Source organism: Labrus mixtus, chromosome 5 (assembly GCF_963584025.1).
Source record: "Labrus mixtus chromosome 5, fLabMix1.1, whole genome shotgun sequence".
NCBI classification, from domain to species: domain Eukaryota; kingdom Metazoa; phylum Chordata; class Actinopteri; order Labriformes; family Labridae; genus Labrus; species Labrus mixtus.
Genome location: NC_083616.1, coordinates 19,710,500 through 19,854,678, shown reverse-complemented (window position 1 = coordinate 19,854,678; position 144,179 = coordinate 19,710,500). Strand labels below are relative to the sequence as shown.

At 39.9% G+C, this 144,179-nt stretch overlaps 4 protein-coding genes across 17 annotated transcripts in view; 2 read left to right on the top strand and 2 right to left on the bottom strand.

The window, feature by feature from the left end:
- Positions 1–3,313, top strand: part of ubac1 (UBA domain containing 1) — a 7,482-nt gene extending 4,169 nt beyond the window's left edge. The window contains exons 9-10 of the mRNA XM_061038434.1: positions 1–138; positions 857–3,313. The exon at positions 1–138 is cut by the window's left edge and continues 1 nt beyond it. Of these exons, the coding sequence (XP_060894417.1) occupies positions 1–138; positions 857–972 (254 nt within the window). The 3' untranslated portion in view covers positions 973–3,313. The remainder of the gene's footprint in view (positions 139–856) is intronic.
- Positions 3,314–8,201: 4,888 nt separating this feature from the next.
- On the top strand, positions 8,202–36,961 carry camsap1b (calmodulin regulated spectrin-associated protein 1b). 4 transcript variants are annotated; one of them, XM_061038431.1, is made up of 19 exons: positions 8,202–8,618; positions 10,211–10,377; positions 15,770–16,032; positions 22,969–23,130; positions 24,263–24,343; positions 24,700–24,732; positions 27,080–27,221; positions 27,451–27,590; positions 27,829–27,925; positions 28,633–28,789; positions 29,216–29,301; positions 29,427–29,511; positions 30,509–32,807; positions 32,936–33,072; positions 33,157–33,371; positions 33,520–33,622; positions 33,785–33,897; positions 34,147–34,265; positions 34,666–36,961. In XM_061038431.1, the coding sequence occupies exons 2-19, from the start codon at positions 10,212–10,214 to the stop codon at positions 34,960–34,962; spliced, it is 4,695 nt and encodes a 1,564-aa protein (XP_060894414.1). In that variant the 5' UTR covers positions 8,202–8,618; position 10,211; the 3' UTR covers positions 34,963–36,961. The 4 variants fall into 4 exon arrangements, with proteins under 4 accessions (XP_060894414.1, XP_060894415.1, XP_060894413.1 ...); XM_061038432.1 differs by having other exon boundaries at positions 8,202–8,623; positions 28,633–28,756; XM_061038430.1 differs by having other exon boundaries at positions 8,202–8,623.
- Positions 36,962–44,610: 7,649 nt separating this feature from the next.
- On the bottom strand, positions 44,611–113,577 carry kcnt1b (potassium sodium-activated channel subfamily T member 1b). 10 transcript variants are annotated; one of them, XR_009673117.1, is made up of 34 exons: positions 113,494–113,577; positions 111,448–111,615; positions 76,604–76,683; positions 75,006–75,111; positions 74,247–74,303; positions 74,065–74,113; positions 73,806–73,865; positions 71,940–72,014; positions 71,533–71,616; positions 70,086–70,180; positions 68,861–69,041; positions 68,161–68,325; positions 67,369–67,505; positions 66,281–66,344; positions 65,895–66,003; positions 65,690–65,798; positions 62,129–62,278; positions 61,797–62,032; positions 61,381–61,401; positions 60,516–60,729; positions 58,658–58,763; positions 58,325–58,497; positions 57,127–57,198; positions 56,093–56,227; positions 55,750–55,861; positions 55,205–55,306; positions 54,507–54,590; positions 54,280–54,408; positions 53,458–53,478; positions 52,947–53,244; positions 50,936–50,998; positions 48,672–50,700; positions 47,648–47,732; positions 47,318–47,369 (listed from the first exon to the last, which is right to left on the bottom strand). XR_009673117.1 is itself a non-coding variant. In XM_061038418.1 (33 exons), exons 1-33 carry the CDS (start codon positions 113,532–113,534, stop codon positions 47,249–47,251), a joined length of 3,702 nt encoding a protein of 1,233 aa, XP_060894401.1. In that variant the 5' UTR covers positions 113,535–113,577; the 3' UTR covers positions 44,611–47,248. The 10 variants fall into 10 exon arrangements, 9 of the variants coding, with proteins under 9 accessions (XP_060894401.1, XP_060894404.1, XP_060894406.1 ...); XM_061038418.1 differs by lacking the exon at positions 48,672–50,700 and having other exon boundaries at positions 44,611–47,369; XM_061038421.1 differs by lacking the exons at positions 48,672–50,700; positions 111,448–111,615; positions 113,494–113,577 and adding exons at positions 86,891–86,929; positions 98,622–98,873 and having other exon boundaries at positions 44,611–47,369.
- A 3,321-nt stretch (positions 113,578–116,898) lies between these two features.
- Positions 116,899–130,236, bottom strand: LOC132974386 (kelch-like protein diablo). 2 transcript variants are annotated; one of them, XM_061038429.1, is made up of 8 exons: positions 130,008–130,236; positions 126,956–127,110; positions 125,326–125,509; positions 122,773–122,916; positions 122,136–122,269; positions 120,060–120,271; positions 119,310–119,416; positions 116,899–118,545 (listed from the first exon to the last, which is right to left on the bottom strand). In XM_061038429.1, the coding sequence occupies exons 2-8, from the start codon at positions 127,077–127,079 to the stop codon at positions 118,488–118,490; spliced, it is 963 nt and encodes a 320-aa protein (XP_060894412.1). In that variant the 5' UTR covers positions 127,080–127,110; positions 130,008–130,236; the 3' UTR covers positions 116,899–118,487. The 2 variants fall into 2 exon arrangements, with proteins under 2 accessions (XP_060894412.1, XP_060894411.1); XM_061038428.1 differs by lacking the exon at positions 130,008–130,236 and adding an exon at positions 127,482–127,702.
- Positions 130,237–144,179: the final 13,943 nt, after the last annotated feature.

Genomic DNA, 144,179 nt, shown 5'->3' with positions numbered 1-144,179 from the left:
GTGAGTGGCTGCTGGGAGACAGGAAACCTTCTCCTGAAGATATGGACAAAGGCATCGACACCAACAGCCCACTGTTCCAGGCCATTCTGGAGAATCCAGTGGTGCAGTTGGGTTTAACCAATCCTAAGACTCTGCTAGGTACAGTCTTCTCATATGTTGTGAAAAGTCTGCACACATTTTAAAACTTGGTCACTTTCATTCTGTAGCCCTGTTTTTTTTGGTTCACACCAAGGAATAAAACGGCAGATAGCCAACATTGCTGCATTTGAGCTCTGCTCTGGTATACTGTATATGCACACCTGCCTTGTAGAAAAGGATCAAGAATAAGGGACAAAGAAGAAGCTGATCTTGATTAGTCAGGACGGTAACTAGACCTCCAGTCTCACAAATAGTAACAGGAAGATGGGCACAGGTGAAAAAAATGGAGGCATATTGGACTGTAAATATTAATGAAGTAAAGTTCTTATATGTTTTCTGCTTTTTAATCACTTTTTAATAGGTACCTTAGAAAATTACCAAAAATGTTATGTAATAATATAGGAGATGCAATTGAAAAATCTGCTTGGTTAAGAATTTGTTAATAGTAGATGGATTTTATAGTAGTTTAGATCTTTAAGTTATGCTAAAATCATTTAACTATAACATAATCTTGTGGTTAATTTGTTTTCATTTAATAAGACCCTCTTCTTTAATGTCCCACACCAGCCTGTTATTGACAGCATTCTCAGCGGCTTCAAAACCAGATCAATAAGGCTAATTCACCAAAGGTGGTTTGCTCTAGTAATTTCTTGCTGCTTTTCTGAAATATATGTCTTACCCCTGTGTCTTGTGTTTGTGTCTTGTGTTTTTTATGCAGCGTTTGAAGACATGCTGGAGAATCCTCTGAACAGCACCCAGTGGATGAACGACCCGGAGACTGGCCCTGTAATGCTCCAAATATCCAGAATCTTCCAGACCCTCAATCGCACATAGAGCCTCCTGGTGACCTCCCCTGAATGACTGTGGCAGCTTGTGTGTGTGTGTGTGTGAGAGAGACCATATTGGGATGTATGAAGGTGTGTTTGGATGTGTGAGAGACTGAGTGTGGCAGAGACACAAGTATTGTTTTTGCCTTGAAAAGACAAAGCGGGAGGGGTCAAAGTATGAATTAAGATATTCTACATATAACTATTTATATCAGTACAGTAAAAAAAAAAAAAAAAAAACGTATACAAACAAATGTTAACATAAGCATTATTATTATTACAATAATAATAAAAACAAGATTTACTATGTTGTTTTTACATTTTAATGAGAACAATTTATAGTCATGACAGACATGATTTATTTTATATAATTTCTCCATGTGCAAAAATGACATCCGACATCAGTTTAATGTTTACACTTAAAAGGAAACTGTTTTTGTATGTTTTGCAATATTTAAATATCAATTACAATTTTGTGTCTGTCTCTTTAAATTGTTACATTTCATCAGTGATGAATGTCTGGTTGTCATCTGTCACTCCCATGTTTGTCCCCCCCCCTCCCCTTGGTCTTGTTTTTGTCCAAATACCTGCTTGAAATTGAGAGGCTGCTGGTCACAGTTGTGTGTTCATGAAGCTAATTAAAAATAGGCTTTCAGACACATTACCTCTGTCTCCATTCACGCCTGTGAGGTCACTGTAAATCAACCGCCTCTCAGTGAAAAGAGAACATCTGTCCTTAACTATTTGACTTTCTTTGCCTTCTTAGACGAAAGCTGTACACTAAACTGTTTGTGTCTTAGTCATGTTTTTACAAGGAAATTATATATTAGGACTGTGTGTTTATTGTCAATGTGCTCTTGAATGTCATATATTCATGTTGCTCTCAATTAGCACTTGTTCACCTCTATGAATATCACTTACTGCAGCACGGCAGAAGTTAAAAGAAGGGTTTTTTTTGTCTCAAAAGGCTGTTTTTGGGATGTTAAATGAAGCTGAGCCTAATCAACAGCCTTTATAACTTTTAATCTGAATGATGAAGATTCATGCTCGCTTCATGCTGTGAAGGTTCAAACATCTTCATACGAGCGTAAACATTTTAGAATTCTCGACACAACCTACGTTGGTCTTTCGGTTTACCTTACCGGTTTTATGTTGAGAGCAATGGACATTTATGCTGTCAAACCAAATCAAAATGTCACTATATAACCTGCCTTGTCATTAGATGTACCCATTGAAAAATACCCTCATTTTCTGTGCAATAGCAAGGACTTCTGTTAACCTGTAGAGAAATATATTTGATTTGAGTGTTAAGAGACGTGTGATTAGCAATGGGGTAGTGTGTTACACAATATAAGCATTTGCATTGAGTACTTCAAATCTTCAGCTGCGAGAAGGTGAGCTGAGCCTCTCCTGGTTGTACCCTGAGTTAGAAACAATATGGAGGGTGGTGTGTTTTGCCAAGCTTTTGAGTGTTTTTATTCAATATTTAAAATGTGGTATTGATGTGACTTTCTGCTCAGGGAGGCTGAGATTGTTTTTCTAAACCTGTCGTTATGGCAAACCTCTACTCACCCCAGTCTAGTTTGGATTTGGAAAATGGCTTTAACCATCTGTGTAAAATTTTGCTTATGAATAAGAACACCAACAAGACATGGTTTTGTAATTGCAATATTTGAAAATATTTAAATGTTTTTAGAAAGAGGTGTCTGTTTGAACAATGTATTATTACATTATTTATATCAAAGCCAAACTAGTAACTTGTTCTTATTTATAATATTTCTAGCAAACCTCAAAGCTAATCTACAAATGTGAAAAGAAAATAATCAATTCTTGTTTTTACAAACCATTATACAAATGTGCTAATGGACTGGTAGGTTGCAACGTGAGTTCAAGTATGAAGGAGGACTTCTACACATGTCTCTGGAAGCCTCTCTGCACACTTTCTGCACTGCAGTGGACCTTCATCATATCCACAGTGACCAGCTGTCTCACCACCTCCATGCTTTGCATTGTCATGAGTTAAAAAAAAGAAAAAAAAGAAAAAAACTGTCCCGTCATATCTTGAAGCAAACATTGGGAGATGGAATATTTAAAGGAGAAAAAACAAGTCCACAGAAAACTTTGAAAAATGGTCAACAGGAACAGAAAAGAACAAAATGAACTTCATTACTTCAGTATGCTGAAGCACTGTTGGAGTCACAGGTTAATGTTTTCACTCAGTTTTCATGCAGAACAGTCCCAGATTTACAACCTATGCAATATTCTTTCACAGTCTGTTCATCCCAACAGCCTCACGGCAACTGGCATCTAAATCACCATTGCATTAAAGTTATTTTTTTGTGGCTGTATTTGGATTCTGTGTTTTCTTTAAATGAATGACAGGTATATGGAGTCAACATTTGGCAAGTTGGAGACCACAAAATCTGTCAAAGACAGTTTGATATGTGACAGTTGGAAAAACATAGCATCTCCTCAACATCCTTCTCTGCGACCTGGATGGACAGAGCTCTAAAATCTATAAAAGCAGCCAGCTCACTTGTGGCCCCTCACAATGGCCCCAAACTGCAGGCTCCAAAGACATCAGTCAAAGTAGCATTTAGCCTCACAGAACCTCACTCTTTGTCAAGTTGGCCCCATGTCTACATCTCTTTAAGTGCCAAATTTATATTTTCCATGGTCTGTCCATATATTAAATATCATGTTGAGGGTATTTTGAGGATTGAGGGTGTTTATTAATTTAGGATAAGTGAATTTTGGTAGCAGAGCCTCTCATATCTGACCTGCAGGGGAATGTAAGCTTTAAACAGGCCATGAAGGTCAGAGTGAATGTCACTGTGCCTCTTCTCTAGGTCTGTCTTCCTTTTGCAGGTGGTGTATCTCATCCAGGGCTTCTCTCCACTGGCTGAAATCTAACTAAGTGTCAGTGAGGTTACAATGTTACAATTCACTTAGCAGACGCTTTTATCCAAAGCAACGTACATCAGAGAGTAAGTACAACACTAATCCATTCATACACCGCCACTGAAGCAGCGGGAGCAATGCAGGGTTAAGTGACTTGCCCAAGGACACATGTTGCTCAGCTGGGGATTGAACCCTCGACCTTCCGTGCTGCCGTACCTGAAGCCAGGAGAGTCTTTCCTCAGCTTTCTAGAGAGCCACTGCCATTTGGGCTTCTTGTCCTGAGTCTGCATCTGTTTGGCTTGATTTACCTCAAGTCAATACTTCTCCCATGGTGATCCTTTCTTCCTCAGGAGCAGAGGCAGCTTTATCAACTCTTTCCTGCCACTGCGTTTTTTGTCTTTTACTCTTTGAGTGCATTTTTGAGTTGTTTCTGTATCGTCTTGCTCTCCAGCTTATGCGATTTGAGCTCATCTACCATGCGCTCTGGCTTATTATAGGCTTCTCTTCTGCACTCAGGGACTAGCAATAGACTCTTCTCTTCTGCTCTCGGAGAGGGAGTGATACTTGGACTTAATTCTGTCACGCTCTCTCTCTGCACCCTGGAATTGAGCCCTGGTCTCTGCATTCTCTATGTCTGCACGTTGTACACGAGAAGCTCTGAAGGATGCAGCTGGTTTTTAGAGCTTCAACCTCAGCTTGGCTCTCTGAAATCATCTCCTTAAAGCACTTCTTCTCATTTTTGAGGAAGGACCATAACAATTTGTTTTGGTATTTAGGCTCTTTTCTAAAGCCAAAGTCTTCCCAGCCCTTTCTCTTGCAACTGAATCTTCCTCATATCTCCTGCAACCTTCCTCATCTTCTGGGGAGACAGAAGCCTCATGGTGTCTTCAGAGTTCCTCTCTGAGGTCTGAGGCCTGCTGGTTAAACTCTCTCCTGCAGAGAAGAAACAATCTGGTGATTGCCTTTAATTCCATTTTAAGGCTCTGTTTATCATTGGGCAGGGATATGATTTCTTTGACTCTCTGTAAAATTTCCCTCCACTACTCATCAAGGTGTTTTCTCAGTTCTTTGTTTTAAGCGCAAATTTCCTTCTCAGCCCCTTCTTATACCTCTTGCAGACTATGGGGTTCCTCCGGATCAGTTGAAGGCTTCGCAATCATTCTCTTTTCCTCTTCAAGCTCAGTGGTAATTTCACAGGTATTCTCATTTAGCTTTGCAAGCTGGCACTTGATCAGGGCATCTACCAGTTCGCCCTGGAGCCTTTTATTCTCAGAAGTCGGTCCTTGGAATCTCTGATTATCAATGTGGCAACAGCTGGAATGCGGCTCTCCCCAATTTTTGTGATAGCCTTTGAGATAATCCTCATAGGGGCAAGGCAGGTGGTGGGAGATATGAAGTTACCATCAGGCGAAAGGCTTCCCCCGCATAGGAGTTATATGGACGATGTCACAAGCATCCTTCAGACGGCTCCATGCACGGCGAGGCTCCTCAATCGCATGGATGAGCTCATCACATGGGCAAGAATGAAGATCAAGGCTGAAAAATCAAGAAGTCTCTCGATGAGGAAAGGGGTACCACAGAACCAGACCATCTTTGTTGCTGGTGGAGAGCCCATTCCACGGCTGGCAGAAAAACCCCTCAAGAGCCTGGGGAGGCTATATACTGCAGACTTGTCCGACAGACAAATGGGGAAGCTAGCCAAGAAACAACTTGCGGAGGGCCTGGCAAAGATCAATCAATGCCATCTGCCAGGGAAATACAAAGTGTGGTGCTACCAACACAAACTGTACCATCAAGTGTTGTGGCCACTAAAGGTCAGCGAGATTCCATCATCAGAGGTTAGCAGGATGGACAGCCTAGCTAACAACTACATCCGAAAGTGGTTGGGCTTGCCCCGCTGCTTCTCAGATGCTGGCTTCTTTGGCCGAAACATGCTGGAGCTACCAATGAAGTCCATCAGTCTTGGGTACAAGCAAGAGAAGGCACACCTTGTACTGTTGCTGAAGGTGTCCACTGACCACCTTGTAAGAAGTGCAAGAGTACCCATCCGCACAGGCAGGAAGTGGCAGACACAGGCTCAGGTAGACCACGCAATCTCCAGCCTTCGACAAAGGGAAGTGATGAGGGCAGTCCAGACTGGTCGCACTGGGCTAGGCTGGGGAGCTCCGCTGCAGTTCTGGTCTAAGGCCACCAAAAAACAACGTAAGACCATGGTTGTGGATGAAGTCACCAGGATCGAACAGGAGCGCTTTCACATAAAGGCAGTGTCTCAGGGCCGTCAAGGAGCATGGACCGATGGGATGCTACTGTGAACAGGCGCATAAGCTGGGCAGACATCTGGAGGATGCCACAAGCCAGACTTAGCTTCTTGTTAAGGGCCGCCTACGAGACCCTCCCATCCCCTCGGAACCTCACTCTGTGGTTTGGGAGTGAAGTCGGTTGCCCCCTGTGCAACAACAGTAAGGCGAGCCTCCAGCACATTATCAGGGTGCAAGGTGGCACTGACCCAGGGTCGCTTCAGGTGGCGCCATGATCAAGTCCTTGCCAAGCTGGCTGAGATCTTGGAGAGATGTAGGGTAGCAGCAAACCGTAGTCCAGAAACATCAAAGTCTACCTTAAACTGCATTTGTCAAGCCAGGCAACGCTCTCTAAGCACCTCGGAGCATCAGGAACACCATACTTAGACCTGGCAAAGAATGGCAGAAGATGGTAGACCTCAGAAAGCAGCTGGTCTTCCCAAGAGAGATCACAATAACTACTCTCCGGCCCGACATCGTAGTGTGGTCCACTGAGGAGAAAAGGGTTATCATCATTGAGCTTACCATCCCCTGGGAGGAAGGCATGACAGCAGCCCATGAAAGGAAACATCTGAAGTACTCCTAGCTGGCAACGGAGTGCCGCGAGGCAGGTTGGAAGGCTAGGGTCTATCCTGTGGAGGTCGGATGCCGGGGCTTTGTCAGCAGTGCGGTTGTCCAACTTCTCCGCAGTGCTGGCACCACTTGATCGAACCCAAAGTATTTAGGGAGTTAGGAGAAGAAGCAGAAAAATCCAGCTACTGGCTTTGGCTCCGGAGGAAGGACATCAGTTGGGGGCTAACACCCCGATAGAGGCAGCTGCAGGGGGTTGGCGGGGAGATGACCCCAACAAGCCACTGCCCCCCTGCCGGGAGATGTACTGGCTTAGGAGGCGAAACATCAGTGAACGGCGGCTTCCAGCTGACGACCCTGCAGCTGACCAAATGGCACCGTAGGAGGTGCGACAGGCTGGAAAAGACCAAGCAGAAACAACATCTCACCTGTAAAACAATCTGCAGGGAAATTATTTCTTTGTCTTTCCCAAGACTTCCCTTCCACTGCTCAATGAGGAAGTCCATCAGTGCCTTGTTTTCAGCACAATTTAACCTTTTCTTCCTGCTAAATAAGGAACACCTCCAAATTTATCTTGAGCATCTTGATTTCCTTGTTTTCTTTTTAAGCTCAGAGGACATTTAACTGATTTTGCCTGTCAGTTTTTCTTTTGACCGCTTCAGCTCTTTCTGAGACTTTCTATGATCATCCACTGAATTTCAACCCAGAGGCTGGCTCTGAAAGCTTGCTCCTTCTGAAGAGCATTTGCAAGGACTTCTTTTTCTATTTTGCTACTCCTCCATTGCCTTTTTTCCATTTGAGATCTAGCACTTCTTTGCCCCTCAAGTTTTTTCTAGAGCTTGAATGGCTCTTCTCTTCTTCATCAGAGATCAGCATATTTCTCTGATCTTTAGACCTATGATCTCTCAGATCCGTCCAATACTATTCCAATTACATACTTTACAGGTGATTGCTTGAGTAACAAAAGTTTGTGAAGTGTAAAAATAGTTGCTCACACTCCAACTGCTTCACATAACCACTGAAATGTCTCAAATTGTGTTAGCAAATTTTACCACTAGATGGCATCATAAGTCAGTGTCACCAGGACAAAACAAGAGGACAAAAGTAAATCGTGTACATAAATTGTGTTGATTTCATATTTAAATTAATAAGTGATTTAAGGGTGGGTTTAGCCTTTAACCCTAAGCCAAAACCTGGACATGACCGTGATTTCTGTCAACTTTGTCAGATAGATTTTAGTTAGAATTTAGTGGAGTTAAATACAAGCTAACATAACAGACACTAAACGAATGAAGGTGTTTAAGCTCATAAAGTAAATTAAATACAATAATAGGATTGAGTTATGATTAGTTTATCTCTGACAATTAACCAGCATTACCAAAACAGTCTGGCAGGTAATCACGCATGCGCAGACGTTGCTTTTTTTTTTGTTACAGAGGCTGGGATGATAATTACATTTCCATGGGCAGAGCGCGAACACACCGCCGGTTCTCTCAACATTTCCCCAGCCACCAGGATATCTACACATATTTCCTAACATGGGAGGTTTGGTGCAAAGATAGATTTGTTAACCGAGGAGCCTCTGTACGTCGTGTTTCTTCATTGGAGAGTCCTTTTCCTTTTTTTTCCTGCCTGGCGCTTGTTGAAACCGAAAGCCTTGCCGTGGAGCGGTTGTCACGCAGGCCGCGGAAGGGGTCTTGTTGCTGGGAGGAGACCGTCCACACTCGCCTCCCTCGCAGTTAGCATTATTAGCTGGCTATGATGCGTCGCTGCTGCTGGTGTGTTTTCTACACTGCAGGCCACTGTGAAGTGAGGCGGGTCCTTGGTTGATTGTTTACCCTGAAGAAACGGAGGGGTGATTTGGAAAAACACCACACCTATCAAGGTAATGTCTCGCCAGCTAGCTAACGTCATTCATAGGGCCGATAAATGCTGCAGCCGCAACGTTACAGTATATTAGCAAGCTAACTGTTAGCCTCTCTGTTAGTTAGCTGTTTGACATTTGCATGCATGTTAGCCAACCTATAGTTAGGCAAATGTGAACAGTGTCACTTAACCACTGTCCCCTGATTAGTAATAGTGTCATAACACAAGCACAGTAACGCCATAAATACAACTAATCTCGTTGATAATAGCTTTTCTAACAATCTAGCTTTGGGCCGTGAATGGCAACATAATGGTGAGGTTTGATGATAACATCAACTTTTGTGAGGTAAACTTTATTTCTTGGCGAAACAAAATTAATAGCTTAAGGCCTTAGTTTGAAAGCGTGTCTGAGAGAGCCCCACTTTCTCTAAAATCATAATCCTCTAAATAAATGACTGATGCTGTAGTGGACTGAACGTCCTTTTGGTTTCAGTGTAAATAAGATAAAGATAAAGATAAGATATACTTTATTCATCCCAGCAGGGAAATGTAGGTGTTCCAGCAGCCAGCATACATACAAACACACAACACAACACACATATATATATATACATATCCCACCCATACAAAAAAACAACATGAGCCCACAATACATAGCCAGGATAAAAAAAGTGGTCTGGATGGTCCATGTGCATAAGTAGCTGTTACTCATAGATAACAGTACAAAATACTAGCTCTGCCAGTGCATAGTATGATAGATAAATAAATAATTATTATAAAAAAAGTAGTCAAGTGTGCAAATATACAGGTGCAATAAATAAAAAAAACAATAAATTCACTCAAAACAAGTGGCCAAAGCAACGGGAAATGGCTAATAAAAAGTGCTCTAACTTATCTGATGATATATCAGCGTCATACCCTGCAAATAGTGTTTAGTTGTAAAAGTAATTTGAATTGAGTAGCAGTAATTTAAATATAACATGACTAAACTACTGATGATTACTCTAACTCATAAAGATTTAGTCACTGGCTTAGTTTTCTTCCACTTGGCGAGGGTTATAATCTTGAGTCGTGCTGCAGTGTTTAGGATATTCTGTGACAAATTGAAGTTGTTGGAGTAGTTTGCCTTATCAACTATCAGTAGTCAAAATTCTTTGCAAGGGATTTTGGTTCAAGCAACTAATGTGGTAATTCATTGGAAGAAGGAATGTATTTTAGTCCAGTCAATACCACTAGTTTTAAGCAAGGTGTGTTATACTTCCTGTCTCCACTCTTTCATTTAGGATTTGACATAATGAATGTGATCACGCCTGCCAGGATGCTACTTTAGTACTTGTGTCTCAGCCACCAGATGTAATCCTAATTCTAATTGACCACTAAAGGAGGATTAACAGTAGCACCAAAAACATCATTTTGCAAACAAACATCAGATGCTGATTTTATTTCATTATTTATTCAATTCTAACAGAGTGTCCGGCTGTTTACATAACACATGCAGAGGAAATTGTCACTTGGCAGTCTTACGCCTGGTATTTGGCGTGTGTCTCTGAATAAGCAGTATGATCAGACTAATAGTGATTATAAAACATGATTTTTCATTTTATTTTTTAGGATGGATGTTGATCTGTGTGCTGGCGGGGACAGTATCAGGAGAAAGGTGGATTTGACTGGTGCTGCAGAAGGCACAATGGACGTTGTACCATTGGAGATGTATGACTCCGCCAGGGCAAAAATAGCTGCCAACCTGCGGTGGCTTTTTGCTAAAGCCTATGGAATTGGTAAGTAATTTATTTAACATTCACACAACACAAACGACAGGTTTATGTCTTCTTTACATGTACAGTTGGCTTTATGATTAATAACAAGGTAGTATCCATTACAATCTAGAATTTCATTCTTAACAGGAAGCGCATTTGTGACCACAGAGAGTTTAATACTAACAGCAGCATATTTTCCTCCTATTCATGTAGTATATGTAGTATTTTGAATATTATTGCTGCAACAGTGTGTTAACTCTCGTCCACATACTGCTGTCAGAAGATTCTGCAGCTCTTCAGTGGTGACACATTGACAGGGAAAGTGAGAGGGGAAAAAATATGTATGTATGTGAGCGGTCAAGCTAACACTAATTCCCCCATGACACTTGGCAACTGAAGCCTCCATCTCTGACTCAACAGATCCTTCCATTCTTGTTGGATGGCCAGTGAGATTGAACCCAAATCAGACTGAGTGACAGGCACTGAGTGAGGATTAGTCTATATTTATTAGACTGTAGACTGGGCATGGAAAATACTGATCTACACTGCAAGTCACTTACTGCCTGTTTGGATGGCATTAGAAACTAGGCCTTGTCTTGTGTGATGTTGTGGCAGTTAGGATTTAAATACATTCAGTACTACTTTGAGTTGTATCAATTAAAGCACGACCCTTAAGGTCTAGTTTATTTGTGGCTTTAGATCTAACAGCCTTCAAGTTCCCATGGAATTGAAATGGGTGTTCATTTTTTATTGCATATATCTTGTGCTTTTTGTCACCTCAACACATTCATAATTATGTTAAATGCTATAGAAGTGACATTTTAAGTATGCATGAGTTGTCAGTTTTGTATTAAAATTAGCAAAAAGTTATTAGTCTAGACTAGACTGTTTTGAAAAATGTTTTTAAGGTGCTAACTATAGTCATTAAAAAACATCTCAATGTATTTTCAGTGAAAGTGTTGATGGACAGACTCAGAAGTTCAGGCAATTGATCGTCAAATGAGGATTTTATTTCTCTTAAATTGGCATTACATACAGTATCTAGCCAGTAGAGTTGGCACATCTTCAGATCAGTTGTACTGGAAATTAATTTGGGCCCTGCGGTCCAGTGTGTCTTTATTTGTACCCACATATACATAGATATATAAACCATGAGAAAAATCCTGTTGTGTGAGGATGTTGACCTAATTATTCTCTGAGACTGAATTCACATAATACATTTTCATCCTGACTGTTTGGCAGGTGTTCAATCATCTGTGAAATCCTGAAAGAGTTTTTGGCTTAACGTTACATGATGCCGCTGTTGTTATTAGTGCAGGGCTGGTATTTACCTTTTGATTTTCTACATTCCATGCTACCAACTAGGAGTGGTGCTCTTAATTGTGTTGTGTCCTTATACAATGACAAAAAAGGCTTTCTATTATATTAAATCCCATGTGCTTATCAAAGCACGTAAGCTAAGTCAGTATAAACCTCAGCTATCTGATGCACACGTCCTATCATTCACTGCTTTGCATGTTTGCTGTAACAGTGTAGACTCTGTTCAAATCATCTTTCACTACTGTAGAGGTTAAGGATGCACTCACACTAGACAAAGTTGTCCCCCCCCCCCCCCCTCCCCATTCCCCCGCTGGCCTTCACACACTGTTACCTTTTGTACATAACGTCAAATGCATGGCTTAACTAATTCTTAGTTTACAAGACAGGGGGACTCGAAAATAAAAAGTACAAAAAAATTAAGAGATGTGCTGTTGAGTCTGTGTCCGCACATTGGAGAACAGCACAGAGAACATGAGTGCTATTTTACTGACTTTGTGGCTTATTTTGAGTCATTTTAGTCAGATACAGCCGGAACAGTCAGGGATTTCTCTATAATAAAGACTGTCCACGTTGTGTACCTGTGCTTGTGCTCATGCATGAACTGTACCATGCGGAAACACACCTTCCAAGCGTGCCAGGGCTGAGGAAGTGTACCGTGCTTGATATCTTGAGCTCAGATCAGATCAGATCTGAGCACTCACACTAGTCAAACCAACTGGACTTTAGGCACAGTACGGATTGCCTAGTGAGTGTGAGTTCGCCCTGAAACAAACTGTCCTGAGTGTGCTGCTGTCTCTTAGTTTTCTGTGGTCATTAGATTTCTTAATGCAATTCAAGCATTTATTGTGAACAAAAGCCAGTTAGATATGAATTTGAAAGATCAAACAAATTGTGGTAGTCAAGCTTTTGTTTTTTTCTGTTTTCTTAAGCCATCCTTTTGCTGTATTTACTGCAAGGTTAATGAATTAGACTCCTATATTCCCAGAGGACTGATGCTTGTAGGCATTTGCTTGCTCAGTTCTCAGTCTGTCATCATAGGCCCAAGCTCACCGTGCAGGCTGAAATATAATAACAACATCTCTGTACTAACAAGAAGGATGCATCACACAAATGAAGATGGGTGGAGATGCTGTTTATCTCCTGTACAATGAAGAGCATATATTAATCCCAAAAGCTCTCGTGGCCTGGACTTATCATCCTCCCATGGGAACTGAATATACTTGGCCCATTTGATGTTCACCCTATGGCTCATGGTGTTTGTGACATTGCTACAGGAACAGTCCCATGTCAACAGTTAGAGCGATGTAGTTCCATATTGAAGACATGCTGTCTGTCTCAATGTGGGGGTTGTCAGGGATTCAAGTGCGTCTCGTGTGTATTCATCAGTATGGGTTCCCTGATCGGTTTTGATGGTGCAGGTTTGGGTTTGTGTTCATGCCCTCCTGTCCTACTGCCCTCTGCATGTGCCACAGCTGCTGCCCGCCTGAGCGAGCGTCAGACAGCCAAACACACTGCCAGCAAGAGCAAGCACCTGTCACAGTTGCAGGCACATTGCTGGTCCTTACCCTGCTCTCACCCCTGCTTGTGCTGATCACGGTTGGATGACCCACATCCTGGGTCTTGCTGCCAGGCCCCTATCCTCATGCTCCTCCCCATCCCAACATTTATCTGCCTGGCTTCTGGTTGAAGGAGGATGGGGAGCAGCTGCCACAAAACATCAGTGTCCCTGGAATGAAGTCAAACGTGAAGTCGCGCCCTAACCAGACCCCTTTGTTTTCACACAGGATAACTCCCACTGTTTTAATGGGTTTATTTACACAGACATTGCTCTCCACACTGCTGGGTTTTCTGCCTTACGGGTAAATGCTGTTTAACAATGACATCATTTTTTGCAGCATGTGTATGTGGTGACAGACAGCATATTGATGAGGCTTGTGTTGTAATGTATGTGGATTGGAACGTGGTATAGAGGATGGATTTGATCTGAGCATGAGCAGCTAGTAACATAACAGCTGCATGTCATAAACAGTGCAGGCTGATTGTTGTCGCAAATCAATACATCTTCATAATTGCATTATCAGGGAGGTTCTTTGTAGTTCTACGTGTGTAGTTCTACTCTCCTTTATAGCTGGACTTTGCAGTGCAGTATATGAAGGTAAAAGAGTCAAATGTCTAAAAGTATTTGAGTGTACTAGGGAATAAATGGACATTCTAACCAAACTACTTCTCATTCGCAGACAGCAATGTACAAACATATGGCAGGAGCTTACTGTTGCCATCCTGGTTAAATTGACAAACATTCCCAACGGATCATATCAGCTGTTGCCTAATAAAGTTAAATGCATTTGGCTGATCACAGGCCTTAATAAATTTAGTCTGGGTAATGATTTGTGTGAATGTAAGAGATTGTTTATAAGCTTTAAAAATGAGGAAACTGAGTATTTTCTGGGGTTTATTTTCAACAGAAACAAAATATAATTTCAGTAATTTTATTGTGGCTTATCAACTTGATTTGGAATCAGGATTTTAAATCAATCAGAACATAAAAACCTAAGTAATAAGATTCAGTTATCCACAGCTACTAGTTGCAATGCCTCAGACACCTATTTATTTAAATATAAGTATAGTATTCAATCCTTCAAATCAAAGGGCCAGGATTGTGCCCAAAATATCTTGATCGCGAGATTCCTACTTCATAAGTTGCATCAGCAGATGATGACACTGTGAAACACCTTGTGATGTAACGTGCAAATCCAAAATAAATCATCAGAAGAGAAGCTCATGGCTACGCTTTGAATGAATCACAAAAACAAGGACGAAATGTTTTGGAACCTAGGAATGCCCCCCCTTTAATGTCAAGTTTGGGATCTCACCTGCATTCTTTTCAGCGTGTATTCTGCACATAAATTAATGATAGTCAAAGACATCGTGTTACAAGTCATATCTGCATCACTGCAGGGTGACATTTACCTATGCAGACGACCTCCTGAAACAGCACCACAAATGATATTTTGATAAAGACCACAAAACAACTGCAAAATTACTTCCATCTGACCCTGTTAACATCTTTCATGTGAAAAACTATCAAAGTCCTTCACATCCTCCAAAAGCTGTAGAGGGTACAGTTGAATTACAGAGCAAAGTTTTATTTAAACATGTTTTTAAGGTATTGTGACTCAAGTTGTCCAGAACTTGGCAGTTCTAAGCTGACATCCTGTTCAGTCTTGCTTGGTAATGCTTTACATTTATATAATTCTCTTTGCTATAACATTTTTCAAAAGATCTCAAAACCAAGTTTTGTGACTTCCTCATATTGGCATACAGTAATAGTGCTCAGTGAATTATCATCCACAAAAGCAGCTGCAAGAAGCAGCCTGCCTGCTTTCCTGTTTTTGCAAACAGGAGATTGCTGATGAGGAGTTCTCTTTATTCTGTCAGTCAGAGCAGACTCTAAGAACACATCACATACACACATACAGCTATGTTACTGCAGCTCGCAAACAGATTTAACACATTAACAAATGTTTCTGCCGCCACACCGTTTTGTGTAGAGCATGCTCTAGGACAGGTTTTGTGCAGTATTTTAGACCTGTTTTGAGACTCCATAAAAGGTGGATAGTAAAAGTATATATTTGGTCTGTGCATGCAAGAAGTCCAGTGCTTCATCCTTTGCCCTTATTTGGCTGTGGGCTCTGGTTTTGAAATGACCTCACATCTAAAGCAAAAGATTCCATTGTGTAGATCATTGTGGCTCCAGTGTTAGAAAGGATCTGTTTCCAAACGTGCTCCTGAGGCAATAAGCTGTGACTTACAATAACAAACGGCCATGTTTACTCCCAAGTAAACTGAAGCTGGCATAGAGCAAATATTCCATGTAAAACGCTTTGCTTTGTAGCATTTCTGTAGCCTGTAGCCTGATGTGTATAAGCTGAGGCAGAAAGGGAGATGTTGTCATTCATTTTCTGCTGTTAAACATGATCTCATCAGCTAACCTATATATTTGTCTTCAAGGGTCAGGTCACAATTTGATACCTTCATCTTATGAGCATATATCAAAACCACATGGTTCACCTCAACACTTCCTTCTTTGCAGACCATATTCCAGAGGACCTGAGGGACCCGTTCTACACAGACCAGTACGACCAGGAACACATAAAGCCTCCTGTCATCCACCTGCTGCTGTCCTGCGAGCTCTACTGTCGTGTCTGTGCCCTCATCCTCAAGACGGAGCAAGCTGCGTCTCTTCAGTCTCACCTGTCCGTCATCCAGTCACTGTCCAGGAAGGGTATATATGTCGTGGAAAGTGACGATACACCGGTCACAGATGAGGACCTGGCCTGTGTGCCAATCAAAATGGTGAGTGGATGGACATTAGTTGAAAAAAATTGCAGTTGATAAATTGTAAACAATATTCATTTCAATGTGGACTTGCTCTTTATGATTTTTAACTTACACTATTTCAGTAAAACTCAATGTGACTGATATGTTCCCTTCATCTACTATTGTTAGACTCATACGGGATAAAACAGGCCATGAGTTTTGCAGTAGCTTGTATTCAATGTAACCTGTAGCACAGATTGCCTGTCAGAGAAGAAGGAAACCAGGCCAGCTATAATAACTTTGCACATTACTTGTAACATCCCCAGCTCTTCCTGCTTATCTCACCACAGTGACGTCAGTGAAAAAGGCAGTACGGCCAATCTCAGCTAGGGCACTTACAACACATACACTGTAGAAAAGACAATGATATAAACGTTTCTTCTGCTGCTTTTCTGCTTCACTTGTTTCACTGTACATAAGTGAGTGTCGGACATATTTTGATGCTTGACTTAGTGGAACAGTCTCTGGAAGAATTTGGTCTTGTCTAATCATTTTTTATTCAAATTAATCGATTGAGTTTGAATATTACTCATGCTGGTTGTGTGACGACATCCACTGAAGATAAGGCTGTTATTGGAGCTGGTGTTGAGTTTGTTACTTTGCTATGGCAATGTTGTTTTGATCTGTCTTTGGGGGTTTTGGCCACATTTGTTACTGCTCTCTTACTTAAATTTCCCACATTTGTCTTTCTCCTTAGCTAAATATTTGATATTCTCATTTCTCTTTCCACAATTTTTATAGTAAAACTGATACAATTGCAATATTGTCACATTTCACTAACATATTACAGTAGCAATGAAAATCTTTCACCTAAGCTGAAAGACAGCATCTCACCAATGCACCAGGGGGTTTACAGTAAAATAATGGGTGGACAAGAGTTCATTATTAATTATAAATACTCTTAATTAACTACTGAAACTAACAATTGCTTTTGCTAAAGACTCATCTGCCATTAATTTATGTATTGATCATTATTGTATAAAATGTGACAAAATGGAACCAAATGTTGCCTAGAAATCTTCAAAAGTGACTATGGCACATTCACATTGTATTATCACAACAAGAATTAAAAACGTCAATACATGTTGGCAGTTATATAAAAACAACCAGTAAGAAAACCAGCACATTTTTACTTCGGAGAAGTTCAAAACTTTTTTTTGTTTCATGTTTGTTTAAAACAAAAAAAAACTTGAAATAATTGTTGAAAATGTCAAAAATACCACTTATATTCATATTTATGTTAACACATTATATGAGGAACATCAAATACAGTTTGTTGTTTTGACATACAATTTTGCTTTGAATATAAATCTTTTCATTTTCAAGAAACTGTATAGATGCAATTAACTTCATGCACAAAAGTTCCATCTTATAATCATAAAGCCCAACTTTAACCCCTGTGCCAATAAATGTCCTTTCTGCTGTTTGTCTTACACATGGAAATGAGTAAGACTGTATTTGTTTTTGGCTTTGTTGAAGAAATCCAAGTGGTTATAGTTTGTGAACAAAAGAATGTACAAATCCTAATAAACAGCAGAGAGCTGTGCCCTTTCTGTCCGGGCACTTGATCAGGTGGATCAGTGTTAAGAGGGTTACTCTGGAGTTATTTCTTCTAAGAATGGATGTTATTGTTGGGGATATTTTTCTCAGCTACATTTTGTCTGTCTGCTTACAACATTTGTGAAAGCCTGCACTTTTCACAAATGCATGAAAACCTTACTTGCTTTTTATCCGGACTTGATTTCCTGACGTTTACTAGTTTGTTTGCAGGAAAAATGTAAATATGTTAATGTCATATCATTTATTTCTTTATTTATTATTTTACAGGGACATTGCATATTAATAAACATTTCTGTAAATATGCCAGAGTTAGCCAAAAGGCTAATTTACATCCGTTGTCACGCAAGAATATTTGAGCTAGGCTCTTCTAACCCTTTTTACACTTACCATTTGATTGTTATTCCTTTAATGTCTTTACAGATCAGCTCTTAAGAGGTTACATTTTCTTTGCGTATAATCGGCATCCTCTAAATTATTACCTTTATCAAAAGCACTACGTCACAGTAGGGCTGGGAAATATGGACCAAAACTGATATCTCAATATTTTTTTGCTGAATGGCGATACTCGATATATATCGATATGTCTTCTATTAACAGTCAGTTATATAAATCTAATTTATTATTATTATTAAGTTCAACATGTACATGAAAATAAACTACCTGTTTGTGAAGTTAATTCATTTTCTGCATAACAAAATAAATACAGTTGTGTTTTTTGAGTTTGGCTCAGAGAGAGAGAGAGGAGCAGGGTGAAGAGGGAGAGACAGTGAGATGAGAAATAGGTGAACTGGCAGCTCTACAGAAGAAACATATAACGTTATTTTAATGCAACATGAAATATATCGATATTAAAGATATTGTCCTACCCTGGATTGAAAATATATCGATATATCTTAAAAACTCGATATATCACCCAGCCCTACAGCACACTTCACACAGGATACAATAAATGCCAACCAGCTAACTTGCTCCCAGCCATCTTCCTATCCTTTTGTTACCATGGCAACCAGCGATGATGTGTCGAGCAGGGCCTCCTCTCTGCATGCCGGCTAGTCAGGGATGTGTGTCTGCACTTCCTCCTCTCAGCCTGACAAAATAATCCACACAGGCCCGTATGTAAGCAGCCAGACACAAAGCCTGGTGAGGAAATGGAAAATCCCGAGCAGGACACCGCTTATCTATGATAGACTGCCGGTTCCCCTCTTTAAGTTTGCTGAATTGGCAAGGCGTTTCCATAGCAACTTGCATTTCTCTACTTGTGTGTGTGTGTGTGTGTGTGTGTGTGTGTGTGTGTGTCCAGATGAAATGGATTCTGTACCTGCAGACAGTTCCTCTGCACCTCCTCTGACTCCTGTGGGGGCAACAGCTGGGGCTTGTTACACCATCATAGCTAGCCCATTCTCTTGAGTCCACTTAAACTTTGTATTTGTGTGCGTGATCGTTGTCTGTCTGTCAGTTAGCGTTCACACACCCAATACTGCTCAGGGCAACAGCAGCCCCTGATCCCCATGGAGCTTCATGACGTGCAGATGAAGGGCAGAGAAAGTGTCGGATGAGAACAAAAGATTGAGCTGCACCTCATGCTGTTGAATTTGCCCTTTTGATGTTTACTGATCAGTACTTATTGATGCCCAGGTGTTAAATACAGGGCACATAGTGTTGAACTTGTTTTGCTATGCTGCAGTATCAAGTTGCTTATATAAATGTATCTAGGATGCTTTGGTTTATGTTATAGTGCAGTTGTTTAAGAGAAAAAAGGTTTATAGTAGTATGTTGCAAAATTTCAGATTTTTAAAGTTGATATCTCCTCTTTTAAAGGCTTTATATGCGATTTTTTGATCCAGCAGATGTCGCCCTTGAGCACAGCATGAAACCAAAACAACTCGCGCTGCATTGTTGTGTTAGCATGCTAATGCTAGCGATCTTTATTATGCTCGTATCTTCACACTGCATGTAAATTTTCCCGAAATGAGCGTTATCTAGAAACGCAGTTAATCAGTGAGTACAGTATGTTATTCTTCTTTTCTCTTGTCCCTCAATTAAACAACTTTTATTTGCGAGGGGAGGAGTCAGCTGCCGTCCCGGCGATGTCAACAAACTGAAAATATGACTTGGAAAACTTGGAAAACACCACAGACAGTGGGACTCGGATGTTACACCCATTGTAGACAGTCATTACTCACAGTTATTTTCAGAGGATATATTTGATTTCTATTACATTTAAGTGTGGAAAATCGCATATAAAGCCTTTTAGGAGAGAAGAACAAATCAGATGCCGATATATTGGCAGATATCTTTCTTAGATCAATTTTGAATCTTTTGAGAAAGAAAGATAGAGATATACACATGTATTGCATTGATCCCTCAAGTGCAGTTTCAAACACTTGTGGAAAAGATATATGAAGACAAGATGGTTACTCAACTGGAAAGTAACTGCATATACGTGCATCATCGCTTGACATTCTGGAGAGTGATAATGCTAGTTGTAATCCATATAGCACACTCTGCTGGTGACAGAGAACTGCTAGTGTTATACAATGAAACTTAAATGAAATGCTATTTGACTGGTGAATAAATCTTGTAATATCGGTTCATATCTGCGATAAAATTAGCCGATGCCAATAGTCACTGGATATGCTAATGTCGGACGATATTATTGGCTAGTTAACAGTCATCAGTAAGTAGGTAAACTTCTGGCTTGTTACAACCTGTTTGACTTCTGCATGCTAGAGCTTCTTTTCCCTTTTAACATATAATAACACTGTCTATAGATCAAAGCAATTATTTTATGCTTATTTTTTTTTTTCCAACACATTTTTTGGGGCATTTTTACCTTCTTTTGAATAGAACATGTGAAGAGAGACAAGAAACATTGGGAGGAGAGAGTGGGGGATGACATGCAGCAAAGGGCCGAGGTCGGATTTGAACCTACGGTCGCTGTGACGAGGACTAAAGCCTACATAAATTGGGCGTGGGTCATAACCGCTTGCCTATTCAGCGCATTTCTGTGAAATAGCTCTAATGCTTAACTTGTCTTTTAAAACACAAAACATACTCAGCAAAACCGTAACTAATGTTTGAGTGAATCAGAATTAGCCAGCAGAACCAGAGCAAGTTGTTTCCCTGGAAGTCGATTTTCACTGTTCTTGTCGGCACAGGTTGTGCTGTGGTGAAAGCTCTGAATAGCTCTCATTTATTATGTTAACAAGCCTAATCTCTGAGCATTTCCATCAGCAATTGGATTATTCTGGCAGCATCTAACAGAAAGCACTGACTGAAATAATATCTGTCTGTACTTGTTCTGTACTGGATTCATTTGCTGTCTTCTGTATTTAACACAGGAATACAAACACAAGGCACATAAAGAAATCATAAAAGCACACTTGTGGGTGTGGTAGAAAACCTCACCCAGAAGACATGTTAAAGGTACTACAAAAATCACCAAAACTAACTAGATAGCAGACTTCTTATATAAGGTGCAGGAATTAAGTTTCAACAAGCAAAACAAAGTCAAACTAATAAATAGGAACACATAAACTACTCAATACATTATTGACAATTTCCATTAGAGATGCTTACTGTACCAATTTTTGAGCACTCTTTTCAAAGAGTTTCTTAGTCTTTTCTTTGTACACGATCAATAACAAAGCGGATAATTAAATCAATATGTTCATTCCATAAAATGACTCCTGACACATGATTGAGATTTGATGAAGGGATGTTTCATACAAAGGCAAGTCAAGATTTTTTAGCTTATCTAGTTAAATAATAATGCAACTTTGAATCACTGACAAAATAATATGTAAAATAAACAAGTAAATCTGACTTTTGATGTAAAACATTAAAGACAAATATACAGATTTAATGTTAATGTTAGAAATAGTCAACAACTGCAGTGTGAGAAAAGGGATGCACTTGGAGCAACAGACTTGGAAAAACAAGCTAACCCAACAAATTGTTTCTGAAGCTGTAGCATTTTATGGAGATAGTTTGAAATATACTGGCCCAAACAATATTACAATGTGATGAATATGGATACATTAAACTGTTATCAAATGTTAAAAAATAAGTGTTTACACACCCCGTATTTTTCTTAAAATCCCCAAAATGTAGTGACATTTAGGCAGGTGAAACCAAAAACCAACCTGTTCTCTCCAGTTGAGTTTGTGAGAAATCTGAATACCCTAAAACATGTTGATGAAACGTTGATCATTTGATCATTGTCAGTGTACATTTTTATTTGTTAACTGTTAATCCAGCAGATAACAAGGGAGATTTATTTTTCTAATTTTATTTAACAGAACAAGTAATTAGTTGAAAATATTTATGAAGTTAAGTTGAGTTTTTTCTTTTCATTTTTCTATGTATAAACCTTTTCAAAGAAAAATTTCTCCAACATTTATTCAAATTTAGATTTATTGCTTTGGTTAAAAGTACTACGAGTGACTACAGATTAATGACCAAGGAGTTTTTCAGCTGATTTTGTAAGTATTTGGCAGCGGATAATTCTCTCCCAGAAATATTTCAAGCAGTGGGTGTGTGGGGTAACTTCAAGATTCAAGATTCAAGATTTTTATTTGTCACATGCTCATACAGATGTGCAGTGAAATGTAAGGACTGTTCCGCAAGGCCATGCAATAAACAATTTAAGACAAAAGGCCCCTGCTGTGACTCTTGATTTCATTAGGATATAGAGAGCAGCTTTAAGGGCAGACACCCTCTGTGCTGAATGAGCGGTTTAACTTGATTAAACCTGGTCTGTTATTTAAAGCTACAGGAGCCTCAGGGATGTCCTTCTACAGCTCTGGATTATTCTGTCTGCTAATCAATTAATCTCATCCATTTATCCACAACCTGTACAGAATCTACTGGTTACTGAAAGTTTGTACAACAGATAAATGACCTTTGAATGATTGTTATTCACCTTCAAAACTAACGATATATAGTTTTGCCTAAAAGATGTTAAAAACCAACACTTAAAGGGAACTCTTCAAAGTGTGTTTTTGGCGTAGGGGATAAGACTACATATTTGGATTTTGAGGCTCCAGAGGGAGCTGGGCAAAATCTAAGAAATTGGATTATCAGCAAGAGATTATTTAAAACACACTCACCTTTTTTTTTTTTTAAAGCTAAGTCCTTATTGCTTTTGATATACAGAGTAAACATTTAAATGTGATTATATTCTACATAAATAAGCTGCAGCATTTTCGGTTTGTTTGGATGAATCTGCATTAGATTGTAGTCTCAGTTTCTTTTCCTTCAGCTTTGATGTTAATAATTACTTTGGAAACAGGGTAAAACAAAATGTAAATTAATTGAATCATCCTGTGTATCTCTGTCTCCCTCATGCAGAGTGCTCACATGCCTATGATCGATGCCCTAATGATGGCTTACACCGTGGAGATGATCAGCATAGAGAAAGTGGTGGCTTCTGTCAAGCGCTTCTCCACCTTCAGTGCCTCCAAGGAGCTGCCGTTTGACTTGGAGGATGCTATGGTCTTCTGGATCAACAAGGTTTGAACACACACACACATGCAAACTACAACATAAACGGTGCAGATGTCATAAAATAAAGACATCAGTACATGTTTTAAAACTTTTCACTAAGTCCGGCCAATGTATTCTTTAAATCTCTAGCTTATTTAGAAGAATAACGTGTTCCTCACTGACAACATAGGCGCCTAGGCGGCGTGTATTGTTGAAGCCTGTTTGTCATTACTGCTCAGAGACGAGCCAACATATAGGAGTGTGGATTTGCTGCACACTTAGGCTAATGTAGCACTCATCTTTCAAGGCCTCAGGCAGCAAGAGGCCATGACTCAGTGTGTCCATAAATCATCGTAATGTCCAACACCATCACTGTCTGAGAGAAGGAAAGGTGTCCTCGCTGATGAGCAGTTTCTGTTAACAAGTGGCTAACTTTTCTCCATTTCAGTTGCTAAAATATGTATTGATTAATCATTTTGTATATTAACTGTTTGGCTGATAGTCAGTCCTCTCATTTACGTTGATGTTTTTAAGGAAACTAATTTTAGATATGTCACGGAAATTAAAAAGCTGGTTTCTTTAATTCGAGAAACCAACCAAAGAAACACTTTTCCGAGGTGGATTTCTCCTGGAGGACACAGATTTCTCTGCCATTCATTTGGATTACATGCCTCTCCTTAGCATGCCGTTGAATATCAAAACACTGCAGACAGAGAAAGAAACAGAGCACCAGGTTCTTGAAAGGAGAATTCGGGACATCTAACAGTGCTACTTTGTAAGTGTAATTGTTGCAATGTCAGATTGGATTTGAAGCTAACACTTAACGAGCCCAAAGAACATAAAACAACTCTATTTTCACTTCAAAATCGCTGATTAGACTATAAGACATAAGTGCTGTGAGAAGGAGCTCTCTGTTTGACCTCTCAATGAGGGTTAGATGTAACTGCACTGACGCACAAACCAAGGAAAAAAATAGTTAAAACAAGAAGGCCTATCTTCAAAATAGAGGACACAGTTAGAAGAGACAGATCACTTCCCTGTTGCACTAAATGCAGATTTACAATTTCTGTATAACTGGAGAAATGTGATCTTGAGTTAGCAGAATCTGGTTTCCTGAGTCAATGTATATGTGCTCAATATGTCATGATTGTCTCTGCAGGTGAACATGAAGATGAGGGAGATGACAGAAAGGGAGCACAAAGTCAAGCACCACCCCCTCGAGTCACCGAGCCATCAAAAGGTATAGCCACCTACAATATCGTCTTGGTTTTTGGGTTTCATATTTCTCTCCTGTAAAAGAAGCAAAAAGATGTTTGGTATTCTACATGTTTACACCAGTAACACTGTATTTCTGACTTTTGGAGACTTTCAGAAGCAATTCCCCTTTAAGTCTTTATCCAGGTGGATAAAAATCCTTATCAAGCAAAAACTCTGTTCAAGAAAACAGAGCATGTTTGTATTGATAAGGACTTTATTCACCCAGGTCGCATTCTGGACTGACTCTGACCCTGCTCTCTTTTTTTGACCTGATAATCTTTCTGCTCCTGTTCCTTATCTGTCCTACCCTCCCCTCTCTTGTCCCTGCAAACTGGATAGTCTCCCTCCAAATGGTATTGGAAGCTTGTCCCTGTAAGTTGGATGCCAGCCCCCCAACCCCCTTGACCCCATTTTCTCCCCCCTGTCCCCCTTGCACGTATAGTTCTGTGTTGATGTGCGCGCACACTCCACCATGGCTCATTCAAGCTCATACTGTGCTGCTTGTAGCCAGCGTCTCAGCAAAGGCCAAGAATCTGACAGTTACTTTCTTTCTTTTTTCTTTTCTTTTTAAATGATGCTAATATGTCACCCAGGGTTATTCTGACTTTTTTATAAATTGCTCTAAGGCTATTGTTTTAGCTTTGAATGTGTGCTATCTCATATCAAGCTTAGGTAGGCCGTTAGTTTTGGCTGTGCGTGTGTGTGGTATTTGCTTGCCCTGTGACAGTAAGAGCAAATCCATGCCCACACCTCTCTTGCTTTGCAGTGCCATCACTGGACACCACCTCTCACTGACCTGCTTTATCATCCCTCCCTCCGCTCTCTTCTGCTCATACCCAACACTATTTCCACAGTGCCCACAGTCTCCTCTGACAGCATATCCTCTGAGTGTTTTTATTTGTAAGCCTGAGTTATGCACAAACTGGCCCACTGCATGCTGGAGCTAGAGGAGCTCTCAAAAGATGTACAGTGTTACCCCTCAGTCAGGAGAAGTCCCCATTAAGTAAAACTACTGTGTTATTATAGCTTCTTAAGGTTGGTTGGTTGTTTCACCGTGACTCAGGAAAGAATTAGCCTCAGAACGGCTGGCTATATGTGGTTACATGGTTTTCCCACACAGGGTAAATATAGAAAATGGTCTACATGCTTGGTTAGTTATTTGATGATTATAATCTTTGAGCTGCTTGGTAAGATTGTCCTTTTCATGACCTCTTTACATCCTTTCATGATTAAGATATACCAAGTGTAACATTTTACTGGTAAAAATCACCTTCTTAGGGTGCATTCACACCTGAGCTATTTGGTCCGTTTGAAACGATCTCTGCTCTTTTTGGGATAGTTTGTTTGGTTAGGGGTGTAGTGAATGCTCAAAAAAACCTCTGGTGTGGACCAAAGAAACCAAACTCTGGTCAGCTGGAAAACTGGGGTCTCGGGTTGCTTCAAAGTGTACCAGAGTTTGGTTTGCCGTAGGTGAGTACGCAATCCGTACCAAACAAGGGAAGTGAAGCAAAAAGCAGTGCATTGTGGGTTGAATTTGGCCATAAATTTCAGAAAAGACGGCAAGTGTCAAATAGGTTTGCAGAGTGTGGCTAATGTTAGCATTGATATGATACAAACGCTGTGGGATGCCGTTCTTCCACTGTCCTGCTGTTTACTTTGGGGTCATAGTGCAGCATTAGGCAGTAGCCTCTGACCGGAGCTACATCCCAAACTAGTTGTGGTTGGCTACGGTTCACAATATTTGACAGGCTTTCATGCGCTTGACAAAGTGCAGTGTGAAAGCAAACTGACTCAAATTAAAAATGCAACAATGTTACGACTTCACGTGACGTCCTTAGAAATCATGCTCCGATGTAATTCTGACAGTTTGGATAGTTTGGAAACCTAGTTTGGTATTGTTATACTTTTTGTTGCTAATCACATAACCATCCACACCAATGTTAAGCAATAATGTACATGCCTATGCAAAGTAGTCATACAATTTAATTTCAGTCCATTGTATTTGGTTAAATTTGTGCTTGTTTAATTTGATCAGTAAACTTTGGAATCTGAAATGAATATGTCTGCACTTAGCAGCTGTATGTATCCACAACTAATACAGCTGGGGTCAAGTAAGTTTCTCGACTAACCACACTCATTCCCATAAGTTTGCCAGTGATGAAACAGTTTTCCTCCCAGTCAGATGGATCATGATGCCTTGTTTGACTGTGTTCCATTGCTAGCTGCCTTCTCACCTAGGCTGGAAGAAGGCTGACCAATCACTCTGTGTTGTTCATAACACCTCCACCTTCATTTACTCATAATTAACACAGTCTTCAGGGTTCTCCCCTAAACTCTGTTCTCAAGATTTTGTCATTTGGCAGCACTTTCTTTCCCGAAATGTTATTAAACCTGCTGTTGAGGATTTGAAGAGGAATGTTATCTTAGATTTGAAAGAAAAAAGAATCAAAATACTTTAGCCTTGAAACTCCTGGGGAGAACCTTGATATCAGGAGCATAAATGGAGCTGAAACATCTGTGATCAGTATATGCTTTGACTGGTTCAGAAGTAGATCTTACAATGAAATACATTTTTACTTGTGACACTAGTCATTGCATTTAGGATGTTTTATGATGCGTGCATTGGTGCTAGTGCTATGGTTTTGTGTCATTGCTGTGGCTTTATATCTAATTCTGAACTTCTCCTCATCAACCCTCATCCTCTCTCCCTGCTGATTAGGTGAGGTATCGTAGGGAGCACGCGTCAGGCCGACAGCTGCCCTTCTTTCCACTGCTGGAAGACCTGATGAGGGATATTTGTGACGGAGCTTCGATGCTCACCGTGGTCCACTATTACTGCCCAGACCTCATGAAGCTGGAAGGTATGAACACCCCCACATTCAATAGCTACTATTTATCAGTTGCCCCAAAGGCTTGACTCATTGAGAGAATCTAGCTTTTTATGCCAACACATTGAATTTGATATCCATGTGTGATTCTATTTTTGGTGCTTGCACATGGCTTACTGTCCCAGTCGAGTCAGTGTGACATTTATAGCCTGCAGGTCATTGAGTTGTGTTCTGATCTGTCCTGCTCTGCCTGTCTGATCAGATATTTGCCTGAAGGAAGTGCCCTCCATTGCTGATAGCTTGTACAACATCCAGCTACTCAGAGAGTTTGCCAATGAGTATCTGAATAAAAGTTTCTATCTGACGACAGAGGACATGCTCTACTCGCCGCTGGTGCTCAAGGTACAAAAACTGAAATTCTGTGTTTTCATAAGCATATGCATTTTAAATGTTACACTTAACCTGGTAGTAAAATAATTATAAGTCAGCAAATGACACTGCTGTCACCTTATTCCCTGGGTAACAGGCTTAAAAAAAATACCTTTTAAGTTGGGGTTGCCCTTCATAGAGTTATTCAAAGTGTTAAAAAAGACGTGTGTATTCAAGCCTTTTTCACATGTTTCTTGTGCTCTTAATGTAGCACAATGTGATGGTGTTCATCGCTGAACTCTTCTGGTGGTTTGAGACGGTCAAGCCAGAGTTTGTCCAGCCCAGAGATCTCCAAGAGTTCAAAGATGGTAAGCATTACCTCGATTAACGTACTACACATCACATCTGCCCCTTCTTTTCATTTTCCACCACTCTCTTATTCTTCTAACTTGTTGTGATCTTTCAGTTCTTTTCCTCTAAATGTTTCTGTGAAGCTTAGCTAAAGAACATTAGCCTGTCAAGACCAAGCTAACTTAAGCTTTGTATTCCCAGTGGCAGAGGCAAGCAATCAAGAGTGAAATGTGGTGAAGCTTAGTTCTTAATCAAATTAAAGTTTTTATTAGATTTGAGCTGTTTGCTTCTCAAGGCATTGTGGTTCACAGAAACAACTAGAACTTGTATACTCTGCTTAGCCAAGTCACCCGTCTGCTAATTTTCAGCTCTTGTACATTAAAATTTACTTTTGAGTTTTCACATAAATGCAGTTCTGTAGAAAAACTGTCCTATGGCACCGGTTAAATAACTTAATCTGTGGTTACAGAGATTTACAAGTTATGGAATTTATTATCTATCTCATTAATTTAGAAACGGGCATAGTTGTGGTTGTTTGAATTCAAGATTTTTGTGTTCATTGGAGGTTTCATTTCAAATTTCAATCGTCTCTCTATGTCTTGTCTTTTTTTCTTTGGGTCACAAACAGAACAAATCCCAGCCAATGTCTCAGGCTGACTTTTGTAAGGACAGCAAGCATAAGTCACTGTTTTTTTTTAAAATGACCAACCCCGTTCTTTCTCAGCCCGAGCTATGGCTCAGCCCAAGAGTGCCCGTCCATCAGTGCCTATCTCAAACGCCACCAAGCGCAGCTTCCTTGTGAGCCCAAGTGCGGCTGATAACCAGAGCAGCCCGGAAGTCTGTAACAGGTACTTCCTGCACCCTGAAGAAACTGACCCCCTGTAAGTCTTCACTATCTTTTCCTTCTCATTCCACTATTACACATTCAGTAACCCTACAAGGGCGGACAGATATACAGTTTACTGATTCAACCATTGGTTTTCTTCTTCACATATTTGCATAAAGTAAAGCTGATCATTGCACCATGTCTTTGACTAAATGTTTAGCTGAGCTATCTTAAAAGGTACCAGCAGGGTTTTTGCATACCACTTGCTTGTCTGTTTCAAATATTTAGTTCACACTGTGCCCTGGTTGAGAAAAGTGATGGTATTTTGTTTAGGAAAAGTGTTTTGGGTTGTGGGGGCTTTGGCCTGACCTGCGTTCTATTCCAATCCATTGAAGACTTTCTGCTCTTCTGCTCTGCTCTGCAGTGTTTGACAGTTTGAATCTTGAATACTTTTTAAACCATTTGCTTTCTTGGCTTTTAGTAAAGGTGGTCCGACCTTCAGTCCGTCACACCCACTCCTGCCCCTCAGACAGAGGCAACAAAAACAGCAAGGAGAGGATGGTGCAGGTAAAGAGAGGAGACTTGTCACCCATGATTGCCTATAAAAGATTTGTTCAACTTGGCATTATATGATGGAGACCTGACAGTGTTTTTAAAACATATCCATGGGTTATGTGTTTGTTTCCTATTAGGTCTCAGAAACCGCTCCAACTCTCTGACACAGATGGACGGACAGACCCGGGGTTCTGTCACTGCTTGGCCCGACAAGAGACAGAGGTACCTAACAGAGTTAAACACAGAAACAAAGTACCTTTCCCTTATGTGCTCCCAATCAAATGAAAACTAAAAATGATTACACTGTATCTTATAATATGGATCCCATTTACTTCTTTCAAGGTTAGAATACGTTACCTTTTAAAAACAATCAGAGGCATCGATTACAAACAATCAATCGACATACATTTTTTAAAACTCTTATCTTAGGGTACATTTTGATATTAGGTTTGAATTTTTATCAAATGTGTTTTTCTCTCTAAATGTATTTCATTTTTGCAATAAACAACTTAAATTGTTTGGAAAAGTTTCATTCGATTTTACATTATTTATAGGACTTCAGCTTCAGTATCAGCAGCAAGCAGCTGTACATTAACATTGTTAAATGAAGCCATCTTTTTATAGGAGCAAGGCACCTCAAGCGGTGCATTTACAAGAGGGATATATGGACAGTTGACACCTCTCTCTGTCTCTCTCTCTCTCTCTCTCTCTCTCTCTCTCTGAAGCTGATGTGATTCTGCTCTCTGGGTTTTGCTGCGTGTTATATCTGTAGGAGTCTAGAGGGATTTAACAGAGTTGCTGAGGGCTCAGGCACAGTTTAAAATTGTGTGCGCTCAGTGAAGTCCTTGCATGCTCTCTCTCCCCGCTCTCTCGTGCATGTGCTGCAATTTTATGAATAAATTAAAACAAATTGGAATTATACTTGGGCGGCCATAAATGTACTTTGACGGCCCGCCCAGGTACCGTCTATGTGTGGGAAACACTGCTTTCATTTTTTTATTTGTATGCAGGTTTTGTTTTGTACCTTTTGTCAACTGGGTTTGGATGTGCACAAAATCCACCCTTCTGTGTATCACACTTTATTTTTGCTTGGCAGATTCTGACTAGATAATCATACAAAGAAGCGTTAGGCACAGACACACGCACACATTCTATAAATTGTAAGATGTATAATGCACATACCTTCAAATAAAATTCTCTCCTATTGTCTTTTTTTCAGACCACTTTCCACACTTGGCCCCTTCCTGTTACACTCGGCCACAGACAGCGACGCAGACGTTGCATCTGGAGACAGCGTGAGTCTGGCTCGTACCATCAGTAAGGACAGCCTGGCTTCCAATGTCGTCTCTGTCACACCCAAACACCAGACTCCTGCCTTCCAGCCTCAGCCGGCTGCGTTGCGCAAAGTCAACGGCCACAGCCTTCTGCAAAATGTCAACATTGAGGACGAGGAAGAAACTTTGGTGGCAGTTGCCAGGACTGATAGTCCCGTCATCCCAAAACGGGTTGATGAGACTCAAGCAACTGCCCCTGTAGGACCTAAAGCTTCCAAACCTGCAACAGATAGCTTTTACCTAGAACCACTGATGCCTGCTGTGCTGAAGACAGCTAAAGAGAAGTCTGTTTGCCTGAACAAGGAGGAGGAGAGTGGTGAGGGGCCTCACTCCTCAGGAAGAGGCTCCCTACGCCGAGGAGATGGATCTACATCGGCTGTTCGTAGGAAAGCTCCATGCCAGTTGAACCAAACTTTTCCCCCATCTGGTGAGGAGGAAGGTCTGTCAGAGGACTCTCCACAGGGTCAGGAAGGTTTCCAGCCCGTTGTTACCAGCAGTGTGGACCCCTCGTCCAGAGAGCCGGTGGGGGGATTCTACCTGCATTCAGATATTGAAGAACCAAAGTGTGGCCCAGACCTGGATGCTGAGCTGCAAGACCTGGATGAAGAAGACGAGGACCTGGATGAAGCTGTTACTACTAAAGACCCAAACTGGCGCAGGAAAGCCTTAAACGGGGAGGATGAAGAAGAAGAATCAGCCAAACTCAAAGAGGACATGAATGTGAAAGAGCATGAGGACAAAGACATGAATGGGGGCAGCGGCCGTTCGAGCCCATGTCTCAGCGGTCACTCCCAGGCCAGTAGCATGGCCAGTGGCAGTGTTCGCATGACCTCCTTCGCTGAGCGTAAAGCCCAGCAGCAGCGCTTTGGCAGCAACCATGACCTACGCTCCAGTGCCTCCAGCTCCCAGAGGACCACTCCTGATGGATCAGAAAGCAGCGGGCCGCTGGCCTCCTCCTGGAGGCTGAAAAGAGACCAGAGTCCATCCTCACCGATGGGAGGGATTGGTCGATCAGGCGATGGTACTGGTGGTGCTAATGTTCTGGCTTCTGAAATCGTTCAGCTCCGAATGCAACTGGAGGAGAAGCGACGTGCCATTGAGCACCAGAAGAAGAAGATGGAGGTGCTGTCAGCGAGGCAGAGGCAGAAGCTGGGAAAGGCGGCCTTCCTGAACATCGTAAAGAAAGGTGGAGGCAGAAGCGACACGCTACCCAACCCGCTTAAAACTGACATCTCTAAAGACGAGCTTGTTGGGGAGAAAGGACCATCAAGCAAAGATGATCTGTGCGTAGCTGCCCTGAAGGGGGACAAAGAGGTGGAGGGACCCACCCCACCAGGTGCCTTAGAATCAGACAAGAAAGGGAACAGTGGAAGCTTCTATCTAGAAGAAGAGTTGGACCTGAATGAGTGCAGCCGCTCTATTGAGCTGCTTAACGACGCCATTGGCAGCATCCAGCAGCAGATGATGCAGCTGTCGATGCAGCAGGAGATGTTGATGAAACAGAATGTACAGTCTCCCCCTGGTGCAGCTCCTCCTCCTCCTCTCACCAGCGACAAAAACAGTGACTCTAAGACCGGGGCAAGCTTCCACTTCGTGGAACACCTCTCTGGCTCTGGCCCTGCCCCTACCAGGAAACCCCCCAAGTTGAGCTCAGGGCGGAGCTCCAGATCCAAACCATCAGATCTTAAAATAGCAAAGGAGCAGAGCCGACAGGCCTCCAGGACCCTCACCCCCACCCAGAGTGGCTCAGACACTTTACAACACTCAAGGCTGTTAGCTGGGGGCAGGTCCCCCAGGACAGAGCAGCCTGACAGCCACAGAAACCCTACAGCAGCAGAGACAATCGACAAACCGGGCTCTGGCCACGTTCGGTCTGCCAACTTCCGGCTCCGCGATGAGGCGAACATGCGCCTACCAACCCGAGTGGACCTGACGCCGCTGGCAGCTCAAGAAGTGTCCTTTGATGAGTGCCTGTCCAGCACCCTGAGAGAATCTGAGCTAAACTCTTCAGACAGTTCAGGGAAAGAGTTCATACCATCAGAGGAGGCGCAACGCAGTAAATCCCACCTCATTGAGGTTGACATTTCAGGACTGAAAGATTCAGAGGGAGAGGAAACTGCTAAGGATGGAACGACAGAAGGAGATGATGGAGAGCAGAAGTCAGTAATGGGCTTCTTCTTCAAGGTGAAGTCCTTCACTTGATCAATAGAAATATGAATCCAATTGTTTGTATGCCCCCCTTAAAAAGGTTCAGAAATACTTCTAATATATCAGTATCCAAATGATGTTAAAACACTTTTTTCGTGTTGTAGGATGAGCAGAAGGCAGAGGATGAGCTGGCCAAGAAGAGAGCAGCGTTCTTGCTGAAGCAGCAGAAGAAAGCAGAAGAGGCTCGAGTCCGCAAACAACAACTAGAAGCAGAGTCTGAGCTCAAACGAGATGAAGCCAGGTAACCTACTTTCCCAGTGAAACGACAGGATTTCCATCTTTTTTTATAAGAAATTCTATAATTCTGGTCTTTGGCTTCTTGCAGACGGAAGGCAGAAGAGGACCGTCTGCGTAAAGAGGACGAGAAAACCCGGCGGGAGCTGATAAAGCAGGAGTATCTGCGCAGGAAGCAGCAGGAGATATTTGAAGAACAAGGCCTGGTGAAGCCCAAAACTCCCAAACCGAAGCAAAAACACAGACCCAAGTCTGTCTTCAGAGAGGAATCCTCCAGCGATAATTTCTCCAAGTGCTCTTCCACACGTGAGATTGTTTGTTTGATCAGATCCGTCTCATATTATGAATGCTTCCCACAGATAAATCTGAATTATCTAATAAGCAGGAACTCCAGGGTGCTATTGTAATTTTTACAAAATGATTGACAATGTCATGTCTGTCATGTCTCACAAAGCTGACAACCTGAGCAACGCCCAATCAGGCTCCAGTCTGTCACTGGCCTCTGCCGCGACCAACGAGGCCGACAGCGTCAACTCCGGAGGGGCCGGATCTCAGCGGTAAAATAACTTCACATATTTTTATATGAACTTGTGCGTGAGAAAAGGCTGTGCATTGTATATTTAATATTTGCATTGCACATTTTGTTTAATAGAAGATTTACACATGTCTTCCTCACTGTTCAACTTCTACCTCCGTTCTTGATCTCCTTCATCATCTAGCTGTGACTCTGTGGAGTCGTTTCCAGGCAGCCGTAACAACAGTCGGACTGCAGAGAGAGACTGGGACAACGGCTCCACCGCGTCCTCCATCACCTCCATGGCTGAATACACCGGTAAGTTCACTTGTCCCTGTTATTGTCAGATAACCAGATGCCTGAGAACAGATCTCATGAATTGTTCATTGACACAACATCAACATGTCAGTATTGCACAATAAGCTTTTTCTGCCTGAACACAATAAAAGGATCGTAGTGATCTGCCAAAGTGATTCAAACATGTCGGCCTCAGTTCATTCGTCGTCATGTCACCCGCTGATTATTTATTTCTCTCTTGTTCTGTGTTATATGCTTCTTCTCTCTTAGGTCCCAAACTTTTCAAGGAGCCCAGCGCCAAGTCCAATAAGCCAATCATCCACAACGCAATCTCCCACTGCTGCCTGGCCGGCAAAGTCAACGAGCCGCAGAAGAACCAGATCCTTGAGGTCAGCTGTCTGCCACACATTATTATCTGCTTTTGGGAACAAACGGAGTAGTTAGAGTGAATTGGGGAGTTTTTAAGATTAAAATTTGATTTCCCCCATTGTTATTAAGGAAGTTGTCAAAGGTTTTTGTAAAAGAAACTTAGTAGTAGAATGGTCTTCCCAAAAGTTGCTTCTCTTATTTTTATTTTTATGTTTGTCTTTTAACATGGGATGCAGTGATACTGCTATGATTAAAACATGGCACACTTATTTTCCACTGGGATGGAACTCTCTTTTCTTCTGGATAGTAGAAAAACCTGACCTTAGTATGGTCGACAAACACAGCAATATCTCTCAGTATTTTTCTAACACCATGTTATCAATGTTTTCTTGCCTCTGTTTATCCTCTTTGTCCCTCTAGGAGTTGGAGAAGTGCGAGTCCAACCACATGATGATCCTGTTTCGGGACGGCGGCTGCCAGTTCCGGGCGCTCTACTCTTACTTCCCTGACACCGAGGAGATCCAGAAGCTAACGGGAACAGGACCCAAGAGCATCAGCAAGAAGATGATCGACAAGCTGTACAAGTACAGCTCGGACCGAAAGCAGTTCACCGTCATCCCTGCCAAGACTGTGTCAGTCAGCGTGGACGCCCTGACCATCCACAACCACCTGTGGCAGGCCAAGAGAGGCACAGTGCCAAAGAAAAGTGGGAAATAGCAGGAGGCCAGATTTAAACCCTCTTATCATCCACATCATTTCCCCCTCACCTTGCTTGTTTCATGAAAAGACTGCATTGATGCCCACAGACAAGCTCAACGCCATGCTCCACTTGGAAACCAAGTTTTGGACTGGCGGTCACCTGAAGGGATGACCCAGGTTACAAACAAGGGAAAAGGTATGTGTGTGTATGTGTGTGTGTTTATGTGTGTGGTCTAAAGGGCCGGTGCTTGCAGCAAAAAGAGGAATACTGGCTGAGCTCGAATTGCTTCTTCTTCCTGTGATCTCAGTGCGATATGTTCAGGTTGCTTTCAGTCGGGGTCAGTTTTTTTTCTACGACCACAACTCAAGCATGTGGGCATTTTTTTTTCCCTCTCATATGTGGTGGATGTTCATTTTCTACATGAAGTATTTATTGGTTCAGCACTGTCATGATCGAGAGCTCAGCTGCAGCACTAAACTCCTCCCCCCTTTAACGCCTCTCTGAATCAGACTAATTTGGACTAAAGGAGGGGGTCACCTAGGGGGGGATTTCTGTCACTCTTTTCAGAACGATCTGAAAACAAGGGACCTTTGTACCTCCCTTTAGGACTGTCAGACTGCTCCGTGGTCCAGACAAAACACAACAATCTTCTTCCTACGTGGATCGTCAAATCAGGCTGGCATTACCGAGTTTGCCTCTCCAGGGATCACTAAAGACCTGCTGCTCAGAACTGTCTTCTTCTTTTGTCATCGGGAGGCTCCTTACGTCTCCCATAGACATCCGTTGGCCTTTCACGCATCGTGGTACTATCATCTATTTATTCAACTGCTTTTTAAACGCTGATCGTGTAGCACTGGGTTTCTGTATAGCAATTTCTTTTTCTTTAATGTTAACGCTTATTTTAAATGATTTGGTTTGTCGAGGCATCCTTTTTCTTAAGGGTGCCAAAAGAGGGTCAATGGTAGGTTTTGGTACAAACATGATGCTTTTTTTGTTTTCTTTTCGCTTTTTTTTTTTTGATGATTAAAGCAACGTGATAATAGAGATTGAGCTGATGTTATGTGTTTTCATCATAACGAGATTTCTCTGATGTTTAGAGCTTAGCTGTGTTTTCTCTCCACTGGGCACTCTAGAATTGTCCTGTATAAAGGTGCACTCATGAACACTTGTCGACTGCTTCTGTCATGCAATGTAAACCCCCTCTCCTCCTCTTTCCACTCCTCCTCCTCCCTCCCTGAGTGTTTTGTCAGCCTGTCCTATCTTTAACCATGTGAGCAGCACACACACATACACACACACACACACACACACACACACTCTTGTTGTGAAGAGTGTGTGTGTGCTGCTGCTGCTGCTGTTGTGCAACCGGTCCAAATGACAGTATTTGATATATTCACAGAGGGGGGTTTCTGTGTGTGGTTCAATTATGTTCCAACATTAAAGAACATTCCTCCAAGGTGTTGACAAACACTGCCACAGCGTCTCTCTCTTCTCTCTGTCTTTTCAAAGTGCTTTTCTAAAACCATTTGTTGGCCTCGAGAACAACCAGAAGTGTTGCACGAGCACTTTACTTTCTGTTTGTTTGGGGGATTTTGACCTTTCTGAACGGGCATCTAAACTAATCAGTAACACTGCTGTTGTGCACTCTGTAAATTGTGGAAACTAAAACCAAACGCTAAGATTTCAAACTGACATGTAAAAGCCGAATGGCCTCCACAGATATGATACTACTGCTGTCTCCAAAAACAAACAGAATACTTGATTTCTCATGTGCTGCATTTTGACTTGTTTCTGGGGTGGGGTTTGGTTCGTCAGATCTGTAATTGTATGTGCATTTATTTTTATGTTTACTAAAAGATTGTATCGGCATTTGGTCACCACTTTTGTTACACTAGTGTACTTTTCATCCTTGTTGATTTTTATCTTTGATCCCATGCCATCTATTTATTTTCAAAAGTGGAAGCACTGAAATGGAATAAATTTTCAAGTGAATAAAAGTCACATTTTTCATTTTTATTCTTTTCTCACAGCTTCATTTGTCCATTTGTTAAGAGTCACTGTTTGTTTTCTTTTGCTACTGTAGTTTCAGACACGACACTGAATTTTATATCCACACAACTCACCAACATCAATCCAGTGTTTTTAGTTGTTTTTCCACATTTCTTTTCCCCCCACAGAAAAACAGTGCTGCATCTTTTCATAGGAATGCTGACTTCACTTCTCATTTAGAACTAAAACGATTGAATCAACCTTCTCAAAGCATCAGTGTACATGACTTATTTCATGATTTGAGTGATCCAACAGTCAAAACATCTTCAGGCCTCCCTGGGTGCTAACCTCTCACTCTCTTATCACCCAACTGGAACAGCAGCCTGAGCGACTGAATGCTAACACTGATAACCATGGTAAACTCTGATCTGCCATGGTAACAGTGTTTCTTTTTTTACACCTGCTAGTGCAGGTGATCACAAGACCCTCAAACTGTCATTGCATGTGGAGTTCACTTGTTCAACCTGCATTCTGCAGCTATGGGATCGGTCACCATGAAGGGTAAGTGCCAGCATTACAGTGCCGAGCGAAAAATAAAATGTTGAGGTCAAATCTCTCTTGACCTCTTTGTATCTTCCACAGTTGCTGCTCTTGTTCTGTTGCTGAATGTGCATTTAGGCCAATGTTGTTTTGGAGAGGGACCGGTTTTATTCTGCCAGAACATAACACCAGGTAAGGACTTAGTTGATGTAAGATTCTTTTTTTTCTTCTCATCTCACTCTGTAGAGGTGATAAAAAAAAGTTACCTGAAAATCACTACACTGTATGATCATCAAACTTTAGAGTAGAATACAGTGTTGCTCGATGTGGCTTCATTTCAGACCTGCAAAATAAAGAGTCTTGACCTATTTATTTTGTTACCTTGAGATTACGATGCTGGTTTTCCTGTGATAGTGTGTTCATTTCAGTTTTCTCAAGGTCTCGACTTCTTGTTATCTTGGCACGACTAAGTTTATTTTCTCGTGATAATGGGCATAATATTCTAGCCATCTAGAAAACAAAACAAATACCTGAGCCCTGTGGTGAGGCAGACCATGATATGCCATGCTGCCATTGCCCACACTAAGGAGGTTAGTTGAGCCATTTTTTTCTGTTGTGTGCCTTCACAACTCTGAGGATACGAGATAAATAAAGATCTCGAGAAAACAACTGGAAATCACAACATATCAGAGGAAAACTTGAAAATAAATATTAGGGCTTTAGGATTCAGTGCCTTGCACCTCACCCAAACTCTTGGTTTATTACTTTAATATTGTATACTAATCTTTAAAATGTGCAATGGTGATGAAAAAACAAACACCCAAAGGTGCTTTTATGCTGCTGAAATGAGTTTTTACTTTTCTGATACTCAAGTGGCTCCATCGGCCTGTAGTTCATCATTCATCACTCAGACTCAGTCTTGTGTTGTTACAATGTGCAACACTACCACCAGGTGGCAGCACATCCAAGAATTTGAATGTTTTCAGTAAGAACATTCAAATTGTGCTCTAGGTGTCACATACAAACGTAGGTTTTTACAAAACCCGCTCCTATGATTCCCTCAAATCGGTTGACTTCTTTGCTGTATTGCTAATTGTAATTCTAACTCTGCTCTTTTAGCTTTCTTACCCGGTTTTTCCACTCTGGTGATGTTGGTGAAGGACGTTGGCGAGATAGACTCCAATTTGTTACGCAGCGACGACCTCGCCTCCGTGACCAGGCTCAGGATGGAGGGCGCTGGTGTCACAGGGATTGCTGAAGGGGCCTTTAGATCTATGCAGAACCTCACAGCTCTCACTTTAAACCAGAACCAGCTGACTGATGTTAACCCAAACTGGTTCAGTCATCCTGGTGTTCTCAGTGAGCTCAGTCTCACAGAAAACAGAATCAAGGTTTTGAATTGCTCCATGTTTAACGGGCTCACTAACCTCAACACGCTCAGTCTGAACAAGAACAGGATCGGAGAAATCCATCTGAATGCTTTTAGCTCCCAGAACAGCTTGACTGAGTTGGACTTGTCTGACAACAACATGACTCAAATCTCACCTCAGGTTTTCAGGTTTTTCTCGTCCACTAGAATGAGACTACATGGGAACCCCTGGAACTGTTCCTGTGAAGCTGAAGACTTTGTCGACTTCCTGAAAGGTTTGTCAAACTTGACCTGTCTAAGATGAACGAAATCTGTTATCATCTGACACTTAGAGTGGCTCCTTTTACAGATCTTCAGAGCAAGAATCTGCTTGACAAGCCTTTGGAGGTGACCTGTGAGAGCCCTCCATCACTGATGGGTCAACGTGTGTGGAACGTGTCGGTTTGTGAGACGTCACCTCCTTCAAGATCACCATCAGTGACGCAGAGTATCGAACCCAAAACCAATGATGCCCGTCCAACATCCACTGGTACATCAGGTTGTTCTTTTCTAGTTTCGACTTGATCATGTAAATCCTACAACCTCATCAAGATCATTTGTGCTTACTATCTCTGTTGTCACCTCCAGAAAAAACATTAACAACGACTCTGTCAGGTACAACACCTGACATTAAAACATCAGTCCGCTCAACACCCGCTGATCCTCCCACAACAATCTCCTCACACCCTCTTACACATGGTAGTTTCTCCAGTTTTTGTTTGATATTTGAAATGGTTTGCCGCTAGAATCTAACGTTTGCTAAGTATCTTTGTTCTCTTTAGGAACATTTCCAGCACAAACAACATCAGAGACAAACCCCTCTAACCCACCAGGACCCACAGATATCCCCCCAAAGGTCACAACACTGACCGGTACATTTGCTTTATGTTTTTCATATTCCAATTTCTTTACTGATCGAATAGAAGGTTTACATGACGTTTTAAGAGACAATGAATAAAAAACATAAAACATACATATCTCTAAAAGTGGGAATAGAGAATTAGCAAAAAGAAACCAAAAGATTTATTTTACATAGAAACAAGTCCAGTTTTTTCTTTTAGGATAGCACCATCTTGTGGACATTCAGTCCTCGCATGTGTCCGCCCTTACAAAAGTTAAACGGCTCTACACTTAAAATTGAATGCAAAACATAAATAAAGGTACCCACTACATTTTACTTCGAGTTTTTAAAGAATGAAGTCTAATGTAAGAGTTAAATAAAGTTCATTACGGTAAAGTTAGTCTGTAAAATGTTGAATATTATTTTCTGTTCTATTTCATAGACATTCTGAATGATTGATTTCTCTTTTTCTCATAATTTTACAATACCTTTATATTTTGGTATTGGGGCTTTAATCTTCTTAAATTAACCTTTTCTCATCAAGTTGAACTTGAAACATCAGTTTGATAGAACTATAAGATGTGATTATTGGAGCTTTTAGTCTTATCTCATGGCCTTCATCATCAGATAAGAGTTTGGTCTGAACGTCTGACTGAAAACAGTAAGCCACTCTAAAAACATTGATTACTGTTATCCTGCTTTTCTTAAATTACTCTTAGTAAACGCTTAGTACATTTTATAACTTTTATTACTAAATGAATAAGAAGAAAGTTGACAAAAAAAAACAACATTATTATAAATCATCAATGACTTTAAATTTCTGTTGTTTCTGCTGCCAACTCACATGACATCATCTTCATCAACAGACCATCCTAAACCCTCAGACGCACCCACACCTGCATCCCCATTGGGATTTTAGAACTCCTGAGAGAAAGAACATCATTGTTACTTTGTTGTGCCTTATGTGTCTGTTGTTTCCTCTAGAAACTTGCGCAACATCACGACCGCCACAAGTTGCTAATGTTGTCTGCACATCTGCTGTTGTGATAGGTATGTTAAGTTTTCTTCTGCAGTTCAATGCTCGATTGGTTTGAATTGTATCGTCAGAGATGGTTTAAAAATGACTTTATTCCTGTGCAGCGGTCCTGTCTTCCCTGCTGGTTGTGGTTTGTTTCCTGGTGGCGCTCCATAGAAGAAAATGCAGGAAAAAAACAGTGATGCCTGGGAAAGAAAGCGGGAACGAGGGGAGAGAAAACGGCAGCAGATTGAGTCAGTCAGTGGATCATGCTGAGAAAAGAGGAAACACTGAAAACAATCATTTTGACACAGAGGCAGGATGTAAGAGATCCTTTACTGGAGTCAGAGCTAAGTCTGCTAATGCTGTTCTCTTTACGTCTCCTTTCTGTGGACCTGCGAAAGATCAGGTGACTTTACACTCTGAGACAAAAACTCAGGCCAAAGGCACAGAGCATCGCGGGGATGAAGCTGACATAGAAGATTCAACAAACACCACTGAAGAAAATGCAGAGCAGGCTATAAATATTACAACTCTAGATGAAAACCCTCCATGTGTTTCTGTCAACACTGAACCTGTACCTTATCTGAGCATGGGCACAAACCAGAATGGAAACAATCCTGCAGATTTGAATGAACAGTCCACTGATGGTCAAAATAAAAGCTCAAAGATGAAAAAAGTTATGGGAAGGATTTCCACCTGGCCTCCAACTGCAATTCAGTGGCAAGCTAGATGTAAACTGATAAAGGAGGAGACAGAAGGGTCTGATGTCCTCACTGTTTGGACTCCGAAGCTTCCAGGTGAGATTAAGACCAAATTGAACGATGAAGAACATTCCTCTTATTCTAAACAGGACAAAGGGGAAGATGCAATTGATGAATATCAGACAGATGAGCCCTTAAAAATGAATCTAGCTCACCTAACTTTGGGGAATTCTCAGTCCCCAAAACCAAATGAAAACAGCACTACTTTCACAAACCCAGAGGAGCATCAAAAGAAGGCTGAGGGGATCCAGGATTTAAACCCATCCAGGAAACCCAATCAGGACAAACGTGGTCAGAATCAGAACCGGACATCTGCAGAGGAGAACACAAAAATGAGCAGAAGCAGCAACAAGGTAGATCAGAAAAACGATCGAAAGCGAGCTGCGGCGAGCAGACAGACGGCTCCCTCTGGTGGCGCCTCTCCAGATGATGACACGCTGCTGTCCGGAAACGAGTACGCCTTCATGGACCTCCTGCACGAAGTGGTGCAGAACAACGGCCGCTGGACCAGAGAGAGGTGGAGGCAGACACACGTCAACAAGCAGAGCGTTAAAACACAAGTACGGAATGAATTGAAATAGAGGAGGTTTAAAGCTATGTACACATGTTTAATCTTTTAATTCTTTAAGTTACTTTAGATCATTTGTATTCTACCTGTTACACTTAAAATGATCTAAAAGAAAGTTATCTCTTAAATGAATTGGCATTTTAGGAGATACATTTAAACTTTAAGTTTATTCCTTAATTCTTGCTTGTCCAGAGTTAAACAAAGTAGGTTATCACTGCTCTCATATGTTTCCTTTAGGGAACACACCATGAGTTTTTCTCCTGTGATAGTCACAGGAGAAAATGGAAATGGTCCAAACATGAGCAGCAGAGGCTAAGATATCCTGTCTTTTAGTAACTCCTTTGGGGAAGAAAGCTCCAAAAACTTTGGTTCCTAAATTTTCCAAGAGACACCATCATTTCCTGTAGTAGATTCACTTCCTGCCTCTCAGAGCTGCATTCACCAGGTCTGTGTGCTGAGCTGTTTCTTGACATTGCAACACAAAAACAAGATGCAGTTATTTAGTTGAGGCAAAGCAGATATGCTTTTTTATTCCCTCAGTATATTTCTGGCTTCATTAGGCTGATAACCTGATAAGAAACATGGCAGACATTAGACGATGGGAACATTAAGGGTTCTTGTAAATCACAGAAGATAAATCATTGATTCTAACAGTGTTTGTCTTAACAGACAAAACCTTTCATGCAGCATTACTGAGATGATGTTGTTGCTGCATGGGTTCTGTTTTTATAGTAGATGATTTTGTAAGCGTGTTATATGACAGTGGCAACAATAATTCACAAAGCCCTAAGCGGACATGCATCCACACATTCAATTTACTCAGTTTCCCCTTGAAAACGAGTCATATCTGGTTATTTATCAGAGATCTTGTTTTTCCTCTTATACACAGAGGTACAAAAGCACCAAAAAAAAACAGAGAAGTTGTCTTATTTTTATCATATCACCAGAAATGAATCTGTTAGCAAGAGGAAAAATATTTGTTATAAGATAAATGAATCAGTTCCAATGCAAAGACCAGATGTTATATTTCAATAGAAGAAAAGTAGAGATCTCAAGAAAGCAACCGAAAATAACTCTTTATTATGGGAAGAGGGAGTAAGATCAAATGTATGGATGCATGTCTGCGTCAGGCTTTCTTTAAAGTTGATTTTTTTGTTGCCTCTTTATTTTCTGTTCCTTTTGTTAAACTGTCTCTTTACATTTTTCTGTTTTTTTCTTCGCTTCCGTTGAGCGAAAAAGTGCAAGTACCTACTGTTATCGAGAGATAAAATCAATACTTAGCTATGGGTGATTAATAACATACAACACAATATAATATATACCATGAGTCTACATGTGTTTCTAACTAATTGTCACTCTTTATCTAAACAATAAACAACAATCAATAAAAAGGTCTTTCATTCATTTTTCTCTGGCTGCATGCAGCATTTATTTGTTCATATTTTATGTCCAAGTACACTCGCTTCTCATTAGAAATAGTACAAAATGGATTAACCCCTTTTTGACATTGACTTAAAAACATAGTGGAAGTAAACATAATACGTCGGCTTTTGGTAACACCTAGACAACATGCATGTTCCATTCATATAAATACACAGTATCAAATAATGGCTCCAACTTGCAAGCAGTTGATTGATTATGGGTTTCTCTAGCTGTTGGACATCACACGTGACGTCCTGCTAAATGTCCAAAAAGAAAATCATCGTTCTTGGCAAGCTTGAATATCAAAACATGCTTTGTAAGGTTTACATGCCCTGTGTGGTTCTGTAATTATGGACAGGAGGAGATCAGTGGTGAACATTGTGGAGACTTTAGATTTATCACAAGTGAGGACCGAGGACAACGGATGAGTGAATCTGAACGTCGATCTTATTGTCTGTCAATGAGCTCTCACACTTTCACTCCTCAGCTCTCCTGCCCTGTAAACTGACACATCTGAGGGGCCGCAGAGCAAAGAGAAAAACTACATCTTAGAGGGACTCTTTGCAAAATACAAACTCAAACATGAAAAGCTTAAACGGACTCCTCTGAAACAAACCCAAACATAGCAGATCTCAGAGGAATCAATTCATTTGAGAATACTGTGTCATTCACTTCTTATTCTTTGACTTAAGAAAATAACATTTACCAAAATAAGCTTTCAAACAACTACAATGTGAATCAACTCAATGCACGACATGATTCTGCATGTTTGTCTTTGCGTCACATGAAAGGTTGAATACTGTCCACCGTGTTGCACAGATTCAGGTTAAAGGGTCTTGCTGTTCTGCTCGTGACATCCCCGCAGAGCTTAGTGCAAAAATAGTTCAAGTCCTCTTTCTTTTTTTTTTTAAACACACAGAAGAGACAAAAGAAAAGCAACAAAATGACCCAAAAAAAAAACAAAAAAAAAACATCAGAGGAATGATAACTGCACACTGACACTGCCTTATACACAAAGGTGTGGTCTGAAGGTATCTGTACAAAAAGAGAGCACTTCATTTTCAACTCGAGTAGATTAAGAGAGACACATGGATGTACCTGTCACCGTCTGTGCAAACTGTTCTGCTACCAGCTGTACTACAACTCACAGAAATGTTCTGAACGTGGAGAATCACAATAAGCAGAAATCAAGGAAACATCACAAAAGTAAAGAAACATCAACGGTAGATCCTGCTGTGTGATGCAAACGCTGCTAATGATATTTGAGTCAAGGTAAATGGATAATTTATCTGAACGTACACGTTTTGATGGATACGTTTAAATTGTGGGTCAACAAATACGCCCATTTGCTTTCTCGCCTGGAGAAGATTGAAACAATTCTCATCTCTTATCCGTCAAAAGTCTTGAACCCCGTCGGCTGTAGTCCACCTCTGGAGACCATGTCCAACTTCTTCAACTTCTAAGACTAGTGTAGCGAGTGTTTAGTGCTAAATCACCTCCAGTCAAAATGTAACCCTCACCCACCTCCAGTCTAACCCTGTTAACAGTCCAATTAGCTACTTGTGAAGCCATCATGTACTCAGATCAAAGGAGAAGCTTTCACCCCTCCAGAAATGTCTACAATGTAGACGTTACTTACATCTCATGAGGAGGGCTTGTTCATCTGTTTCTGATTGGTCTCAGATTGACTGTAAATAATAAGTTACACAGAGGCTTCACTCAGGCTTACTTCAGCACGTTTGCCGAAAGAGCGACATCTTGATTTCGATTTTTTTTAAAGTTAAAAGGCATTTTATCAAGTCGGCCCTCAAAATGAAGAACACTTTTAAAACGCCTGTTTGTTGAGTGGAGGTCGGATCAATCATTTACGATACATTCCAGGAAGTTGGGGAATCTAAGCTCTGATTGGCTTTGCTACTCAGCTTCAAACAGATCGTTTGCTTAGGCTGAACTTGGATAAAGAACGGACTGTTAGCTATACATGCATTCAAATATCTGTTTATAGAGATAAACAGTCAGAGTACCGCTGATGAGATGTTATTATGGCAGATTGTTCTCCTTACCGACTGTTTTTTTTTCTTGCATACAACAAAGCCAGAACTCAGAAGACTAGAAAGGGTCAAGTCCATTTACCATTCACCATAAAAACGGTCTACACTATTCAGACCACAAATTTACTGCAAACAGAAACCAAACACTTCACATACTAGAGTCCAGACCCCAAAATACAGATTCTCCATTCTGACATGGAATCTGTAAATAGAGATAGGTCTTTCAGCTATTATACTACAGTCAGAGGACTGTTAGCGTAGCTTAGCTTAAACACTGGAGCAGAGAGAAACAGACAGCCTGGTTTGCCCAAGAATTCCTCAACCCTATAGCTTGTTTTATCCAAAGCTACAATATCCAATTCAGAGTTTTTGTAAAGAATCAACAAAATACAAAACAAAGCATAAGAGTAACATCTGTAAGACTTTGAGGTACAGCTAGCTGCTTTCCTGCTTCACATCGATCACACAGACCTAAGAGTGTTGACAAGCTTCTTCTCCAACACTCTTCAAAATAAAATCCACTTATAATAGTGAACATCTTAAAAAATACAATTTTACAAAATGTTAAATTAAAACAAAATATAGATATGTCTTTTAAAACATGAACAACTTGAAAGATAAATACACATTCAGAATGTTTTGTAGGCAAAGTGAAACGAACCAAGGACCACCAAAATCATTTGATCTTAATTGAGCCTTAATATTCGTCTACCTTGCTCAGCTTTTCTGACCAGAAGAGATCTCTCGTACTGCCCGTCTGATCTCTGATCACTCGGGCTCATGTCCGTCAGGCTGATTTCACAAAAGAGGAAAGTTTGGCACATAACGCTCAAATGATTCCAAAAAAAAATATTTACAAAATAAAAGAATGGCACAGAGTGTAGCAGACATGATTTAGGACACTTAACACATCAAAATGATTTAACAATATTCAACCTTTCACAACAATCACAAAACAAATCTGCATCTTAAACAAACCAAAACGAGAGAGAAATGCTAACGACTCTAATCTGGCGCATAAAAGTGCCACTACAGTGTGTATATTCATAGGTAAAAAAAACGTTTGTGCTCATAAAGAAAATGAAATCTCGTCTGATTCAAAGAGAGACCAAAAAAAACCAGATACTTTGTAATAAAAGAAGAAAAGTGCAGATGAAAGTGTAATTGAATGATAACAATGCTTAAATTGATAGAAATACGTAGCCTTCACTCGTAGAAAACAGGAGGATGTGGAGGAGGGTTTATTTCCCCCCCATGATTCAGTTCTTGGTGAGTTTAGGTAGAAAGATGAGTAGTTGGGTTGGTTGTAGTCGTGGCAGGAGGGCAACTTCACCCCTGTGATGAATCATGATTTCATATCCTGTACAGTATGTGTGCAAAAATCCAAATACCCAAGAAGATACGTGATGAAACGTGTGAGGGTGTTGTGTGCTAGTACAGCGGGTGGGCTTGGGGAAGTCGGGGTGGTTAACTAGGCACTCTTCATGCATCCTCCTGTAGCAGCTCAGTGGGAAACAGCAGCTCTTTCTGTGGCCGTCTTCACAACGTTGATTATTTCTGACTCTGAGGCTGAGAGACACATAATGCACATTCACGATGAACTGCTGACCTAAGCCTCCCATCTGTAGGACACGAACCAGCTATCTCGCGCCCAGGCTGGGCTTGAACGTTAAGGGTCAGGGTGTGGAGGAGGGTTGAGGGGCTCTCAGAGGTGAGTCTCGTCCCTCGTCTCCGTGCCAAAGTCCTGCTGGTTCCTTGTGCCGCGGGCCTGACCCACCTGGGAGTCCTCCGGCATGTGTGCCAGCGGATCGGAGCGGATTATGTACCTAAGAAGACCAAATCAACATCATCATCTGCTATCAAGGAAAAGTAACTGAGGCAAGGGTTTATTTCATATCTTTAAATCTTTGTGTGGATTTGACAGTCACCTATTGTTTTGTCTGAGCTCACATTATCAAAAGGTCTTAATGAGTGTAATCGCAGGGTGCCGTGCATTTGTTGTAAGCAAAACATTTTTTTTGTCATGTTGCTCTTCATGCTGGAGCTTTAGTCCAGCGTACTGCTTATTTACAGTCCACTGGACAGAAAAGTACAAGTATCTTACACAATGTCGTTGAGCTCCAGCATGGTGTCAGGAGGAGGGTTGATGAGGACGTAGGACAACGTGTTCTGGTGGTCGTTCATCTCGTCTGGAGAAACAAACGGAGGTGATGTTCAGAGCTGCTCTGGAGTCTGGAGTCCCCCCCCTCCCCCCCTTCCATGATACAGAACATCAGCCCTTAACATATGAACCCCTCTTGGTTTAATCCTTTCACTGAGGACAATGGAAAAGTAATCCTTGAACAGTGTCAGAGCAAGTGCTCAGAAAAAAAAAGGTTAAGGGGAAGCTCAGATGGACTGTTCAGTCAGGGGAAGCTTGTTACAGCTGCTATTTACAAGTTTTAAACACTATTAATCATCTTTTAGTACGACTACTGCAGGATGTAAGCTTTTTGATTTTTGAAAGTGTCCAAATACATTTGACTTTGATCCTTTTTTCGTTTTCAAAGCAGGATATTTACAGCTGAGAAAAAATGTCATCAGTTAACGTTTTTAAATGGCCTCAATTTCTATTCAACTTATCCCCCAACCTTTTAATGGCATTTCAATCTTCATGAGTCGATCTTTTCTATGTCTGTGTACATTTTTTGATTTGTTACACATTACTTAAAGCATTTAATTATTCATTTTTTAAATTCCTAAACATTTCTCATTCAGTTTATAAAACAAATCCTAAATCAAACCGATGATTGAGCTCAATGTTCTCTTTTAATCATTACATTAATCAGTAAATTGTTCATCATACATACAGTGAACAGGTGGAACTATTTTACTGCTATGACTATAAAGGTTATGTAACCATGGAAACAGTTTTGTACTATGGTTGGCTTATATTTGATTGAACAATCAATAAGGGGAAACTGACTGTAACATTCATTGCCCGGGTGAGTCATATAACTGTGTGTGTGTGTGTGTTATTTATATCTGTATGTGTGTGTTCTGAGTGCTCTCTGGCGGCAGCTCCTACTTGCTTTGCGTGTTGGACAGAGGAAGGGAAAGGGCACACATGTGTCGCCATGACAACCCACCTGCTTGTGGCCCTTTATAAAGCCGGGCGGGGAGGGGGGGGAGAGAGAGAAGTGCTAACCGTTACTATCATGGCACTGAGAGGAACACGGGGAGGCCCATGCTGCTGGCCCATGCGCAGCTTCAGAACAGAGCTGACATGCAGACAGCGTCCGCGTCCATCCCCACTGCATTCCTGTTTTTCTCCTGCGCATTCAAACACCGGACCAACAGGCTACGTGAGGCGGCAGGTTGCCATGCCAACGGACAACACTTAGCTCCCCCATACAACCCACCCCGACCAACCCCAAGAGTGACATGTGACACACACCCCACAGACACACAAAAGACATGCTCCAGCATCCGTCAGACTGGACCAAACGCAGAGAGCGACTCAAAACAAACGGAGTGAAGCAGAACACATTGTGAGTGTGAGAGTGGAAGAGGTTCACCTGCAGCTGCAGCAACATCTGGAAGTTTATTTGATGATACTGAAGAGTGGATCAAGTCCCTAGTATGTGGAGATAAATATGTTGAAATGATCTATGAGTCATGAAAAAGAGCGTGCCTATTTGTTTCCCCTCTAAGCCCCACTGTAGCTGTTGATCATAGTCTATGAAATATTGATTATTCCATGGCCATAGAAAGTAATCATTACAACTGATCTATCAGTTACTTTAAGTCCACTTTGAGTGCTTACGTCTACTTTTGTTAAAGGTTTATTGTAAGTACAATACAACACTTCACACTATAGATCTAAAACCTGCAGACAATGCAACACCGCCACTTGACCCCTGTCCTCTGTGTCACTCACTGAAATTCAAACCGAAGGCAAAAAGCTCCCCAAACAGTAAAATAATTTAGTCTAGACTTCACCCAGTCAATAGTTACATTTAACTTCAACATTTACTGTTAATAAACAACTTCTTAAAACTGGATTTGACTCAAAATGAGTAACTCTAGAAAAGTAGAATTTGCAGATCCTCCATTAATACTTCACAATATATATGTAGTCTAGGATACATACAGTACATCTGTGTTGATATGAAGCCTGTTGTTAGCAACAATAAATGTGGTAAAAATGATCTGCAGACAAAACGTTAAACTAGACGTAAAAGCGTTTTTATTTTCCTCTTAAAAACAAGATGTGCTGAGGGAAATAATCTCCAGAAGTATCCCTGATGTAAAGTAGTGCTGAAGGGAAGTTTCTGCTAATTTGTTGCCCTAATGTTGGACTTTCACATCACTGCAGCTTGGTGAGACTGGAGCTGTGCTTCAAAAATGTTTCATCTGATTTAGGGTGCTGTGACAATTCAAGCTGAGTCTCATAATAATCCACTGTGCTGGAGTCACAGAAATATAAAACGTTTTCTTTACTAATATTTGCAGAACACTCTTATTCAAAATATTGTAACTTGCAGGTAACTATATTTACAGTATTACTTGTGTCTAACTTGAAAAAGCACGCACTGAAGTAACAATTCAACTAATCTAACAAACTTTAAGAACTTCATTCTTCTGCTCTATGATTTTCTTACCTACAGTTGTAGCCATGGTGTAAATGTGAAAATTGACTTTTGTGCTGGATTAGAGAAAAAACAGACTAACAGGAAGAGGGAGAGAAAGTTGCTTTTCCTCCTCTTCTAATGTTCACACTTAAATCTAATGGTTCACATTTGATCTGTACATGTAGCCTTCCATCCACAGACATAATGCGTTCCGCTCCACTCTTAAAGCAAAACTCTGATGCCCTGCAGAACTCTAGCTGTTTGGGACGCCACCTCACGGGGACACAATGCAGAAAAGATACCAGACAGAGAGATAGAGAGAGAGAGAGAGAGAGAGAGAGAGAGAGAGAAAGTGTGGAGCAAGAAAGTGAGAGATTGGCTGCTGATCTACTGCTTACTTTGCCATGACGCACACACACATACACACACTTTTGCACACGCACACACACACACTCATGCGATAAAGTTGCAGTACTGTGATCAACCAGCTAACCTGACGGCCTGGTCCCCTCTGTATACTGGTGCTCTGAAATGTCCTGCAACTCTAAGCAAGGGCATTCATTGTTAATCTTCAACGGCCTTAATTTGAATTTACAATACTACAAATTGTATATAAATGAAAACAATAAAACATCTTTGTAAAAAAAAAAAAAAAAAGATACATCTAGATGATTTTCTGATATTAAAGGATGCTGGTGAAAGGACAAGTTCCTTTCTCCACATGATGGACGTAACCACTCACATGTTTGTAAAGGAATTATAAACAGCACATCAGTTACCTTGCAAATATCCTAGATTTACTCGATTCATGACATCGCTCGCAGTGAGATTAGAAACATCCTCTACAAAGCCGAAAGGAGGGACAAGAGAGGAGTCAGAGAGAACAAGGAAGCACAAGAACAGAGGAAGAAAGGGGGGAGGAAACAAGAAAAAGAAAACAATCAGGCAGGCAGCAAACCATTTTGCAGTTTCAAAAAGAACTTTAAAAAAAAAAAAAAGGGTGAGAGCGATGCAGAGAAGCCATGCATTATGTGAGTGTGCACAGAATCACTTCCAAATGATTCATCTGTCACATGATAATGCTCCTGTCGCAGTAATCCTCACTGACATTCAGAGTTCATAAGAAGGTCTTGAGCTTTTGGGGTTCTTCCTGAAACGTATTCAATCGACATGTTACTTAATATTTATGCAAAACGCCACACATCTGGAGCATGATTCTGCTTCTGTTTTAAAGCGTGAAGCTGGGAGGAAACAGAGAAGTGAGGGGGAAACAAAAAGAGCAGAAGAAGAATGCAGGCAATTGCAAAAAAAAAAAAAGTTTTATACCAAATGCAGTTGAGACAAGGTTTGGGCTCCTGCATCTTCATGCATAATGTGCTCACATTCACAGTGTTGGATGATGATGGTGATGACTATGTACCGATGTGTGTGTTTAATGACACACTGGTGACGAGATGCAGGTGTGACACTAATGTGAGAAGAAGAGGTTTAATGGAGGGAAATGAGGATGCAGTGTGTTAATCATGATCTCTACCATCAAGACTCCACACTTCTGTGTCTTGATGAGAAGAGGTGAAATGAGTGAAGAAGCTGATTTTAGACTTTGACGCAAAGCTTTTCTCACAGCAGAAATAATTTAAGTGGTTGAGATTTGTTAGTGCACAAGAATCACAGGAACTACACACATTTTTGTGTGTCTTTGTTTTTCTGCTAACAGCTACAGCGAGGCTATACGAGTAGTGTTGGTCTTTTTTTCAGTCAAAATATTCAACCAAAGTAGAATCAACACGGCTAACTATCTTAACAGCGTTATGTAATAATGGATTAAACCGAGCTACGTTACTTGATTCAACAGATGCTTTGGCTGCAAATCGCTGCTAAAGAATTACTGCTAAATTGCAATTAAAGCTTTCTGCACAACACATCAGGTGACCCAATTCTTCTTCTTCTCCTTCTTCTTCTTATTATTATTATTACATCCCTATATTATTAACTTAGTAAACAGTTCACAGTTCACAGTTTTCCATGAGATCATCCATGAAATAGTTTTCTTTATTCATCAATTATTATAATCATAAGTTTTTATATTTTGGCCTCAAAGAGTTGAAGTTGATATTTTGTAGTTTATTTATTTTTTAAATATATTATTTTAAATATTTTTTCCAACTTCTTGCTTATTAAAACTTTAGCATTAACCGATTATAAGCTTGTTTTTTTTTTTTCCAACAAAGAATTGTTTCAACTGTCTTCTTCTTTAAGGACAGCTTAAAGAGAAACACAACTTCTCCTGAGTATCTTTATGTGAACTGAAATCCAAACCAACAGGACAAACCCCCGAGCGGCACACTTAACGCTGGAAGCTACTGAGCTTTATTATCATTAACTGGAACAGGGTTACGATGAACCTTTTTATCGTAGCTCCTCTCACATTCCTCACATGGTTAGAAAGGATGTTGGCTGCATCAGCTGAAGTTAAACTCAACCTATTACATTATTTCTGCCTTGAGAACTGCTGTGGGCTTCAGAAACAAATGTTCACAGATACTTCAATATGCAACAAACATTTTCATTTGCATGATCATTCGTTTTCTGGGATATTATGACTCATTAATTAAATATCCCAAAAATCTAAAGAGAAATATGACTTAAATAGGTTTAATAACCTCATATACTGCATCTAGTCTAGCTGTAAAGTTAGACTTCAACTTCCATAAGTCGTCTTATACATTACAAATCTAATACACTGCTTCTCTCTTCTCTAGACGTCGCACCATCAGAGGCTTCGCTCACCGTATCCCACAGTCGGCAGGCCGAGGTGCTTCATGCGGTTCTTGACCAGCTCAGACAGCTCCTGCCGCTCCGAGCGTCGGTACAGGTTGAGTCTCTGCTGCGAGATTCTCTCCGCTCTGCTCGACGGCTTGGCGCTCTTCCTGCTCAACCTCCGCGCCCACTGCATGCTCTTCTTCCTCAGCAACGGGTGCTCTGATTGGTCGCTCGTGGTGGAGTTTCTGTGAGAGGCTTTCTCCTTCCAGGTGTCTCTGCGCTCAGTGTGCTCTGCGCCCTGCTCCACATTTATGGACACCTGAGACTGTGAGAGCGGGACACAGTGTTAAAGCTGTGTCATGTTCATGTTATTGACTTGAACTTGTGACTACAAAGCAAACCCCTGTATTTCCACAAGCTTGTACTCTTAAGCTGTAATGATCGGGACATTGCCAGACAAATGCCATTCAGGTATTTTTTAGTATTGAAACAAAAAACTGAATCATCCAAATGAAAAATAAGCGCATTTGGATCTTACCTGTGCAGAACTGTCCTTACCCTGAAACAGGAGAAAGACAAACAGACATCCAAACAAAAGGAGATGCAATGAAAGATGGAGGCATTCAAAGCAAACTGTATCAGCCAAACTCAAAAGTCAGCAGATTAAATAGTAAATAGGATTGATTTACTATTTAATCAATCATTACTCAAATGTTAGGAAATTAACAGTAGCTAAAAATGTTACATTTCTCTATTAGGAATGGTTACTTTATAATACCAATCACTAAAAGACCTGCTGAATCTTATTAAGAAGTATAAAGATATATGGCTGATGACTCTGACTAATAGAAAGTGAAAGTAAATGGAGAGTTTTTGTCTTAGTATTCAGGAAAACAATGTTAATTTCCTTCAATTGCTTGACATAAAACAAAAAAGCCAATAAATACAAAGAGGAGGAAAAATTGAAAATAAAGACGACAAAAAACAAATCAACAAACAATAAAAAAATTAATGATGAATATAAGGGCTTAAGCATGACAAGCAGCCAGTTAGAAAAACAGAGAGTTGCATTGAGGAAATTTAGAGTTTGGAATATAAGGAAGAAAGTAAAAATAGAGCAAAAAGTAGAATTGAAGAAAGGAGATACATGTAAGAGGAGAGATATGAAAAAAGAAGAAAAGCAAAGAGAGGAAGCATATCCTGAAAATTTAAGGAAGAATGTAGCTATAAAAGGAATAAAGAAAATACAAAACCAGGAAATGAAAAATAAAAGCAAGCCAAAGCCGAACCACAATCCAAAGCTGGAATCAAACCCAAACCGACCGCTCAGATATAAAGTATTTGATGAAGCTGAACTTGCCTCTGAGGTGGAGAACATGTGCGACTCGGTGCGATAGATACCGATGGGGATCTCAGCGCTGGAGGAGCAAAGCTTCTGGAAGAGTCTGCCGTACGTCCTGATCCACAGGTCCTCCTCTGTGATTTTCATCTGAGGACAGCGAAGGACTGAAGGTAAGACACTATCACACTCTACTGAACTTAGACTTAACAATCGTTTTGATTCGCAGTAAAAACATAAATACTTACAGCACCCAGGTACCCAGAACCTGGCGTGGTGTCCAGACCCAGAAGAAGCCTTATGATAGCGATCATGTAGTCTTTAACAAAAGACTGTCGAAACAAAGAGTACTATTAAGCAGCGAGTGTGCTACTAATTAGCATGCTAATAAGAAAGTTGCTAATTGTGAATATTGTGAAAACTAATAAAAATCATCATATAAATAAGTGAATACTTAATAATTTCTTATTCCTCATGTTTATTTAGTCTGTGAATATTTCCAGTGGTAAAGACTGAGAGTTTTCTTTCTGGCTTTCAATCTATAACTCACTTCCAAGGGAAACATTTGTACAACTACATTTTCTTTGGGCATCAAACCTGATTCTTGTAAAAAGAAAATAATATTACAAGAAAAACACTGACGTAACTGACATCTAAATACCCCCAAAAATCTTTGTGCCGGTCCTTAATCTGCTTTGAGGAAACAAAGCTGCCCAAACTAAGATTGATGACAATCTGTCAATCATTTTTTACAAACACACAATCAACTAGAAAAAAAAACACTCAGCATTAAGAGCTTGTACGCACTGTACCCTTTGCACTTGTTTTTACAGAGACCAAACTTAATAATCAATACAATGTATCTATGACATATATCTTTATGTTTCTTTCTATATTTCATGATGATCCCCATGTTCAACCTGAAAGAAAGTCTTTTTCAGCCAACCTGGTAAAGCAGTGTATCCAACATGCTGATACTGAACACCCTGCCTGCAGCGAAGGGCAGCCGGAACATGAAGGCCAAGTTGGAGCCCTTATCACGCTCTATCTGCAGACAAAAACATAAACAGCAACAGAGCAACCAGTTATTAAAAACTCACTTTTCTCTTTTAGGTTTGCTGAACTTTGTGATAACAGGCTGGTTAGTTTTTGCACCTCTGACAACCTCCAAGTTGTTTGAGAAACACGTCTTTTAAAGCAAAGTGAAGTTAAAGGATATCGCTGCATGTAATAAAAAAGGAAGATTCAGAGTGAAGAGAGTATCTAAGCTCAAGAATAATGATACAACTTCAATGTAATAATTCTTCTTCAGTTCCTTCAGTAATCTCTCTCTCTCTCTCTCTCTCTCTCTCTCTCTCTCTCTCTTCCTCTTAATTACTAGTGTGAGGAAACAGCCAGCATTTCCACAATGTACAACTCAAATGTTTATTTTTTAGTCGACACTCGTCACTTTTAGACAGAATAAAAACCCAGCAAACATCAACAGCTCACCTTCTCCAGTTTGGAGAGAGCGAGTGAGTAGCAGTCCTTGGCTCTGAACTGCATGAACCTCATATTGGACGGGTGTGTGAGCTCAGTGATGATGCTGAGACTGGGGAACAACCTGAGAGAGGAAAGAGAGAGATGAGACATTTTGTGCTGAGGGGCGAGAAAAGGCGTGGCAGTGATAAAAAGCTTTGTATTTCTTTTCGTGTTCAATAAAATACAAGTTTCACAGCTATGGAAGCTGCACTTTGTCTTTAAGATAAACTTATTGGACATGTTTCGTGAACTCCATTCTCCAAATAAAAAACAAGCACGTCTGCTGCTGCTAGCTCTCTGCTCTGTGAGTAACCTGAACATGGTCTGGACGTTGACGATGGTCTTGGCGTCGGCCATGTAGTCCTCCTCAGCGCTCATGGTGCTCTCCTTGTCCACCACCACTAGGTTGTCAGCGTAGATTATTCCACACTGTAGCAGGTTGTCCAAGCTGGTCACAAAACAACAATGTTACTTCAGGAAATGTTAGAAAATGCAACAAAATAATAAATTGCAACACGTTAATTCAATTATTCTAAAACTCAGACATCTGCTACGACTTTGATTGAGCAATGTTCAGCATGTCAAGCAGGAGATGACACCAGCTTAGTCTTATTATAACTATATAATATAAGTTATTTAGTGTGGAGTAAACAGTGGAGATTAATTGACCTTTACCACACAAAAAAAAACCAAGATGAGGTCGACAAAACAAAAACAAATGTGACTGTTATGTCTCCATCTGAGCTGTTGAAGGCATGTGAGTGCTAAATGCAATATGTTTCCATATCAGAAGAATATCAGAATATGTCACTTTTTTAAACAGCACTTTACTAATGATGTCAAGTTAAAAAAAATTTATAAAAGTGAACAAAACTACACAATATTTCTCACATCACATTTAAGGAAAATGATTATAAATGTCTCCCTTATTTCACTACTACTTATTCTGACTCTTAAAACATACAATATGTATATTCAGTTCTCAATCAATACTACAATAACAAACTATGACGTTGAGGCTGGCGGGGAATCATGGGAGTTCTCTCCGCTCCTCCCCACTGAATGTGTGAACAGCTACAAACGTTACAGGTAGGTCTATGAAGCAGATCTTCCGTCTTTGCTCTCAGACTCTGAGCTCACTACTCATTTACTGTTGATGATGAAGTGAAATTAACAAATAATTAGCTTTTAAGTTGCAGTGTCTCTAAATCTAAAGTACAACACCAGTACAGTTATCTTTTATCTTGTGTTTCTAGTATAGTTTTCCTTTGATAGTTTTTTTTGATAACCAACACACACACTCGAGATTATGTTGACGTCACTTCTTTTAATAAACACTGCACATACTTGTCGATTGTTCCAGCCATGAAGTAAACCATCGGAAAGCAGCAAATGGCCTCTAAGAAGTGGTTGTCTGGCCTGCGGGGAAACATGAAACATCATTCATGAGAATCAAGAACTAATTATCTTTGAGAAACACCACAGATTATGATGTTCATATGTTTGTGTGCAGGGATCATATTAAGTTTAATTAGGCAAGTAGAGAGAATACAATATTTTTATTACTACTGTGTAACTGGAAGGTTTAATATGTTGCTAACAGAAACCTCTGATGGTTTCAGTTAGTTAGAGCTTTCTCGGCTCCCTGGCCGTGTTTCAGCAACCGCAGACGTTTGTCCAAAGTTAATGAAACCCAGAGTGAGTCAGAGCAGAAGAAAATGCAGATCACTGCAGCACAAACACACATACAGCATATTTACCCAAAGAAATAAAAAAGGCTCTCTTGTGCAGATATGATGCAAAAGTAATTCATTTCTTTCTTAAGAAGCAGAGACACCCATAGCTGTCATTATTTCTAATCTGAAAAAAAGGTTTGTTTGGTTGTTTTAAAATTGCAAACAAATGCAGACTTAGTGATCAGTTTTTATTCCAAGCTCACTTGCGTGCACAATCAGATGCAACATGCAGTCAAACAGAGATGCCTACACATATGCTAAATACTTACAAACATAGCAGACTCTATGATCTTTGTTGTGTTGCATGTGCCTAAATACTAGTGTGGGTAATGTGTGTTAGACTCCTCTACATAAAAAAAAACATAAACATAAAAAAATGGATTAGCTATAAGTTATCTGTTTCAGCAACCGCAGACGTTTGTCCAAAGTTAATGAAACCCAGAGTGAGTTAGAGCAGAATAAGGTCCAGTTCACTGCAGCACAAACACTCATACAGTGTATTTACCCTAACATATAAAAAAGGCTCTCTTGTGCAGATAGAAGTAGCTTTTATTTAAGTATTGCTTTATAGCTTTGCCTGCCTTTTGAGACCTGCCTGATGTATCTTTCTTGTTCCTTATATTTCTATGATTGTTGAAGACTTCTCCCTGTTTGGCCCTTTGTAAACATTTGTTTTTAAAGGTGCTATATAAATAACGTTATAACTATCATTATGAGTTTTTTAAGTCATGTGTCAGTTGTTTTACATTTTTTTATAGAAGTAAGAACAAACACAAACAGCGAGTAGAAAGAATGGCGGGGTGTCTTACGGGTAGTCCAGCAGCAGCACTATGGGGTTGAGCTCCTTCCTGGGCCGATAGTAAGCACGCAGAGGGACAATGAAGTTGTACAGACCGTTTCCTGCAGTCTCTGCTGACACTATAATCAGCTTATTCTTGAAGCCATACGCCTTGGCATCCTCAAAGCTGTTATGAGTGCAGCCCTGGAGATGAATCAACAGGAGAACAGTCAGGTTGAAGTTTTGAGATGCATAAATCATCAGCTCTTCATTTCAAATATTGATAAAACAGCTGGTGATTGTTCAACTTTGTTAAGTGGAATATTGTGATTTTATTTTTGCCTTTTCGTGCATGTGAAGTCACCTTGTCGAGGCGAAGGCAGCAGAACGGAGCTTTCTGTGGCAAGAGGTGGCACAGAGTTGGAGAGCTGCCGATGTAGGGCGAGTTGGGAGGGTAGCCCTTCACGAAACTGAAAGAAAAGACAGACAGAAAGCATCGGATGAAAAATAACTTAGTAATTAAATACTGTAAACTGTGACCGACATATTGTGCAGATAACAGCTCTGTATCAAGCATCAGTTCCCTCTCTGAATTTAAACACAATCAGAGTCAGAATCAGAAATACTTTATTAATCCCAGAGGGAAATTTGGTTGTTACAGTTTCTCTAAACACAATATAGCAGAAATATAGTCATATAAAATACAATGTTAATAAAATAGAATAGGAATGTAAGTAAGATATCAAGAAATAAGTGCAAGAAATATTTAAACGAATAAGAGTAAAGTAAGAATTCAGCTTAGTACCAAGCGCATCTTAATATCAGTTTGTGCTGTACAAAAGCGCAGAGATTGAGGACCATACATCTACATTTTCTAAAAGAACTAATCCAAACAAGATGTTTCCAAATCCACAAGAATGGTTTTAATCAGATATATTGTTTCTGTATCAATGCTTCATTCCTCATAAAATGTTTTAGTCGATATTTCTGTATCCCTCATTTAGCACGACTGGCTACCGAAATGACAATCATGTTTTTCTCTTTATTATTAGATCCTGCAGCTCATAGATATACTGATGTTCCAAGACAGAAGCATTCATTCCTGCTCAAAAACATTCAATTCATCAATTACAATGTAGTTGTACTAACGATAATAAAAAATAATCTATTCGTAAAGCACTTTTCAATACAGGTAACAAAGTGCTTCACAACAGGCTTTTTGTTAAAAGAATGTCTTTAAACGAGGACAACGACTCTGCAAGTCTGATCTCCTCCGACACTGTTTCAAAGACCTGTCCCCTTTAGCTTTCAGCCTGGACCTTGGACCAGCCCGTAGAGCTCTGCCAGAGGATCTCAGACTGCGTCCTCGTTCATAAGGGGTTGTAGTCTCCTTAGTTTTAATCACGTCTCATTTTGTTTAGAAACAAGTGTTTCAATTTGGTGGTGTCCTCTGGCTGGCTTCAATTACCTTAACCCCTCACGAATAACACAGAATCTCTTTCTTTGTTAATGGGTGCATTTATAACCTGACACCACATGGTGGCACTGTGGGACCTTAGGCTATTCTGTGATTTCTTCATCTAACCCAGTGTAACTGTGTCTGACAGCTACCCAGGTATCATGGGGGGCAGCAATAGAGTCTCAGAGGTTAGGAGGAACATGTTGTGTCTGGGTCTAACAGAAAAAGACATGCAGAGTTAGAGGCACAAGCTATGTTTCCCAGAGCTTCTCCATTTGATGTAAACATATACAAAGAGGACAAAAAGAAGAAGAAAGCAGCTGAGATAAGCTGATTCCTCTGACTACTTGAGCCGATTTAATGGCGGCTATCTGTCTAGTCCACTGAACTGATGGATTGGCTTTGAGGTGTGAGGAGCGTGGTAAGGACACACAACAGCAGCTTCACTCAGGAGGGAAAGTGCTGACCTTCCTGTCATGACACACACATCCATCACTGCCATTACTGCTCCTTAAAGCACTATGACACACAGATTACACGCCTATTCTAAACCCATCCATCTCTCAACCACTGAGACATGACAAGGAGGAGTATTGGTGATATCAATCAAGTATATGGTCCAGTTCGCTCGCACTATGAGAACATTTCACATACTGCAGGACCGACCTAATGTGCACGATAAAGCCAACAAATCTGTGTGGGTCAATCACTGTCCAAGCTGCTTTTTTTTCTCTCGCAATTTAACCTTTGTGTCATTACTTACTCTGAGCCCACAGAGCCCTCCTCGTCTGATTGATTGGTCTCGTCTTCTGATTGGTCGCTGAGGAGGTCGCAGGGTAGAATGGCGGAGGAGTCTGCGATCTCCAGGACAGGTGCGATGCTCGGTCTGCGGCTTCCCGCTCCGTTCTCTGTAGGCAAGGTCAGTTTGCCGCTTTCCTCCGGCGGATCTGGGTTCTGGAGATCGATGGCTACAGTTCCTGAAAAATCATATTCGGATACTGTGTGAGATGCAGTTAGAAATAGCATGTGCAGCACTTTTATTATTACGTGTCCACAGGTCTAGAATCACGATACCATATTGAACTCGGGACTATTTTATCTCAGTAAACACTTTTGTCCTGGTGCACTTTTTCAAGTTGAATGTTTATTGATAAGGTCCATGTTTAGCTTGTTCAGCAACCGCCCCCTTTAGCTCAGCTTAGTGTGACCTTGAGAGAGAATGTATTACTTTCTGAATCATCCATCAGTGTAAGTGTACTCTCAAAGCTACCGCAACAAGGCAAGCAAGCTGTACTGACATCGTGTGAGTGTCAACAAAGATGTCCTTAACATACAACATGTTGTCTGTATGTAATGTAATGCATTATATACGCTCACACATATATCAGCATTATCAGAAATATGATATATGTATATTACATGTATCATCTTTTCTGCAAAAAATTGAATTTTTAGCTTGTAAAAACAATAATCTGAATACTGAATTAAATCAAGTGTTAGTCAAACATCCATGTACTATCATTGAGTCTTGTACAGAGTACGATACAGGATCAAATGGGAATATTGTACTCCATCAAATAAACTGATGAATTAGTGGAAAAAAAGGGACGCTTCATGCACAAACTTACCATATGACGTGGCCTGATCAACTTTTACAGGTCAAAGAAAAAGCACAACACAGTAATGTCAGCCAAGAAAGCAAAATATGCATGTAAGAAAAGAAAAAAAGAGTCATGCATTACAGTCAGCAGAAGCATATAGCATCAGCAAGGCAGCAGCCACCCTCAAGTGTAAATGAAAAGTATATAAACTCCAATAAAAGAGAAACCACTTTCTCTTTTTTATGTGGATGTGTGATGTGGAGGCATTGTATAATAGGAAAGTGGTTTATGTAGATTTTTGGAGTCATTGCTACAGCCAAAATGTCTCCTGTTTCAAGTTCATTTTAAGAAATGTCCTAATGAAGTGTTATGTATTCCATGCTAAGGTAAGACATCTTCACATCATCTCTTTGTTCTTTGCTGTCACTGGCTCTCAGTCTCACCCATGCTGGCGATGATGCTGTGCACTGGCAGCCTAGAGGGGGCGTCGTAGAGGCCGGTGACTGGCAGCCCCTTGTTGTGCTTCTCCTCTTGTTTGAAGATGAAGGCAGAGTTCTCCTCCTTGGTGATGTTGATGTAGTAGCATGTGTCGGCAGCAGCCATGATGTGTCGGGGGCCGGGGTTCAGCATGATGCTCTTGTTGTCTTCTCTCTTTACGCCGATCAAACACACACCGTACCTGGGGACAGAAGCAGTTTTCCAAAATGGGAATCGGCTCCACTGCTTTTGTTCAGAAGAGATGTTTCCAGATTCAGCAGGGAGGAGATCTACTCACTTCTTATGGGCATGAAAGGAGGCGTACGTGAAGCTCTTTCCATCGTACTCTCCAAAAAACTTGCTGTCACACAAGCGGATGTGGTAGACCTCGTTGCCAGAGCAGCGCCCATACGTTCTCTGCCACTGCTCTGGGGATAACTGCCCCTCCCTGAAACAAAAACATAAAAGGAGTAGTGTTTAGGTTTAAGTAATATCTAGTCTTGTTCTGTGTTTGATTTGATGGCTTTGGGCTACTGTAGAAATATAATAAGGCCCAGTCTACTGTATGAAACCCCAACCATTCTTATCCTCAGGTCATTTTAAATCACTTCAAAAATACTTAATTTATAATGCATTCAAATATTTACATTACATTTTTTTGTTAAACAATATGTTTTGGGGCTTCTATGCCTTTATTTGAGAGGACACTGGATTGAGGAGGAAATTGGGGAGAATCTGAGGAATGACCATAGACTGTAAATAAGAGTGGACAAAGTCTGAGTGACGTCACCCAGAGATTACTGCAGGGGGCTCTGGAGGCTCGCGATGGCGGTCGCCATGCTGGAAATCCTGTCTCAGCCTAACTTTCAGACAACCTAATGACAGGCGAAGAGCTGAAGCAGGTTTTAAGCCTCCTGAAAAACCGCTACACCGTCAATCAGGTCAGCCTCGCAATTAACTATGACTCCAACAAATGTGTTATAAAAAGTAGTACAGTGTGTGCCCAAGAGGACAATGACTAGTCAGACCAATATCCTTTTTAATACCAGGCTGTAAACATGCTGATGTCTGTTGCAATACAGGCACTTTTTAATGGCTATTAAAGCGGAGGATGCCGCTTGGGAATGACATGCGGGAATAGAGCTTAAGTCAGACTTGAAATCGAGCCGCCCGCTTAGAAATCGAGCCGCCCGCTTATAGTCTCCGCACATGGGGTGCCGCCTGTCTGCTAGGCTGGAAAATATATTGCTTGAACTTGTCTAAATTACTTAAAGGTCTTTTGATATCATATAAGAATGCAGTTTAAATTAAATTTGACATTATTTGCAACTTATTTCCCCACAGACTAATACATCTGTCAGACATTTCATGACCTTATATAACCTTTTACTCCCCAGCCTCCTGAATTCTGAACTCAAGAATAAAATTAAGCGAAAAGAAGAATAAAAAGAAGAAGAGGGGGAATTCAAAAGGCTATAGGGTCAGTTTATTGAGGCAGTTCCTGTACTCTACTACTTTTAATCAATGTGATGATGATTAAATTAACACCTGCCATAAAGACATCTATTCCCCTTTCCTGTCACCTTCATGCCCTGAGACAGTCCATATTCAAAATATGGAAATGTAATGGATGTGCTATCTTTCAGATGTGGAAAGTAGTGAAGGTAAATATAGTTCAATCTTACAGCGAATACAAAATCACAGGAGGATTCATAGCCAAACAAGAAGCAGGGTTGTTTACTGACTTTACAGTGATATGTTTGTGCTGTGGGGACGGTACAACAGTCAGTTCTGCAGATTAAAACAAATATAAACTCTGCAGCAGGAGTATATGTCATCTTTTATTATTCATCCATCTACTTGGATTGAAGCTGTCCACATGAATAATCACAAAAACTAGTTTCACATTACCAAAACAGGGAAAGTGAGAAAGGTTTACGTTTCACATAAAGAACATAGTTTGCTTTTCTGGAAGCAGAACTGTCACTGATTGATTTAAATCCACATGGGAAATGATCAATGAAGTCAAAGTTAAAGGAGAAGAGCTCTACTTCTTCTGTTAAGATACAAATCAAGACAAACAGTGTTATCCAGTGTTACTAGCACCACAGTCCTTTAACGTTTTACTTCATAGCCCCGAAAAACATCAAAAGAAATGATCCAACGTTTTTCAAAATGTCCAATTTGGCCTTTTGACACCACTTTCACACCGGTTCAGTACGTCTGAATCTGAAGCCAAAATACTCTTAACAGAGAGAACAGGGAACACAGCATGGTGGTACAACAAACACTTTGTTCCTACTCGGCCTGAATGGTATGAGAAAAATATGTGATGTGTGATAATAACATTCTTCAATATTGGGATAATGATACGAAGTGCAATAACAGAAATCCAAAAAGCTTTACTTTCTTCACTAAAGTGGCAACAACCAATCTGTGGAGAGCTGATAGCTAGCGCGGACTGAATCAACGTTGTTTGAAAGCATGGCCATCATACTCAAGCCTCTATCCAACAGGTAAGATGTTAACGTGACAGACTAATCATTGCTTCTTTAAATGATATGTTTTGTTTGTCATTATTGTGATAAATTCTAGCTTTTGCAGTGTGTTTATTGAAAATGCTTACATGGTGATAATAATGAAATTGGTCATAATTGCGCAGAACTAGTTCCTACATCTGCTTCATGGTTTTTAATATAGTTGTCAATCGGTTTAGTAGTTTAATCGAGATTAATCGCTGAATTTCAATAGTAACTCTTGTTTAATTGCAATTTTAATCATATGTTTGAAGTTCAATTATTTTGTATTTCAAAACATTTTGTTATGCTTTTATTTTGTAATTTGTACTGTCTTAATCTAAGGGTATCTTACTTCCTTATAAACCTGTGTTTATTTAGAAAGAAAACTAAGGAATTTCTGGCAGCTGCAAGGCTACGACATTAACTTAACCATCGGAAAAGGAACTTGCTACAGATTGAAAAGTTATTGAAAATGGAATGTAACGGTAAAAAAGTCAAAGGTTTATTGTCACAACGTGGATATTACTTTTCACTTCTTAACTGAGCTGACTGGGAGTTTTTTTTTAAAGTGAAATGAGCCATTTAAAGGGGCAACAGTTTAATTCGTTTTCATCACTGCAGTGGTTTAACTACGGTGCACTGAGAGGGAAAACAAGCCTCGGATTAATGAGATAAAAACAATGTGTTAATTTTCTGACTTTAATCACATAACAATTAACACGTTTACGCTGACAGCCCAACTTTTTTTAAATACAAAATTAAACACCTTTAAGAATATACTATATCACAATTACTGAACAACAAAATTCAAATGTATTGGTTTTTGTTAGCTTTTGGGGCAGTGGTTCTTTTAAGACATTACAGATTTCCACTGCCCCCCTACATTTTGTTTTATATTTCCTAGAAGGGATGTTTTTTTGTATTTATGTGAAAAACAAACACGTAAAAACTAAGCCTGCCAACCAGCGTTTGATGTTCTTCTTTGAACAGAAAAAACTCTTTCCCCCTGTTTCACTACCTTTATATCTAATTCACAGTTATTAAAGTGCTATTGATTTATTCTTCCCAGCAAGAAAGTGATTAAGAACATTACCCAAGTTTTAAAACTCTTCCATGATACCATGCTCATATTTCAACCTGTCGTTGATCGGAGAAACACTTTATTTGATTTAATTAAATGCTTAAACATGTTAATACATCAAGTGCAAGAAAGGTCTGAAACCATACCAATAACCCATACAACTCTAAAGGACACACTGACTCTGGATCTTACTGTCAATCCATATATGCTTGAATGAATCCCAGTCATGGTAAAATATAAAATATAAGGGTGTACTCACTGTCCTCTGGAGGTGTGGACCAGGAGTGTGACTAAGGTAGACGTGGCCGGACACACACAGTTCAGCGCCAACATGGCATACTTGAACTCCTCTTCACATACGACATGATCTAATTGGAATGATAAATTGCATATATATATAGTGAGTGTTAACACAAAGACAGTATAACTGCATTTCTCTATGAAGGTGTTCTTCTTGCACTTACCTGCAAATTTAACATGGAATTTATTTTCTGGTTTGAGAATTTGGACATAGAGAGGGCAGTTTGGAGCGAAGTCTTTCGCTGCCCAAGCCCTCAAAATAGTCTGGTGATCCTGTGGAAGAAGAGATTAATTTATTTTACTCAATCAGGGACTTATTTGTAAATGCAATCAAAATGTTACGGACCATAAAGTTTGCCTCAGCCGCTCAATTGGCTTTCAATACTCAATAGCAATTTCAAGAGAGTCACGACATAATGCAGATACCCCGGACTCTCTCATTTATTAAGGACGTAGAGTGTGAAGGGAAATTACTCCTTGGAAATTATTATCACTGAAAGAGAGTTTATTTTCACGGCTGCTTCGACAAATTTCTGTCGATGTGACTTACAGCAGCAGTGCGGTCGACCTCGTTCCTGCTGCTGAGGATGAAGCAGGCTTCAGCGTCGTCCATCCTTTGGATTGATGGAGAAATAGAATTAGAAAGCAATAAGGAAGAAAGACAGACAGAGAGACAGGATAAGAGGGTGATGACTGTGAAAAATAAATTAAATCAAACATAAAATTAACGAGGGGATGAGCGTTCATTTCCGGAGACAATGGCTGACAAAGTTAAAAAGCGTGCTAGCATGAAAATAAAATATCTGCTGTACATTAAAGTGCGGTTCTGGCAACACTTGAGGCGCAGAGCTCTTTCATTCATGACAGGAAACTCACATGTTCTGAACACTTGAAGAGAGCTAAAATATGAAATGGTTATGAAAAACTATTTTAGCACAGCACGGCTGAAGCATCTAAGAGACCATTGCCTGAATTAATGAATTATTTTACACGTCAGTGCATGAAATTGTCATATTACCTGCACAACTACACATAAACATGAAGAGGGGCTCTTTAATAAAAGGATGGCTCCCTGACTGATTTATGACGTTGATTTCACATCGTCATGTGCTGCAGAGATGTACTTACAAATACCCGTTTTATTGGTTTCACATCACAAGTTGACCAGAATGCAAAGCTGCAATATTTAGAAAAATGTTGGAGGACGAGCAAATTAAAATGTGACCAATCACATTTTCTATTACTGCCCATGTATGATACGAGCACATGATCAGTGTTCTGTAGAGTGACATCACATTACACTAATGTGCAAGCAGAGGGCAGCCAAGTAGACTCATAAGTATATCATACTCTATCTGCACTCTAAGGACTCAAGAATCTGCTAGTTGACAACTTCAACTGTTCATTCCAAATTGAAGTAATGTCACTTTTAATGGGATTCGGAAGTGACGAAGCAGGCTACATCTACCAACCGTCTCGACAAGCGGCTATCATTTCATATAAATACATCTTTCAGTCACATCCTCACTGATACAACTAGCATAGAAGCTTAAATGCAATGTGAAAGCACCAATGTGCATACATTTTTCATTTTCTCTGTGCATTCGTGTTGGTTTAAATACAGCATGTTTCACTCACTTGGCCCTCATCAGGTCCTGGTCTTTGAGGGCAGATCCTTGAAGGTAGATGACCCTCTGGGACCAAAGAGGGATTTGGAGGATTCTGCGAACCTGAATGTCTATCTCTGTTGGACACAGGATCACCACATAGTAGTCCTGTAATATAAGTGATAAAAAATGATTTTTATTTCAATCATAGTAGCACCTTTGAAAATATAATGTCACTAACAATTAACAACTCTTCTGGAAAAAAACAACTTCTTGTATTTTTCATGAATATCGTTTTTAAACTGCAATACTAAACAAACGACTTCCTGAAGAACTGAAACATACATTTAGATTTGAGCTGTCAGTATTAACTAGTTAATGGCGTTTAAGGTCTGAAATGAATGCAATGTTTTTTTTTTAAATTGCAATCAATCACACGTATTTGGTCCCTTTAGGCGCACCACGGATAAGCCTCTGCAGTGTCTCCCTGTAGTCACAGTGATGGAAAAGAACGACACCACTGCAAGTTCCTTTATTTGGTAGCCTTCAATCTACAAGAAGGTTCATACGTACGTATTTCAAAATAAAAGCAGGGTTGAATTCAAACTGCAAGTAATTGCTCTCAGCTTAAAATGTAAACAATTTCAAAATAAAAGCCTTACAACTTTATTTTTAAATGTGAAAAATGCGATTAATCATGGTCTAGAAATTTGGGGATTAATCACAATTTTTTAAATGTAATCGTTTGACAGCCCTAAAACAAAACAATAAAAGTATAAATAAGGAAATAGTATTCAGCCACTGTCATGCAGTTGATTGATACCTGTAGTCTGGGATGAGCGTAGAACTCGTTTAGGAAATCCATCAGCAGATCAATCTTGAGCGAGCTGACACACAAAACCACATGCTTCTCTGTTTGCGCCCGGTGGCGACTGTAGTTTCCTCCTAACTTTTGGCTCTCCATCCAAAGGTACGCAAGTTCTTCAAACTGACAGCAATGACAAACAACATTGTTGTGATGCCAAGACAGCAAGAACGAAAAACCAAGATTGATTTGTTGTTTGGACACAGATGGCGAAAATCACTGGAGTGAAAACTGCTGATGCTCTAGTTTGCCTGCAGCAGGAGTTGATTTCTATTTCTCACCCAATTTGCTCTGCAGGGACAGTAAACACTATTTCAAATGATGAACCTGTTTGTGCTCTTTCAAAATAAATTACACAATTAAATAGGTTCATTTATCACGCAGATCGTCTGGGCCAGCAAGACTCGGCCTGAATACTGAGTGAGATTTTCAAACTTTTTTCGACAGCCAAATATGTCAGAGATGTAAGCACCATATCAGATCTTGAATTGCTGTCAGTCTAAGATAGCTGCAAGAAAATGTCATATCATATCTGATGAACGTCGGATAGATTTTCAACATCAACAAAATTCTGATTATAACACAGGACACATTTTGGAACCAATCTCTCCTGTTTGATGGAAAAAAAACAAACAAACGAGTTAACCAGAATCACTACCTGCAGTGGGAGCACAACCAGAGCAACACAGATGAGAATGACCACCAGCAGCTGGGAAGGCCAAATTTGCGGCGTTACATCCCCGTATCCCACAGTGGAGAAGGTGACGATGCAGAAATAAAACGAGTCAAACAGAGTCAGGTGCTTCCCGGCTCTCTCTAGATGCTGGATCCCACAGGCTCTGCAGAAAATGAAGCAATTATTAAGCGTCTTGAAGGTGCAAAGACATACCCCCTACAGGTCAGGCTAATTCAAATTAAACATGTAAAGCTATACTTCATTGTGTAATCTGTCTGAGTGTTATGGTTGAGCCTGGGGGGCTGGATAGCAAGTCCAATTTGCCTGTGATCAAAGGGTACGAGAGTCAATACAGCTTAAGGTCCTGCTCTGTATGTCATTTGAAGTGACACTATTGATTGCTCAGTTGGTTTCACCTCACCACTTGGGCTAATTCATTTTCATTGATAAGGTGGAGATTTAATGAAACCCAGAGGCACAGGGGAATGAGGTTGTTTATCTGGACAGATTGGAGTGAAGGATGTTTGGTGCTGGCCAAGGCACACAGAGGCTGACAAAGATCTAAAACCATAGAAGTGTCAGCTTTGATTGAAGTACATTTAAGAGGTATCAAGCACGGAGAAGGTAAATCATCTGTAAATCATCCATTTAACAATTTAAACTGCTGTATTTTATTTGCATTAAACCTCCCTTTTGTAGCCTATTTTAGAGCACATGGCCTGATATCCAACAGTTTAATAGCAAAATGTACATTTTTACAGTTTTATTTTAGCCAAAAGGTATAAACTCAACGAAGCAAGTGCCAGGATCTTTAAAGAGTATTATATGCACATATAAATAATATTGACTAAGCCAATATTAACTAAGCCATACACTTTACATTTTGTGACTTTTTCATAGTCTTTTACTTTTTTTCTTCTTTAGTCAGATTTCAGTCTTTCAGAGAAACTGTGCACCTTTGGCAACCCTACTGTGATACTGATATCAGATCACTGAAATGTTGAATAACTTCTCTTCCACTTCAAAACATACATAGCTTCTTCCAACTATTCTGCCTTGTCCAGTATGCACATTGCCAACAGTGAGAGAGACACTGTATTACTAAGTGAACACTTTTGCATCAAAGGTCAGTACATGCTTCTGATCCTCCATGGTCAGAGTTTCATTTCTGTGACTAACAGCAAGAAAAAGAAGTGCACTGACTCACCCCGTGAAAACCAGACACAGTAAGGTGCAAATGAGGATGAACACCTGGTTGAACATGGCAGAGTGGGTCCTCTGGATGGCTCGATGGAAATCATTCTGGAGGTAGGGAAAGAGATTTTAAGATCACAGTTGACTGATCGGCCTTTTTTGGCGTACACTGTTTTTTTTTTTTTTTCTCTGTATTCAAACGAGTGACCATGAATTGAAACAGGATTTTCAATTTGTACATAACATTTGTAAGTTCTCAGTAAAAATAGTGAGGACGAAGACATACAATAGGAATGCAAGAAAAGGCAATAACAGTCTATTTCTATAGATTTTCTTTAACTATATAAAACATTTTCTCAGTATGAATGAGGAAAGTTTAGTATTGTCCTACACTGCTTTACTGTTGCGAATCGTAGGCACTCACGACTCATTTTTCACTTGCACCTTGTTAGCATGTTCTCGCCTGTCACCGCCTCCCTCTGCTGCCTCTCCAAACTGTCACTGCCTTCTCTCCATGGGCTGGCCTGTTCGCTATCAGATTCTACCATCTGCCCATCTACCGCCTTGGCATGAAGCTCTAACTCTGTCATGGTCTCTTCTAAATCACAGTGAGAGAACACACGTTACACTGCCAGCTGGATATCATCTCATTCCTATGTATTTTGTGAACCAGTCACTCTGCAGCCACAGTTAATCCTGGACAGCACTCATACTACAACACCAGAACACAGAGCAGCAGGCCTTTTTATCCCTGCTTAGTTTCAATGTCGTTTTGTAGCACTTTGTCCTATTTTGTCTTGCCAGCATTTGCTACCTTTTTTTCTTTTGCCCTGGCTTGTCTCTGGGTTTTGCTTTCCTTTCAAAAATACTGTGTTTTCGGTTGCACCACGAGCTCCCAGGCACTGCAGCTAATGTGGAGATGAAGATTAACTGAAGGCATGGGAGCAAAAGCCAGTTTGCTGTATAGCTATCTAGACAAGAAACATACTAGTGTGGCCTTAAAGTAACCAGCCTGAGTTGTATTCATTATTTCAGTCAACTGTGTCATTTATCACATTTCATCTTCTCTCCTAGAGGCAACTAACTTCAGCAAAAGGTCGGCATAGCTCTAACAGCCAACTAATTAGCCAGGAGGCTAACAATGTTACTGAAACTAATGTGGCTAATAACACTGGCTGAAAAAGGCTTCTTTGCTAAAGTAATGAAATACGATTTGTTTGCAAAAAGTCAGCCAACCAGAAACAGTGAACTTAGAGTGTGTAATTGAATTCTGTTTGTACATCTAATCTAAATCGACACATTCTTATTAATGAGCTGAGGACCTCCAACATGGCCGCCACAGTTTAAAAAAACGTGCCTGAAAAGCCTTCAAAAGAAAACAAAAAGAGGTGTTGTGTGTTGCTCTTCACTTCAATAGAGCTTTAGTTTGTATAGCAGAGTAGCTTCATGTGAATACTTACAATCATGTTCTCCAGGGCGCCTTTGGCTAACCAGCAGTTTAGAAACACAGGGACGAAAATGTTTCTAAGTGGAGCCCAGAAGATCTTTAGGTGGGAGGGGAAGGAAACATGGAAGACGTAAGATTGAAATACAAATCATTTCATATACAATACATGCAATTAGAAATCATTATCTTCATTGCAGAGAAATAAAGGATCATTTCAGTCAGTTTGCAGTATTTGGGTGGTTCAGGTTCAGGTTCCTTTATTTGTACCCATAGATACATCGTGGTGAAATGTTAAATCTGGTATTACGTTATTTTGGCATTGAGGCCTTCAATTAGATCATTGGATTCCTCAGAACAAACTTTGCCTGAAGCCTAAATGAGGACAGATGAAGTGATCAATTGATTAAGTGGATTACTCACTGTGATTATGAATGGCACTGTATTGATCATCTCCAATATGAAGGATATTTGGAAAATCTGCTCCCAAATGTTCCCCTTGAAAGGAAAGTGAAGCAAAAAAAATTAATGAATCCGTTCGAGGAAGTCAGCTGTGACAAGAAAACAAGACAGGAACACAGTATTGTTCATTGTTAGTTTCAGGTCCTTATTATATTCTAATAGCCAAGAGTAATAAACCCTTATTAAAAAAAAGAGGCTACTTTGATCTTATTCAAACAGGGCCAGAGCTGTCCAGTTGAAAAAAGACTCCATCCACCTGTTTCTGTTGTTTGTGCAGCCTTTTAATAATCCTTAGTTACCATCTAACAGTTTAAACAGAAAGATAATTAACAACCATAACCCTTTGTTGTCTATTATCTCTTCACCATAGCTACACTTCCAATGAAGGCTGCACTCTGCTGTTTTCTTTAGACATGTTAACTATAGTTTATTTAAAGCATTGCAATATTACAGGCTGAATTATATCTTCAAATAAGGCCTTACAGGACATCTAAGCTTTTTTATTTGAACAACCGAAAGTTTATCGTCGACAGGACAGGAGACACTTTGCCACTGGTAAAATACAGTGCAGTACAGTTCTAGAACAAAATATAGCATCGCAATTTAACACATTAAAAATATTATTGTAGCCAACTGCAAACTCAGTGAGTGATAAAGAGCGCAGCAAAGTTTCAATCAATCAATCAATCAATCAATTTTTATTTGTATAGCGTCAACTCATAACAAGTGTTATCTCGAGACACTTTACAAGAAGCAGGTAAAATACCTTACTCTTTGTCTGTTAACATTACAAAAGAGCAGGTAAAAAGACCTTACTCATTGTTATGTTACAAGTTTACAAGGTGCAGCTCCGTGGACAATTCTGTTATAGAGATTTTTAAAAAGCTTATCAATCATATGAAAAGTTTCTGGCACCAACACAATTTACAAGGGTACATGTCATTTGCTCCCCATAAAATATTTGTAATACAAGTCCCTGGATACAGACCAAACTGGAAGAAACAAAAAAAAATCAACAACAACAAAAAGACAGCAAGTAATTAAACTCAGCTCAAAATTAAGAAGGTCACCACAGGGAGTGGGGCTGAAATCTGCTCGGCAACCTATCAAAGAGACACTTAAAGTCCCATGGCAACAAAGCTAAAGGGGATAATTCCAAGCTAAGAAAAGCCTCATTTGAGACTTGTGGTACTTGGACTCTGGAAAGATGTCAGCTTGATCTTTAGTAGCTGTGGGGGTGTCGGTACGTTCAATATTCCTGAATGCCACAGGTGATCAAGTGTGAATTTTTGAATGAAAAGCACTCAGGTGAAAACTTAAGATTGCTTTTCTTTAAACTCTTCATTGCTAAGAAATAACGAGTACACAGAAAACAAACACCTTTGCATTATGTCATTAAGAAACTTAACTGCATTTTTGTAAAGTGCGAAATACCTAAAGGGTGCTGTCACTGCATCAGAGAGGTTTCGTGTGACTCTTTGTGTATTGGGTTGTATTCTATCAGTTACACTGTGCGGTGCTTTTTGAATGTAGGTCGTCTAATCAAGATACCGTAAAAAAAAAATGCAAAATGCAAAAAAGCCATCTGCATATTCCATCCCTGCAAATCTGTTCATGTAACTTGTTTCATTGGCAGATAGTTTGATGTCTGAGTCTAAAATTGGCGTCTGAAGTCCTGGCCAGATAGATATTCGATTGTCACCTCGGCACTTTAACTGTCGACCAACACGAGAGCACAAACGAGATGTGCTAGAGTGTGATCAGACTGCTGTTAGACATCGGCATAGATTAAAGAGAGAATCTGTGCACCGTGGACCGGTTCCTCACCTTGTAGCTGAGATATGTGATAAGCATGGTCTCCAAGAAACTGATTAAGGCCACTGACACCTGGAGCAGAGGGGAGAGGGAGATTAATGAACCGAGAAACTGCAAACTCATCGCCTCTGGCTGCTAAACCATCGCAGAGGAGCTCCTCCGCTCTGCAATGCTTTTATCTTATAAACTGCTAGGAGTGTGTTTTGGTTGAAACCTGCATTGAACTTCAGTCCATGCAGTTGGATTTGATTTCTGTGCACTTTACTCTCACCTGGATCGCCCATACAGGAACCCGTCTGTGAACCCAGAAAATCAATTCCCTGTAAAAAAAAAAAAAAAAGAAAACCATGAGAAAGTTTCCTCTCACTCCAGTGCCTCTGCATGCAGTTGCAACCGATAAATTAACACACTACAGCTTCAAATTAGACTTCGTTTAGACAGACCAAAACTTACCAGTTGATTTTTGACGAGTCTGTTGTATTACTCCAACTGTTGTTCCCACATATTGCACTATGTAGAAAAACAGTGACAAAATAGAGGAGTGTGAATGTTTTTTTTAGAAAACATACCCAGCGGGAAAGATTTCCATCAGTTGGTTTTCTGCTAATTAAAAAGAAACTCAGCGTGTGTTTTCAGTCAAGTCACTGGCAGTGAGCATTATGAGGAAGATTTAACTTCCACAAGAATGCACAGAGGGAACAACTTAGCTGTGATATTTGTTGCTCATATGTCATCGTCAGCAAATAAAATTGCTTTTAAACAGATTGTAAAACTCCATCCCAAGACAATGTTTACCAACAAGCAATGTTAGTGGCTTAGATGTTTGGAATACATTTTAAGTATTAGGACTAAATGAAATAAGATTCATCCACTGCTAAGATATCTTTTACATAACTGCTCTATGAACAGACCAATGAGGAAATACTCATGGAAAAAATTCTCCCCAAGTCATCTGGATGGTTTGAAATCAGTAGAAGAAGAAAAGTTAGACAATATAAGAAGTAATGAACTATTAAAGACAAGTGCTGCATAAAAAAAAGGTTTCTCAATATTCATATTTTACCTGAGGCCAGGATGTCAAATGAGTATTTCATAGCAATGAAGATGTTCCACCACACATTATATAATAACAGGCAACTGTACAGACGACGAGGAATCTTAAATAGGGGATAAATGGTAATTGGGTTGGAAAATTCAGAGTCTAACTCTCACCAGGGCTTGTAGTTGGGCTCCTCTGGGTCGTCCAGGCTGACTCTCAGGATGTAGAGGGCACAGGTGAGAATCTTCAGTGAGAAGTTGAAGAGGCGGATTCTCAGGCCTGTGGAGCGACAAAGATTTATCAAATTAATTGCCTAAAAAAGTCAGTTTTTGAGGGGGTGTCAGTTGAAGTCTGTTTCGGTCTCTGGTGATTTGGTCAGAAGACGATCTCTCTGATAATTATCCCACACCTTCAGGCACGTGTCTGCCATCCAAGGGTTTTAAGTTGGAATTCTTGTTTTGATGAGATTGAAGCTCTACTTATCAGTGCATGACTGTACCATCTGTCTCCAACTTTGTGTTGTCTTGCTGCTATGTTTGTCAGATATCTCTTAAAATTGAGACCCGGTTTCTCAACGAGATTAGCCGTCTAAGAAAAGGATAAATTTAAAAAAAAAAGTCCAACCCTGCTGTGATCCAAATCTCCTGCTGACGATAGATGCAGACACATCTCAGATTTTTTTAACTCCAGCTGTTAAAGTTGCACTATATTCCGTTTGTTAAAGGCCTAAAGAGGCTTTCCGTTTGTCAAAGCCCTGAAGCGTGTCTGATGCAGTTCCATGCTGCTCTGGCAAACTGTCACATCTGATTTCTTCTGACGCGTACATTTCAGATCCGCTAAGATTAACACAAAACAACACCCAGCACATTCGTAGGCTCCTAACACGAAGAAGCACAATAAAAAAAAACAACAACATAAATGAGTTATGGGATTGCACAGAAAAAGCCAAGAGGGATACAAACATTTGTGGAATCAGGAATTTCTGTTTGAATAGCTGAAAGCCAATGCTGATAAGCACACACACTAAAATATGCAGAACAAAAATTTGGCTGCAGACATGCTGGCTAGCCAGAGGGTGGTGCTGGTTGTATTCCCTGTGTCCAATCAGACTTTGGAGCCACTAATCACTGGTGACACAACCTCATCAGATGAAGTCAGCATCGATGTTAAAATGATTTGAAACTGGACAAACAAATGGCACTGCGATGGAATAGAAGAGAAGAGCCCCTAAAGCCAAGGGTGACATTCTCATTAGACTCGTTTTATGTCAAAGACTGTGTGGGCTCAGTGAACAATGAGAAGTTAAGGGAATGAAGGGAAGGGAATCTCAGTGCCGTGGATATATCACAAACATATTCTCGTATGACATCGAGTTCCCATGGTGTACATTTTTACAGATAGTTGCAAATGAAAGGCTTCCACACACATGAACCAAAACACTGAGCAGTACCGCGAGATATGTTTGCATTACCAGTCTCATCTCCTTTAGAGAAAAGCGCTGCAGCCCTGCCTTGTTTCTTAGCTAATGAGCCATACTCTTCAGTCCTTTGCTGGATCACCCATAAACAGATTTTCACAATGAGGCAGCAAATGTAATAATGAAACCCCATCTGAGACAGAAATTGGAAATGCGTCATCACGGCCTGCAATTTCCTACATTATGCTTTTATGTGTTCATTTAGCGTTGAGCACTTCTACTGTAGCAGCAAGCCTCTAACCTGTTATGGGAACAGAGGAGAATGGTGTGATGTTCCCCGTCAGCTGTACTTACTTGACCTTTGGTTTTTGATAAAGAAAAGCTTCAGCCTCTCCTTGAAGGTGTTTTCATTGACGTAGAATTCCACCTGCACCCTGCGGGGAAAGGTGACAGATGTCAGTGAGATTGTAGAAAGGTGAGCATGCACATGGAGCCGACTGCCAACATACACGCACACAGAGAACACAAGGAAAATTTGCATTTGCATTGATATTATTTGTTAAAATGGGTCCAGTTACAGGAAAGGTAACAATAAGTAGAAGTGTTTTGTTCTTTAGGTCAATTCAAGCATGCAGTCAGGTTTGCATTCAGGCTTGATCTCAGTTAAACAATTTTAAAACATGATGCACTATAATACAAAAAAAACCTTCAAGGCAATAAAAACAGAACAAACAATTTTCTTTATTTCAAATATGCAAAAACGTTTTAAAATTAAAACCCATAGCCGCAAGATATTTGGTAACACCTGGACATATTATTTATTTTCTTATTGTCATGATACCAAAAACCAAACTACCAAAAAGCAACAATTTGATCCCACTTTCAAGTATCTGTAACAGCCAAAGCCTGAGCCATAAGGGAAGCACAGACCTTCATTTGTTCCAAACACAGATAGGTCTGCTTTGGGGCACACATTAAAAACATAGGTACTGCAGTGTATCGGAGTTTATCCCCCTGTACATGTGTAATACTGCCGATAATACTTACTACAACAACCAATCCACAGCTGACAATCCCAAACAAACAAGCAATTTTATTTCTGCTCATGTAGGCTTTGCTGAGAGCTGCCCTGCCCAGCTGTCTGAGGATTTTTTTGTACCCTTCTGTGTGAGTTTTTCTTTTTTTTTCTTATTTTAAGTTTTACACATTTTCTGGCTTTGGACTCAGTGCAGGAAAGTCAAGTGAAGTCATGCAAGAATTGAATAGAATAGAACCACACATTTCAGAGGTTGGTCTTACTGACAGTAGCAAAAAAAAACAACACACATAATCATCATTTCCTTTTTAACAATCAGCCTAGTAAGAACCATGACATATATTTTCTGGTCCAAATCTCTAAGACTTCTAAGAAAGAAAAAAACAATACTACTACAAAGACAGTTTGAAAATAGATGCAGAGATACATTTTAGTGGCTCCACAAACAGTATTTAGGTGTCTGACATCCTGCTTTAGGGTGCAGAACAATCCCTTGAAATGAGACATTCTTGAAATGATAGAAGACTGCATATCCCAAAGTGTAAGCAATTTCAAGTCTTAGTTAAAAAACACTGTCTCTAGATTATTTTTTTTAGCTGTTTGCAACTTAAAACTGCACTGACGTCAGCATTTATTTTCCGACAGAAACTACAATTTTCATTGGGTTTTATTCTAGCTTTAGTTTCTGACTGAAATCAAATTATCATTGCAGCACCTTCTGTGCCTCTGTTAAGCCCTTTGAATTGCCTCTGTGTTTGAAACGCACAGTAGAAATTGAGCCCTCTTGCCTCATGCCAATGTTAATCATGCCAGTGCTTTAATTGTGTTTTTGTGAAGATTTCCCGGAAAAATGGGGGACAAAGCATGTTCTTAGTGCACAAATAGTACAGAGAAAAGCTTTATATATGCACGTCTCTATCTGTTCCGGTGTGAGTTGAATTATGCAGGTTATTCAATAAATTAAGACCTATTTTTCATACACTGAGATTCGTTTTAATGGTGCACTTGCTGTGAAGCACATGCATACTGTAGAGATATGTCACATACTGAGTTTAAACTGAGGGAAGGGTTTTAATTGTTCGACTGAGACATAAATCCTAGGTGATCAATTTGTGCGTGAAACTAGCATCAAGGGGGCTTAATAATTTCTCTTCACTTATCATATGTTACATAAACATTTAGAAACAAACCACAGACTGTTGTTTTTCATTTGTGCGTCAATCACATTGATTTGGACTATTCTCTTCACATAAAGAAATGAGAACGTGAGCGGACAGTCTGGTTTATATTAGGGACTAACACAAAGTGTGAATTAATAATTGATCACCTCCTGTTTTAAAACTACAGAACCTCAAACCAATCAGCCATGTTTTCTCGTTTATGACACAATTAACGAGAAATCTGACGCTAATCAAGGTTTAGAGAGGAAATAATGGACAAATGGCTTTTGGGGGCGGCGGGGGGGGGGCATGACCAAAATATCACTTACTGTTCGCACGAGTGATGCTCCAACTAGGTGTTTAAGATAAGACATGCATATTAACACCTTGTGTAATGTGGGGAGCTTGTTGTCACTAATGAGCATGGAGGGGGGATAATGATGGTCTCATGGTTCCGGGGGGGGGGGGGGGGGGGAGGCTTAGAGCTTCTACCTTGTCTGACAAGATGATCAAGGGTGCAAGGTGAGAGAGGAGAAAAACGAAAGAGGGTAATTACAGCGGCGTAGTCCTGAAAGAAGAATGTATGTGTAGGTAAAGTGTGTAGGTGGGAAAAAGAACATGAGCATATGCACCATTTTCCTGCAATTCCACCCCCCCTCCCCCCCCCTCCCTCTTCTGGCTGTATTGCCATGGAGACAGCTTCTAAGGCAGGAAATGTTCCCTCATGTGTCTCTGTGTTGTGTTGTTTCCAGTGTATGGAATTAGCTGCAGCCACACGCACAAGGACACATAATGAAACGCTCATCTATAGGCACCAACCATGTGACCACATAAGCAGATTTTATTGGTTGATATATCACCCGAGAAGCAGTTATGGTCTGTCATAAGGACTAATAGTGGCGATCAACACTGCTTGTTGTTTTGACAGTCTTGACTGATGAAACATGGGCAACAGCTACGCAGGCTTCATGTTTACCCAGCTAGAGGAAAGGTAGCTGTGATTACATTTAATAGGACACACGGCAAAACCTGAAACGTGACTCCAAAAAAACTGAGTAATACAATTCTTATCTTATCTTTACATGACAATTGTTGTGGTTTTGGCTTGATAAAACAGGAAAAAGCCTACTGAGCATATAGTGTTTGTTTGTTTGTATTGACAGAATCAGAATCAGAAATACTCGGTCGTTACAGTTGCTCTTAAATATACAATATAGCAGTAGAAAGGCAGGCATGACAACCACATGAGGTGAAGTTTTCCCTGCTCATCTGACTTCTTCAGTGCGAGACATCTTCAGTGTCTGCCTTAAAGTATCCCCCGTTCTGTTGGCTCTGTACAGCATCACATTTATTTAAAAAAATAATAATAATAATAACTATGAAAGAAAAGCTGACTTTAAGCTCAGTTTGAGGTGTTTTCAAATTCACACTGGTTGATCCATATATGCAATTTTAGCAACACTATTTGCATGTCTCTAGGAGTTGTGATGTCCGCATTGTTGCCACTTTCGTAACTTGATTTTGCAACTTATAGACGCCTGAATTGTCATTAAGAGCCTATAAGACAGTTGCTCGTGTTTTTATTATTTGATCAGATTATTTAAATTGTACTCTTCCCCAAAATAAACATAACATACAATATACAGTTTATTTCTATATCTGAATCCGCTCTTTCTATGAGACTTTATTGCAAGAGTATTTACATGCAGCTTTTTTGTTAGCATGCGGATGTGAGCATTCAGTTCAAATCACTGCTGAGTCTACAGCCTCACTGAGCTGCTAGCATGGATGTAGATCTTACATACAGTCTCGGAAACAGATGGGATAGTTTAAATGTTATAATTTAATCATCAATATGAATCAATAATATATTTTTAAAAAAAACAACATTTTTTTATCTCAAATGCTTCTTCTGTTTTTTGTAAATATTTGCGTTATTTCCCAGCCATGCTGTTTCTTTAATATTAGTCTATTTTTACTGTCCTAAAATTGGTGAAGCATTACATAAAGATATCACTTGACCCAATCTGTCCATTAAAATTCTCCAACAAAGCTATAAATGTGCAGTATAGTTAAGATGAGTAAAGAGCCCCTAATGATACAAACATCGAGGTCTTACTGCTACATGTAGGTGAGGGCTCAAGTGCTACCTGGGTGGTTCAAAACACAAACATCACTATTTAATTAAAGTTCATTTAACAAATATACACTGTTACACAAATAGGGACAAATATTCTCAATGTCTGATACTGCACATTAATATATCTTAAGTAACTTAAGGTCACAAAAAGCACTTCTCCCACATCTAACAGCTGCTACTTATAGACTCACTGCAATCCCTTTTAAGTACTCACCCTCATTTCCTCAGGAACTCAGTCAATTGAAAACCAACCCAGCGATTTATGGACATTATTGTCAAATTTAAACACAAGCTGTTTGATTAGCACAGAAACATCTTCAGCAGGTTGGTATCTCTGAACCCCGGAAAGAGCCCCTGAAGTTTAGAGATAGTCAGTCAGGCATGAGCCAGGAATGTTTGCACATGGTCACAATAGATACAGCAGGACTGGATGTCCTCCACTAACTAGTGTGCATGGTATGTTGAGCCTTTATAGCAAACCTTCAGAATGTGTGACAGAGAGTCAATGACAAGTTCATGATCATAAGACAGTAATGAGGGGCAAAAAGAGAGAGGGACATGGGAGGGATTAAGTCCGAACCAGTGCTAACACACACACAAACAAACACCATGAGCATTTCCAGTTATTGGATTACAATTTCATGCACCTTGCAACAAACAGACTGCTCTGTGAATAAACCTCAAACAGCTTGTTGACCTCAGGATAATATGTTAGACAGAACTAAGCTGTTCAAACGGCTGTTTCGATTCTTGTGCTGGAATATATATATATATATATATGCCAGATGTTGTGAACCATATGGAATATTGTCAGAATTCTTTAAACGGCAGACATTGCACCCAGGGATACATTGATAGTGGGAATTTCAAGAGGAAATGGTGGACAATGGTGCTCATGCATGCTCAAAGCAGCAATCATTTCCTGAAGCATCTTGTAGCATTATGACTTGTGGGAGCCAATATACAGTGTGCATCTGGCTGCCCCAAAATCAGCATTGTGAACATAAAGTACCCATGCCTGAATTAAGAAATTACCACAAGTGTTGGCATAGCAACTAGGGTGGTAAATATCAGCCCTGTTGATCTCTGACCAATCAGGTAGTTTAAGTTAAACTGCTCAACATGCTGTCGTTGTGATACTGTCTAGGCTTCAGAATCCAGAATCATCACACAGACCTGCACATTTTCATCCTGTCTTTTAAAAGAGACAACAGTCTTTCCCTTTACGGCCTGAGTACTATTTTTTTTTTCTTTTTTCAGATCCCGGGTTTGCTCTGCACTCCGTCTGACACAGCAAATAGTTTAAAATAGAACATTTTACCGTGCAGCACCCTCAATGTGTGCGTGATGTAGAAGCTGCTGAGACTCTAAAAATATTCCACTTGGATGTGAATATTCAAAAGTGCTGGCAACTTTGTTATCCTCTGCTTCTGCTCAGCAAGCTGCACCTCAAGCTTCCCCTGAGGAAGATACTTGTCCAGAAAGAGTTGAATGGGCTTCAGGCCAGACATGTGTAAATAGAAGCTTTGAAAGGGATTTGTTAAATGGATATTGATGGAAGGAACCTTAAGAGGGAAATGTTACAGTTTCTGTTATTAACTGTGAAAGGGAGGATAATCCCCACAATTGAAGTGGATGGTCTACAGACAATAAAGAGCATATCCACTGAGGCGTCCATACACTAAGCTGCTGAATTGGTAAATAGGGTCTAGGCAATTCTTTATGTGTGTACATGGTGTGTTTACTACCCTGTTGGAAGTTAAAATAGATTCAACTTTCTGTCAACTGAGATTAAGATTTTATAGAGGGAAATTGGTGAATAGTTAAATAACAAACTAGGCAGTCCACAATAAAAGCCAATTTACATTGATGAAAATACCAAAGAGTCAAATCCACAAAATGACCAACCCACCCAGAACACTCTCAAAACGTTAAAGACTGAGAGGAGGATGGCTGAATGACAAACAGGATTGTCAACAGATTTTAAAATCTGTTTTGCGAAGGCGTCTGAATTTTGATGGGAAACTGTTTCACAACGGTTCCGAACTACAATAAGTATCAAAGCCAAACAAACATCGCTTTGGGGTCAGACAGATTGGTTCACGTCATTATCTGGGTCTTTTATTGAGACCGGGGAAGGTTTTGAAAATTCCCAACATACTGGGCATCAAAGTATAAATAGTAAAGCCCAGAAAGAGGCAGCTGAAGCTAAATTTACTCTGTCTGAGAAAACGTCTGAACAAAAAAAAAAAGAAACTATACTTCAGAGGGAAACAGAAAGCCTGTGAGGCCATTTTCTTGTCTGTGAAGGTGACAAATCAAAGGGCAGCAGCAACTGACAGCTAAATTGCTGCGGGGCATGGGCCTTATCTTTGACATGCAGCAATTTCCCAAAGAGAAATGGTACAGAGACTATAAAATTATCAGATAAACAAGTGCTTTGAGACAATTTAATAGGAACTTGATGTAATGACATTGATGATGAACGAGGCCTCCAACATATCTGATTCTCTTCTCTGCAATACATTCAGTTTAAATGGTGAAGGCATGATTCTCCCCTGAATGTCAACCTGTTTTGTTTTTCCACACAAAAAAATTAAGCTTATTTCATTTAACATCTAATGTTTAATACTAAAATAAAGGTTAGGTTTATAACGTTTATAATGTGTTTTTCTCTAAATTTGCAAGCAGATCTTAAACCTAAAACTGTACAAATAAAAAGTAAGGCATGGATGTTTAAAAACAGAAGAAAAATGCAAATTGAAAAAAAGTGACTGAATAAGTAGTTGAGCATCTTGTTTTCAAATGTGAAGCCAGAGCAGAATGGTATTAAAACTGCATTCATTCTAATGGCCACCAGTAGGGGGCAACTTCATTGGCTTAAAATAAAAAAATCTATTGTATGCAAACCAGAAGATCAAAACTTTTCAGTTCATTTACTACCACAGTGAACATTTATTAATACGTTCATTGTTTCAATCAGTAGTTTCAAGTTGTTTTCAGTACAGCACCGTGTTCACTTTATACTTTCTGGTCATATTTACAAAACAATGGACAATAAAGCAGGGAACACTTAACTTTGACCCTGTCATCCAAATATGCCAAAATGGCAAATTAAAAAAAACAAGTCTGTTATCAGAATAGATGACATGAATGACCTCCACTTCTTCATACACATTACATTTTTAATAAAGCTTTTTAGGAATAATAAAGAAGCTGATTTGTTGACGCTTTAAACTCAAGTCTAAATGTGTGAATGGAAACTGTGTGGAAAAAAATTAATTACTTGGAACTAAAGTGTGGGGCATTAATTTCATATCTGTGTGCTTTACAAGCTTGCACACTTAACTGTGAAATGCCCTAAAAACGTTCAACTCACTTTTAAAAAATGTGTCTAGTCTACTTCAACAGTACCCCTTCAGTAAAAGCGCTCCTAACCCATCAGCTACTCTGCACCCAGTCCTGAGATACTGTGGCTTTATTATGATCACATAAATGCCTTTTGAAAAGACTACAGCAGGAAATCAGCATTTTCAAGGCCCTATACGCATGAAGCCTTCATAAAAGAAGAACACAACATTTATTTCAAATTGAGTTACAGAAAATGTTCAACCTTAATTTCAATATTGCACAGTGCATATCTTCACTCTAATGTTACCGATACACACAAGAATGATTTTGTTCTAAATCCTGTTACCTACCATGTCTCTTTATCGAGCTCCTCCATACTGAGAAGAACATGCACAGTCTGAAACCAAACACTGTGGTTTTCTGAGTATGCAGTGGCAAACGTTCACTTTCATCGCATGTCACTTCCTGTGATATTATAAAAGCAGCTCAAACCTTCAACCACAGGACATATGAAGTGTTATGTCAGACCGTTTGGGTGATTTGTGCCAAGTGATCACTGACAACGTGTTACAAGGTTCACAAAGCGAACAGTGTAGCACACTACATCAGGGTTTACATCATGCATAGCACAAAATGCTCTATATTCTGTCAGAGAGGATCCCTGCTAAAGACGATAACAGCGGTGAAGGGAGGACTTGCATGTCAGCATATATGCTTATAGCTCTCCACTTAGCATGTCCCAGTGGATAACAATCTACTTTCCAACACAGCCCCCATTGAACACGACACTTAAGCTGCAGCCCACCACAGCTGAGTGGTGAGACCTCTGATACTGACCTGAAAAACTACCGGCAAGTACTGACAATATGATGGTTAGAAAAGCAAGTGACTGTCAGACAGTAATAAAATAATGGCAGAGAAAATATTTATAATTCATTTGACTTATTTAATAGAAAAACATGGGGGCTGTTCTGTTGGTAAATGTTTCATTAAGGATAAGTTACAGATTCAAGAGGTTTGTTTTTGGCTCCTGAGACAAATTTCAGTTTTATTTATGTCACAATTCATTGCTTTTCAATAACTTATTTATGTATCGCATAAAGATGCCGCTTTGTTACTGTCTCAAACTAGCAAATCGTAGAGGCAAATACCCAAAAGCTGAGGGAAGCACACTAGCGTACAAACCCTGAGTTATTAGAGGAACCGGAACAGAAAATCTTGAGCTTTAGGAGTATGAAAGTGAATAAAGGTGATATGACGTGAAGCATCAGCTGAGAGAATTTAAAAAAACAGTGGTATCCTGACACTTGTAGTTTAATCAAACTGTGCAGGAGTTAGTTTAGCTCTGCCAAGGTTGGTTTGTTTTTTGACAATAAATGATGTCGTGTTATGATTGATTGAATGTTTTTTTAAATGTCAAAGTATTAAACCTCTGGTGATGAAGAGGTGTCATTTCTCCAACAAAAAACAAAGCAAGTAGAAGTGACACCAAGACAGACCTATAATATAGAGTTTTACAGTTTACCTTTTAACGCTTTGATACTCAGGGTAATAAAATAGTCCTAAAACATGGTTTTATATTTTGGTCTTATCGATGTTTGTTTGCCTTTCAGCACTTGGCTGCATTTTACATTGCTGTTGTTTCCACTCCAGTGGCCGTGGTTTTCATGGATGCCATTGTATACTCTGTGTCCAATTTACTTGGTTGATAGGTAATCACAGCCAATCACAATCTGCCTTTCATGCCTCATTGTTTCTCATTCTTTTCACATTAATTCAACGCAAAATTGGAATAGGTACTGATTAATTGACAGCTGACTTCCCTACCTGTCATGAACCCAAATCAAAATCCTGATTTCCAAACTGATGGTTAAATCCATTGCACCTGAACAGCTGTAGGACTAGCAGTCCCATTTTTATTCCGTCCAAAGCTCATGGGCAGCCCACTTCAGCCATAAATCAATGTGTAAGTTATAAATAAATAAGAATTTAGCAAAATGGGCTCTGTTATAATGATTAATGATGTTTTCTGGTGCCTTTGCAAAACAAGCAACGCAGAGTTATTTGCTGCAGTTGGACACCAACAAGGTGGAGCACACACTAGCCATTTAGTTCAGTAAAACATTTCAGCCAAAAAGGGTCAGAAAGAGAGAACCACTTCAACAAATTCCCCCAAAATTCAATTTTCACTGTGAATGACTGGTTTGGCCTTTAGATTGCACAACCCTATGCCACCACCTCTTGACAGCTTGGGTGTTGCAGAGGATTCCCAATTGCCAAAGTGAAGGCAATTTAAACCTGAATTGACTCTAAATGTATTACACAACAGTGCTATAGACATTCTTATGATCAGTGACTCAGCAGCATGCACAGACACAGTAAGAACAGAACAAACAACTCACACGTTGGTGTTATTAACACCTATTTCATCACGAAACGTAATGATTTCAGAGCCTGTCATCTCTGCTCACATGAATGCTTCAAGCCCTGATCTTACGAATTGACATTACTGACAGAGTGAAGACTAGTGCAAACAATCAGTCAAGAAACAGATAATACACCTAGAATTATGTGATATATAAAAAAGGCTGCCTTTTCACCATTTCCTGTGGTTTGGCCAAATGAGAACAAATCTGTGTAAAACTGCTTCTAATCAGCTTCTTTGTATCTTTGCCGTGACAAATGTTGAAAAGGGAGCCACAAATAGAGGTTTTATTTTCTGCATTCTTCGCCATAACCTCAACAGACAGTGCTTTCTACAGGTACTGTAATGTAATGTAACCTCCACACACGCTCAAGGCATGATTTCCACATCCAGTCTATGCACAACCCATAGTGTATGATACATGTGTGATTCAGTGCTTGCAAACTTTTTTTCCCCCAACAGTCCAGTGCACAGTTTCCATTTCAGACACAATCCATGCCATGCAAGCATGATGCTACCAGGGACTTACTGGGCATTGGTTGAGTCCATACTGTACTCCTCTTGATACCTGGACGCAGCACACATGGACACAGATAGGCAAAGGTTAGGAGAGAGTGGGGGCAAGGAAAGCAGGGAAAAGGAAGGAGAAGAAGCCACTCAGGATGCCAATGCAAATTATTTGCATTCACTTGCATCTTGAGACAAAATGCAACCACTTTATAACCTTCAGCTAGATTAAACAACCCTCTGTGCAGCAGGAATGTCAAAGATTGGATCTGATACCATGAATTATAGATTTCTTTGGGGAAAGATCAGTAAAAACCTTGGAATTTACACAAAACATTGGCGTACAACATACTTAATGTCACAGACGGTTGTGTCAGATCCATTGTTTGAGCAGCTGCTTCCTACTGCACAGTGAACGGGTCTTTTCAGCCAAGGTGTCACCTTAAGGACTCCTCTTAGAGATAAATATTAACATTAACACTGGAAATTTGCGGTATCTCAGCTTGATGAAAGATACAAAAGGTAATTCTTGGCTATAAATAAACAGCTGACAAGGAAATTAAAAAAAAAAACATACATGAAGTTAATCACAGAGAGCGCTTTGGTCGACTAACAAACAGATGGGACACTTAATGCAAACCACAGGGGACCAGGGGACACACCTTCTTAGTCAATCTCATAGGTTACCATATTGAGATGACCATGGAGAAAACACTGAGGGAACTGACAGACGGAGAGACATACCCAGATATTGATCGCAATGACTGACAAATAGACACTTGTAATGGGCTGGGGATCAAAAGTTACACACAGTTTCTTTTGTGCACCCTTAAGCTATGACTCCTTTTTGAAACTGAAGCCTATAAGCAGAGTTTGAAAAAGTTGAGGAATCAAATAGTTTGTTTTTAATGTTTTCTTTGAAGACATATTCATTTAAAAAAAAAAAAAAAGGCAGATAATTGGAAAGCAACAGGTAGAACAGGACAATGTGAACTTTGTGGCTGAGCAAGAATCAAGAAGCAAAAAGCAAGAAGACCTTATGAATTATTGCTGCATTCTCTTAATATGATATAGTTCAAGAGGTCTAGTACCATGCCAGATGGATTCCACCAATAAAAAAGAGCCATCATTACTGTTATTTAAGTTTGTGGGGAAAAAAAGATTCACAATTGCAATTTCATAATTTCTACGATTCTTAATCCATTCAAAACGTCCTAAAATCGTCCTTTCATTCATCATAAGTAACACACCATATGCCACCAGCTGGAGCTGAATTAAGTGGAACAACGGCCAGCAACTGCTGACTAATGCACACAGCGTCACTTTATATAACAGCATCCTTTAGTCTGTTTGATTTCAAAAGGCATGCACCGCTAAACAGTCATCAAGACTGAAGGCTTTAGAATCTTCAGATTTACAATCCTGTTTTTATTTTTTCACTGGCAAATACCTGGCTTAACCAACACATTTGATTCATATTAAAGTATTTTGCAAGTTTATAGGATTAATAAACGTTATTGTTTTAGGTTTCCTCAGTGTATTTTACATTATTAAAATGAGCTGATAAAAACATTCCAAATATAATAGCTGCATTATCTTGACCACATTTTATTGAGCTTTTTTTTCTTCTTAAAATAAATGGTAAATGCAACTAAGTTCAACAAAGTTCCCTTATCCCTTTAGACAGAAAAAAAGAATAGTCAAAAGAGATTTTAGAAAAACAGCTCTTCGTCTGTGAACTATTCTCTATAAAATGTCTGACATTTCACTGTGTTATTGACATTCAGTCCTGATAGAGGAACAGTTATTATTCTTCGACAACAATGGTTAATGGCTTATTTAATTACAAATACCATGTCATGCCATTCAGGCACTTTGGTTGGTTTGTTTGAGGTTTTTAAGTGTGAGTATAAATGCAAACCAATGCAAAGCACATCTAAAAATAACAAATTTCAGCAGAAGCAGATCATTACAAATATTTTTTAGGTTGGCATCCCTGAATCTTTAAAATTATTAAGTTGTCGGTCAGAAAAAAAGAAAAAAACCTGAGCAAATGCGTGTTGTTAGGTCATTATTTGGCATTTGGGAATTACTAAAAAGTTTCTGACACAACCTACATCATCATCCCATTAACGCCATTTGAAATGTACTAATGGAGAGTCCATTAAACCCAGGAAGCAGCTGGGTCACAGGAGAGGACCTGTACCATTGTCAGTACTTCATCAAGAGCTATTTGAAATTTCAACAGCATAGCAAAGTCGGTTGTTGTGGTCCCCAGGACCCAATAAAATATTCAGCTGTGGAACTCCTATACAGTCAAACGGCTTTTAGTGAAACCTTGACAAGAGAGAAACATCCACAATGTTAAGTCATAAGTACCATCTTCCAAACCTACCACAAGAAAGATTAAATATGTTTATTTTGTGAAATAATTAACATTAGAGAAGGGCTGTGAGTAAGTATGATTTTCATTCTGATAAAAAAAATATTATTTGATTGGTTCCTTTGTCTAAAAATGTCCAAAATGTGTTTTAAGAATCAGATTGGTGTTTCCGTGGAAACAAACATCCTCAAGGTGTGTGTTTCCAAAAATCTTTCATAGAGTTAGAGGGGCAAAGGAACAGAAAGTAAGAAATAAGTTGTAAGGTGATAATTTTCCTTGTGTTCTTGAACATTACTGAAAGTCATTTATTGATTTCCCAGTGTTCAGTGATTGTTTAATAGTAGCTCTATGTCTGCCAGGGACTGTTAATGAACTGGAAATCATCTAGGGTTCATAGTTATTCGTAATTCATGGAACATTTTATATTTTTGAAAAACCCATTCAATAAAATATCAAATTATTTTAATTTTACGATTGACTTCTTGTGCACGAGTGAAATAAAAGGTAAAAAAAAATATGGATCTATCAGATAACAGCCAAGAAATATCTGTATTGAAGTATGAACGTGAGACAGCATTTGTTATTTTACAGCTTTTAAATTGTAAAGCTTGCTCAGAGGTGAAATAAAGTAATTAGGAAATTATTAGTCAGCTAATGAGGGATGCTGTACATAACAACCAGATAAGCTACGGCTCACTGTCCATTTGATGGCTATTTTACAACAGCTTAATGGGCAGTAAAGATGCTATCATGCTAAGAGCTTTAGCAGTATAAAAGCTAAGATAAACAGATGTGCCCTTTCGATCTATAAGCTTTCAACAGATACAGTCAACACACTGACTCTGTTGCTGCCTTTATTTCATCATAAAAACAATAATATTCATGCAGCTAGCATCACTCTGCCCTTCATGCCTTACTTCAATAACACTAAATCACATCCAAGACTGATCCTCACCTCTCTGCAGCAGGTATGGAATCCTGCGTATGAGCTGAGCAACTTATCCAGCAAGTACAGATCGACCCAAAGTGTGCTTTCAATTTGCTGTCAGTGAGAAGTGCCTGACTGACTGACTGACTGAAAGTGGGATGGCCTCACACACATACACTCGCGTATCCCATCTCTGCGGCAATTTCAAGGGCAAATGGGATATGTAGTTTTCCATCTGTTAACCTGCGTCGGGAAGCTTGCCAACATTTTTTCACACACTACAGCTCCCATACTGTTCCTCACATGTCCCACAGACAGCTCAAGTTCTACTTGCCAAAAATATGACAAGTCTCACAGGGTAACTTAACACCTGGTTAAGAAGCAACACCAAAAGCAGAGTTCCTGTTGCAAACAACCAAAACAAAAAAGAAGACTACAAAACGTTCTTGCCCTTAGCATCATTATTCTGACCATACCCTTGGCCCTGTACATATTAAAGTATCTTTATAAACATCTGTGGACAAAATCCTTCACACCTACTTACTTTACCTTCCTCATATAATGTACCTGAATCTGAATGGCTGCAAATTGTCCTTAAAACATTATAATAGAACACCTCAAACTTGGTTCAGGTCAACAGCAAAATATCAGTTCTAAATCTGTCTGCAGGTATGTCAAACTGTAGGTAAACATGGCAACAGCACCTTTGTGCTAGCTACAGCAGCTCTTACTTCCTTACACCTAAACAGGTTATTCCAAATAACTTTAAAGGTCCCATATTCTGCTTTTTCTGGTTTTATATGCTCTTGTGTGTTTTCCAAGTGTCCTGTGCATGTTTAGGCACATCTATGTGCAAAAATTCAAAGTCCGCGGAAACGCGGCTTCTCCTACCTCCTCCTGTTAGCTGTAGCATTAGCCGAATGTAACGCTCGGTTCTAGCCCCCCTCGATAAAAATGTGTCAGTCCGACGTCATTGTCAGTGTGATATCACTGATCTAAGCCCATTGGCTTGTTGTGGAAAGCCCAGCAGCTCATGTTGCACGCCCGTTAACTTCTGTAGCACGCCCACGATATGCCGTAGCCTGCGGTAGCACAGTAGTGCTAAGGTGCTAATGTTTTTGCTCCCCTCGGAGCCAAAGTGGCTGCATTCCCAATATGGTAAAAGAGGCGGGACATTTCCGAGAACCGTGCTCAGCAACTGACCAATTACGGCAGAGCCGACAGGCCGACCAACCAGATCAGACTTGGCACACGTGGGGACTCTGAACGTGGTCACTTCAGAGCGTTACAGAGAGAGTCAGAAGCGAGCCGATGCATGGAGCGGCAGTACATGAAAACAGACACTTTTTTCTAACTTTATCTATTGTGAATATACTTTAGTAGGTACATAGAATAAATATACAAACCCCAAAAAGGGCATAATATGGGCTCTTTAAAATAATGGAAATATAGAAAAAACACTAAGTAAAATATGGTAAAATATGGCCATAACAAATAGTATGGTACAAGCACTAGTTTTTCTTTTGGCCTCTCAGTGCCCAAACTGATGACAAACTTCAAATTGTATGTCATTGAACGTATACCAATTTAATATCTCAGTAGAATTTTCAATAGTTTTACTATATTGTGTTTCACTATAATAGATATTATAGCCAATCCCTGTTGATGCCTTGATCACTTATTGATAGAATAAGTCTGCGATTTTAAGATCTGACAGATTTACGACTTGATGATTCTGGCATTCCAGAGAGTTCTCTATAAAGCACTGTCATCCAATCAGATTGGTCCTTTCTTTCCTCAAAAGTAATTCAGATTTTAATTGTCTGTGTTGCTGCTACTCTGCACTCTGCACAGCCAAGCCAAGGTTGTGAGTTTTTTTTTCTTGGACCAGAATAGAGCTGACAGTGTTAGCTGTTGATTTTGGAAGCTTCAGTCAAATCACCCCACATTATCAGCTCTGTAATTGATTCTCTGCTAGCTAATGCTCTTAAAGAGCAGGAGAAGACAAGTGAGATGGTGACTGTGATCGATAATTTGGCCTGTATGTGCAAGGGTACATATAAACATGTTATATAGGACACACGGCAAGGCATACGCTCACAGTATCATGGTGTTACAGAAACTTAACTACAGGCCACTAGCATGCATTCTGAAATCTGTTCCTCCTCTGATATGGAAGGTCTTTTTAGTTCACTTTGCATAGGGACGTAACAACCAGGGCGCTCGTTATTTTCAACTCTCCAATCAACTGCTGAGAGATGTCAGCCTCCTGGTTTAATGAACTAAGATGGACAACATGTAATTTAACCCAAGGGCTACATTAGAAACCCCTCATTAAACCTCAGGACACTCAAAGCGAAATGAAAGCATAATTGTTCTGCGAAAGCAGGGCGCTATAAATAAACAATAGACAAAAGGGAGGAGGAGGACACATACTTTTTTCTGTGCCATTAAAAAATGGATGTGTCGTACAAGTATTTACCACCACAGTGTAATTAAGCAGCAGAGTAATATGAAGAAGAATTCAGCTGGAGCGTTTTTTTAAGAGGCAGAGAAACTACTCCATGAACAATAAAAACTTGATGTCTTGGAGAGCAGCCACGATAAGGCCAACATCTTACCATGAAGAGAGGATGCACTTTTTGAGATTTAAACAAGAAGAGCACAAGAGGTTTGCAAAGTAGTACATCTCATTAGTTGACTCCAGTGAGCTGCTTCGCCTTTATTCCATCTACATTAATCTTATCATTTAATGAAACCGAGCACGTGACCATTACTTTCTCTTATTTCCCAACAGACCGCTGCTGCTGCTTACACCAAAGGGAAATCTCATTTAGCTTCTGCAACATAATGAAGATCTATAAGGCAAGGCAGCTTGTAGTTTGTCATGTTGGTGGGAAGTCTTTAACATTCAGATTAAGACTGAGCAGAATATTCACAGTTTCCCCATGGAATTCATTGAAGTTAATGAATGGAATATACAGTATAATGTGTTATTGTGTGAGAAACATAATTTACCCCATTTGAGGGGGTTAACTGCATGAAAGTGTTCGCAGGTTGATCAGAGAAGGTGTGTTGGAGGAGAGAAAAAGAGAGGCTACATTGTGCAAATGAATTGATTTAAATAAAAATAAAAAAGAACATACTGTAATTGAAACAGTTCCTATATTGGCAAAGATCACAAGCCAACATATAGCCTACTTTAAACATATTCAACAGTCACCTTTTCTTTCCATACAGATACATTATAGTTAACAGAAGCTGATATTCTCTATTCTGATTTCAACAAATGGTGTTAAAGCAACCGGTTTCTGGCAGGGACTCTTCATTAAAACCTGCAATAATCCACAGCGACTTCCTGATGTAATTGCTCCTTTGCTAGAGCACAGATCATGTACCTATTATAGCTTAGCTTCATATCCCGCCAAGGATTTTGGTTGCCAGATATCTCCCTCTGTGTCCCAGTTTGTTAATCCATTTAACCGTCAATTAAAGGATAAGTGCAGAAGCAGAAATATCTGAAGAAATATATATATATTAAAAAATGTGTCCATGGATAAAAGGAGCATTTAAACACTGGACAAAATGTAGTCAATGTTACATATTTGTTGCTTTTCCATAGTGTCGCTAACTGTACAGAAACTTTAACATTAAAAAAAACAGAAAGTGCAACAAGTGTTACAACTTGGCATATTTGCTTGAAAAGCAGCATTGCATTGGAGTGACAGATTGAAGCTCTGTAGAGGGCTCAGTGTTGCTGAAATGTCAAATGACAGAAAGTCTATGCTGCATATCAGTCAGTCAAAATTCTGCTGTTACCAAGTTGCTCTCTGCTCGTCCATATCCAGTAAAACACTTATCATCCTGATCCTTTGTAATACACAGCTGTAGTCTGAATAAGAATATGACTTTGAGTTCCAACTAGGCTTGAAAATTCAGATTCATTGCACACCTCCCCGGCACAAACCAAATGCCCATTTTCCAAACAGATTTTTTCACAGAGAAGCAATGTGGTGTTTAGCCAAAATAAATCTGTGCTACAGTATCTGTTTTGACCACATCCTGTGTTCAAAAGATGGTCGATCCCTCTGTTACTGAAGATCCTCCAAGTCTTGTTTTGTCTATTTACTACTGCCAGTATTAAGACATCAATACTGCATAGGGAAACCAATAAACCCACACATAAAATGGATTCCCAGGTGCTGTAAATTATGCAGAAATAGATAAATTCTTTATAGGCCAGATTATTGATTTTGTCACTCATCTCATCCTTTCATTTTCAAGCCAGTTGGACACAAATCCCACGCTGATCATATTTCACAACCTGGGAGGCGCTCTGATTCCCGACATCCTGTCAGCCTGCAGGAGACGGACAGCGGTCCTAGAGGACATTCACACCCAAGCATTTATTCATCCATTTAATGTAGAAGAACTTATTGTTGAGAGCGGCAGCCTGACTACACTGAATGGTCGACAGTGGTCCAAAGCTGGCGGAGGAGGGAAACTGGCCAACTGATGCATCAGGTTTAACAGCCTCCGCCATTTACAAATATTATGAATAAGATTTCCATGCATACACAGGGGCATTGAATGAAGGTAATAATTTACTAGAAACGTATTGGCATCTGCTCTTCATCTCAGTTCCAATCAATAGACAGCTGATTCAGAAACGGATCACTCCAACAGATCTGAAAACTTCAACAAATAAGACATTAGATATCTAGGGGTGTGACGATAAACTCAGCTCACGAGAGGAGACGATACACTATATTTGTTTCACGAAAACGAGGTGATGTTTTTTGACACTATTTTCAATAAAACTTTAAAGCGAAACATATGATTGGAAAAATAGTCTTCCAATCGATTGAAAGTCCGAAAAATGAAAATCAATGCAGGTCAATTTTTTCATGTTTTATTAATCATGTAAATAATGTCACTGCTTGCATACACTTGCAACACAGTAACTGTTGCTGTTTATTGCTTCCACGGGTACCCAAAATTCTGCATCTAGAGGTGCAACAGATCACAAATCTCACAGTTCGGATTGGATCATGGATAAAGATAATAGAATAAAAAACTCCTCAGCTAAACGTGACTCAAACTGTGCATTTTAACAGCACTACAAATCAAAATGCATCTCCATATATTTTAATGGTGTATCACGTCCTTTTCTTCACAATATACTCGTTCCTTCAATAACAATACAAGCAGTTACATAAACCTGAACTCTCTTTTTTATTTAGACAGTGCTTTTAAAAATCTGACAACAGATGGGAATATAAAAAGATGCCTCATGTTATCCTCCATCAGGGACATCAACAAAGTCTAAATAGAAATCTTTCTGAAAATAACAAGTCTGCTGTAATGTACAAAAATCTTTTTCGTAATCTCTCATGATCTTTGACAGTTTTGGAAACTTAACACACACACACACACACAGACACTCAGGTAGTGAATGTGTGTGTCTGCACTGGCTGTTCTTGTGAGTCAGACAAAACAAACAGAAAGCGTTTGTTAGGATCTTTATCTTTAGTTTGTGGAGCTAACGCAGCGCTCTGTAGCAGATTTTGTTTCGCTAAGCTAACAGCTGCAGTGTACAACAGGATGTAACATTACTGAAGTTAAGTTTTGATTGATGTTATACGCAGCCACTAGCTGATACATGCATGACAAAGAAGGAAACGATGAGATTAAATGGAGTAAAGTCGAAGGAGCATTTGAATCAAAGTAACCATACACACTGAAATATCACTTTACATTTGTTTGAATGATGATAAAGTTTTTATCTATCCGCTGATCATGTGCGGCCCGAACCGAAGGGGGATTATCTGAACGGTTCATGGATCAGCTGTGATCCGTTTCTGGCTGCCACACAAATGATTCAAAAGGGGTGGGGGGGGATCTTCTATGGTAAACTCTTGTTCCGCATCAGACTTTGATGGCTGCTGATCTTCGTCTTTGTACTGATATCGCAAACAGTTTTCACCTCAACCAGAAATATTGTCTTGTTGCGAGATCTTGTCAAACCCCTATAAGCAGCACAACAGGAGCTTCATCATCTCCATCAGTCTTTACTGCCTATAGCATAAGCCATGATCATTATTCTCCCATAAAACGCTCACTTGAAATGACTTCAACTTTATTGGCCAGGGAGAAAGGTTCGTCATACAGCCAATTAGAAATAAAACACATATGGAGCACTGATAGCATAGTGGTTATGCCGCGCACCCCATGTACAGAGGCTACAGTCCTCACCGCAGCGAATGTGAGTTCAAATCCGACCACAGCACTTTACTGAATGTCATCCACCGCTCTCTCCTCCCAACATTTCATGTGTCTCTTCAGCTGTCCTTTCTAATAAAGGCAAAAAGGCCCTAAAATAACTTCATAAAGACAAAGGCACACTGATGGAAGTAGAAAATATATTGACATATACATTTACTTACTAATGTATTGACAAAGGGACACCTGTCTTGGAGCATTTAAAAAATGTCATTAGGGGTGCCAGTGGCCTAGTGTTTAATTTACAACTCTATCCACTCTCCTATCTCTCAAATAAAGGCATTAAAAAGCCCCAAAATAAATCTTTAAAACTGTCATTACAACCATCATCAGTTCTGAATGTGACACAACTCTGGGAGAAATCAAAGAGGTAACTGGCCTTTGGTAGTCTTACAGAAATCCTTACACCTGCAGCTAACATTCATTCAGTCACTCGTGCTTTTTGCAGCATCATCATTATAATGTCTGAATGTTCAAAGCATCTTTATACTCTCACTGATCTCAATCTAGATTCTTGCTAGTTTTAATAACAGTGATGACATGCTGTGTCTTTTCCAAATAGTAACATGTAGACCATTAGTCCTGGGCAGTTACTAAAAGCATTCAGGGTTTCACTATGTTTTATCTTGCTTTCAATAAACAGGTCCATCTTTGCAGCTGATTACTGCTGAGAGACAGCAGACTGTTATGACATCTAAAGCTCAAATCATCAGTCATCATTAGCGTCAACATAAACAACACATTCAGTAGTAAAGAACAACTCATCATCTTAGGAAATACTTTAAAGATCCCAGGTGTTTGTGATGGAGATTTATCAATGGGTTTCTAATAATGATGGAAATTATAGTTCTAGTAAAGTTGGCAGAGCAAGAAATTGGTCAATATAAAACTAGAGCTCACAGAATAGAGCTCCAGGGTTATAATTTACAGTAATTGATAATCTAATATTCCTGAATCCTGAATTACTTTTTAGAAACCTATGCTCCCCTATTATGATTTTTACCATTTTGAAAATACTGACATTTCATTTCAAATGGATGTGTTTCTATGTTTTTTTTTTTCCAGATGCAAATGTCGTTGCCTTTGTCAAACAAATATGAATGTGAAGTAAATCATGTGTTTTACACAAACAAAATGTCTGGATATTTCATGTTTCAGGGAAGAGTTCTCAGATACAGTTTATGTGCCTCAAAATGGTCAGTTCCCTCAAGTATTTCTATAGACAAGAAAACTGTGTGCTGTAAATACCGAAGCGTCAGAACACACTAACTGCAGCAGAAGCATATTGGCTGTGCAGTGGTCTCTGAAACGCAGCCAAACAAGCACAACCTGTCTGTTTCCAGCCAAACCAACCTCAAATAACCTGCCCGTAAGAGTGCCAGCGTGAGCTTCAATGGCAGCAATTCTGCATTTCTCAAGTTCTTTTGTCTCCCTGAGAGGAAAAAAAGACATTTAGTCTCACTCTGTTGTTACTAGGATCAGCCCATTGCCCACAAACCACAATCTTATTTGTCTACCAAATGATAGCAGGGCGTCCTGGCAGGTGGACGTCTGCATGCACAGGCTGCTGAGTGCTGCAGGCATGCTCAGATAACATATGTGTTCTCTACAGCTGAATATGAAGGTATGTCAACACAACCCCTTGTGGTTTGCATTTTTATTACACCTATCAATACACGTTTTTTTTTTTTTTTTTTTCAGCAGAGGAAGCCTATAATAAGATTTTTCCGACCCAATCAGAACACCAGGATCCATAAAATTGTAATGGGAATGCAGCATCCAGTGAATTATGTAATCAGTATATAGACTATACTGCAGCCATTAACAGAATCCCAGTGATGCTGTTAGAAACATGATTGAGGCGTTTGCCATCATTCAATCTGTCATAAAAGTGAGTCATAAAGAGGCACATTGCTTGTGTTTATAATTAACCCCAGTGTGGAAAATAGCTCATACCACCTGGTGATGTCAGAATAAACGGGTGAACGGGTTTAATGGTGACTGAATATCATCACGGCGCAACTTTTGCCCTATAATTACGATCGAAGTTATCAGGAGGACTTTATGCACCATGCGCTTCGCAGCATCATGTTACCCCGAAGATGCTGCGTGTGTGCGAGCGGGCTTGCATTCAGAAGCATGCGACTTTGCGGCAGCTACCTTTGGCCGGCATCGCTCCCGAAAGAGCCCATGGTCCGGAGAGGGCTGGACGGGTTGACCCAGGTTGGCTCGGGGGTTTTCTGCACCTCGGTTTTGACGTCGGGGTCGATCTCCGAGGGTGAGGGCGTCAGCTTAGCGCCTGCCATGCCTGCCTCTCCGCCTCCCGGGCGCGCTATACCTCCAGCAGAGACCGGCCGATATGCTTTCCTCGCCCTCCTCGTTTTCCTTCTCCTGCTGCTGTCGGAACGGGCTCACTCAGCGACCGCCGCCGCGCCGCCGAAAAACCGCATCCCCCGACTCACTGGTGCTGCACGAGGATGGAGAGAGAGAGTCTCCCCGCCTGCCGCATCACACGCTCCTCAGCTACACTGAGGCGAGCAGCAGCCTGTCTCCAGCTTATCGAGCTCTCCTCCATCCCCGATGAAGATGTCAGATCCCAGTGCGTCCACGAGAGTCACGCGTCGTCACGACGAAACGTCAACGAGTCGGCCAACCCAACGGGCTCCCCAATGTGCTTACATAACTGAGATTGTAAAAGGTATCGATCCGCGACTCTTTCTGATCAGGCCGACGTGCCTGTCATTGATCCTCAAGCATCGCCTGATACCTGTTTCTATGGTTTCTAGATGCTTCGTGGTAACATTTACCTTCATATTCGTTATTCAAGTCCGTCCGAACTATAGGCCACAGAAACACCCAATATTCAGCATCTCTCAACTATTGTTTGACCACAGAAGGATCACCAGAGTAATGAGGTGCTACAGGCAAATGAGCAGGTGTGCTCCAAAAAAAAACAAACACATGCTGGTTTGCATGGAAATACCTGAAACAGACTAACAAGTGACACCTGGACTATAACATACATCTGTCAGTTAATTTCAACAGAAATGAGCTTAGTGGCAGCTCAAATCTCTCCTCACAGGCTTAATAAAAATGGAAAAATCCTGACATTTGTACACGTTGCCTATACTGTCACACTATGCATTCACCATAAAGATGAAGAAAATGTCCACATGTGCTGCAGTTAAGGTAAAAGCAAAGATGCACATTTATAGGCCGTATCATATTCAAACAGTGAATAAGTGTTTCGAGTGTACCAGGCAGTGTGATTCATGACAAACTGTGGGCAACAACAAACAGAAAGAGAGCTGCAATTTGGTGTCACTGATTCATATCAGAAGTCTGCCTCTAACATTTTGTGACATTTTTTTTTATCATTAAAAACCCCAAAAGTTCAATCAGGACACAGAGTTAAATAACAACACAGGGAATGTGTCTGATCAGAAAGTGTGGTAATAATTACATAAAAGAAACCACAAAATCCCTTGTAGTCACTTATATTCATTATAAAGACTTCAGATGAATAAACATCCCTTGATCACATCTAGACATACAAGAAACACGCCTTGAAGCAGCTGACAGTGAGTTTAACTTATGCCACCGTTTATTAGCCACGAGTCATTATTTTTATCTGTCCTGCATGTGTTTGGAAAATATAAGAAAATGGAGCACCTTAATTAAACATGCAAATCGGGGAGAACATGACACAGATTTGATGACAATACCTCCCCCTTCCTACAGTTAACTGGGACACCATGCCACCCCCATGGTTGCTTATAATATAAAGTGCTCAAAAATGCAGCATTGTCTGAGAACTTAGCAAGTAGAAGGAATTGTACACAAGTCAGTTGTATGAGAAAGGGATCAATGCATGGTTGGGTCTGTGGTTTAAATGTAAGCCATTTGTGCCAGGCATGAATTGAATGCAGTTCTTGTTAATACTGGTGGTCATCTCCTGTTTATGATCATGATCTACAGTCCAATTCGGTTTATTTCTAATGCAGCCAGAGCGGCCCACATGAGCTGAACGACCATCAGTAATGCATTTAGGAAACATATAATACAATTCACGTTCATTGCACATGGCACTCTGAGCTCAGCCTTCAGGAAGCAGCACATAAAATGATCTGATGATAGTTACTCTGGGATTAGAGCAGTGGACCTGTGAGGAGAGCGCTGCAATATTTAAGATAAAGGATATGGAATATTCGGGGCAAGTGGGAAAAAATGAATAAAATCCAATATACTTCTTAACAGCCGATTTGTCGTGATTAAGATCCAAGTTTGTAAGCAGCTATATGCCTGTAAAATCACTTGCAATATGTACTAAGTCAGCTTCCTCTGTATACATAATCATAAGGGCCCTTTCCACTCTGCTAATATCTTTAGTATTATCCACTTCAAACTGCATGTCTAGGGAAACAAAATTATGTTGATCAATGAATAATGTGGTTTTATTTAATCACATAAAAAATAAATCTCCTTTTGTGGAGACTGTGTCTGTGCTGTAAGTGCTTGTGGGTGTCTAGTTTGGTTTCCGTTGAGTGCAGTCATAAAAAAGGAAGCAAATGAAGGAATGAATCCAGAAAGAAGCAACGAATGAAAGAGAAAAGGATGCAGACGCGTTCATGTATAGGAGAAACAGGTGTAGAAGCACATGTGTGAGCACAGAGACACGTTGTGGTGAATAAGAGGACTGCAGTGTGCGAGGCTGATCTGGTTATAAACATCAGCAGGAGCACATAAAACATGCATTAGCCAGCATTTAATGTCCTGCATGGGGATTGACAAAGTTGGCAGCACGTGGCCATGGGTTTTTATCCCCGGTGAGGTTGTAATAATGCTGCTGCCTTGAACCAGCTGCTGAGACACGTTTATATGCTTCAGATGTAAGCTGATAAAACCTGCAGTCCAGTAGGAGGAAAATAAGATACTTTCTTCTCCAATTAAGCACTGAAAATGATGCAAAAACACAATCTTAAGCACTGTTTCTTTCCATATTAAAGAAAATTCTCATTTTTAAAGCATGCAATCAGTTGCCAACTCATATGGCTTTGTGCCAGACAGGAATTATGAATGCAGCATCTATTTAAGACTAATATTTCTCATCTCAAGCGTATTATTATGATCGTAATGCCAGGCGTGTGCTCACAGATTCGGTTTATTCCTGGTGTAGCCAGAGCTGGGGAAATATTGCAGTTGATTAGCCAACAGAGTGGTTTCAAACTCACACTGGATATTTACATTCATTATATATTCAGGTTGAGGCTGGATTTTGAAGAGTGTTGGGGGGGGGGGGGGGGGAGCAGCAAACTGCAGGGACGTAACACGCAGAAAAAGATCTGCAGTGAAGCCTATTAGCCGGGTAACGGGTACGGCTGGTAAGTTATTCCTCTAAGAAATCCCCGGCACATACTGTGCGCTTGGAATATACTCCAGATTCTGCAGGATGAGTAAGAAAGATCAGAAGGGAAACAAGAAAGGAAAATAGATGGAAAAATGCACCACCGAGCTGTTTCACAGTGCCACTGCTGACACATTTTTTTAAATGAGCAGTTACTGAAAAAATGCAGTTGAGGGCGCTGTTCAAAAATGTATGATCATATTGCTGTGAAAAAATATTGGAAAAGAAGACAAAACTAGAAAATGTACTTAGATTGTGTATGAAGCACTACTCAAGAGGAGAACCAGAATTATTTTAGCGATGAGTCTAATTTGTGAATCTGTGTGCCTGTAAAAACAAACCAAAGTCATTGACAGTTCATTTTCTTGGTGATCCACCAGGTCGTCCTCTGAAGCTCCATAATCATCGGGCTCTCCTCAGCTTCATGCTCCGTGCTGCAGATGGGCGTCGACAGTTGTGATAATGCGCTCTCTGTCAAAACATATTAAGGCAGTGAGCTGGCGCTGCTGTGGGCGAGCTGTCTGTCTGTGCACAGCATAGCCAGAGAGGAGGAAGAAGTCTAGTCGGTGCCACTGGCAGGCTTACACACAGGAGTGTACACACGCACACACACACAGGGAGGCTTCTTCTGCTCGCTGACTGCTGTTCTGCCAAAGGCTGTTTCGTGCGAAAAGGTTCAACTACCCGTTAACTGGTCATAACCTTATCTTCTCTTCCTAAAACTGAAGGTGTCTGGGGGAAGTGTCCCCTGTGAGTTTGCCGAAGCCAATAACTTATCCATGATTTAAAAAAACAGACATCTTAACTTCATGTTGTCATCAGAGCCATTAAATGACCTCTCACATTTAAAAGTGCCCTAAAGATATCAGCATTCACTCTGGACACTACAGATACAGTCCTTTCTGCTCTCTCAGATGTTTTCCCTTTGAAACTTCTCTGAAAATATGCAGACACTTTTATGTTGAACAGTTTCATGAATTAATCAACTGCTCCCAGCATGCGTCTGTGCCAGAAAGAACTGGAGTTGTTCTCATTAGCATAACATTGAACAGTAAGCTCTTACTGGCCAGCTCATGCATATAGACAGAGAGAAAAACAACGCTGTTTTTCAATGATTTGAACAAAAGTTTGATACTTTGATAGTAGCACAAACCTATTTCGCCTCAGTATTAATAAGTCACAGTTCGGGGTTGTTCAGTATTGATCCTTGTACCTGCAGCTGTTTGAATAATGGTCTCCTGACACTATCTCCCTAAAAGTTATCTTCCATAAATCAGAGATGGTCACTTGGAGCAAAGTCAGAGCTCCTTTTGGTGGTAAACTTTATCCTCTACATCTTACGATGACAAGAACTTGCATCAGAATTTCAGGGTTACTTCTAGATTAAAAATCAAGATTTAAGGGCCACACTTTTGATATCTTTATGGCATTTGGTATAGCTTAAAGTTAAGTTTGAGGAACAAATCAAAAGTTCTGTGGCTGTAGTGACCAGATATATATATGGCAGTCTGATGTTTGTACACAGTGTTTCAAACGTTCAACAAAAGCAGGAAGACAACTTTTGTAATATCGTTGTTATTAATATATGAAATATTATGTCACAACCTTGATGTGACATAACAATACAGTACACAAAATAAAGCTCTGCTGTCCTTTTTTTAAGGGATTTCAAGGCCTGTTGCAACACCGTTTTGACCGTTTGTTCATTAAATATACAAAAAGGAATGAAAGCTAAATGGTGCCCTTTGTTGTGGTGCTCTACATATTATAATATACTGAAGGCAGAGGTGAGACTTTACATTAATGAACAGAAAGAGAACGCACTGGGTAAACACAGTGATAAAAACATCACTTAACTGGCAGTCAGGCTGCCTGTGGGCTATTTACCAAAACAATGCTGTAAATCTGAGATCAGTGATCCACAGGGACTGTATATATCGATTATTCATTTTCCTGACTATCTTGGCAAGGAAGAAATCAAACAGCAGATAAATCCCCTAGCTTCTTTCGATTTTACAAATGCAAAAGGAAAATTACTGGGTGACATTTAGTTGGTATTTACACTGAAGATAATTCATTTTAAAGCGATAACAAAAGGACATTTTGAATATTCATGTGCAACAATGCAGTTCAAGGATTTAGCCAATGCATATTTTCCAGCTTGTCTTTAAACTAGTTGAATGAATCGTACAGTCGTGTGTTATTCCTGTATTGTCCTCTATGTGGCGCTCTAGGTCTCACACTCAAGCACAACACTGGAACCCCCCTCTACGGCGCTGACAATCTCGTCGCAAAATGCCTCCAACATCACAGCTGCTGACAAGCACACCACTGCGATGCTAATTGAGCTGGCAAGAAGATGGCATGGCTATGGGGGGTTAATGCACCAGAGATTGCCAGGCATGACAATGGAATTGCCCTGAACAGAAACACTGACCCCCATCTGATAAATCTATCCTAGCAGGCTACGTCTTTGTGACTGTGCACCTAGATGCTGTCATTTTCCAAATGATTTCATATGACTGACTGATAGAAGAGCTTTGGGAGAGCTTCACATTATTTTCGACTTAAACGTGTCATGCTACTTCCATTTAAAACCTCCACAGAGCTAAGAGGAAATAAATCTGAGCAGAAATGACTGAAATGGATCATTGTCCACACTGAGCTCTTCAGGAATGCCATGCCTCAGCGCTTTCTCGTTTTCACGGTTCACTTGTTCACGTTGCAGCCTCTGCTCACTGGCGGCACAAACCCATAGAGAAACTTGCCCTCAGAGAATGTGACATACAGTGTGTGTCTGCTTCATTGTGACAGTAGCAACCCTAATTTGACAGCACGCCAAAGACACACATCCACTCTGCTGCTGATGAGAACAAGTCTAGCAGGCCCTCAAGTGTCGCCCACCCACTCTGTGCTGCTGACGGTGGTGACTAATGCCACCTATGGTCTAAATTGCAAGCTTTGGTTGCCAAGCGGAACCGTGCGTGTCACCAGTAACAACACTCCTGCCTTTCAAGCATGTCAGATTATTAAAGTGAGATGATGTGGGGAGACTGTGGGGTCGCAACTTGAGATTTAAAATGTCTCATGGTGGTCAGGTTGTTTTTTTCTCCTTCAATCTGTGTTATTAACACAAACTCAGATTTGAATGCATGTCGACTGCCATGAGATAAGCAAAGTGCTTCCTAAAAACAGCAAATGTCCAAACACATAGCTTCACAACCAGCTAGGCTCAGCTCGCCTGACTTAACCTCCAGTAGTAGCCCGGCCTTACTCAGGAAGAGGACAGGACCACAACATTAATAGAGTGCATGTTTGTGGGATTACATTGAAAAAACTCTGCTCTGCTCTGCTCTCCTGTGCAATATATTTAAGGTGTACGCTAAAGATATTACAGCCAGTGTCACACATGATAGGTGTATACTTTACCCAATCACTCCTCATTCAAAATGTCCACTGAAGCAATTCAAGAGATGCATTTATTACATTAGGGTGCTCTTTCAAGTTTTTCTACAAAATAAGATGCCTGAAAATATTTTTTAAAAATCTGCTGTTCGAAAGCTTTTTTCAAATAAGCCAAAGAGCTAACATTAGTTTAATCAGCTAGCTAGCAACAGCTAAAACAATTTGCAAGATTTACTGAAAGATACCATATTAACATCACAATATATCCTCAGGATACAATTCAGTATAGGATAGGGTATTTGTCTCTAATTCTGCCTAAGAAAATGTAATATAAGGAATCAATTCCTGGGATCTCCTGAGCTCTCATAGGTTCCTCTGGATCGTTTGTGGGGACGGCCTGCTGCTATGGACCCCCCCCCCCACCCCCCGTTTGTCCCTATCCTTCTTCTTGCATCCCCCTCAATCCAATTGTTCAAACAGTTTTGGTAGATGGAAGTTCATCATGAGCCTGGTTCTGGCCAAGATTTCTGCCTCAACGATATATTGTTGCATTGATATTGTCCCACACTTTCTCAATAAAAAGATTGTGCAGACCCTACTTTAATTATTTCTTACAACCCCAGGAGGTTTCATCCCAAATCTGTAAAAGTGTCAATTTTTGATACTGAAGCTCAATCTTTACAGGTATCTGAGAAATCCGTCATGAATCTTAAACAAGCAGACATTTGGAAGAATGAAGTGTGAAGCCTGAGAGCACTTACTCTGTTAGTCCTCCATGACTTATTAGACCGAATCATCCTCCTCATCATCTTCATATCATGCCTCTATTATCTGATATCTTCTACACCCTACTATCTTTCAAAGTTTTATCTGTTTTTTCTTTTCTTGTTCCTGCCGCTCTGCTTCTTCGTCTTCGTGTTTGTTCCCCGTCTTATCACCAGCCTCCTTTACTCACTTCTGTCACAGTCACTTCTGGCACAGAATTGGTGCAAACAAACAACTGCTGCTGCCAGATCCAGTGCTCAATAATAGTTTTGGACACCTCGTTCTGCTTGGCGTTTGGTTCTGTAATGTTGTTACGGGTGGACTTACTTATCTACAACTTATCCCTTCATATCAAAACATGACCTTTTCATTTACGAGAAATATATTGCCTGGGAAAATACCAGATCTCAAAAATATCAACAACTATGGTTTACATCAGATAGTGCGAGAAATATCTGCAAAGTAAAGACTTCCTTTGTTTCGCTGCAAAGCTGTCATATCAGAGTCATTTTGGAATGATCCATTTGTGAGACTGTTGCTTGTTGATTTGCGTCATTGCTGGGTCGCCCCTCGTAAGTGCAAGCATTTAACAAGCAGTGCTAAGAGTTGATTTAGTGACCCATCACCACATCTCACTCTGTCGATAGTATTCCCATCTGCATCCTGCCTTGATTAGACAAGAACCCCCCCCCCCCCAAAATTAAGATTGGATACACAGAGGAAAGATTTTCAGCACCAGTTTTCTTCCTCCTGCTCTGTTGTCATTTCACTGGCTTGTTTCTATTTCTGACGTTTACGGAGACAGTACCCGCTCTCTCCCCACCCACTGGCAGACTGAGAAACAAACCCACACACACTCAAATGTATAATCAGACACTCACAGGTGCATACATACCTGTGTGTCCACAGTCAGAGCACATATACCAACACCTGCACAATTACACGCGCACACACACACACACACACACACACACACACACACACACACACACACACACACACAGACCAATTGGCTTGTTAGACCAATGACTTCAGCGTGATTGCTCCTCTTCAGCTCCTACACAGCTAAGCAGTCATAACAGCCCTCTGACACCCAACCCTGGAGATAATGACAGCTCAGGAGGGAGACCCCCCCCTCCTACCCCCCCGCCCCCTCCTCTTCCCTGCACACTGTTCGCCCACATCCACAAAGAGATGAACGGAAACACAAGGACACCCAGACCCTGACAGCACAGAAGGGCTTATTATCACAACTCTGTAGCAGTGATACACAATGAGAAACTTGAATTTGGCCTTGGAATTTTATTATATGTTGCAAGAAAACGCAGCAAAAAAATATATTTCCAGGACCCGGTCTTACTTTTTTTGAGACCTGCAGACACCAGAAAGTCTCTTAGGTCAAGCAGCGTCAGGCTGTAAACAAATACTAAGTTAAAGCTTACCATCTAAAGTTCCTATTTGGAAGGACAGTAAAGATAATAGTGCAAAAACTCAGAATGATTTATTCCATTCCTTGAAGCGAGACCTTGGCAGAAGACATATAAAAGAACTACATTCTGCTACACAGTATCATTTATTTATCACAATTATTTATTCATTTTAGGTAACATGTTTCTAATTGATCATTTAAAAATATATACCTTGGTAATTGCCTATTGCCAGGGCTGGACTGGAACAAAAAAATCTGCCCTGGCATTTTTGGACCCCACCGGCCATAAACCCATGCAGCTGCCCCCGAAAAAACACCCACTGTTCCACTGTGCTACAATATCCATACTCGAGAAAAATGTTTAAGAAGATGTAAATGTCAAAGAAAAAGGTCTCGTGTTCACTATCCATCCTATTTAATGTATGGTACTTAATATGAGAGAGAGAGAGAGAGAGAGAGAGAGAGAGAGAGTAGCTGCAGTCCTGCAGACAGTGACATTATTTGCCTTACCTGTGTTTTACTTCACCCTCACAGCTGCAGCGCTCTGTTGATAAATGTGTGCACTAAGAGTTTTATTACGTGTGTGGCAGTTAATAATTGCGCGTGTGAAATGATAGAATTTGCTTGTGGGTATGTTTAATTGCTCTCTGGAGATTTGACACGAATCTAGCTCCATAGACTCACTAAAGGCTTTCAGCCTTCTCATTAAATAGAAAACAAATATTAAAAATATTGTACCAAAATAAATGCTACCTGTGGCCATTGCAGTTTCAAATGCATTTGGTTTCCGACCCCCAGCTACAACTCTTTGGTGCATCTTATTGAGCATCTGAATTTTCTTCTCACTGCCTCTCGGGAATTCCTTCTAAGAAATGTTCTGTTTTGTGAACTATCACTGCCAGAGTGCTTGAAACCCTTGCCCTGTATGACGGATGCTAGGAAACAGATGCAAAGGCCATAAGGGCAGAATATGAGAGGGGGGGGGGGGGGTCTGACTTTCCCTGAGGGGGTTAATTTGTATGGAGGCTTTACACTCGACAGGGCATCCACACAGGATCATCAACCGAGAAACAGAATGTCCCCAAAGCCCAGTGAGATGATCTGCTTCTGTTTCCACTCCAGAGCTCGTAAACTAGCAATTACAGCGCCGCCATAAGATGCTATCAATAATGGTGTTCTCCTCTTCTGCAACTTCATTTGCTTATTTAACACTCATTGTACAGAGGTGTGTGTGAGAAGCGGCAGCAAACAGCTTTTATTTGTTGTGATGAAACAATTCTGCTGTTTTTTCACTTACAAATCTGTGAATCATGTAGTTTTTGGATAAAACCTTGCATGCATATACATAGACACACGTAAGTGGACACAAATACACACATACTCCACTGCATGTGCATAAGTAGCCCAGCAACAAACCCTAATTCCCCTTTTCTGTCTAATAGTGATTTGCAGAGCAATTCATGGGGGACCTTCATAATGAAACATGCACACAGAGGTGACTTACTACACACAAACCCACTTTTACACACAAGACTATACATACTGATTGAAATAGTCTGATCTGCATAGCTCAAGGTCTACATGAAGCTGCATACATGTGCTAGTCTGTCGAATCAGTATGTGGACTTGATTTCCATGTAATTAATCTGTAGTGTAAACTATCCTGTATGTCGGTGTTGCTCTATTTGTTCTTGGCCAAATGTGTTTGTTGTTTTATATGTCAACAGTCCTGATGAAACTGGCAGGCAGCTTAAGAAAACAAAACCATACGGGTCTGTAATACAATACAGACTAATCAGTGCATCCCATGAGAAAGCAAACAGAGCAATGCGTGTGGGGGAAATTGTTAACCGCTGCACCCAATGCTATGTGTCAGACAAAAGGCCTTGCACAGCTACACAACAAAGTGACAATTGCAGAAAGCAATTTTCTGCAGGGAGTCCCAGAGAGGGAGGGCAAGTAAACAGAAAGATAGATAGTGTGTGAGGGAGAGAGGATTGGAGCAAACATGAGTAACATATTTACTTCAATTAAAACAATATCTTGTTTTAAATTCACAAGCCATGATGATATTCAGAGATATTTTCATACAAGACAACCATCAATGAGCTAAAGTCAAAACATAAAATCCAACCATGGCTGTTATCGACTTTGTGGTGAAAAATGGCTGCTCTAGCCAACAATCCAATGCCTGGATTGGAGAGATAACATACACAATTTGCTTTCAGCCAGACTCAACCACCAATACAATCGGCTGTTAAAGATGGGAACCGCTTTGCAAATGAACAACACAAACAATTAGATGCATTGTTTGTTCAATGACGTAAGCCTTATTCACTACCTGAGACACAAAGCCAAGTTTTCAAAGAGAGTATTGTGATGCTACTGTCTGTTTAATGTTGTTGAAACATTCATCAGGTTGTGCAGATTGAAGTGCTGAATGATTTAATGCTATTTCATCCTCATTGGGATATGAAAAAGCACGGGAAAAAAAGTGTAAAGCTAATAAAGCTAATATGCAGCACACTTCAATATTTGTTTATTCAGACAAAGTCGTATTTTCATTGCAACATTCAACAATGTTGACGATCTTTTTTCATACTCTGCAGGTCTATATCTATCACTGTATAATTTCTACAGGTCTGTAGACATAATTACAGGACCCTATGGGAGGTGGATTTTAGTGGTAAATAACTAATAAAAAACAAGTGCAACTAAATTGTTTACATAGATAGATAAAACTATGGGTGAACTGACCCCTCCACATGACATGAGCTCACTGAGTATCGTATCTTTCATCTGTTTCTTTAAAAAGAAGCTTACTACTTGGTCCTTAAGGCAAAAGTCGTGATCATAAATCAACCATGTCTGAAATGTCAAACAGCCCCCGGCTGGCTGCAGGCCACTGCTTTTATTAATGAACCACAGCAGCTAACTGCACAATCTTAAGGAGAACCTTCGACAAACACAGTGAGGCAGATGTGACGATGTGATAAAGTTAATGAATCACATGTCAATCTTAAGTTTACGCTTAATCACGAATCAAGAGGAAGCTTTGAAGACATGCTCTCTCTGAAAGCCAACACTGAAGTATCACCAGATCCCGCAGTGAGACGACTTCATTTCAGCACCATGGAGAGCTCCACAGTACTCAGCAGTGGTTGACGCTCGGCTAATTCTTCTCCCTCCTGGGCGGCAAACAGCATCTGTCGGTCTGCCTCACCAGCAATAATTGAACTCTTAGGAGACTGCCAAACACTCAAGCGATGGATGTAGCACCAGTTAAGGGCCAAGGGACGGGCCATTTCATGCTCAACTCAGAGTAAGATGAAAATGCAGTCTAGCATAACAATTATCAGATTAGAAGAGAAATCGTGTGCACACTTTTCTTAAAGCAATTAGACCGTGCAATTATAGGCCTGTTTTCTGTGTGTTGCTCATATGTATTAGAAAAGATTTGTTTTTAAACTGAACTAATTTTACCATGAAAAAGATCAGATTCATTATTACAGAGGCAGATATTTCTCTGTTGACAGTCTTACGGCACAAATGAACTGCGGCCACAGAGTCTGAGCAAAAGGTAAGACTCTCACTTTTTCACTACAAAATCTCTCACTGCACTGTTTCTATTTCCACTGCTGTATACACCTACACATAAAACCAACAGCTGAAAACAAGTCCTGCCGCATCTCTGGGGGGTTGTCGTGAGAAGTCATTCTGGGAAATGTAGAAAAACCAGAAATTGAAGCAGAAGTGGATGAGGTAGCATGAGGGATAGTTGCATCGTAGCCCATAACACTGAGCACAAAGTGTGGAGTATTGTGAGCTTTCGGAAACAGTGTTTCAAGTGTCCAAGGAGATTTGAACATAAAGTCAAATGTATGGGCAAACACACAAACAAAAAGGCCCCCTTTCTTGGATTATCCCTGAGCAGCCTCTCACATTCGGTAGTACACAAACTAACACCATTTTTCAAGTGCTACCTGTCATCATTCTGAAATGTCTGGTCCCCCAGCAGCAGGTCCCTGAAGCGGTAGCGAGGTGGAAGAGGAGGCACCTCTGTATCCACCTCAGCCATCTTGAGAGCAGAGATGTCCAGAATAACGCCAGAGTTGCTGCTGTTGTTCCTCTGCAGGGTCTCTGTGGAGGTCCTGCAGGGTGGAACAGAGAGCAACATCTTGCTCGTCAACACGCTGACATTTCGGCTTAATAACAGAGTACACAGATACAACAACAAGGCATCTTAGATTGTTTGTGTTGACTTGTGAAATCCATACCTGGGGATATGTTTGGAATCAGTAGGGAGTTCTAGGTTTATATAATAAGTAAGAACAGACTGTGTGCAATCCAAACAATCATCGTTCAGGGGGACTACATGTTCTACTGTAATCCCCAGATAACAAATTATTTATCTGGGACAAAAATGGTGTGTAATCGTCGCTCTACAAACGCTTTTTGTCTCTGAAGCAGTTCTGTGAATCAAAGCTGAACAAACAGCATTAACAAATGACATAAGATTTGTGATTCTCTGTGTCAATGTTAGTCAGGCATAAAAGGCAGAACCAGATGACCTCATATTCCATTTTTCATTTATGAATATCATATATTATTTAATGCACATATACGGTCAGTCAAATGCATTATTTAAAGGTAAGACTGGCATTTTTCCATATTTATTTATATTTATTTAATTTTTCATATTTAAAGTTGTTACGATGAGAATCTTGTATTTTGTATCTAAGCAAAAAGCAAGACAATGCCTGTTGTATTACAGCAATGTCCAACATGAATTCCATGTATTGCATTCAGCTATTGAAGAGTAAAATGGATTTAAAACACATCTGTCCAGGAAGAAGACAGCATATTCAGGATCGGTTTATTTCCAAGGTTTGCTCTCTCTCTCTATTTTAACTATATTTTATGTTCTGATGTCGATTTTGTACCTTTTTTAAACCCCCTTTCTGGTGTGTAGTAGAGGTGCAGGAAAAATCTGTATAGCATAGTATCTTGATATTTTGTTTGGCAATATTATATCAATTCATGGCCGCCAAGTATCGATATTTTTATTATATTAATAGCTAATATGCTTTTTTAGTTTTTATTTGCTGAATAGATTGCACAATTCAATTTGAACAAGTTGCATTGTCAAAAATGAATGCAATTGTACAGTCGTCCATACGTGTTTGTGTTCAGTTAAGTTCAATTGGACTGAAATACAACATGTTCAGAATGTGAGGTGCATGCGACCTTTTACAGGGTTTTACTTTTATCACAGTGTTGGTCAGTCTGTGGGCTTGACTCCCATTGTGTGGAAATTAAAAAGACTGGAGTGAGATGAATAGATTTTTGTCTTATTTGATAAAACAGTTCTTGATTTCGTTCAATTTTGTGGACACAATATGCAGTTAAAGAAGTAAAATCACATTATATTGTATCGCAATTCTCAGCTTATCGCAAAATGTTTAAAGATGCAATAATATTGTATCTTTAACTCAAGTATCGTGATGATATAGTATCGTGGGGCATCTGGTGAGTCCCACAAGTAGTGTGCAGTATTCTCTAAAAAATAACATTCTCCCTTAGTTAATATAACTAGATTATATAACATGTTCTATTCCCTATTGAACTTTGAGAGGGGGAAAAATATACTAAGTGTTGTCTCGTATGCCTGTCATAAATTAAAAGCCTCCGGTGGACAGGTGTTGCAAATTAGCATTTTGCGAAAAAGACTAAGAGCAGTGCATCTGGGATTTGTGCATGGTTAAATGTTACAGCACCAATGTTACTGTATGTCCACGTCAAATGAACAAATAATTAAATAAAGACTGTCAAATTCATCGGAATCCCACACAGTCACGGCATTGACTTGCAATTTCTCAAAGAAGGTTCAGAATAAAAAAGCATCTTCATGTATCAACAGTAAGTGTGCATGTCTTATTAGCTTGATGTTGTTGTGCGTGTATGCATAAGTGTTCCGACTATGACACACCATGTCAAATGTGGGGGAATTAAGCGCTCGAGGGAATTACCTGTCACCATGGGAACTGGATGATCGGCGTGGAGGGCTCATGACTGACTCTTGAGGGGGGACTTGAGGTGGGACTTGAGGGGGGACTTGAGTGAGGAACATGAGAGGAAGAGAAGGATAGAGAGGGCAAAGAGAGAAGGGGAGACAGAGAGTGAGATTCAACACACTTATTAAAAATTCACCTCTCGAGCAGGAGTGTGATACGATTACATACGCTGGCCGTGTCGCAGCTTAACTCTGCTCAGAGTTCAGCGAGGAGGCCGCTGAAATGTGCTGCTCTTTAAACAAAGCCGGATTACACAGAGGCACTCTAATGCCACCCACTATGCCAGCTCGATATTAATTTCTACATCGTCTCACACATTCCCCACTGGAGGTGTTGTATTATTTATGGTGTGTATTCTGACAAAGTGGAAAATAAAATTCCAGGTGGGTCAGTCAGCTATCATCTACCTGTGTGTTTAACGACGATGCCCAAGGGTGCAGGTTTGAAAGTATGCTGCCATAAGGAGGAGGGATCCCCTTATCATTTTCTGCACACTATGCAACAAAGTGTGAATAAATTATATTAAAAATAGGTCACAGCATAAGTGTAAAGTATATACAACAAATTGATGTATGTTCTTTCTGGCTCCACACATGTGTATGTTTCTACTCGAGTGAATCAGTGCTCAGTTTATTTCAGAGATGCCTTCACATGTCTGATCATATTTTTCCCCCAGCTGAGATCGCTTTGATTCTCCTATGAAGCTCAGAGAGGACAATAAGTGGGTAATACAGAGCTGTGTATTTGTGTACCATGGCCATCAACGTACAGTGTAGGCAGTCTTGAGTGGGCTAATAGCACCCAGAGACATGCTTTAACTGATTAACAAAGCACAAGCAAGCCCAGATCCTCAGAAGAACAGACACAAAAAAAAGAATGAGGGGAGATGACAACCAAGTCTGCTTGTTAGGGGAAGAGAGGGAAAGGGAAACACGGAATAAAGGGGTGAAGGGGTGAAGGGGTGTAAGGAACACATCTCAATGTGGCTTCTACTTTTGGTGGAGGAAGCAGTTAAGGATACAGGATGAAAAGATACAACAACAAAAAATCAAGACTGCAAGGCAACCATAAGAGCGAATTGAGCCTTGTCCTCTACTAAAATACAAAGTCTGCTACCTCTGAAAGCCGACTTAATGGGTTAGGAAAAGTGACCGCAATAGTAGGCCACAGCGTTGCTTACGGTAAGAGACTGTCTCCCCTTAATGGAAAGAATACAGCAGATTCAAAAAGGAGATATAAATGGCATCTAAAAAAGAAGGAGGGCCCAGAGAGAGAATGAATAGCAATGGAGGCTGTCGTCCACAGTCATGACACCTGAAGGCTCATGCAGGGACAAATAAAGCATTAGCAACACATCTGATTGTTTTGGGTTGTAAAATTATACTTTTTTTTTTTATGTGATTTTTTATGTGATTTTTCAGTGATTTATTATATCACTGATGGTGTAAGTTTTCCTTGTAAAAAAAAAAAAAAAAAAAAAAAAAAAAGATTTGGACAAGGGTCCATTTCTGAAACAAAGTCATCATAGTCACAGAAAAGGTTTGTGACAACACAATGCTTAAAACAGTTAATTTCATGCTTAAAACAGGCATATTATCAGTGCACTTTCGGTCTCTGAAGAAAGTGCATAGAATAGTTTTGTGTTCACTGCAAAACAAAATCCTCAATGTTAGACTGAAACTACACAAATGTAAATAACGAACAGCATCACACAGTCATGAACAGCTCCCGTGGGACGACCATAGTAAGCTGTATTGTCACATCGTATAGCCTATGCTATTAATACCATGAAGATAACCTGCAGAACCAATTACCGAAATATTGAGCCAGGAAGAAGCCACCAATGACTAACAGATATTCCCTTCAGAACATCCTGAATGTCAATTGGCATGGCGCAGGTATAGCCTATTATACAGTAAGAGAAAAATAAACAAGTGAACTTACACATGAGCGTCACAGTCACTGTGTCAAGTCAGGCTTCCGGAAGGAACATAGTGGGTTTACTTCTTGCTCACTTCGTTAACCGGGGAAAGTTCCCGTTTTTGGTCCCATCATCGTAAACATAAAGCTTGGTTTAGATAACCTCCACATACTGTTCATACAGCAGCACTGCCAGTGTGACAGAGGATGTGTGCCCTCAACGCGCGCCTCCGGAGCCTCTGTCATCATTAGAAACTGTCCTTACAGAAGGCGAGGGAGTCGACGGTCAAGGGGCAAACAGAGGACTAATGTAATTAACTTAAGCCTGCAGGTAAATCAAATCGACCCACTGTGGTTCCACTTGGTTAAAAACAACAGCGTTGAACAACAAAGCTTTCATACAGTACTTTTAAGGTAGCTGTGGGCTCGCGCGTTGGGTTATTTAAGTTTAGCAGAAAATAAGTCCAGGTCATGAACGCTGATTGGCTGACGCGCCTGTCAGACAGTTGTGGTTTATCTACACCTGACGGTTCTTTATAATATCAATACGCCGGCCCAAAACTGGTACCCGTAACCGAGAGACCTCATCGTCGCTTAGCAACAACTTTGTTTGCTAGTATTGACGGACTACATTGCCCAGTGGAGGAGGAAGAAGAAGCGTTATTTTTAGTCGATGCTGCCGAAGATGAACTTGATTTTTTGATACGCTTTCTCCCTTGTTATTAAATCGCCATCCCGTGCAACCATTTCTAGCCGCTCCTACGTCACAAACAGTGGTCTGAAAAAAAAAAATCAATGTAAGTACCACTTATTCTTCCACTGAATTTCTTCTTGACTGCCTTCTTCCATATTAGCTAACAGCTGTGTAATAAGGACATAATGTAAGCGTGCTCTACTCCCTGCATGGTGCCCATGCCTTCCTGACAGCATCGGCATCCTTTTCCTCCCAAAGACGAAGCAGGAGGGGAACGGAGCTCATTTTTTTCCAACCTGGAGTCACCCACGGGTGATTCGCCACCTACCGGGCATCTTCAGCATGATTCGGTACAAACGTTAAGGAAACTGATGCGTTTGATGCCGACAGGAAACTCCGAATAAAAAGGCTTTTAGTGGAATTAATAACCTAATAATAGATCCTATAGACGAATGCTGCTTCGTCTTAATTTGTCCAAAAACACTGTCTGTGTGCAAAGATGCAGGACTGGGATTGCTTCTTGTGTTTTACAAGAAATATAACGATGTTAAATGCTTGTATTCCTCCTTACTGTCCTCGTCAGTCAGATTCAAGTACGGTAGTTATACAAAAAAAAGTGAAAGCTGCAACCTTTATACTGCTGAATAAAAAAACATTGAAGTGATGGCAGTTTTAGTTAGTTTAAACATTTCTGTCAAATCAAGGCTTTAAATGTGCTGTAGAGATATTTATCTATAAAAACTGCATTCATTTAAGCCACATCAAATAAATATTTATTATTTTTGGTGATCATTTTAATCCAATGTCAGTGATACAGTAAACACAGTGCATGCAAAGTCTTGGTAACTTCTAGGAATTCACAATCTCTTTGTAATTCGTCCTGTTCAAACATACCTGGAACAGCTCTTTCCTCTGCTATTTGCCTCACAACGCTTCCCCTCAAATTGAAAAAAATATTCATTCTGTGTGCACAGAGGGACGGCTGGGAGACACCGCTGGCTTGTGTGTGTCTCCGGGAAAGACGTGTTGCTCTGTGTGCAGTCCTCAGCGTTCAGCCTCTCCACATTTCAGCCCATTATTCTCCAGGGGAAAAAGAGCTCTGAGCGTCATCATTTAAAAGCCCACACAGTCACTTGTGCTTTCCCATGCCAACAGTCAGAACTCACTCACTCACTCGCTCGCTTATCTCGCCCATGGATCTCGATTCCCACAGATTTCTTCTGTACAACTTGAGTTGATCCGTCTGATGTGGTTATTTTACAAAGTGTTCTGTGCTCAAGCTAAATGATGACATGTGCTTACAGTCAGAGCTGATGGGTCATGTACAAGATGATAACAGAATCAGTATTCTTTTTTTGTACAAAGAAATATTGTGACAGGATGATCAAGAACATTATAATATTTAAAACAAACTAAAGATGAGTCATTTTGTACAGGCTCAGTCCTTTCTCGATACAGTCAGTATACTTCTCCACTTCTCCAACAGCCACCTGAATATCTCCCCTTCAAAGCATCCTTTGCCATCACATCAAGGTTACTACCTTCCTTTTAAAATACAGAAAGCGATAAAACATTTATCCCTTACTATTTCGGCACATCCTTCACTCAATCACCTGCACTCTTCCATATTTTCCTCCGTCTTTTTGGCTCCCACCTGTGACTCTTGCATTAATAATTAATAGGTACATAAATCACAATAATTACAATAATAAAAGATGTTCTCATGTACTATTTTGCAAAACACATATTCCACATCACGGGTAATGTTCTCATGAAATATTAGGGTTCAAGCTTGAATATTTTATCGCAATATTATCTTATCACAGATTTATGAAAATACCAAAAAAATAAAATTCCAAGGGGTCTTTATCAGGATGGTTTGTTCATGTGGTGTGTTTTTGTTAAGAAATACCATAGACCACCATACCATATCTGATTTTCCTTTAAATATTCTTGTCAGAATGGGAAAGTATAATCTGTGATGGAAAGGAAAATGCAACCAGATATTAATTATCTGCTGACTCATCTCCATAAAAAAAAAAAAAAGCTCTGTTTTCTAAGCCAGAGACATAAAAAGACCTCTAACTTTAATGGTAACCCGGTAGCCTATAATGTGCTTAAATGTAATGCTCGATTACTTTGCAACAGCAGCTGCCGGCTTTGACTAATGCAGCGATGTCTCATTTTGGAGTGAACTCCTCAATTATTCAGTCATTACTCTGCCTCAATTGAACTGTATTACAATGTGTCCTGGAGCCTGGCGTACATCCATTAGGCTATTTCTCTCCAACACCTCTGTCCTGTTCATGTAATGCTTGCTTTGTCGAGTCTCAGCTCAGCACAGCACAGCCACTCTCCCGCCCGGATGCTTGCTCTTCATGCTTCCAAAGTGTCTAAAAACAGATGGAGAGGAGGACAGTCCGACTCAGACAGTGAAGCACTCTGATTCAGTTAGCAGCCTGAAGGCCTATATAATATATAAGAGCCTTACTTGGTGCATGAATCACAAAGTGACTCTATGTGTTTGTCTGGATGTGAGCTGCAGACTTTTGATGTACAGTTTTTTTGTCCTCAGCTTGAAATTCATTTCATAACTATTTCAAAATGGCAAGACATTCTATAATCTGCAGTGTAATGTAACATTAAAATGTTAATGAATAGGAGTAATATGCTTTCTAACAGGGATATTACTCCTCCAGTTTTCTAAGTCATCATCACTCGTTTAAAAATTAATTTAAAAGACTTTGTCAACATATTTACTTATTATAAGCTACACATTTTCCTCCTTTGAACAAATTGTACATATATATATATATATATTTTTTTTTATCTCAAATTGCTCTTGCTGAGTTAACCCTTTCTTTGTTGTTGAACACAAGTTGTAGACCCTAACTCTGTGCTGAAATATGGACAGGAAGTATAGATACCTTCTATATACACTTATTTTGTAATTTACATTTATTTTGTAGAACTGTTTCAAAGTCTTGGTTATGTCTGCACAATAAACTTTTTCCATGTACACAAATTTGGTCATCACTAATGCTCACTATAAGCATTATATTTCTACCCTTGTATTTCAAGTCATGGTCCATTAAAAGGCTGAGTTAAAAATCACCACATCATTGAGCACTAAAAAGCAATAAGGATGTCCTCTTACCTCCATGTGTTGGTTTCATGACAGTAACCTTCTATTGTTTTAAGATTTGTGATACCATCACAGCCTCCCACAGCCAGCAATGATCCATTGAAGACTACAAGGGACACCTAAAGACACAAAGACAAGATCATTTTAGAGAGAATATATTTGAATAAATTTAATAGATTTGCCGTCTGCTTTAAGTATATAAAGGAGGGAGTCCAGTGAGTTTTAGCTTTACTTTGTAATACACATATATCTTATCAAAACTACACTTTTTAGTCTTGCCAGCAGCAGGAATCCCTTGATAGGAGTGTTGCTATGTCATTTTGTACCCATGTTTATGGGGGCCATAAGATGATTTTCATCTACTGCCAACAGCAGGTCAAAGTATTCAACCTGCAAAAAACCCCTCTGTAGATTGGGAATACAATTTGTAACTCATGATGCCCAGATAATGACTTCAGTGATCCTCTGACTTTTTTCCTCTTGCACAACCATAAGGTTAACATGTTGTGGCTTTTGAGTGAAATTTCTGACCAAGTACTGTAAATACATCTTCAGAAAACCGGAAAATAATGAGTCTTTGGGATTCAAATATCATACTATACATATTCTAAATCATCTCTAAAGGGAATTTATGTCCTTTCCTGGGCTGCATTTCTCTCCCTCAATCTTTTCTCTTCTTATCATCCAGATGTAAAAATAACCTGGATCTTAAATCAGAGCGGAGGCCTGACATCTGAAGTGTCACAGTGATGCATTACTCACGTCGTCCCTCTTGCTCCTCATGCGTTTGACAGGAGTCCACCTCATGGTGTCCGGGTTAAACCTCTCGACAGCGCAGAGCTGCAAGTTGAGCTCGTCTTTGCCCCCAGCCACGTAGATGTGTCCGAGGTATACAACGCAGCCTGCGTTCTCCCTGGGACTCAGCATGTGGGCGCATATCGACCAGGTACCATCTACAGGGTTGTACCTCTCCACTGGGGGACATTTAGTGGATAGCAGAAGTCAGAGGAGGCCTTATGCAATAATACACAGCTGAATACTCTATATGAGTAACACTATGTCCAGCTTACATTGATCTTTTACAATTATAGAAAGCAAGAAAATATTATACTTTCAATGCATTTTTGATTATCTTTCATTGCTGGTTTATTTTACATTATTAAAAACAACCAATTTTAATCAATTTTATGTAAGTGATGACCGTAAACCGATGGGAACCAAAAAAAGTTTGTGGGAATTGAACGGACGTACTCTTCTCACAGACGGAAATAGTCAGTGACAGCACAACATAACCCCTGTTTATCTTTGGCAAGGTCAGGGGCTTAGGAATCTGTGTGTGTGTGTGTGTGTGTGTGTGTGTGTGTGTGTGTGTGTGTGTGTGTGTGTGTGTGTGTGTGTGTGTGTGTGTGTGTGTGTGTGTGTGTGTGTGTGTGTGTGTGTGGGTGTGTGTGTGCGTGGGTGTATGTGTGTGTGTGTGGGTGTATGTATGTCTGTGTGTGTGTGGGTGTATGTGTGTGTGTGGGTGTGAGGGTGTATGTGTGTGTGTGTCTGTGGGTGTGAGGGTGTGTGTGTGGGTGTGGGTGTGTGGGTGTATGTGTGTGTGTGTTTGTGGGTGTGAGGGTGTATGTGTGTGTGTGGGTGTGTGGGTGTATGTGTGTGTGGGTGTCTGTGGGTGTGAGGGTGTATGTGTGTGTGTGGGTGTGTGGGTGTATGTGTGTGTGTGTGTCTGTGGGTGTGAGGGTGTATGGTGTGTGTTTGAGCTCGCAGAGAGGATAAGGTCAGACTGTTCTTTATGTGTGACTTAAGTCCTGCCACACGTCAAAGAGCTGTCAAAGAAAAGTGAGTTTTTTTTAAGTGGTGGGAACAAGCAAATCCACCAAATGGGTCAGAGAACAAACTAACAGTTAACTATAAGTATACAGTATACAGTAGCATTCCTACATAAATAAAAGATTAGTGTCATTTGCAGGCTTCTTTGCAACTTCTTTCATTTAATATTCTTTTTAAAGTTTGATTCTTTGTAGAAATTGTGCCAGCTTTAGCCGGACACATTTACATATGAAGCTCAACAACCAGCGATAGACTCTAAGAGTAGTTCATTGCATTTAAATTGTTTCCAATATAATTCAAATAAGAAAAGTTAGAATCCAAAACTATCACCATCAACTATGAAGATTCATTCAACGTCAAGTCATTTGTCAGCTCAGTGTGACAATCAAATGTGAGAATTTACTGTGTTTGTCTTTTTTATGGATGAAGTAACTTCTGGCTGCTGGTCAGCCAAAAAATAAATGAAGAACTCATATACCCTCTGTAAACTTTAATTTTTACCACATTCTCACATTCTACAGAATCTGCAACCAATGTATTAATTCAAATGACAGATTGACAGATTTAGATATAATGTTATAGTAGTATCAATGCAGCATTTTGGACTAAGAGGACCTCCAAACTCCAGATCGTCAAAGTGTTGAAGTTCAGAGCCCTTCCTTGATAAATTCTTCTTGTGTGTTCCCTTCTATAAATCCCCTTTGCTTCCTCCCACCTCTCCCATTGTACAATTTAACTGCAGGAGAAGTGGGTGTCATTTTATTTGAGCTCATCTATCATCCTCTCCATCCCAGTGTTGCTCATATTCTTTCGTCAACACTTTTACCTTCCAAAATTGTTCATTATAATAATTTGTGTCCCAACGTGTCAGAATATTAGAAAAAGTAGTTCTCGGAGTTACTTAGTGGTGAAACGTTTTGTCAGACTAAGCTCATGTTTATTTTGTTTGAGTAGAAGTCAATAGAGTCCATCAGGTACCGTTGATTGTTTATTGTCAAAGGCAGTCACCTGAGTTCAGAGCCATATCTCCATCGTTCCCTCCAATCACGTACAGGTGACCCTCCAGCACGGCCGCCACAGCTCTGCTGCGTCTGGTAAGCATCGGTGCCTGCTTGCTCCATGTGTTCATTTTTGGATCATACCTGGAACAAAGAAACAAAGGCGAGCAAGTGTGATTCAACAAATGGCCTGTCAATCATTTCTGGTTTTTAAGTCTTAAATGATCATTTATTTTGTTCCTTTCTCTGAATCAGCCACTTCAGATTATGAAAGATGTCAGGTAATAAAGACCATTACGGCATTACTTTGATTCTTGATATATGTAAGACAAACAGCCTGCTCATTTAATTCCACTTATGACTTTTAAATGTTCCATTTAAAATGTAAAAGGTTTGTGTTTGTCTCTTCAAATGGAAACTCAGCTTTTCTCCTGGGTGGTTGTGGGAATTCAAGAAATGTTTAAATGTGCTTTTATTTCTCAACAAAACAGAACAAAGAGAATCCTTTTAATGGCAGGGATTGATGGAGGAATAATAAACAGCAGTACCACGTTATGTTTACGAGAACACAGTCCCATAGTTTACAGTGTGTATTAGTACGATTTACTGCTTATTTTAAAAGATATTGATCTTGTGTTCCGTCCTACCTCTCCACAGTATTTATGGCAGTAATTCCGTCATGTCCTCCAATAGCGTAAAGGTATCCGTCCATCTCTACCAGACACACACCGCTACGTGGGCTGCTTAAGGGTGCTACATCTGTACTCCAGCTGTCTGTGTCTGGATTGTACCTGCCAGGGATGGAGGAAGAGAAACAGAGAATGTCAAAGTGAGACAGTACAACCAGATTCTGCTTTTAACAGCTTACAATAAATGGAGCCAAAACAGGCAAAAGCTTTGATAGAAACTTTGATTTGTTGTGTGTTAGTGTTTGGTACACTTGCAGTTGAGGAAGTGTTTGAGTTGAGTGGGCATCTGTGCAAATATCTGCCAAAGTGTTGCTCCACCATTGGAAGGCTATTAAAACTGTTTTATCTGCTTTCAAAACTAGAATCAAACCCACTCCTCTCCCAAAACGAAACTTCTATCTAATTGGCAATTTTCTTGCCCCATTGGGACGTCAGTAATGTCAAAACAGCACTGTAAACACTCCTCAGGGACGATGAAGCAACCAAAAAATGAGTGCTAGCCAGTCCAGGGCCATTAGCAGCAGATCAGTCAGTAGCAGGTCTCTCCCTATTGGTCTGTTGCTAGCCCAGCGATGGTTATTATGGGCTCGAGACCAGTTATGGGATCTCTGTGGGAATGGAAGCAGAGCCAGCTCCTTGGAGACGTCTGATAGAGTAGGAGGAGAGGAAGTGGGAGAAAATGTGCCTGCAGAGTATATGTATATGTATATGTTTGTGTGATAGAGTTTTAAAAAAAAAAAATTCTCTGCCTATTAGGAATAGCAACCCTGGCAACATGGGAAGTAAAGTGAGGATTCTGAATAGTCTGCTCATATTACTATGTTTTATTTTTTGTTGTTGCTGGATTTGATGTCGACAGACCTACTTCTAAAGTTATGCAAAACTCCCTACATCTTATTTCTGCCCAAATGCTGCCCTCTGCAGTTTGGTTACATGAATTACAACAATAAATACATTTAGATGGACCTTAATTTCAATAACAAATCTAGTGATAAATTACACAAGTTTTTAGTTGTAAGGAACTGTTTTTGACATCTAGTTAAACAACATATCTCAGGTTGGGTACAATAGTCTTTTTGATATCATACAGCTTTGGCTGTGATGGCCTTAATAGAACAAAATCACATCAGCAGCCCACTCCTCTTATGAAGGGAGACATCCCATGAGTGGTTGTGTCACAATTTGTTCACTTAGTTTCATTCAGTAGCATTCGGCTGCTATTGATGGATTTTAATGTGATCACTTTTGAAATGTAAAGGTTAGGATTCATTACAGGTGTGATATTTGGGGTTCAGATTGTTTCTAGGGAAGGCAAAAACAATGAGAAAACTAAAGAAATGTATCCAGTGATCCAGCTTTTTTTTCTCCTGTGCGTCATGCATTTTCTTGGCAGGAATTTTAATGAAATGAACATTTCTTAATCTCAATAAGACCACTTCCTGGTCTATTAAGCTATATAAACACCACTACCCCCTCCCCACCGGATCGTGGGTTGGCGGCCTCCCAGAACAACCCCCCCCCCCCCCCCCCCCCCCCCCCCCCCCACACACACACACCCCCTCCCCTCCCCACCGGATTGCTGATGGACGGTCTACCTCCCCCCCACCCCCTTGCTCCCTATCCTTCTTCCTGCATCTTATCCCATCTCTCCCCCTATCCCTTTCCAAGCCCGGCGCAGTCTAGGCCTGTGAAGACTGTTTCGTCATGAGCCGGGGATCCGGCCGAAGATTTCTGCCTTTTAATAAGGCAGTTTTTTCTTACCACTGTAACTTTTGCTGCTTTGCTAAAGTGCTCATGATGGATAGGCCGGATCTTTGTAACATAGCAATAAGTAAGGTCTTTTTACCTGCTCTTTTGTAATGTTAACAGACAAAGAGTAAGGTATTTTACCTGCTTCTTGTAAAGTGTCTTGAGATAACACTTGTTATGAGTTGACGCTATACAAATAAAAATTGATTGATTGATTGATAAACAGTAGGACAGTCATCCTTTAATGTATGGAGTTATTCTCTGGTCTGAATTGAAACGTTAGGTCATCTATTTCTCTGTATGGTCTTATGTCACCACAGCTACAGTACGTATGACTTCATCCTTGGCAGTTCAACCTACAGTAGAAGACAGAGACGGAAATTGGGACACACTCTGACTGTCAGAGCCAGGCAGTTCTTACATTTTAAGAGATGACTGGTATGTCAAACTGTTATCCAGCTTCAACATGTTTGCTTTCACTTTGTCACTTTGTGGTCATGTCAGTTTGAATCATTGTGCTCTGGGAAACTGACATAAACCTCAATAAGCCATTTCAATTAGAGCCTGTCATGAAGTCAGAAGGTTGATGTTTGAATGTAATATGAACATCGAATTCAAAGGAGCATGTGACAAATAAACAAAACATGTGCAAATGATGATGTGAGGTTCCTAAATGAAGATTCCTAAAGGATAATATATGTTGGGATGAAATGAGTATGTACACCAAAATGTGAAATGTTGAGCTGTAAATAATCGTCTCACCTTTCCACACTACTGTAACATCTGATTTTATCTTCCCCTCCCACTGCGTAGATTTTGCCGTCCAGCGTGCCCACAGCCACGCTGCCGCGACTGTTGACCATGCGTGCTGCTGATCTCCACTCGTTGTACTCAGGACAGAACTGTTCGACCAGACAGGACGGGTCGTCATGAGTCCATCCCCCGACTACATAGTACATAAACAAACACAACACTCATAACTTTATTTCAGTTCTCAGTCAAAACATCCTCCGTCAGCACACCTTTCTGCACGATGCTGCCATAGAAGGAAACCTCATCATTAGATTTGCTTTTGAGCTAATCTTTATCGCATCTCACTTTTGTATTTCTCCAATGCAGGAGAAGCAGGCAACAGATTTGAGGGATCCACATCCATTAGGTCAGAGAGGTGTTCTGCAGGATCTCGATGAAGGTTTACTTTAACCATTAGGACTAAAGTGAGTCTCTGCACTGAGACTTCAGGAGACTAAAGTTGTGTGGGAGAATTATTGGTTAGCTATAGCTGTAACTGCCCATTAAATATTAACAGAAGCTCCTCTTTAGCACATTCTGCTATCTGGTACAGACTGGAGCAATTACTGTAAAAGGTGACCACAGTGGTCTCCAGAGAGTATGGTGTCCATACACAGACCAGAAGAGTCAGCAGACAATGGTCTAATAGGGAAAAGGCTTTTACCTAGCTAATGGATGTGAATGTTTTTATGTTACTTGAGTCTCTAACCAAAGGTAATTTTCTGTCACTATGTGATGGACAATAAAATAATTTAAATCTTGAATCTTTAAGACTGCAGGTTTAGTCAGTGAAAAAAAGATTTAAAAAAAAAAGAAGAAAAAAAAGTGTATTTCACTTTCTCTGCCTCAGTTTAAGGGTTCTGGTAGGTGCTTGCTGCCTCACTGTCAACCCAAATCCCGAATTACTGGAACTACGGCATTGATTGGATCCTTTGTTAAGATCATGAGTTATCAATAGAGTGATTAAAAAGGCATTTTCAGCCAGGATTTGTGTAAAATCAACTAACTTTAAAACCCTTAAATAAAGGCTGTTTGAAGTGGTACTCAAAAGATTCCACTTGAGATTTAGCAGATTAAATTGAAGTGTTTTTGTTTTAATTTCACCCTCCCTTTTGAAGAAGCAGAGTGGACTTTTCTACTACCAAGGTGCATGAAAAGTGAACGACTTGAAGAGTTCAAAAGAGCTCCAGCAACACTTGCAGTATGGAGATCAACTTTATTAACAAAACAAATTCTTAACAAATTAGACCGACGCGTTTCAGCTTGTGACCTTCATCAGGGTCATCAAAACACGTTGCGAACATTTTTTAAATTGGATAGGTAAGATTTTTTTCCCCCCAATTTCGTACCTACCATATTTCAAGGATGTTTGCAACATGTTTTCTGATGGCTCTGATGAAGGCCACAAACCGAAACGCGTCAGTCTAATTTGTTAATAAAGTTGATTTTCATAATACAAGTGTTGCTGAAGCTATTTGACCTCTTCAAACCTCCCTTCTGAAGAAAAAAAAAGAACTTAAACTGCACTGGTAAATTTCCAGCACACTTTACAAATAAAAGAACTCTACTATACAGATGTTCACAGATGCAACCAACTGACCCATAAACATCACGTCATTGAAGACCTCTTTTGGGGGAAGTCTGCTGAGCTGTCTGCGGGCGGAGAGGGGGGATACCATGCGGCGATGAAGGGTAGACCTTCCTTTGTTTTCCTTGATCTGCATGTTGCGGGGCTCAGGTTCCTGCAGGAACGCCCTGGAACATACAGTACATGTGAACTTAAGCAGTGATCATGAGGCAGGAAGGAAAAAAAGGAACAGTTTTCATGTTCATTATAAACGATTTTTAACACATTTTAAGTTTTGTTTCATAACAAAGTATAGTTAATATCACATCTATTTTTGATTCACAGTAAATATGAGCTAGGATTTACACATTTGATTTCATTGATCACTGTATAAACGAGTGATTCACTGTCATTTTATCACTTCACACTGTTTCTGCCCAGGTGTTAATTATATGAGCACAATTACAAATGATGATAAATCCCTACAAATAATAAAAAAAATACCATTTGCAACCTATGTAACAGCACATAGGCTCTAAATCATAATGAATAATCTTACCCTTGTTCGTTATAAATCCCCATGTTTTATCTCCGTTTCTGGGTCTGCAAGTCAAGATTTGTGTTCCTGCCTCAAAGCAGCACCTTGGTGTCACTCTGATCTCGGGCCTACACACCGCTCTGTTCGCTGCAGTCTGTCCTCAAACTGACACTTGTCACAGCTTTCTTCTCTGGAGGACCTTGTACTTGACCGCCTCGAGGAGTAAAAACCTCCTCCCCTCCTTAGCAACATCACCAACCCCCCACAGTGATTCATCCCACCACCATCCCTGCAGCCTGACACCCAAGAATCCTCTCACACACCCTAGTCCGGCTGACTTCCTTTTGACAACTGTCAAGCTTTAGGAATTGTTGGCATGGTTTTAATTTTAGGCTCAGATCAGACTCCTACAGTGTCCTTTAAGTTAGTGTGTCATTGGTGTAAGTTTAGACCAAGGACAGGCAGCCATGTTGCTTGGATTGTCAGTAGATTTCATGGGCCTGATTTGTGATATTGAGTTTGAATTTGATACTTAGTGATACTGTGAAAACTGTGGTATAATATAACCTATTTATATAGCATTTTTTCAACCTCAATTTAATTCTTCAAAGGAAACGTTTAGTCCAGTCAGGTAAAGTTTCAAGCTTGTTCCTCTCACTTTAATAATCCTTTGTTTTCAAGCTATCAAACTGACAAATATTGTCTTACAAACCTGCCAGAAAAGCTGCATGCACCTCACAAACCGAACTTTTAGAACACAGACCAAACCAGCTGAATACACTTCTGTCCCTTCACCCAACAGCTGAACCCAAAGTCATGCAGCCCCTTCAGCAACTGAAAGTAAACCACTGATCTTTAAAGTCATAAAGCTTTACTTTTTCCAATATTAACTTAATAAATGATATGATATGAAATCAATCATGGTGTCTGTGAATCCATAAAATCTTTCTACACAAAATACATGGATTCCAGCATAATTCCCCAGCCCTAGTATGGAATTCCCCTCTTTTTTCTTTTTACTGTGGATGCAGATTCGTCTTCACCATTCCACATTTTCACCACAGGGGTCGAGATATGTGACCTCACCCTGTCAGCTCCCTCCTACAAATCAATCTCGCACCCAGTCCATCACTCAGTCAATCACTGAAGTTTCCATGACTACCTAAGCTCCAGAATGTCTTTATTTATATCTGAGTCCCGCGGAAACACCTCAGATGGTGTAATGATTCATCTCATGTAGGTCAGAGAAGAAGGGTCGAATGCAAATTGAGTGTAGTCACTGCTGTGCTGCTGTCAGTACATGGCTTCCACAGTGATGACTAATCATTTCTGCTGGACTCCATTAGAATTATGCAGATGATTCAGATACACAGATTTCTTTTAAGACTCTAACTTTTCTTGATAAGAGAAGAGTACAAATTCTAAATAAAATGATTCATATATAAAAAAAACCTCATGACTTTAACGAAGCAAATGATGGGGAATAAGTGCAAGTAACAAAAAACCATACTGATGTTTGTTTTCTTAAGTTACATATACTTACCTTAATCATGTCAGTGTTACACTTTTATTAAAACAACTTTCATTTCACGTCTGTACATCTATGTTAAAGCAGAGTTACAGAAATCAGAAGAATTATGAAAGTATAATGCATCAAGGCATCCATGCACAAGTGTGTTATTGCTACTATGTAAATGATCTGATTCTTCTTCTACAACTGGCATGGAAAGCTCCCAAAAGCAGGCTGAATGTGGGCTGTGGCAGGTAAGAAAAAAAAAAAAGGTCATCCGATTGGTTGTTCTTATAAGAACAAATATCTTTTTTTTTTTTAACAATTTGTAAGTTGTGAGTTGCATGGGATTTTGAAGTGTCCAACATTTCTAAAACAAAACCAAACAACAATGTAGATTCCAGTAGGCCACTAAAGGTCCATGGATTTGTTCATTAACCTGCCATTCTAACAGTGCAGGAAGAGATTAATTAAATAAACTTAACTCATTTTAGACCCTGATGAGCGGTAAAAGCTGTTTTGTTAATCACAATCAAGACTGAGATGTTTCGAATATATATTTTTTTAAACTCATGAAGTTGAATCTGTGGTACTGTCAATTATCTACGATGGTGACAGTTGAGGAAAAAAAACTATTTGATGTTACCTTCAATTATGGTTTGAGCTCACAATATAGACTTAGACTTACATTGACTTCATTTCCTATTTCAACTTTTTTTTAACTAATAATGAGGGGGGAATTAGTTTAAGACCGTTATTAGGGGTGAAAACTTCAAACTAAAGCTAAAAACACAACTAATACTTTGAGGGTTTATGACTTCAATTTCTCTTTTACTCAAGATTGTAAATTTTTTTAGACTTAGACTTAGACAACTTAATTTATCCCATTATTTTTGACTTGGTTTCCTCCAAATGTTTCTCCTTAATCTGTCATCTTGAGCATTACACTATAAGATCAATAATAAATAGTTCTGAACTGTATTTGAGAGACATGCATATGAATAGAAATAGAGAGATAGACGGATAGATAGACACACCAGGTGAAGCAGCTGCTGCGACTCTGTCGATGTGGCCTTTAGAGTTAATCCAACAAGAGATGAGTCTCAGGTCCTGAGGTATAAAGACAGACAACAGGTTTCTCTAATAATCCAGATATGAGTAGCTGAGACTTCCCAAAGGCTCTGCTCAATTAATTAAAGTTTCCACCTCTGAGACGTCTTCAGTATACCTGCTCAGAATGGCAGGCAGCGCTCATTTGGCCACTTTGTGACCAAGACAGCTGGCCTACCCTAACCCATCTGGGGCCTCTTAAGCCATTCGGTTGTAAAATCCTAAATTTTTGCGAGGTCATGACTTTATTGAGGTCTGTGAGGATAAAAAAAAAGCTGCTGACAGGCACCTTTCTGGACTGTTAACCGGTCCTTCATGTGAGGTGTCTGCATTTCTTCCTTGACCTGCATCAAAATAGAAAAATAGAAAGTGAAAATATCTGAATAAACATGGGACAATTAAAAAGAACATTCCCTACAAACGCATTCCTCAGTGGTCGGAATGAGCACGATGATCTTTATACATCTTCAGTGACCTGTCTACATCTTAAAGTCAGTGTTTGTAATATTATCCAGATGTTTCTGTGTTACTACCAAGATAGTCAGACCTGATAAAATTAGCCTGATACTGCATTCCACCAGTAAGAAATGTTCAGCTCTGAGGCCAATCCCAAAGTCCCTTTACATTTGAAAAGTTCTGTGCTAAGCAGGAACCTTTTTGAGGGGTAAAATAAGGTCTCTGGGACTTAATTTAGACATTACCTCAGACCCTGTCTCCTCCTCAAAAGTCCCTTGACCTTGGGAGAGATTCCTGTCGTGGATATGCACCAGTCATTCTTTTACCTTGTACATTTAAAATAGAAAATGTAAGAGTTGAAGTTTACGTCATTTTAAAGCAGTTATGTTGCTTTGGCATTGGAGCTATTTCTCAGCTGGCTTGAGTGCATGCATGCAGCATTTCAGAGTCCCTCACCTCATACTCTAAATCTGAAGAGAAGCAGAACTTTGCTTACTGCTAACACCTCTTGAACTTTACTTTTTAATCATTTGATTTAGGTTTGAATGGAAAACAAGAACACTATTTGAATCAGATTTTTTTTCTTAAAATAAGCCATAGAGAGTTACCAATGCTCATTGACAAATTAAGCTTGTAAATCTCTACATTTATGATGAAACCACAAGTGTAGATACTTTTAATGGCTGCAAATGTAAAAATGTCATCACCATTTGATTAATTTCTTTAAATATAAAATTACCTTAAAAGAAAGAGAATGCTTTTATAACATACTCAACATGTGAATTTATCAGTGACAAAGGTGACCCCCCTCACAGTAAGAGATGAATGATGTCATGAACAGTACAGTACTGTGGTCATGTGTGAGGAAGACCTCATGCAGCTGACTCCTCAGTCTGTGGACCTGTCACATGCCACAGAGCTGTTGTGCCACCCAATGACACACCAGCCTGCCTGCACCTGTCTCCGGAGACTTTCTGTCAATCACTTGTCATAACAATAACTGTGATAGCTATCCTTAACCTTAACACCTCTCCCCCCCCTCCCCCCCTCCTCACAGCGAGAGAAGATAGTCTCTGGAATGCGTCCGAGGTGGAGGCTGGATGCTGGTTGGGTGTTTTGTGTTGCTGGGTAAGATTTGGGTGACTTCAAGATGAGGAATAGAGAAGGGAAAGTGACGAAAGTAAAGAAACAAGCATGCACAGTAATAATGGATTTACTTAATTATCAAGACAGAATGCAAAAAGAGAAATAAATACACAATTTAATACTTTTCATTTCATGTTTTTTCATGTCACATACTTTCAGTTAAGTCTCTAATCAAGCATGACTACAAGTGTTTTTGTTGTTATCATGATTTTTTCAGGACAGGACTTAAGTTTGGGGATGCTTTATATTCATGTATCACATCTGAAATTTAAATTATATCACAAACATCAAATTCATATAATTTTTTGTCTGTGAAAATAAATAAAGAAACTATTATCCTGTTTGAACTCAGTGCTCAGTGTTTTGGAATATTTTTTCCCCATATTGTGATTTCTTTTCTTCAGCAAGCATATTGTTTGTTGCTATGGCAATTGAACCCCACCATTGAGGTAATACAGGTATAAAAAAAGAAAACTTGGTGCACGCCTCATGTACGGAGCTGTGGTCCCCCAGGCGGGCGGCCTGGGATCGAGTCCAACCCGTGGCTGCTTTCCCCACTTTCTCTCTGCCTGATTTCCGACTCTATCCACTGTCCTGTCTCTACACTAAAAGTCATTAAAAAAAAGCCCAAAAAGAACTACTTGAAAAAATAACTTGAGAACTAAATAGCACAAAAAAGAAAACACACATAGACGTCAATAATACAGAAAAAAACTATTGCAATTTAAGATCTGATGTGTGCATCAAGTTGTCATCTTTAATTATCAGTATTTGAATATATTATATTTAAACTGTGATTTTAAGTCCAATAAGTGAGGTGTTTGTCATGCTCATACACAGGTAAAGTATTCATTTAGCTGTAGCCTAATTTGACTTAAAGTGAATCCCCTCACGCCATGCACTGTGAAGTTTGAAAAATTAGGGCAATTGCTGAAAAAGATCGAGGCTGTGTTAGGTACTAAAAATATCATCCTTGACTTAACGTCACATTAAAAGTGGTTTGAGAGGGAGACAAAAACACAGCGACTACAAATACTGTGTAAACAGGTGAGGCTGTAAAGTCTAGAAGTGTGGAAGGCATAATATCATTGTATAGTCATATGTTTAGGATATATTTTCAGTTCTTCCTGTAAAATGAGCATGAAGAGGCACTTCATATTCTTATCAAATTAACACAAAAGTCTGGCAGAACAAGCATGACCCTCTATGCCAAATCGGATCTTTAAAGCTGGTGGAGATGTCACATGTCTTTTGCAGTTTATAAAAAAGTGCTGCAGTTGACACAAAAATCCGGTCGAGGGGAAAGTGATATAGAGGTCATGAAATGAACCTCAGGAAGACGACCCAGGACTCAATAAAGTTAACAGCTGCAAGCCCTCGCTGGGTGATACTGTTGACACACTAGATGGCATGAGCTGGATATTTTAAGTTAGTAGTTAGACTTAAGAGATCACAGGGAAAAGTGAATTGTTTTGATTTCTGTGCTCAATCACATCAAAACTATCAATTGATAAAGCTCCTATATCTCCTATGGGGAGTTTTAAGCTGTTAATGAAACAGATTGAATTAAACGCTGCCTCATTATGACTTACAAAAGGCAAACCACACCATCACAGAGACAACTGGATTATTTACAACGCTGAATAATAAAGGTACAATCATTAGATTCAACACTTGATAAAACACGACTTTCATACATGCAGGACAAGATCAGCAATGAGACACTCTTCCTGCTTTGTCCAATGGGGGGCGCAAATATCAACACAACCCAAAAGTTACTCACAGGAGCTTCAAGCTCTCAGGTTTGCAAACAGACTTTGTTATTCTAGCGTCTCCAAGTTAGATTAGATCAGATAATACTTTATTGTCAGACGTAGTCTGAACTTTGTCTTGCATCACAGCGGCTCTATTTGCGGCACAAAAATTAAGACAAGAAACAAAGATACAAACATTTGACAGAACACTCAAACATAAGAAAGTTGTGTTCTTATGGCCACCATGTATGATTTAATGAACTGTTGAATGTGTTTGCTATACTAAAAAGGACTTTGTTACAATATACCCTTACATCTAAAATTGGGTGATGAACATTATCCTGTTGTTCTGCTTCCTTTCTAAATTATTTGGATAATTGGGCAAACATTCTGTCTGGATGGCATGCAAAGTATTATTTCCACCAACGTTTCAGTCAAATTTGATCGCAGGTAAAACTTTCATGTGTAGCCCTGTAAATAATTGCCCCTGGGAAATCTGCAGGGAAAGTCATTAATATTTCTACATTTCACAAACGTTTGAAGTTAAACTGAAGATGGTGATTATTTTTTTTACTTATAGGAGATTATAACCATACCATCAAAATTACAAAAAAAAATTAAACAGTCATACATAACCTGAAGCTCAGAAACCAAACAAAAAACCACAGATAGAAGGAAAATGTATTGACTTGATCACGTGAGTAACAGAAGTCCATTTGCCTTTTCCAGGTCTCTCCAAAATCATACAGACTTCCAAAGCAGATATCACTTCAAGCCATGACCAAATCTGCAGTAAGGAAGTTGATGTAGCCGTAAAAATTGAAATGTGAAGTGAAGACGGTGAAATAATGGTTGAAAAAGTGAGTCTGGTTGTAAGTAAGTAAATAAATTCTATTAGCACTTTTCACAGACATTTATTTTGTAGTTGTCCTCAGTGTTTCTTGTGTCCATTCCTTCCTCTGTGTGTTTCCCTCCATTGTGATTGTCTCACCTGTGTTTGATTACCCCATGTCTATTTAGTCTCTGCGTCAGTTCATTGTATGTGTTTGTCGGTGTCGTTTGTTGCATGTCAGTTTACCCGCGGCGCCTTCTCTTGTTGGATTTTTTGGAAGTACGTTTTTGTTTGCCTTTTGTTTAAAGAATAAATAGTTTTAGTGAATCCTGCATCTGGGTCCTCCTCTTCGTTTTCGTGATCCGTGACAATAGGAATAATAACAACAAGAGCACATAAGAAAAAAGAAGTCTGAGAGAAAGACCAATATGTTCTTTTAAGTCTTCTTTATACAGTAAAATGTTCATTTTAATAGGGCTTGGTTAGGAATAGACTGCTCCCATGGTGAAATGTCAATCAGTGTAGAAGCACAGCATTGTGTATAATTGTGCAACTCTTCCCTCTAACATCTGGTCGACAGTCACAATTAGACTTCAAAGATACTCCACAAAATGTTTTGTTGATGTCATGGTGGTTACGTTCACTTTGTATATAAAGTTGACTGCTTTGACCATTTTATCACCAACCTCCCAATGCCATAAACACCCTCAAATCTGTTTTCTGCACGTGCAGATAGGTGCTAAAATAAACAATGATTAATTATTATGTAAATAATAAATATGTAATGGTTATAATCCAGGTCGTTCATTGTTAATCGATCAACAAACACTCATCATCTAAAACCATTACAGACTGTGTACAGAAGAGTGTGGGCAGCATTAATGCTACAGAGCAAAGCAGAATTTAGGACTTTTTTTTGTGTATTTCTAGAAGACACATTTTAAATGACTTCCCAGACTGGTCTCTGAGGAGCCTTATATGCTTCCCACCCACACACCACAATAAACCTGCACAAGGCTATGTGCAAGAGACTAAATGAAAAAGTGCCTCAGTGATACTTTTACATATTAGACTATATGATGTTTTATCAAGTAACATACGTTTCCTCTCCCCCTCAATATGTTCTCCTTCAGTTAGAAATGTCCTATCTTCCAAAATGACTTTTTTCCCATCAACAGCTTAAACGTTTACTCTGTCACATTTTCAGTAAAAATACAGATTCACTGTGGCAGTGTTTTATTCTGGTCTGTCTTGAGTTTTCTGATCCATGGAGTCCATTAAATATTGTATCCTGCAGCTTCAAAGTCAGGATTCACTTAATCGCTACTCACATGTTCTGCCTTAAAATGCAGAATCTGTTACTGTTTGTAGTGGGAGTAGTATCATCCGCTGGCGTTTCGGTGTTTATTGGCTGAATGCAGGAAAACTGTCAGTGTAGAAAGCAGGAGGGGCAGAACCCTAATCATCTGTATTGCAGCCCTGGCTCCTAAAAGCAGTCACCCACTGACAACTTAGCATACCGTCAAACTTCAAATAAAAAGCCCAACCCAATTTAAAGGAGCATTATGTAACTCTGACACCTCGTGTTTACATTTGGTACTGCAGTCCAAATCTTAAATATTAAGAGAGGTGCCCCCCCCCACCCCCAACTTTTATGCAGTTCATTATTATAATTTTTTGGTTAGATTTACTATTTTAAAGTCTTTCCCTTCTGGGCAGTGCACGACTTTTGATTGAAAAAAACTTAAAGGCCCGTCTCTTATTAATGCATGTCCTAAATAAAGGCAGGTTCATTTCAAAGACTGAAGTAAATCAAAGCTCGGGCTATCAAGTGAAGTTTTACGGAAGGCCAACAACCGAAGATATCAAAAAGCTATAAACAGATATGCAAACAAATGCAGCTAACAGTCAGCTCTTGGACATATTTTCTCCCCTCTTAAGCTGCTTGTCAGACTGAAGAGGCTACGTAGGGATAAGTCTTTGCTAGAAGTCCTTCCAGAAGTGATGGCATGGTTAGACGATAGCCAATTGGGTCCAAGATTGGGATTCAGTGAGCAAAAAGTCAGGACATGATTTTTTGTCAGCAAAACTTTCACTTGACTTGTTCTTTTCTGTAAAGAATTAATACTGGACTCTAAACTTTCACTCCTTGACTTGAGAATGAACTTTGAGTCATTTCAAATAACCTTGACTCTTTACACAGATTTAAAAGCAGCTCCGCTTGGTGTTAAAGTCTACTGCTGTCAAATGGATTATTTTTAAGTATTTGTGAAAACATAGAAAAGAAGAAGTCAATAGTGGCATTAGATCATTTAGCAAATACACAGTAAGGAATAAAAGCACAGTCCTTTTATTTGAAGTTGAAGGGTTTACATCAAAGTTACTGTTTGTTCGTCACTTTCCGTGTGTCCTAGATAACCACCTTTCTGTCCTTCACGCAGCCTGTTTGAAAGAAGAAAGGAGGTATTTGCTCAGTAAGGTCACTGCTTTTTGATAAATGGAGACACAGGCCCTCAGAGACACTCCATCCATGTCAGACTCACTAATCTCCGGTCTTTAACACTCCAGTGGGGATTTACGGATGACTCCACTTCACCTTCTGCGATCCGGCTGAAATCATCTGAGAGCTGAAAACAGTCTGAGGCTGTCTGTCCTGGTTTTACCTCTCTTGTTGCTTCAACTCCTCTTCTTTCCAGCTTGATCCAGTTCAGTTCTGACACGAGGATTTAAATCTCAAACTCAGTTCTACAAAGGCTACTGTAAATCCTTTATCAAACATGTTTTTCTTTCAATTGACATATGATTTAGACTAAGCCAATCATGATTGTATTTATAGCCCAGATTAGCAGCTATTGTCCACAGATAAATTATAGCCTACAGTTCTGATACCATCATTTAGCCTTTAATCCCTATTTGGGCTCTTCGGGCACATTCCATTCGTTTTCTTATTGTTGTCCTGTCTGAAAAGACAGTGGAGTGTAAGCTACACTGTGGTGCTTTCTCAGGTGTCTTGGAAACTTAGGTCAAACTTACAGTTGTAACATAATCCCCCTCCTACTCTGTCTCAGCATTCTGCACAGCAGTACAATGCAGTATAGTGTTTCTGACTTCAACAGGGATTTAGAATCAGATATACATTAAATACAAATCAACAATGTAGACAGCTTTTGGGACATGAATACAGGCTAAAATACAAATATGCTGAAACATAGAATGTTGTTTATTGCAGGAGGTAATTCAATCATCCATTCATCATTCCAAAATGCACTCTTTGCAGAGATGCACCGATCCACTTTTTTCAGTTCCGATCCTATTTCGATACATATGTACCGATACTGATTCCGATATTTTTTATCACAACTAATAGTGTTGTTGTTGTTGTTGTTGTTGTTGTTGTTGTTGTTGTTGTTGTTGTTGTTGTTGTTGTTGTTGTTGTTGTTGTTGTTGTTGTTGTGGTGGTGGTGGTTGTTGGTATGACGCGTGAGGCAACACAAAGCTGTAGAAAGCCAGACATTGTATTGCATTGTGCTGGCTTCACATACAAACAGGAAGCAGCAACAACCGTCAGGTTTTCAAATTAAATGTTTTAAACTGAAGTGTAAGTTCCTCGTCTGAACGTCGTCATGGAGACGACTTGTGGACACTTCTTACAGTTCAGTCTGTATGTCTTCAGAGTGAGACTGTCTACGAGCTGAGAATGCTCAAAGTGCCCAACCATGTTTCTTGACCTGTGACAATGATTGTCACTGTTCTCCGTCTGATCTCCGATACGTAAGTTACGTCAATATCGGACCCGGTAGCGATATTAGATTGGATTGGTCTAATCTCTAGTTAAAACAAGCGACAGTAAAAACAAACCTATTGAGAACCAGTAATCAAGTTTAAGAGCAAATATATAAAATGTACTGCAACCGGGTGTGTCGCCATCTTGATCTATGAGGACTTTTAAGACCAACCAGTAGTAGTAATAATTATTTTAGTTTTCCTTTAAGTTAATGTACTGGTAAAAATAAGAGAAACAACAACAAGAGTTCAGTATCAACGTCCTGATTAAGGACATCTCACCCTTTTGACAGTTAACTTCACTGCATGCATCAAAGTTCAGACTTTCCAACAAGTCTAAATAATTCATGTAAAAATTGCTGTTCAGGCACAATGCTGGGCAGCAGCTTATCTCTGCATGCAAAAAGCCCAAAGCACACAAACTCTCACTGCCAGGTGTATTTGCAGGGCTGATTCACAGACAAGGACAAGGTAAACACATGCAAATTACCTCCACAGGTTAAATGCCTTCATGTGTGTAATTACCCCTTAGTGCTGCCTCCAGTGCATAACAGAGGTTTGTTTATTTCCCACCAGTAGAGGGAAAAACAACCAAATACACCTGCAACACTTAACGAAATGAATATACAGAAACACATAAATCTCAGCAAAATGTTCCACAAAAAACAACAACAAGAAAATCCAAAAGCCGTCATCTGCATTTGACAAAAATAATCCTGCAGCATTTCTGAGAATGCAGTGCATGAACATGTTGTGTCATGGGATCTGGTTTGGATACACCACCCTGACATAGTTTGATGAAACTTACACTGAATGTCTTGTGAAAATGTTACATAAATAGGGGCGTGGTTGACTTTAATACCTCATTTTTTTTCTATTTTAAAGCTCTGACATGCAGTCTACTCCGTGTCCTGGTCACTGAGGTGCCAGGTTGCCACATGGCTCTTCAGTCTCCGGCTGGGAGCAGCTCCGGACCCCCAGCTGCTCTGCACAGATGGGACAGGCCACTCAGTACATGTATTTTGTTTTAACTTAAGATTCCAGACGGGTGGTATGACATAAGGTCCCAGTGTGGACTTAAACGCTGTTGTTCTTAGCAGAAATTCTTAATAAAATGCAGTCGTGTCTTTTTGCTGTTATACAAACTACTAATGAATGCCCTGTTCTTACATGAAAAATAAAGTGCTCCTTTATAAGTGCAATAATGTACCTACTTTTGAAGCTAAATAAAACCCATTGGAAACATATTTCATACATGTTTGCATCATACCATCAACCAAACGGGGGATCTAAATAAAAATAAGGCAGTATGAAGTGCTAATGTTAACTCATGTGAAATCCACATCTTTAATCAATACAATAAACACAAATAAAATCAAATTGGACTTTTGGAAGAATACACTGTCAAAGAATGGAAACATCTGTTTTTTAAGGAGGGTGAAGATCTAATGTTTTAAGAGATTCATGGCTTTTACAGAATACCAACAAATTATAAATGCAACTCAACATAGATTAATTGTTTATACAACATGTATAAGAAAATGCATGGATAAGAGCCTGATCCAAACAGTAAGCAGGGGTTTGCAGAGTAGTTGTGGTAAATGATGGTTGACCTTGTTTAGCACTTTTCTAGTCTTCTGACAACTTGAAGTGCTTTTACACCGCAGGTCACACCTACCCATTCACACACTGATAGCAGAGATTGCCATGTCAAGTGTCCATCAGCATTAACTCATCCCAATCATACGCCGCCAACGCAGCAGAGGGAGCAACATTTGTGACTTTCCCCAGGACACATCAACATTTGTCTGCAGGAGCTGGGGATCGAGCCCCTGACCTTCTGGTTGAGAATGACCGACTCTACCACTGAACCAAAGCCCAGGTCTGCCGTAAGCCCGAGGCTGTTGTATCTTATTGAAATTAGATTTAATTGATTAGATACTTTATACATATTGAATCCACTTTAAAAAAAAATTATAATTGGAAGGTGTAGTTGGCCGCCTTGGTCTGTAATTCCACCCTGCTGTTTTTAAAGCAGTCAGAGAACAATGAAGTCATTATGAAGTTGACCAAGGTGTTAATTCATGCAGTGATATTAATCTCTGTATATTTAAACCAGACAAAGTGCAACACTACAAAGTGGCCAAGAGATGTGTGAATGTACTTGTGTGTGTTGGCATGCTAATATTAATTCCTAATGTGTGATATCAGTGTGCAGTAATTGCTGCGTCTCCCATCAGCCAATATTACCCCTGAGTGTGATCTCCTACGGCTTTTTGGTGTTTAATCAATTTAACCACGACATGAAATAAGATACCACTTTGCATGACTGCGGAAAAAATTCTCCATTGAAAAACTGCCTGGCGACAACAACAGCAGTGCGTGCTGAGGGTCCAGTACTTCTACCTAAATGAACATGCCAAGTGGATGTCTCAGAGGCCACAATGAACATGCCTGAGCAGGAGATTGTGACAGCAGGAAGACATGATTCAGCACTTCAGACTGAGAGGTAATTAAACCGTTGGAGGAAGAACAGACCAGCAGGAGGGCTGCAAGAGCTGCCAGCCCCCGCTCACACAGCATATGTAATGATGGAAGATGACACAGGGGAGGATGTGATGGTGTGAGTGGTCTTCTTGCTCCCTCATGTGGTCAAACAAAGACATGACAGGATGAGAGGAATGACGGCTCGGAAATGCATTCACTATGTGATAGTTAACTTGTGCGATACCTTATTTAACAACACAAAGAAATTCACTTTGCATGAGCTATGACTGTAAATCTGAAACAGCAACGAGATGAACCGCTTGAAGTCGCCCCGTTATTATTATTTTATTATTATTATTTATCATTACTGATACTTTTGTATATTCTACATGCATCGTCTCCTATTTTATATTTCATTACCCTGTAATGCCAACAATCTATCCCAGCTGTCATAACTTACAAGGCAGCGTTACAGCTGTGCATGAATCGCATACAGCTTTAAACAAATTGCACAGGCAGGGGAATCAATCATCTTCCACAATCAATCCTCTGACCTTTGTTTGCTTCAACATGAAATATAAATCACTGGAACAAATATTTGCAGTATAATATTGCAGAAGTCAGTCAAAAAACAAAGCTCTCTTTTTTGTTAGACATGCACACCAAATGCACATTTTTAAAGTCATTTTTGTGAGCTTTTTTTTATCTAAATGTGACTCAGTTTTAACTTCAGCTCACACAGTCTCCTTTTTTCTTCTCCTTAAAGTTAAAAATCCTCAATTTTGAATCTACAAGTTTGAGAAAATACAAGTTATGACTGTTCAACTGAAGAACTTTGGTTTCTAGTTATTGCTGTACGTAACATCTGACACACTGTGGGTACGTTTTTTTAAATACACTTGAAAAAAAAGTCATCCGTTTTCAGTGTTTTTCAGAAAATTACAAACTATAGAATAGCATCTAAGATAGCAAAAAAAGTAATGCAATGTTTTAAGATATAGAAAGAAATGTAGCCTCTGAATCACATGGGTATACTGCAGCTAAAAGTGACAGATACATACCGGTGGTTAAACAGCACAAGCTGCCAATTACCATGATAGTGTGAATTCATGTGTGTAAAATAAGACAAAAAGCCTCAATACCGTAAAGAATTCTATGATCTCAATGAGCGTGGATTCAAATATGTAAAAATGGATCAAGGACTTCCAGCACTGTGTTGCCTTGCCTTAATACATCACCACCTCATTCGTCAGATTGCAAAATAATTTAATCGCACGCAAAACAAATTGGGAATCACTGCCTTCAGGCTGCTGCGGCATAATATTAATGACAAATTATACAGTAGGAGGAATGGGAGGAAATGAAACACACTCTGCTGCTATGTGTCCATTGTGAAAGGCAGGATGAACAGTCAGTAATCTAAACAGTCCCCTGAGAGTAGGAGATTATATAAGTCTTCTATAAAACACAATGATGTACAGCTTATAAACTCCAACATCAACAATCAATGTGGCCTCGCTTCCACACAGTCACCGCAGCGACTTATATTTCCACATTGATCACTGATGACATTTACAAAGTTGGTCCTTAAGAAGATGCTGAGCCGAGGAAAAAAAAATGAAGAATCACTGCTACTCCAAAACAGCCCTCATGTACTGTAATGTGTCACATCATGGATACTGGAGGGCGGAGGTGTGTGTCGAGCCAATAATAAACTGTCACATTGCTTCAGTGAACACGGCAGGAAACAAATGCTGGACTGCCGAGCCAAATACACTCAGACCCCCCGATGAGTTTATGGATGTAATGGATCCAGGTCTGCCTCCAGCGGCCCTTTGGATGTGCCACGGATCATAAGAAACTGCACAGAGCCAGAGAGTCAGGCTTTCTGGGAGAGAGCTGAGCCGTGAACACAGTGCGAGCATTCAGCCGGCTCACAGAGCTGAGATGAGAGAAAGAATGAGCTATGAGTGATTGTAAATATAACAGTAACTCTGTATGATGGTAAGACTCGCTTAGACTCAGGGGGAAAGATCCAAAAAGTGCATTTTCATGGGATAAAAACCTGAAAAATAATGACACCTTAATGCTTTTCATATGTTTTATATCCACTAGTGGAAATTAAGTCTGACATTTCTTAATCCATTAAATGGATGAGAAGATTTCCTGTATTTTCCTCAGTATTTTGGCCTGTAGAAGCCAAATACAGCCTGAACCTCCATGCCACTAATGATGTCAGTAATCTGCCAATAAATCTGACCAATAGTGGATTTTTTAAGCCAGTAACAACAAATGTAAAAGCTCCATGATTGACTTAAGCAGCAATGTGACCTTTTTCTTTGCCAAAAGAGTTCATTAAGGTGAACCAATTTTTTCAAAATCGGATTTTAGCCAGTCCCTGACATTTCCCACTTACAGGATTGAGACTCCTTCCTGACTGCAGCAGGATAACCTTTAATTAAGCAATTTCAACTTTGGAAATTTTGACCAAATGTTGCCATTTTAAAGCAACATTACATGACCTTTTTTCAACCATTAAATTACTGCTGTAAAATCATTTTGATGGTACACTGAATTTAAATAAGGGAAACTTTTTAAAGCAGAAAAGTTTGAAAAAATTAGTCAAAATTATTTGAAAAAGTTACTGTTTTGAATTTTGTGAATGAACAGCAAAGATCAAAAGTCTGAAGAGGACGTTGATGGAAAAAGGAAATAAATTGACATTTTACAAATAAGAGATGGCTTTTACTTATCGCACAATGAGTTGTACTTTAAAACTGCTTGGATTCAAATCTGCTGAAGTGAGCCAAGAAAACGGTCCATAGTAAAAGCAAGTTGTGGACTTAGAGTTGGGATGTATGTAAATCCTAAGAGGACATGCAGGCTTACTTTTTATTTAGGCTACTCAATTTTCCTGTGCAAATGAGTCATTTCTTTGTTTTTTCACAAAATCTTGACTATTTTTTTCTCGTGATTTACCAAAGTTTGTTCACTCATTATAACGGGATCGTTTTCAGGTGATTTAAAAAACAAAACAAAAAACAATAGGTCACTGTGATAGGCCAGACCAATACATGCAATGCTGCCATTGCCAAAACTAACGAGGAAAGTTAAGTTGTTATCTATGTTTGTTTTGTGCTTTTGCACCTCTGGGAATGCGAGATAAAAAAATAAGCTGAGATCTCTAGAAAACTACTGGAAATGACTTGTTTTCTGGGGAAAACTAAGTAAGTAAAATGTATGGATGCATGTCTGCTACAGACTTCCATAGGGATTGATACATCTGCCAAGGTGGCTATGTTTTCTGTGCTCTTTCTTTTTTAATGCAGAGTTGTGGTTAATCTGCCTCCCAGATTTTCAGAATTTTTCTTCTTTTCAATCTGAAAAAAGAACCTTTTTTTGCTTCATAGTTGTCAGATAGGGTATCAGCTTTTGGCAGGTTGAATAACATTTCTAAATAATATTGGTAACTGCCGTAGTCTTTCAATAACAACTCTACTAAGGACAGTAAATACAAGATCGTAAAGTGTTCAGATACTCACATGTGCTCAGAGCGCACATATTTGACGGTCAGGGATGTTTAAAGATGAATGAGGGAGCAGCGTCAAAGGCTCAGAGCCAAAGGTGTTACTGCTCAGGTG

Excerpts from the sequence above, each read along its gene's own strand:
- LOC132974386 (XM_061038428.1), bottom strand. The coding sequence starts at position 127,504 with ATGGGGATTTATAACGAACAAGG. Across the intron at positions 127,111-127,481 it reads GGGATTTATAACGAACAAGG|GGCGTTCCTGCAGGAACCTG; the intron begins GTAAGATTATTC and ends TGTATGTTCCAG. Across the intron at positions 118,546-119,309 it reads CATGAAACCAACACATGGAG|ACACTTTGGAAGCATGAAGA; the intron begins GTAAGAGGACAT and ends ATCTGTTTTTAG.
- camsap1b (XM_061038430.1), top strand. Across the intron at positions 24,344-24,699 it reads AGTCACCGAGCCATCAAAAG|TCTCCCTCCAAATGGTATTG; the intron begins GTATAGCCACCT and ends CAAACTGGATAG. Across the intron at positions 33,898-34,146 it reads CTCCATGGCTGAATACACCG|GTCCCAAACTTTTCAAGGAG; the intron begins GTAAGTTCACTT and ends CTTCTCTCTTAG.
- kcnt1b (XM_061038418.1), bottom strand. The coding sequence starts at position 113,534 with ATGAGCCCTCCACGCCGATCATCCAGTTCCCATGGTGACAG. Across the intron at positions 73,866-74,064 it reads TTCCTGTATGGGCGATCCAG|GTGTCAGTGGCCTTAATCAG; the intron begins GTGAGAGTAAAG and ends CCTCTGCTCCAG. Across the intron at positions 54,591-55,204 it reads TGGATACACTGCTTTACCAG|TCTTTTGTTAAAGACTACAT; the intron begins GTTGGCTGAAAA and ends TTGTTTCGACAG.